The sequence below is a fragment of the Lepisosteus oculatus genome, chromosome 9 (assembly GCF_040954835.1).
Source record: "Lepisosteus oculatus isolate fLepOcu1 chromosome 9, fLepOcu1.hap2, whole genome shotgun sequence".
NCBI classification, from domain to species: domain Eukaryota; kingdom Metazoa; phylum Chordata; class Actinopteri; order Semionotiformes; family Lepisosteidae; genus Lepisosteus; species Lepisosteus oculatus.
The window spans coordinates 32,884,866-33,006,761 of NC_090704.1; the positions used below are offsets into that span (position 1 = coordinate 32,884,866).

General features: G+C 40.9%; 3 protein-coding genes across 7 annotated transcripts; 2 read left to right on the forward strand and 1 right to left on the reverse strand.

Annotated features, from left to right (window-relative positions):
* Nucleotides 1-16,076: 16,076 nt before the first annotated feature.
* On the reverse strand, nt 16,077-28,887 carry dhrs7cb (dehydrogenase/reductase (SDR family) member 7Cb). Its single transcript, XM_006635313.3, has 7 exons — nt 28,745-28,887; nt 23,684-23,840; nt 22,463-22,575; nt 20,791-21,001; nt 20,167-20,259; nt 19,149-19,304; nt 16,077-17,999 (listed from the first exon to the last, which is right to left on the reverse strand). The coding sequence occupies exons 2-7, from the start codon at nt 23,835-23,837 to the stop codon at nt 17,788-17,790; spliced, it is 939 nt and encodes a 312-aa protein (XP_006635376.1). The 5' UTR covers nt 23,838-23,840; nt 28,745-28,887; the 3' UTR covers nt 16,077-17,787.
* Nucleotides 28,888-29,363: 476 nt separating this feature from the next.
* LOC102693098 (splicing factor U2AF 65 kDa subunit) lies at nt 29,364-45,450 on the forward strand. 2 transcript variants are annotated; one of them, XM_015356490.2, is made up of 11 exons: nt 29,364-29,592; nt 31,016-31,190; nt 31,762-31,865; nt 32,368-32,519; nt 33,321-33,437; nt 34,228-34,366; nt 35,176-35,255; nt 39,759-39,893; nt 40,751-40,837; nt 42,131-42,373; nt 44,201-45,450. In XM_015356490.2, the coding sequence occupies exons 1-11, from the start codon at nt 29,544-29,546 to the stop codon at nt 44,330-44,332; spliced, it is 1,413 nt and encodes a 470-aa protein (XP_015211976.1). In that variant the 5' UTR covers nt 29,364-29,543; the 3' UTR covers nt 44,333-45,450. The 2 variants fall into 2 exon arrangements, with proteins under 2 accessions (XP_015211976.1, XP_006635146.1); XM_006635083.3 differs by having other exon boundaries at nt 29,366-29,592; nt 39,759-39,881.
* Nucleotides 45,451-46,380: 930 nt separating this feature from the next.
* Nucleotides 46,381-121,421, forward strand: mprip (myosin phosphatase Rho interacting protein). Of its 4 annotated transcripts, none has more exons than XM_015356335.2 (25): nt 46,381-47,398; nt 64,407-64,484; nt 65,048-65,113; nt 72,585-72,736; nt 74,160-74,244; nt 74,750-74,924; nt 77,444-77,885; nt 80,233-80,362; nt 86,174-86,281; nt 89,285-89,341; nt 92,352-92,420; nt 94,054-94,143; nt 95,133-95,242; nt 96,040-96,580; nt 97,170-97,307; nt 99,077-101,896; nt 105,462-105,609; nt 106,919-107,036; nt 109,776-109,935; nt 110,699-110,812; nt 112,931-113,017; nt 113,571-113,733; nt 114,163-114,248; nt 117,229-117,295; nt 120,430-121,421. In XM_015356335.2, exons 1-24 carry the CDS (start codon nt 47,276-47,278, stop codon nt 117,259-117,261), a joined length of 6,093 nt encoding a protein of 2,030 aa, XP_015211821.2. In that variant the 5' UTR covers nt 46,381-47,275; the 3' UTR covers nt 117,262-117,295; nt 120,430-121,421. The 4 variants fall into 4 exon arrangements, with proteins under 4 accessions (XP_015211821.2, XP_015211822.2, XP_015211820.2 ...); XM_015356336.2 differs by lacking the exon at nt 120,430-121,421 and adding an exon at nt 118,754-120,423; XM_015356334.2 differs by lacking the exon at nt 117,229-117,295.
* The last annotated feature ends 475 nt before the right edge of the window (nt 121,422-121,896 follow it).

The window sequence follows — 121,896 nt, forward strand, 5'->3', positions numbered from 1 at the left end:
CTGGTGAGGGAGACAGCCCAGAGCCCATCCCATTGGGTTGAGACAATTCTTTTTTTTCTGCTTGACAGCTTAGATGAAAGGCTGCTGATGCACAGCTTTAAGTGGTTGCAAATTTAATCAAGATTATAATTCTGAGTATCATTTTTACATTTATTTTGTGGCAAAGATTTACCGTATTTATTGGCATCCAAAACAGTCGAAATATTGTCTGTGTAGAATGTTTTAAAAGTCTGAATGTGAAAAGGAGGAGCTATTTGTATGAGTTTATTTTAAAATCTCTGGTGTGTACCCTTAACTTAAAAATCCAGTTATTTGGGCTTTTTGCTCTTGTTTGTGTCTGAAAATGCCAATTATCTGCTTCATACACAAGAGTATCCTACTGGGTACCCAATGCCATTTCTAATTAAGTAATTAATTGTGTTGTCAGTTCTTTGGGATTTACTTTCAGACTTGTGCACCAATAAATCATTACATTAAGCATCATTGAGCATCAGATATAACCTGTTCAAATCAAATTTGTATTTAAAGGGTCATATTTGGTATTTACTAAAACTAGATAAAAATATGAAACAGAACATTTAAGTGGAGACAATAACGTTTAGATGTATTTGTGAAATACATATAGAAGAGAAACTATTGATGGTAGAATTTGTGACAATATCTCCTAAGATAAGAGAACACAGCTGCCACAGCAGTCCTGTGTGTAACTATGGAAAGGTTTTATACCAAGAGAATTAGATTCTTGGTGCATTCTTCTTTTGTGCGTCCTGAGTCAGCTAATACTTGGAAGCCTGACTCTTAAGCATCGGGCTGTGTTTCCCCCCTGAACTGTGTCCTTGACAGAGCAATAGAAGCCTATTCTCTTGAAACACAGGTGACTGTGTTTTCTGGAGAAATGAAAATCTTTGAAATGGTGATCCACAACAGGCTTCTCCTCTTCTCCTTCTGGACATCTGAATCCTGGAAAGCCTGATGCCAGAGGTCAGGCACAGATGGTGGATCACGCTGTGAATGCCTGCTGTGCTGCTTCAGGCTGAAGGTGCTAGCTTTTTACCAGACGCTGCTCTTTCTACCAGTGATCCATTGATTTTAAAGACAAAGATTTTTCTGTGCAGGACAGTGGGTTGAAAGTTTTGGGATTTAAAGAGTTTGCAAGAAATAGCAAAATGGAGTTTTTAATGATGGTTCAGTAGGAATGACAGCAACCTAGTTGTCCTTCATCTGTGTTGCTCTAATTTACAATTTTCTGTGACATCACTTCCAGAAGCACTATAAATGCCACATTGAGTCCCTGCCTTCATTGCGTTTATGTTCCTGCATCGCTTCTTCATTCCATCCCTACCCCTTGATTATCTCCTCATTCTGCATGTGGGTTCTAACTCTCCACCATGTGGATTAATTTAAGTAATCTCAATTAATATTCTTAAACACCTTTTCTAATTGAACGTGGTTATTCCTTAGATTATAGTACTTATGCTTAGTGGAAAAAATAATCACGTCCTTTTTTAAATCCACAGAAGAGAACTTAAAAAAATTACATTTAGTTAATGTTGTGGTTTATTTTCTGTTGTATTCACAAGGGCATGATGCTAGGACATATAACTTTAGAACTCCTTTCTACATGGCCAAGACACTGCTTTTAAATAGGTGATTTTGCAGTTATAACACCTGAAAGGTCATAAAAACAAGGCCAGGTATAAAAAATACATATACAAGGTATGGGATGTTCTCTGCTGAAATCCATGTTCAGAAAAGTTGTATTGGTGGACCAAAATATGAGAAGAAGACACTCAGAAGTAACATTTTGTGTTTAATTTTTTCCTTTTGCCGAGGTGTTACCAGACCTCAGAAAATAAAACTGAGGGTCTGCAAGGTAGTTTCTCTGGGAAAAGCGATGAACACCTGGGCTTACAAAGAGAAACCACATCAGGGCCGAAGTGGGGGGTGTGTTGGGGCAGCAGTGTCAGGTGGTCAGTTGACCAACACAGCAGTGAACTGGAGCCAGGGTCAGGACTGCTGGCCTGCAGTAATAGCACAGGGCCATCGAAGAGTCCCATCTGTTTCATCAGCACTCCCTCCCACTGCTCATAATCATTAGAATTTAATCTGGGGAAGGTCTCGCTTTGGCTGCAAGTAGTAGAGGCTGCACGCCTGGCATGACATCCTATCTATTCTCCTAAACAGAACCAGGCCTAAATTACCCCTCCGCTGACACCTATATGTTAATATGATTGAATGTTGCTGGTACTGAATCTGTTGTCTTGATATCTGGAGCTGAATGGTTTCAGAGAGCACATTTTCAGAAAGGGTATGGTAAGCATTAGATTAATTTTGTCTAGTTTTTTGGGTTTTCACTCCAGAAGAAATAATTTCTGAGAATTGGTCATTTGGTTGCCAAACTAACATTATTATCAATACACTTAAACCCTGCTACTTTTACAAGAATTTTCAGTGACAAAACATGAAATTATAAGGACAGTAATCAGCAGTATTGCTTAAAAATAAGGATCTTGGATATTTCTTTAATGCAATTACTAGGTATCTGAAATACTCAAATACATTGACTCGGGGTTTGAAAACGTATGGATTTTTTTTTTCTTGGAGGGTTTTGCTGACATTTAACTTCTTTCACTCAAAAAGTGTTCATTCTGAGCTTTCAAGTTATAAAAATATCCACATGTGAAAAATATCCACATTTCATTTGTAATTCAGCAAAAAAACAAGAACATCACTGGAAACAGTGAATATAAAAGTAAAAACATTTGAAAGATGCTGTGGTGTCTGAGGAAACAAAATTATATGGTTCCATCTCTCAACATTCTGAAACTGTAGGAGCTAATTAATATCCACATTCATAAGCTATTGATTCAACCAAGCTATTAAAAAGCAGCATGATGTTATCAGACAAAGTTAATGTCTTTATATGAAACTGTAGGTACCTTTTACCTTTTAGTTTCCGCTAAGTGTCCTTTTTGCAATTGGTTTCTGCAATTTTCCATGTAGTCCCACTCCTGTCTCGACTGTCATTGTTTCTGAATAAAAAATGTAAATTTTGTTCTGCAGGACTCATCTAAAGCTTAGGTTATGAACTGTTGGCCAGATGACATTGGACATTGGGTACAGATCAATGACATTGATTGATAATAACTTATCACTACTAGGGAATAAGCTGGAACTGTATTAACATCTCCAATTAAGAAAATAGAGATAGAGAAGATCAATACACTAAGTTGTTTAATTAAAGAGAGAATGACACACAACAGCAAGAATGACTGGCAGCAGAATTAGAAATGTCTAACTGATTTGGCTTAGTTAACAAATGTTTTAATCAACCCTACCAAATTCCATCATCTGTCTCATTAAAAATGGAAGCATAAGGTATATGCATTTTTTCTTAATACACTCATCACATGCTGGTTTAAAAATATTATGACCTCCATATTTAAAAATTGTGAATAAACATAAAATTTGATACAAGAAACATTAATCTTTTTGGAATATTCAAAATTCACAACAAGTCAAAAGGAGACAGCAGTGTTCAGCAAATACTGTATTGGGTTTGTAGTTTGCAGACATCCAGAGAAATATAGTCTGTCAAGGCTGTCAGCTGGTCTGAGATCTGTGAGTTTGAGATCCAATGTGTTGGTCTTTGCTGCCCCATAAATTTAGCAAAACTGATTAACCTAAAGGCATGGCGCTACGCCCTTGTAGAGCCCTGGCCTCCTCCACCATCCTCCTCCACGCGTCTCGGTCCTGAGCCAGTCTTCGCCACCTTCTCACTCTCAACTTTCTGAGATCTTCTTCAACATCGTCCATCCATCTCTTGCGGGGACCCTCTTTGAAGTTGAAGCCGTCTTCCTTCCGGCTTTTGACAGAATACTCTCCGTACTCCTCTGGTATCGTCTATCCACTCTAGATGTCCAATCCAGCATAGTTGTGCCACTCTTACCTCCGCGGTTACTGGGGGATCCTGATACAGCTCGTAGAGCTCGGTGTTGGTTCTTATTCGCCACTCTCCTCCTTCCTGGACTGTCCCGTAGATCTTTCGGAAGATCTACAGCAGCCATATCACCCTGCAACTCACAACTGGCAACCCACTGAAGCTAAGCAGGTGTGAGCCTGGTCAGTACCTGGATGGGAGACCTCCTGGGAAAAACTAAGGTTGCTGCTGGAAGAGGTGTTAGTGGGGCCAGCAGGGGGCGCTCACCCTGTGGTCCACGTGGGTCCTAATGCCCCAGTATAGTGATGGGGACACTATACTGTAAACAGGTGCCGTCCTTCGGATGAGACGTAAAACCGAGGTCCTGACTCTCTGTGGTCATTAAAAATCCCAGGGCGTTTCTCGAAAAGATTAGGGGTGTAACCCCGGCGTCCTGGCCAAATTTCCCATTGGCCTTAACCAATCATGGCCTCCTAATAATCCCCATCTATGAATTGGCTTCATCACTCTCTGCTCTCCTCCCCACTGATAGCTGATGTGTGGTGAGCGTTCTGGCGCACTATGGCTGCCGTCGCATCATCCAGGTGGATGCTGCACATTGGTGGTGGTGGATGGGAGACCCCATTACCTGTAAAGCGCTTTGAGTGGAGTGTCCAGAAAAGCGCTATATAAGTGTAAGCAATTATTATTATTATTATTATCTTTCTCTCCCACGTGTTAAGGAGTTCCGCATCCCGCTTTGTCGGCACCCATGTCTCGGCTGGGTAGGTAACCACAAGGTGGATAATGGTCCGATATATGACCTTCTTTATTCTCCTCGAAAAAAATAGATCATCGATTTTCTGCATTGATTCTCTCTCTAATTTCCAGGTTGTTTTCATTTTTCTCGGAGATCAGTCCTATCACTGCTTTAGTAGAATTCCATTGTCAGCTACATTAAAATTACCCAATACTGATGGTGCTTCTTCCAAAAAATCGGGCATAATATAGATTTCTATTGTAAATCCTGTAGGAAATATACATTTAACACATTTACTATATCTTTATTATCTTTTGTTAATCCCCTATTATCTCAGAATTTAAGTAGTTATTTACTCCAGCATTACAGTTATTTTACTGCATTAGTACTGGAAAAATCATTTCCATTATTTCTAGACTCTAATGCAATATTGTTTTCTATCTTTCCATTAAATCATTAATTAATTTTTTTCTACATCTGGAGTATATCAATTTAGGGATAAATTCACTTTAAGCCTTTGACATTATATTTGGAAGTTCAAACATTATATTCTATTCTCCCCATCTGTTCCCTGTTCACTTCATTCTTTCATAGTCCGCTTTCCTGTAGTTATAAGCCCCAGTTTGTGACTCACTCTATGAGATTGAAAGCATACAACAAAAGGTACCATATTAAAATCACAATTTCCCAGTGGCACAGCCACATTTATTCTTTTAATTATATCATGGTTGTTTGAAAAAAATAAGACAGACAGGCTTAGCTTTCCTAATAGGTACATTTACATTCTAAATTATGAAGCAAGTATTAACCATACGAATTTCAGCTTCAGCGCTCCCCATAACAATACCCCAATTTAAAATGTTCATGGAAAGTTTAAGTCTGGTAATACATTTGCCACCTTTGCTACAGACCTTCCTAAACTCATCATGTAAGGTACTTTGTCCATATCCAAATTACCTGACTGTAACTATACCTATTATTAAGTCAAATAACATAATAGAAAAGTATAGGGTTACAATTTTATCATCAAATTTAATAATCAAATTAAAGGGCATAGCAAGCCAAATTGCACATTATCCTAAGAGAAAATACTGTACCTGTAAGATGGCAAGCGTAAGCTGTGGTATTTCAGGGCCATTGCTCTTCTGTGTTTATATCAGTGATGTATATTCTGTTAGAAATTATTAAGGGAATTCTAAAAGATTTGATAAAACACATACTGCGCTTACACTTGAAAAATTAAATTTAGCATTAAATCCAACGTGCTATAATAGTGTATTTGGTAACATTTAGTTTTACACAAAAGGTATTCATTTATAAGTTCTTGTATATACTATATAACCACTTTTCCCTCTGTTTCTACAATTTCCAGTTCTCCGTATAAAAGAAAAATAGATAAACACATAAACACTCAAAAATAAAGATATTTTTTGGTTAGTGAGAACTAGACCCAATAAACAAGGCACATGCTTTTTAAAGGACAATTATATGAGTGTTCCCAGCTGTGCAAAGGATCTGTGTAAGTACATTCACAGATTGGACTAGCATTTCCTGTGGAATTACAATATTGAAGGTCCATGATTTAGACAGGATGGAGGAAATTGTTCCAGAGTGAACAGGTGGCTGTGACCCTACTGGATATTTCTGCTGTGATTCCCAATTATTGTGATAGCCCAGTGAGAATCTATTGCAGATACTGATTGGAAAAGGTTAGCTTTACTTAAAGAGGATTAGGAATTAGAGTTTTAATGAGAAAGTAAAATAAATCCCAAATATTAAAACAAAATGTTTGTGGCATTTTTATTTGTTTTATTGTTCCACCCAATTTAATTCATTAGAAAATGTAGGAAAAAGCACTTGAGACAGATTATTTTTTATCATCGTGTGCACCCAAAAGCAAAGAGTACTGAAAATTAAAGAAAATAAAGTTCTAGGATTCTGATGCACCGACGCATAAGAAACAAATGTCAATCCCTAGCCCTGTAAAATCTATGGTCATTCAAATATATCAGTCGAAAATGACTGCTTTATAGAAAATCATTTAATTTGTGACATTTTGTTTTAAATGTCTCAGAATCAATCTTAAATCAAACTCATTTCAAACTATTAAAATCCTTCAATTTTAGCCTCTGGTGTAGTTAGCATTACCTTAAGGATTTTCTTGGGCATTTTTGTGGATGAACGAATCCCAGCCTTCAAATGTCATAATGATACGTCAATATAATTTAAATGTGTGAAAGAAATTTACTTTGTGATTTTTTTTAATGGGGGTCAAAATTTTTCTTGTGTAAACCTTAACCTTTTCCTTTCTTCTTTGAGACAGCTGGACAATTATAGCCATAAGGAACAAATAAAGGTTAATTCCATGCCGAAAACTATAAAGAAAAAGCATTTCAAATGAGTGTGAGTCACAGCTGAAGACGGCTCAACAGCCAAGACATTGTTCCTTGTTCCTGCCTTTTGCTCCCCACTCCAACCTCTATAATAGCTATATATTTACTTGACGTTAAATCGAGTTACAGTATTTTAGGATTTATGAGCTTTGTCCTATCTGAGCCCCCTTCCTCTTGAAGGAAGAGTTATAATATGTAACCCACTCTTTATTCATACACTATTTGAATGCTGATATGATGACAATAAGAATAACCAAGAGGTCTGGGGACTAGAGCAGAGAAATTGAAAAAAGAAAAGTTCTGGCTGTTCTCAAGGTTTGGACAGAACAACTCATCTGCCCACAGTATATGATCTTCTCAATTTGTAAGAATAGGCAACCCCAGCAGGCTGTGCCTGGTCAGAGAAGCATAAGGAAAACCAGGTTGCTGCTTTAAGTGGTATTGGTGGACAAGTAGTTGGCACTCTTCTCTTTGAACCAGATTTTCAATCCAATGCCCCAGTTAGGTGACAGGAGACATTATGCTCTAGGAGATGCTGTTCTTACAGCCATGCACAGTAAATCAGACTACAGGAGGTAGGAAATACAAATATCAAGGCCTCAAACAGCACTGAACTCATTTCTAAGACATGAAAGCATTAAGAGTGCAAGGTACAGTACAACTGAAGACACAAACCTAATGAAAGACCACCTTTGTTTTATTTCTAACTCAAGGGTTCAGTTTATTCCTAACAAGAAAGCCTTTTGAATGTCTTCAATCTGTGGTGATGATACAACATTTTGTCAACAATCATGCAGAAGAAGAATATTTATTATATAATAATGATTCCTCACATATCTGGAGTTTATTAACTCTGACTGGTAAAAGTATTAGGTACCTCCATTGCCAACACTAATGCACATTGGTCATGTTGAAATGGTTGATCTAGTGCAACATCAACATCTATCCAAACTGAGATAGTTTCATAAGTCACATGAAATACAAATAAGAATTACACCACAGTAGATGCTAGTGGCCCCACACGTTACCATTTCATAGACCATGAAAACAAATAGAAAAGCAAGTGATCATTTTCACAGGGCTCCTTCCTGGAGTTTCATGGATAAATATTGCTTATGCACCATCCCTGGCCGATCAAAAATTGCAGCACCCCGTGCTAGACCTCGACCCATGAAGATAATTGTCCCGTGATTACAAATCAAAGCCCTTAATGCCACTGTCATTCTGTGGAGAAATCTTTTTAAGAAAAGATTATTCTCTACTCAGTTAGGTTCTACAGGGGATTAAGCAGGCTCTAGCTGCTGGATTAAAGTGTAATCTGCTAAAAACTTCAACCAGTCTTTAAACATGGAGAGGACAACTGATCAAGCACTGTGCTTCACTTTGGATATGTCTTCACAGAAATGTTTTACACCACTTTACAAGATCTAGAAGCCATCTATTCAATGCTCTATTCACACCTTTCTTTACGTGTGGAATATTTAAACCATCTGCAGGTTTAGCAGGTTTAGCTAAATGTATTGTTTTTCTCAAGCATTAATGCAAGAAAAGAGAATTTAGCACATAGAAAGAGTGTTTCCAAACTTTTGATTTTTGACCAGTTTTGATTGACAGGAGCTCAGCAAACTGCAAAATTGGGCCTGATTAATTTCTCAAAGAAATAACAAAACAACAGCGTTCCTGCATTTCACATGCGTCCTAGGGCACTCACATTTCCCAGTAAAAAAAAATTCTGTCATTGGGGTTGAATGAATACATATTAAAAAAGGTCAGGAAATTAGACCAGTCTGTCTTAATAGGACTCACTGACACAGGGAAAGTTACAGAAGGTGACGTCACCTTTCTGGTACCTGGCTACCACCAGGTTCCTCTGGGATCAGGAACAGCGCAGTTCGTCGCTGTGACTGGGTCACGCACTGCTCTAAAGCTGAAGGTCCCGTGCGCAGCCAAGAGCTCAAGATCTCAAGATCTCATCCCGGCGAGAGGCAGAGCTGCACTTGTCACACGTACAAAAGAGTCATTAACTTGCACTCCACTCAGCTGTCATAAATCATAAAGCCATCAGTCACACAGACCCTATTAACATTAATATCAATATTAATAGGTAGGCGCCGTTTCTTTACACACAATGCAGCACACGTTTCGCGCTAATTAGAAACACGGAAGAGCCTGTCTCACTGCACTCCCAGCACTTCAGGTTGACAAGCCTCTGAAGCAGGCTATCATATCAGGTAACCTTTGTCTTGCAGCAGGGTAAAGCGCCTGGGCTAATATAGTACAGGCGAAAAGCCTGATGGAGTATGATGTACAGTTAGAGCTGCCACCTGGCACCGTCATCCCCACATCTTAAGAACAGGACTTGCCTTAAAACACAACTTAAATGAATATGTAAATTTATATTGTCTTTCTGGGAGGCTGGGATGGTGGCACATGGGTTGGCAGTGCTGTTTTGCAGTGCGGGGTCCCTGGGTTCAATTCCAGACTTGGGACGCTCGTGTGGAGTTTGTATGTTCTCTATGTGTTGCCTTGGGTTTCCTTTGGATGCCCTAATTTTCTCCAACAGTCTGGGAAGTTGGCCCTGGCGTGAATGTGTCTGTGTGCGACCGACCTGCAATGGACTGGCATCCCATCCAGGCTGTATCCTGCCTTGTGTCTGTTGATTTTCAGGATAGACTCCAGCTCCCCCACAACCCTGACTATAACTACTTCGATGAAGTTGTTAGAAAATGGATAGAATTTATTCTCTATTAACGTTTGTTGTACAGCTCTTTGAGATGATGAGGATACTATGTGAAATAAAGATCATTATTATACATCCAGAAAAGCAAATTATTTATACTGTAGTAATGGTAACTATTAACTGTAACTAACCGAGTAAGTAGGGAAATAGTATGAAGACAATGTAAAGGGTGGATTTTAAACAAGGACTGCTGCAAATGATGGTAGATTCAAATGAAAGAAAAAAAATAATTTAAAAGGACCGTAAAAGACTATTATCCATTCCCATGAGGTAATTAAGTTGCAGTACCTATTTAGTAAAGGTGTGGTGCTCACTTTGTACATTGAGTTAATCTTCAGGCGAACTTTAAAAATATTTTATGTGTCCAAGGGATCGGGGATTCCAGGGCATGTGGCTGCCATGTGGCAGCTCTGAGTACAGTAAATATGATTTCCTACCCTCTGGTGAGCATCTCCTTTTCTTGTCATTTTAGTGCCTCTCACATCGAAGACAGAGATATCAAAGATGAGGTTCATGCCTAAAAGTGCAAATTTGAACTGTGGTTTCATTTGTAAATCTCAGAGTTTCATGTCACAGTTTTGCTCAAAGCAGTGGCTTCTCTTTTTCTTTCTTTCGGAAAGAATAACATGTATCTAAGCATGAAAAAAAGCTGAAACAATTTTAAGTCATTTCATTGTGTCAAGAAGTCTATCATGTCTGCCCTACAGTACCTGCATTAAAATACATGCTTCTCTTGAGACAGAAGTGTGAAGCATCCTCATACAGTATGAATCACACAGGCGGGGTAAAAAATGAAAATCTTGATTTACTGGGGATTGTTTTTCTACCCTTATATACAGGGGATTTCTCACGTTTGTCTTACAAGTAATAACACAGCTCCACATTATGAGTATGAGTATTAGCTCAATTTAATCTCTGTGGCCAAATTTCCATTATTTCCATTTATCCTGCAATTCTAGTACTGTAGTGCTTTTTTTCTAAAACAGCTCTGGTTGATTGCGACTTGTAAATAACTAATGTCTCCATTGCAGGTACGCCTAAGACTGAAGCTAGTATTTAGTTCATTGTCACAGGAAATTTGGCTGTTTGTTGCTATCAAATTAATATGTCTCAGATGGTCAATAAGAACATAAGTAAGATTACAAACTAAAGCTACAGTATTTCTTGAAGGATCCCAGAGTTTGGGCCTCCAAATAACTAGGTAGCTTGATACAGACATTCACTCCTCTTTGTATAAAACTGTTTCCTATTCTCCATGCTATAGAAGTTCCCTCTTAGTTTTCAATTGTCTCCCTATGTTCTTCTTTCGTATTCATTTCTTATTTTTTCCAGCATGGAAAAAAGAGAGGAGAAAAAAAGTAGAGGAATTAACCTCTGCTTACTACTTTGGAACTTCAAAGCTGACACAGCTCAAATGATGCTTGATTAAAAACTAAAAAGTCAAGTCATAATTTCACATGAATATATTTAAAAACTCATTATCCAATTGCAATTGCGATTACCATCACAGCATTATGAGTATCAGTTTCAAATAAAACATTTATTAGTTTCTCAATTAAGACATCCCGTTAATATGGCCATGATCACTTGTATACATATTCTACATTCATAATTCCCAATTAATGTCTTTAATGGAGCTTCTTTTCTAAGTTATTAATGAGCCATTTAGCTCCAATTAGCCAGTAATGGTGCTTAGCAAATGTGCTAAAGTGGCCACATCAAATAGTCTGTCTGAAGATGAAAAAAGAAAATACAGCAGGCCAAGACTGTGCATAAATAGTGCCAATATCCTAAGTAGGAAACCTTAAATGATCAAGATTGTAAGCTTATAAACTAAAGCTTTATAACAGAAACTCAGCACCGCTAACTAGGCCTTTCTGTCACATTTAAACATGTTGAATTATGGAGGGATTAATTCCCAGCGGGGCTAATGAACTGCAGTATTAATAGGCAACGGACAGGCCGCTGCATTTCAGTCAGCACACATCCAATCATCCCTCTCTGGATTTACATAACAACAGTATAAAAGAGACTTCATTAAGAGCATCGCAGTCCAGAAAGGCTTTACTGTATTTGGACTCCTTTATACAAGGAATAATGTTGTTAGGCCTTTCACAAAACTTTCACTCCCCCAGAACACCAGTACTCCTATAATCACTCTTTCCTTCCTCTGGTTATGGTTTTCCTAGATGAAACCAGTTTCCGTTTTTCAGTTATCAGCAATGCGTCCTCAGTTAATCTCTGTAAGATATTATGAGGGCAGCTTCTCCTAATCTTCTGTTTTCTTTTCCAAGAAAAATAAAATGTTATTTTTAGAAAAATACATTTTAGGTTTATATCGGTTTTTGCAACTACCAAACAATCTGACCAAAGAAAAGCCTGATCACATCTCCCTGTACAAATCTCTCCCCCCTCTCACCAATGGCTTGGTCTTCCTCCTTGCAGCTGAATATTTCTTTATTTTTATATTGAGAAAAAATCACAGTCTTTCACTAGAGTTTTATTCAAAGCATCCTGCTTGCGTTTTATTCTTAAGTGCATCTAAGCTTTAAAAAGTAAAGAAAAAAATGAAGCCATTTTTACTCATTTCAATATTTTCACTTGGTCAAATGGTTAATATTGTAAGAGAAACATGCAAAATAATGTTTATCTCTGTACATAAAATCTCTACTGTTTTCATTAAAACAGCAGCTCTCTTGTGAAATATTTGTAAAGAATCCTTGTTCAATATATATATATACAGGCCATGGGCAAGACTGGATGCTATTTAAGGAATACATTCAAATGAAGCTTTTTTAATAGGGGACCTTGGTAGAACAAAGAGCCCTGCAACCTGAGAATACAATTCTCCACTGTGATCACAGACCTGAACTTCACTGCATCTTTGTCAGACAGCTCTTAAAGGCAAACATCCTAGTGCAGTTTGGCCAGATGTCAGAAAGCAGGGCTGCGACACGTGATTTATTGAGACAAGTGGTCTTCAATGCAATACAACCGTCTGATACAGATGTTTGTAGTGTCAAACACTGCACTGCTTTCAAAATGATTTAATCTGCATATTTTAAAAGATTCAAACAGTTCACTGACAACTGAGTGCTGAAATGGTGAACTGGGGCAATATAATCAAAATTAAGTGCATGCATTATCTTTGAGTTGCTTATTCCCAGTCAGAGTCACAAAGAAACACGGAACCTATCCAACAAGTATTGGGTTCAAGGAGAGACTACGCCCCTCATGTGATGTCAATGCAGTTCATCACGACTACATGCGCCACACAGAGACAGTTTAGAAAGATCAATTCACCCAGCCAGAAAAAAACTTCCGCACAGAAGGAGCTCCTGTCTGGAATTTGAATCCAGGACTCAAGCGTTGAAAGTGCGGAGGAATGTGACACCCCAGACATCAATCATATTTAATAAAGTAAAGTGGGACCACAAGTCCTGACAGAGCACTAAAGGGCCTGAGATTAAGGCTTCAGAAAAGCAAGTGACGACTCTTCAGAGTTTTATAGCACACACACTGTGTACAGTGGTGAGCATTGCTGCCTTGCAGTGCTGGAGCCCTGGGTTCAGCTCTTGGGGTTCTGTCTGTGTGGTGTTTGTTTTTTCTCCCCATATTCACGTAGGTTTTTCTCTGGGTGCTACAGTTTCCTGCCACAGTCCAAAGACATAATGACAGGTTAATTGGCTTCTGGGAAAATGGGTCTGGTGTGAACGTGTCTGTGTTTTTATATGCATGGTGATGGACTGGCATCCCATCCAGAATGTATCCCACCTTGTACCCATTGCTTGCTGGGATAGTCTCCAGTTTACACCCAAGAGTCTGAATTGGACAAAGTGGTTAGAAAATGGATGGATGGACTGCCATCTCTCATTCATCATCCCAAACAGGTGCCACTCAGCAAGACAATACTCATTTTAATGACCACATTATAAAGCCATTACATTTCCTGCCATCGGTTCTTATCATTAAGAAGCACAAGTCACTCTCTGGGCCGTTGTAATTAAATCTTTCTTCTTCTCTGGCATCCCTGCCTGAAATTACGTTAGAAAAAAAAGATGATATGTAAAATAAAGTGAGTGCACATGCAGTACACAAAAGCCACCTTTGACAGGAATATTAATAATAATAAAAGATATTTATGAAAGTTAGGAAACTTCAAATGCATTTGAGATAATGACGAATATTGTACAACAGTGCCATCTTCTGGCAAATAAGTGCATGGCTTCGGGGGTCTCTTCTCATTCATGGACTTCGTGGATACAAGAAAGTAAGACATTTTAGAGGGCTAAAGTGCACGCTCCAGAGTTGTCAGACCCTGACTGTGTTAATTGATGAGTGTCTAGGAAAACCAATGTGGACATTGCTGCTGTTGTCCTCATCAAATGTTCAAGTCTAGGCCCTCGCCTGACATCTCCAAACTGGGCGCCTGCTAATAGACGAGCACCTGTGACAACTGCTACCGTTGGACTAATTAAATAAGAAGGCGGAATCGTCTAAACATCAGAAGCACTCATAGAGAAAACAGTAAGGGTTAATTGCAATGGACCTTTATATCTAGCACGTACAGTAGCTTCTAAACTGTGGACTAGTTAATACGATGCTACTGTATCTGGAGATCTTCTCCAGCTTTGTGGGTCTGAATGCTGTGTCCTTTCTGTCATTGGCACTGTGGTTGCTCACCTAGTCAAAAGAAACGAGCCGGGATCTGATTTGATGTCCTCAGGATCGCTGTGCTGTGTCTATCAGCTCACTCCTGTGTTCACTAGCATTTTAAACAGGTCTCTTGAGCAGTGTAAAGTTCTTGAATGTTTTTAACCTGCAGTGGTTATTCCAGTGGCAATATTATAAGCCCATGGATCTGACCAAAGTTATCATGAAAGTTTCTGAGTGACTGCTTTGCAACCACCTGCCCAGTTTCGAGCTACGTCTTTACTGGTTCAAATTCCGATCCCATAGGTCTGTAGAGGATGCTGTTTCTTTTTGCCCTCATTCCATTTTGCAGCACCTTGAAGCCCCTGCTATGTATGCACGGTCCTGTTTGTCGACTATAACTCAGCATTGAATACGATTGTGCCTCTAAAGCTGTTTGATAAACAGGGGCTGGGCATCAGCCAGTCCCTGTGCCATTGCATCTCCGAATTGCTGTGCGATAGAAAGCGGGTGGTGAAATGGGTAACATGTTTAACAAGGCTGGGTACTGTCACCACTCCTTTACCCATTAGACACAAAGTATTGTGTCTCCTCTCCAGAGTCTGCGAATATAATAAAAATCACAGACGATGCAGCATTAGTAGGTTTAATCACTAAGAATGACAAAACAGCACATGTAAGTGAGATCAGTACACTGGCCAAGTGGTGTAATAAGAATAAATGGAGCTTAACACTGGTAAGACCAAAGAGCTGGTGGTGAACTTTTGTAGGGGTGGAGGTGATCTGCTACCGCTTGTCATTAATGGGTAGTCTGTGGAGAGAGTGGACACCTTCAAGTTTCTCGGCAAAACCATCTGCCACTCACTGAAGTGGGAAGCTAACTCCAGCCTTACCACGAAGAAAGCCGTTCAAAGGCTGTACTCCCTACAACACTTGAGAAAGTTAAAAGTTAATCGAGAAGCAATGACTCACTTCTATTGTTACTGAGATTGAGAGCATGGTCACTTTCTTGATAACAGTGTGGTATGGAAATACAACTGCCCAAGTGCCAGAATAGCTGGAAAGAGTCATTCGCACAGCATCCAAGATCATCAGACTCTGGTAACTCTGTGACAGACGCATCTAATGGAAAGCTAAGAAGGTGTCATAGACCCCTGCCATTCAGCCATTTTTTAAACGTCTCCCTTTGGAGAGGAAGTTTCAAAGCTTTAACTGTAGTGCCGCTCAGTTCTGAAATAGCATCCATCTGAAGGTCATCAGGCACCTCAATACGTAGATCTTAGATGTTGCACTTATTGAAAAAAATGTACTGTGTATGTGCAATTTGTGTTTTGCTGTTTTGTATCAGGGCTGCTCATTCTAGTCAAGTGTGTTGATGTGCCCGGTAGTAAAAGATTAATGATATGTAAAAGTTACATGCATCTTTGACAATTGTGGCTTTGGACGCCCTCTGGTGGTACAATTGCATCCAATTCTTGCCGCATGTAATGTTACGATAATTCAAGCTTTACTGTCCCTTGCGGGAGATTTGTTTAACGGCTCTAGACTGACAGACCAGAACAACAATACACCAAAAACTGACAAACATCACAGACAAAGAATACAGTACAATTGTGTTTCAGGAGATACGTTTATTTTGCATTTTTTGAGAGCAAGATTGAAGAGGGTATGAAAGATTTCCCAGATCTGTTATCTTTACAACCGGGGACACAGAGGCACCTCCTTGATGGTAGAGTAGAGAGAATTAGAGAATTCACAATGGAGGGGGAGACACACACTCCATAATGCTCTTAACCCCTTTATGTTTATTAAATTTGTCCCAGTTATTTTGCTGATTATCCTCACTAAGATTACCCACTAAGAAAGATTTTCCCATCCTATTTCAAGTAACAGTACTGATGTTGTCAAAGCAACAAGCGAGACAATATTTTAAAACACTTTCAATAAATGCTTTGGAGAAAAGTGTTAAAATGGTTCTGTAAACCTTAAAGTAGTTGAGTTGGCCTTTTTTTTTATAAAAAAGACCACCTAACACACCAGGACCTATGTCTTAGAGCAGAAGATCAATCCCCTTCTCCCCATGACCCAAAATTCAGGGGTCCCTTAAAGAGTTAGGTGCACAAAGGGCACAGGGGCTGTTGTGGTGTACAGCTTTCAGGCGAAGAAAAACATGAGGGGCAAGTCTGCTGCACCCACTGACAGGATTGCTCCTAATGACCCAGACAAGGGCTTGCTTCCTTGCCCTGTTGGTGGAGGTAGACCAGCTTGGTACAGGCTTTGGGAGCAAACAAGCCTCACTGCCAAAATAACTGCTCCTTCAGAACCCCAGTTACTACTACACTGGCCTCTACCTCACTGGTGGTCCTGAAGGAGGAGGATCTCCATTGCCTTACTGAGCAGTATATCTTAATGTTAACTTGAGGCTTAACACTTTAATAATAAAAGGTACTGTACGTTTCTGAGTAACTTTTTGCATGTTAGGCAGGATTTTACACCCCACCTAATATGCAGACCAATGCAGATCTGGTAGGAGACAACAATGATATGGAAACAGGAAACCTTTTTTTACTGAATATGGTTAAAAATTAAAGGAGTTTATTTGGAGTCTGAGTCATGGCACATTTTGCACTGGAACACATGCTTTTAAATGTGATTCTTTACAGAAGATGTTTTCGTACAGTGTATGACGTCAAGAAAGATGTTTATATAAGGTTAAAATAAGCCACTGTTTTGGGACCACTGACAAGTTTTTATTCCACACTGCATCACATTTCTGTGCTTGTAGTCCCTTGTGTCCTAAAATAGAAGGTGCAGTAGATGGGGCCGGAATGCACATACAGCATGGTAAAAAATAAACCTCTTTTTTTCTTCAGCTACTTCACAGCTTCATCCATTTATAACAGGTTCAAATAAAGGACCAAAACTGTACTGAATGTTTGCTCTGTACCATTCTTTATAAGCGTGCTTTCTCCTATTGTTCCTAGATATTGTTCCTTCTTTACTTATCCATTGGATTTTAATAAAAATTCCTTAAATCCAGATAGAGAGTGCTGGGGAAAGCTAGATTTTTAGCCTTTTACAGACCTTTTGCAGCCTGTTCCCCAGACAGACGCCTAAAATTGCTTCAGTTTGGTTCCTTACATTCCTTCCGTTCATTCTTAAGAAGACTTCTCCAAAGTAATCTGTGGTTGAATAGTGTTATTCGCAAATGACCATGAAAGAAGAGATTCACATCTAATCATATCACAGACAGGGAAGACACAAAGCAACAGGACACAGGAGAGCGGCACAAACAGCCCCTTCCAGCCTTCTGCTCCTTCCTCTACTGCTTCTCCTCCTCTACCAGGGTGACATCCTTCACTCCGGCCGCCACCACAGCAAAGAAAAGCCCGGGGAAGAAAGAGCGGATGTACAGGGCGGCTCTGGGAACAGGGTTGGCCATGAGGACCTCTTTCTTCTTCCGACTCACGGTTCTTAGTATCTCATCCGCAACTTCCACTGGGTGAACTCCATGGGACAGCTTCCTGAAAAAGACTAGAATCCAAGTGTGTGTTAGTGAGATGGAATGCCTGGCATAGTTCAGGTGTAAAGTTACTTTTTCATTTAAAAACAACTTACTACAGTTTCCACGTTTACAATTTCAATTGCATGGACTTTTTTTTTCTTGGAAAATGTGGTTTTCCATGTAACTGTAATTGAAATGGTGGTTTAAAAATGTAATGTGATCTTGGTAAAAATGTAGTTGTGATCTCTGAAAGGGCATTTAAACTTAATTTACACACAGTGACACAGTCGTTCAGTTCTGGACCTGGGGTGCTTTCCAGGGTTTGTATGTTCTCCCTGTTCTCATGTGGGGTTCCTCTGGGTGCTCTGAGTTTCTTCTCACAGTCCAAAGATAAGTTGGTAGGTTAACTGGCTTCTGGGAAAAGTGTCCCTGGTGTGTTGTGAGAGAGTGTGTGTCTGTGTCTGTGTTTGATCCTGTCTGCCCTGCAATGGACTGGCCAGGGCGTACCCTGCCTTTCAGCCATTGCTTGCAAGGACAGGCTCCAGCTTCCCCCGCAACTCTCAATTGATAGAAGCAGTCGGAAAACGGATGGATGAAATTTACTATATGTAGAAAAAACACACTGGTCAGAAAGAAACAGGCTGCCACTAGAGGTCACTACAGTGCCAAACCCAAGGATATTGCGAATGGTTCACCTCACTTTGCCTATTGTTTTAGTTAACGGAACTAAAACTCTAATATTGCTAATGTGTCTTTGAAAATGAAGGTGTTAGTTCACTTGGAATGCGTAGAGTTCTCTAAGATGAAGTAGTGTTGGAAGCCACTCCCTGACTAGGCTTGAGTTAAGAGAAGAGTTTATTTTGAAATCTTTTGTTTTGCTCTCATCTTGTATAAACACTTTAAAATAAAGTCAGGATCAGTTCCAGAACCTTCGACCAGCATCTGTGTTTGCAGTTTCCCATGTGAAGGTGCCCCAGGCATGAAGAAGTTATTATTTGGACACTGTGAAGTCACTGTGTTCCATACAGATGACCTCCTCACACCACACACAGTTAACCTGCCATCCGCATCACGCGCTGTCTCCAGGCACCCGTCATTTCATCAAGGAACTGCACATAGGGGCAGCAAAGACAGTGTGACACCTGTCCCCAACGTGAGTCTTGCCAAGTTCAGCTTACATTTCCAGATGTTCTTCTCCCAGTTGGCTTGCTCGGGCTGCAGGTGGTAGGATCGGATGAAAGTGGGACTGATGGTGCTCACCGAGATCCCGTACTCCTCGACCTCGGCTCGGAGGCAGTCGAAGAAGGCCTGCGCAGCGTGTTTGGAGGCGGCGTCTGAAAAAGAGCACAGCTCCTCATGGGGCTCTGTAGCAGTGTTCATTTCTGAATCTTCCTTTAATGAGAACATGAGCACTCATTTAATGAGTGGACATGCAAAGCATTACTACAATGGTAGCAAAGCACTAGCACGCAAAATGCTAGCACACTGTTAACACAGAGTTAGCATGTACAGGGTTAGTATAATGTTAGCAGAGAGCTGACATGCACAGAGGTAGCAAGCTTCAGCACTATTATGAAGCTAGCATGCACAGAGTTAGCATGCCCTACCAGCATTATCATGTGCAACGTTAGCATGGAGTGAGTATGCACCGTGTTAGCATAGTATTAACACAGAGCTAGCATGTACAGTGCTGTGTGAGAGATTGCAGTCTCTCGCAAAAGAAGAGACTTCTTCTTAAAGAAGGCATATTCCTTCTGAAAAGCCAAGATAAATACTTTGTGTCAAAGTTAAATGGAAATCTGTGTACAGATGGTCTATTTAATAAAAACTCTCTAAAAAGACGTGCAATAGCACTGAAAATTTCACAAACATAAACATCTACTGTGCTGCAGTAGTACCTTATACAGACATTTGGAAGAAACTGGTACAGTATGTATATATGATTTGTTTTGAAAAAAGGGATCCTTCTAATTAGGTAGATTTTTTTCACATTATCTCGAAAAGATATAGACTAATCAAGATGAAATGAGCAGTAAACCACTCATAGAAATGAGCAGCTTTGGCAGGAGGACAAAAGGGCAACATAGAACCTTTCCCACATGAATGCCAGCAGTTTATCTTTCATTGAGATTTTAGGCTTTTTAGCCAAATAAATCCAGCTTTGCTGTTAGTAGCTAGCTTTCCAGAGGTACTTACAGGCTGTGCGAAAGGGCATGGCAAGTTTTCCTTGAATGCTGTTTACCAACACCAAGTGTCCTGTCCGCCTGGAGGTCATCGAAGGAAGGAGACCTGCAAACAAGGACATATCTGGGCTCGAGAGAGTCCAAGACAGCTGGAAGATCTTGTTGAAGAAATCTGTGGATCCCAAATTGAATTGCTGTCTAGAATTCTAACAAGTAGGGCTTCTGTAATAATTCTGTAATAAATCAGGGTATTTATAGAGCAGTCAAAACAGATTCCTTTTGCAAACTTGTTGACACCCTGGTTAGTATTTGAGGACTCCTACAGTAGGTGTCACCAGACTACAGTAAATATACATATGGGGGCTTTTTGAGACCATAATGCTCTAATGTACAACACAGTATGTCCACATAGTCTCAGGGAACGAGTTCTCCAGGCCTGCAACTTTGATTGAGGACTGAAAGTCCTAAACATCTATGGGTTTGGAAACAATAGTGACGAGGATATCATATGAAATTAACCAATTAAGACCTGACATGGAAAAAAATGACATGCTGAAACCCATGTTCACAGAATTAATTATAATCTGTCTGAAAAAAAACATGCTTCCTACATTCAACATACAGTATTTCACAGTACCTTTGGTTAAGGTAATCGGTCCAAAGTAATTTGTGTCCATGATCTTTTTATCCATTTCAAGTGACAATGTTTGCACTGGTGCTTTGACTTTCATACTGGCATTGCTGATCAGCACGTCCACACACCCATAGCACTCCAGGATCTCTCTGGTCACCTCCGGAATACCGTTGATGTCGCTGAGGTCCAGGAGTACCAGCTTCGGTGTGAAAGTCTCCAGCAATGAACAACGAGAAACGTGTTACTCATGTTCTTGGTGGATACGTATTTCATTGTTCAATGCCACATGTTTGGTTGGAATCAATAATCTTAAACACCGACCCAGTCTAATTTTAACAATCCATGTTGAAGTGTTTACTGAAAAAGGATTTGGTAAGAACATAAGAGAGATGAGGCTGTTCTACCAAGCAAGCACTTTTGGTTGTAAGTTGCTAACACATCTGAAATCATAGTATCCTCTGAGGACCCCAGAGATGCTTCTTTAAGAATACAGGGTTTCTGGGTAGCTTGTGCAATCCTTCCTGAAAATAACTGTTCCCTATTCCCATTTCTAATGTGCAGTACGTCTGCTCTTTCATCCAGCTCTACACACACTGGCTACAATGTGTTTTAGGTGTTGCAACAGTTCTTTTCACATTGCATTTTCCTTTGTAATGTTTGTAAACTCCATATGTTAACGTTAAACTGCAGTCTGGTCAGGAAGGGAAACAACTTATCTTTATCATGTAACCATGAAGCATGTACAACCACTGTAAATAAGGGTTAATTTCCCTCCATTACAAATGCCTAATTCTAGACTGTCACAGCTTCCAAACACAGCATGCTTGTGTTGTTCTGGCCTTTCTTTGACAGAGATTGCCACAGAAATACCAGCAATTAATTATTATTTTTTTAAATCTGCTGGCAATATGACATTTTTTTTTCGTGGGAGATTTTTCAAGACAAGGGATTTTCTGGCCCAGAGCCTGGTACATGTGCTAAAAGATCACTGTCTGTGTTCCTGCACTCACAGTTTACAGTATATGTGGACGTTTAAGGCTTGTATATGCAATGAATGCCTGGGATGCGTCATTTAACCTTTCGTCCAAACAAAACCTTCCCCACGGATGTTTTGAAATTTCTCACCCACTTCCCAAATGATCTCTTTACTCTGCCTTACTAAAGAAATGTACTATTACAGCTTAATGGTGAAAAAAGAAACTGCTCTTCCTGCTCTGCAGTGAATCTATTGCACAAGGGGTTTGTCTCTCTGTCTATCTATGTTTATCAGTTAAGAAAGAGGTAACAGTCGACAGTCAATCAACAAAGAGGAAATCCTGCCTTTGTCTATTGGATGAAAAGGAAACGTTTAGGGTAACTTGGGACACGCTAAAGCTTTTAAATTTGAATTGAAATAAACTTTGATGATCATGTACAGAGTGACTGAATGCTTTTCATTAGTATAACTAATTTCACACAAGAAATGGAAGATGTGATAGTGGCAGATTAGGGGGTTGAGGCAAAATTAAGGTTTCTTAATGTTCTTATAGACTAGCAGTCAACTTCATGAAACAGGGCCATACAATAGTATATTACTGTCACTGCCTCAACTTCCAGAACAGGGTGGTTCTTGGACAGGTCTTGAGTTTTGGACATGAAGTCATTCATCGTGTTGCCTGTCCCCCAGTGAACTCACCACACTCGGGTCTGCTACGCTGTTCAGGGCGTCATAGAGGGCTTCTAACTTCTCCCAGCTTTTCCCACACAGGATCAGCCTGGCTCCTCCCATATGAAACACCCTGGAACACTCTGTGTAGACAGAGAGCTATTTACTGTATTGAGTCAGATGAAACAATTGGCTAAAAAAATATCAACTGCAGTCTTGTTCCACACAGTTGACAGCTGCATACAGATGACCTGCTGCGGTCTGCTGCATCTCCCCAACACTCTCTCTCTTTCCATTGTGCTTACATTTTAAAAGACTGTGCGTTCAAAGAGGCCATTACAGTGTCATTTTACCGACTGCTGATAAGACAAGGTCACGGCCCTTGATAAGGATCTTGGATTCAGACACTGCTTGGCAACACGCCACGAGAGGGGGAGGCCAGGCTGGGCACTGCCAACGTTCTGCCTGTGTGCCTGCAGCTGTAATGTGCCTGGGGGGGGCGTGGCTGGAATTAACAGAATGGCTCCAGCCATGTGCCAGCATGCCACTGCCTCCCCACCCACCGCCAGCCTGTTCTGCCTCATCCTATTTAATCTGTATAACCAAACATAAATACCAGAAGCAAATCCACTACAGATCCCGTTTTTGGACCAATTACTCCACCTCACATTGCCTTGGATTTTAAAACTCGTGCTGAGTCACAACAAGACAGCCAACTCTGCAAGTCTGTTGTGGGATAACACAGCAAAAATGAATACGTTTTAGCAAATATAAGAAGTATAAAATGAGCTGTTCTGCTTTGATATTCCAAAACCAGAGCTATATATTTTTAGATTTTGTTGTAATATAAATTGCAAGGCTCAGTGAAGGGGGAATTCTACTGCACAAACAGGCTGCACAGCCTGCCTGATGTACATGCAATCAGTTCTTTTCATTTTCTTACTCAGGCTGTCAGCATGACATACTCAGCCTCCTGCTCTGTTCATTTTGTGCACAAGGTGTATCCCGAATAAGTGGCAAGTCGTCTGTATATGTCTATGTGGGAGAGGAATTTATTTTCTATTTCTATGCAGGTGTGGCATGTTGCAACATTTAATTATATCAAGGTCAAAGGTACCCCTTTCAATTACAGCTATGAAAATGTAATGGCCCCACAATTTAGGATTAGTCAAAAAGTGAACGTGAATAACATCTGACGCTGATGTCCGAAATAACTTGCGTCAGTCAACAGGATGTTAAAAAGAGAATTACCCTTCCCCAGTCCAGACACTGCATCCGTTATCACCACCACTTTGTTCCGCACCACTGACTTGGACATGAACTTGACTATTTCATTGTAGAGGTAATACATCCCAGCCACCAGCACCACCAACACCGGCAAAATGAAAACAGATGTGAACCCCATGTCCTGGAAGAAAAGAACAGAGGAACGAAAAAGGACAGTACACGCTGTTGATCAAACTGTCTTGTGCTCAACATGAAAGAATGTAGTCATCTGAAGGAATTTTGTAGCAGAGCTCCAAGGAACATTCTCGAGGGAAATTTTCTCCGTTGGGCCTTAAGTGGTTTACATTACAAGTAAATGGGCTAATAATTTGAATATTTCTGTCCTTAATTTAAACAAAAGTTACATCTCTCTGGTTCCTCAGCTACCAGGAATAATGTAAACTGTATTTTTAGACAAATTGCACCCCAGTTCGCAGAAAAAAACAAAGGTTTCCTTTTCTAACACAGCATAAGGGCTCAGGCTGTCAGCTGTACACTAACTACTTTCTGCTCTGTACGTCTTTATGGAACACAGACCTTGCTGACATCAGCATCACCACCTTATAACCTGATTTAATCACATCTCAGAAGCTAAGACAGGCCGGGGCTTCTCAGCACGGAGATGGGAAGGCTTCAAGAAAAAGCAGGATGCTCCAGCAGGAGGCTCTCTTTTAGAATTAGACTAGATTTTTTAATCCCATGCCCCAATTTGGTGCCCAGGGACAGTGTACTGTAGGAGGTTCTAAATTAGATAAGATGTTAACGTGGAGTGGAGCTGCAGGCACAGAATGGCTATTTGAATATATTGGCATAACTCAGGTGAGAACTGTAGTTTAGTAGTGGATGAAGTGGGTCTACCATGTGGGAAGAGTTATACAATCGCAAGCAATAATTAAACAAATTACTGTAAGTAACATAGTAACAAGTAACTGTTGCTATGGATTTCTTGTTAAGGGTCATTTTTCACAGGAAGTCATCATGTGGCATAATTACAGAATGTAAATTTCCTGTTTAAATTTCAAGTAGAACTCTCTGGGTATGGAACACATCATGCATCTATAGCCTTGGTGGTGGCTTGTCAGTTATACAGCACATCCTGTCAAAAGCTGCCCTGAAACTGCTATTATTGATTTCTTGTCATTTGAAAGTTTGTTTTTCAAGGTATTCTCTACTCGGGCTGTAATGATCACATACCTCCCACATAAGCAGAGTAATTCCAACATGGGCAACTGCTGTATTCATTTATCCTCATTGTTTCCTGGTTTTAGTATGATGTTATTCTTGGAATCGTTTAGGATCCATACTTATTCTCAAAACCATCTCTTCACAGAAGAGATGCCCTTGTTAAAGTGTTTTGGTCTTATTCAAAACGTTCATGTTCCCTCCCACACATGTAGGGGCCATCAGTTGCATGGAGTTATATCTTATAGCTTCATATTTCACTATCTGCAGGTTCACAAATGAGCTCAAATCTCAGAACACCGGGCCATGGGCTTTGACTTGGCATTCCCAATAGTTATTCACATTCGACTGCAAGTGAACTCAAGACAGATAAATGTTGAAGCACATCAAAAATCTGTTTTATTGGTTGTTTTGAGCAGCGTCAAGTTATGCAGGCTGAGGCCATTAGGATTTAGATGTTTTTTGCAATTCAAGTCGTCTTGAACACCTTGACCTTTCTAGCTCCTGCATTTCTCCCTGTGCTTCATGAATGCTTCAGCGCATAAAATGGAGGATAGATGAAGACTTAAATCTGCCTTCCGGGTTATTGTTTTGGCTCTTCTTCACAGTTCAAGACCAAATTAAAAATAAGCAAATAATCTTGAATTAAAAAAAATCATTTGTTGATGCATTGAAGTGTGTTATTCTGCATGAAAACTAAAATATCAGTTTTTTTTAATTATGTCTGGTTGCAGAATTGGTGGGTCCTTTATTGAATTCTGAAGTGTATTGAAACTTGTCATTCAGATGTCAGAAGTTTCTCCAGTCTGGATTTTCAAACTTGATTGAAAAAAGTAAACCTAGTTCTTGTTCTCTGAAACCTATTTTTACATCTACAGTATGCTTTATCTAGGCCCTGCTGCAACACACAATGTCAATGTGTCATTTATGTATGGTGTTTTTTCTATAGAGTTTAAATGTGCTGTCATTTCGTTAAGAAAGCATAACTTGGATGCTATGTTGCCCTGCAGTTTTTGACCTGTTTTTAATTAACTATTTTTGGCAAAGATCCTGGAACATATTGTTGCACTTCAGTTACAAAATCCTCTATGCGCTAACAATCTCCTTTGCAGTGCGGTTTCAGGTCAGCAGTTTCAGTACAGATGCTGGTCTTTTCATAGTTCTCAATAATTTACTCATGAATGCTGATTCTGTCTTCATACTAATCAGATGTTTACACTGACTTTGACACTGTCGGTCATGCTATCCAGCCAAGCGGACTGGAAAGGTCTTGTAGGTGTTACCAGACATGAGCTTTTTTGGTATAAATCCTGTTTAATTGAGATGGAAGAGTTTGCATAAACTGGAAATTGTTCATCTCTAAGAAAATGATCTTATCAGGTGATCCTCAGGGATTAGTTCTGCTGCCTTATCACACTGTCTGGGTTATATCAAGAATTGGACGCAGCACATGTTTTTACAACTGATTAGAATGGAGTATTGCTGAGTGGTTCTTGATATCAGCTCCATAAATGTACGTTAATGGAAATGAGATTCAGCTTAGAAGTAAAATAAAGAATCTGAGTGTTTTTTGAAGCAAACATTTGACATGCTGATAGTACTAACATTTTTTGGCCTGCATAACATTGCTTGCTTTTGTTTTCATCTGTCCTAGGTGGATGCAATGAAGCAGTTTCATTCTTTTGTATTTTCTCAAAAAGCCTACTGCAATGTTTGGAAAACTGGTGTTTTAAAAAATGTCCTGAATAAGATGCCTAAATGCAGCAAATGTGTACAAAGTGCTGCAGCTCAAATTTTAACTAAAACTAAAACCCCAGAGGATCCTAAACTGCTTTACATATAGGAAGAGTCCCACTTCATCCCCAACTGAAGTGTGGTCTTCACCCAGTGGGTGGGACTGAAGTTATTCCAACACCAGCAGTCCCACTACGGGGACAGATCAGGTGGAGAAGTGAGAACCCACTTCTAATTGAATTAATGGGAAACTTTAGGGAAGCCAGATTATCCAAACACTCCATTAATGATCGCATTGTCATCCCGATGACCTCACCTGAAGATCCTGTAGCTGAGTGTCCTCAGTTACTTACTGGCCTAGTAAAGCCTAAGAAAGCCTACCTACTGGGGCTTTATTTTGTAAATATTGGTCCATTGAGAGGAGCGCCACCTACTGGTCTACCAATACAATGTAGAGCTGCATCCAAGCTTTGCTAGTTCACCCATCCCAGTACTTCCCAGGTCTAGCCTTGATCAGGCTACAAGAAGGCACAACTGCTGTTATCAGTCTATTAATCATCAATTTTCTAACAGCTGAGATTGTACAACATGTTAATATACCATCAGGAGCTACTCAGAAGTGATGAAGGTTCAGGATAGGCTTGATTTTAGAGTCAAGTATGTTCATCTGTACATGCTTTCTTAACAGGCTCAGTTAATAGTAAATTGGCTATTAACAGAATATCTTATAAATGCTTATTTATACAATTTATACCGCATTATAATACAAATTTAACTGCAATGCTATGCCTAAAATTGAATCAAAACCTACTGTTGCATTCAAATTCAAAATTCTTCTTCTAACAATTAGGTGCTGAATAGTTTTACACCAGATTACATTTGTGGTTTCCTTTAATCAAATACTCATCTGTTCAATCCTCAGTCTCTTGACCTCTGGCTGGTTCTGTGGCATAAACAGTCATTAATAATTTTTTGGCTAGTGCAGTTTGTTGCTTAGTAAATTGACAGTGGAACAACATTCCAAATGAATCAGCAACACTAATTGCACTTTTTTAACAAAATTGAAAACAGTTTTTTTTTACAGTCTGATATATTTTTGTTGTTTATTTTACCATATTGCTAGACATGGTTTTGTACTGAATTATTTTGGACAGCCTGGGTAAGATATACTTGTGATATTGGAAGAGCAATTTCATAAAACATTTCATAGTTTTCTAGTTCAGAATTAATGTAATACATTACACACAATCGTACTGTAGATCGTATCCAATCTGTATTTGCTAAAACCAGGGCACCATACCTAACTTGATTAAAATAAATTGTATTTCTATTGTTAGGGCTTTTGTTTATTCAGATTTTGCTGGTTTAGTGGATTCTTCTGTGTGAAGAAGAAGAAAAGTCTCAAATTACACATTTCTTACTGAAATTTACTTCCAAATGTAAATCGACTCAGTTTAAAATATTAAAAAAAAACATTCCCAAAAACATTTTAAAAATCTTTGCCATCTTGTGAATAAGAACTAGCTTTCAGCTCTAAACTAAGTCATTGCAATGAACCCCAACATTAAATTATGACGTCCTGGACATATTCATTTTTATCCTTACATCCAAAGGAAATTATAATACGTGGTGACAGGCTGTATTCCATTCTTTTGTGAGTGTTCTTTTCGGAGAACTCCTTATTTGGAGAGCTATGTAACCTCAGAATGCCAAAACAAAGTGTATATTTCTCCGAGGAAAAGTATTATGGCTGTCCGTGTGGTCTGTCTGAGAACAATTTCTAAATATACACAAGCACCAGTGTGTTTGTTACAGACAGTCTAGTATTTGGGATTCAAAGTTTTCAACCCCTTGTTGCTCTTAAAAAAGAGACAAAAATTAAATTGCCTTCTAGGTTCATGCTGTTAACAGAATAATCATCATGCCGCAACAGAATAACAAAGCGGTGTACACTTGAAAATGAGCATGCATTGTTACAATAGGCGCCTTTTTTTTTCAAGGGTAAATTGTTACCCTGTCATAGCGCTATTATAAGGCTTGACGTCGTGACACGCCCAAATCCGTTTAGATTAATTTCGGATTAACATCTGTGTACACCTGCAATGAAGTTTGTTTTTTAGGATCACTTACAGTGTGCGTAAGGAACTAAAGCTGGTGCCGATAAAGGCCGTTGTTTTCCAGGGATAACTTGTTAATCAGAAGCTTTTCTCTCTGCCCATTAGCAGACCCGAACGGTAGCTTGACCGGCTCACAGAGGATTGGTAAGCTTTTTTTAACTTGGAGCTGAGTCAGTCCTTTTCCAAGCACTTGGGTGTCGTGTTCCATGGATCATTACTAATAATAGGGCTACGTTTGTTACAGCAGTACAGTATACGATTAGACATTACAAGTTACGTACAGATACAGTTTTTACAATGGACCACTGCACTAACAAGCTGGCATACTTGTAAATGCACAGGAGGAAAGGCAGCTTTTCTGCAAGTAAATCAACGATTGACCTAACCCATGCAAATACTGCATATTTTGGGGATACATTAGGAATACTGTATATGAACAATGAATGATTTAGCGAATATCTATTTACATTCGTAAAAAATGACATTTTGAAATTTCAGGGATGAAGACACTCTTTTATAAATAATGCCTTTTTTTCCGTGACTGTGAGCTAAAACAGAAGGCACATATCATCCGCAGTACCTGGGCGATAATTATACGGTATTATTCCAGGGGTTTACAGGACACCCATCAAGGGAAGTGACGTTTAAGAGCTGCGGTATCCAGGCTTGTGATTGGCCTCGGGTAATCGTCGCTCTTCACACTGAAACCTGACTCGGAGCGCCAGACTCGGAAGAAATCGGAGATAGTGGGGTGACCCCAAAATCTAAGCCAACTATCTCCCCATGTAGCATTGAGAGAATCGTGGAAAAAAATGTCTGATTTCGAGGAGTTCGAGAAACAGCTGAGCGAAAACCGGCAGGGTGAGTTTGAAAGGATAGGTTTAATGGCTAGAGCCTGGTTTTGATCGCAAGCAAAAATAATTTGCTTTCTATTAGACCCATGTATACCCAGGTTTCAAGACATACACTAGTTCAGATTTAATATTGCTTCGAATCTGTTAAAGGCTAGCAATGCCCCCCCAAACAACGTGCTTTCGTTACTGCACCATTTCCATGCCTTAGGGAGTATGATGTTTATTTAGACTGGCTGTCCAGATGTGCTGAATGCCTTTTTGGATTGACGCTGGATCTGAAATAATTTCGATTCCACGGTAAAGTGCCTTTTGTAGGTAAACTATGCATTATGAATTATTGGTGTATCATATTATTTATATATATATATTACGTTTTAATAGTAGACTGTGGTAATATATGAAAATAATTTATTTTAACGTTATATTTTATCCTTTTGTTTATGAAAATGTATTTAAATTACGTTGGAAGGTAGCTGTAGAATAAAATATAGATTATTCTTGTCTGCCAAGAGGAGTTCAAGCTAATTTCTCTTCTGCAGAGTGAAGGCTCTGGTTTTGATAGGTGTCACAATGTTTTTCAAACAGGAGTGTATTCACTACTGTTCCTATTCCTCCCATCGTTTGTCATTGCTTGAGTACGTCCAATTTTTTTGACCTGTCTCGGATTCTAATACCATATCCAGTTCACTTCATTGTGAGGTAATCCGGCAAACTATTACGTGTTGCATTGCAAAGCACAGATCAGAATACTGAAAACTTTTATTGAAATGATCAATTTATGTACACATCATTCATTAGTTGTAACTTTAAAGTTCTCGGTTACATCATCTTCACAATACCTTCGGATAACCACTTATCCAATTCACAGTGACTCAGAGCCTATCCTGGCAAGCAATGGGCACAAGTTGAGATACTCCCTGGACAGGATGCCAGGCCATCACAGGGCACACACAGACACAAACACACTCACACCAGGGCCAGATTTACAGAAACCAGTTAACCTACCTGAACGTCTTTGAAATGCGGGAGGGAACCTTCATGAACATGGAAAGAACATGCAAACTCCACAGAGATAGCACCCCAGGAATTGAACTCGGAGCCCAAGCGCTGTGAGACAGCAATGCTAACCACTGTGCCATCCTAAAGCTCTGTTAAGGATATTCCAAATTTCATCTCGGCCACTGGGCCAGACCTGCAGTGCAGTTTGCAGTTCTGTGTTTAGTGCAGAATAAGAACACGACTGTCTGGCTTTGTTTGCTAGCAACCCCAAGACAAGAGGGCCATGTGGCTTCTTTCCCATGCTGCCTGATGAGTGTTCGGCTCAGGCAGCCTCAGCGCCGGCCTGGGAGCATTTCAGGGAAAGTGCGGACTGCCTCCTGCTGTATTTCTTTTTCTTTCCCCCCTGTTTTCTCTCTGCCCGGCTTCTTTAGAAAGGGAAAAAGAGAGGCACAAAAAGCGGAGCCGGAGCAGGTCGCGCAGCCGGAGCGAGAAGCACCGGAGCTGGAGCAAAGACAGAGGCAGCCGAGACAAGAGGAGCCGGAGCCGCGATCGCCAGAGCAAGAGCCGGGACCGGAGGAGCGGGTCTCACGAGCACAAGAAGCACAGGTACCCTGGGGTGCAGCTGTCAGCAGCCCTCCACTGAGGTGCTTTTGATGCAGTAAACCCACAGGCAGGAGGAAAGGTGTTTAGTGCAAGGATTTGGTGTCCGTATATCAGTAGTGACAAAAGACTAAAGGTAATCATTGAAAAGAACGTCCACCACGATTGTTTGTAGCTGTTAGGTGGCATGTGGTTCCTTATTCCTGTTAAACACCTCACCCATCCATTTGAGATCAACCTCAAAATGTCTAGAGCCCACATGTATTCAAACTAGTACCCCCTGTCCCCTTCATCTCTTTTGCCTGATTCTGTAGTGTAACAACTCAGAGTATTTCTACTATAGGGGAATCCTTCAAAACCACAGTCAAGTGCCCATTTGGACAAATTCTTGTGGTGATAGTGCACAGATAACATCTGAGTTAGTTAGCTTGATATGAGAATTCTTTATTTCCCATAATCTTGTAGGAGTCTTGTAGAAATCTAGAAAGACACTGCCTGGTCACCCAGAGGCACACATGACTACATCTCTGCTTGCTCTGACCTGTTGAGTGACCTGTGATATTTGAACTCACTGCAGTTACTCTCCCCGGAGGACACGCAAGAAAAGGACCTGCAGGTACTGGGATGTGCCTCCTCCAGGCTTCGAGCACATCACCCCATTGCAGTACAAAGCCATGCAAGGTACTGTCTGAGGTCCACTGCAGGTGTGAGGACAGAAGAGAAGGAAAATGAATTTGATGTACAGGAAAGGGGTGATTCAGCAGTGTCTATTTTTGTTCTGCAGCACTAGTTTACGATACTGAAATCTTTGCAGGTCTGTGGATCATGATCAAGCCTGCATGTTCTGGTTCTTAGCTGAAGGAGCATAATTAGAACCAGATCTGAAAGGTTTGCCCTTTCATTCCAATTCATTGTTTTAACAGATATGAAGACTGTGACTTCTAAAGTAAGGCAATTTTGTGTTTTGTAATGTTTTGCAACATTAGGATCTGAACTCTCTGATCTTAAATTGGTTTATTCTACCTGTTGGATCCAGTAAGACGTATAACCCCAAAAATGTTTGGCTGGCCAGAAGCTTAAGCTGTTCGGAAGGCTAGTTGTGTTTTGCTAGTGGGGTTTTTGGTCTTTTGTGCTACATGTTATCTTCTGAAGTTTCTCGGAAGACCTAAATCTTTTCTTGCAGCCGCGGGGCAGATCCCCACCATAGCCCTCCTGGCAACTTCAACAACCAGTGGAGTGGCCATAACGCCTACCCAGGTGCCCATAGTTGGCAGCCAGATGACCAGACAGGCCAGACGGCTCTACGTCGGCAATATTCCCTTTGGTGTGACTGAGGTGCGTGCCACAGGAAGTCTAAACTGTTGTGATCAAGGTTCACAGTGAATCAGTTGACAACATTTTTAGTCAGTGGGCCTCGTTGATACTGGGATGGGAAGCCTCAAAGGAAAACCAGATTGCTAATGTATGTGCTGTTGGTGTATTAGTAGGTGGTGCTCTTTGCTCTGCACCAGAATTTCTACATCCATGCCACAGCATGATGACCACTTTTGCTGTATTTTGCTGTAGCTGACAGCATTTGAATAAGATGTTAAGCTGAGGTCTGGAATACTAGTAAGTCCCATTTCACAGTGTGTAAAATAAGGGTGTTAACCTTGATGTCAAGAATGAAATCCATTCTGGGCGTGCATATTCTAGCCTCCCTAAAGTTCCCCCTTAATCTAACTGGTGCATCAGTGTCTGACATTTCCACCTGATCTTCTATAGTGAGTCTGCTGGCGTCACTCAGACAGGTGGTGCCCATTGGTGGTGGATTAAGTGGGTCTTTTCCTATGTGGGCTTTGGAATACTTTGCGATGGAAAGCGTTATGTTAATCCAAGGAATTTTTTAAATGGCATTGATTTCCTGGGAAATCCAGTGTTAAGTCTGATTTACAAGGGAGAGATATAGATATGCAAAAATGATCCTTAGGAGTTAAGATTGAGACAGCTGTTCCTCAACTACATTATTCAAAGTGCAACCTATTATATCAAAGCTTTTTTGTGCTTAGATAGAAATCGATGTTGGGCCTGGAATGGAGTGCTGAGTTTTTCTGCCTCAGTTAAATGAATGTCTGAAGAACGTTTGATTCTGTGTAGGAAGCCATGGCGGATTTCTTCAATGCTCAGATGCGTCTCGCAGGGCTGTCACAGGCTCCAAGCAACCCAGTGCTCGCCGTACAGATAAACCAGGATAAAAATTTTGCTTTCCTCGAGGTAAACCAACTTCTATCGCTCTCGTGATCCACTGGGGGTCAGCAGCTGCCAAAGACCAAATCCTCAGATTCTTTTTTAGAAAGGTGGGGTGGGGGAGGGATGTTTATTTTGTTCTTATTCTAACTTTGAAACTACTGTGAATTGGAATTGCAGATTCCTTAGCAACTGCTGCATCTGTCAGTGTCTCCCATTCTCTTTTCTCCACTTCTTTCCCTTCTGTTCCCCTCATCTTCCGCTGGCAGTTTATTTGTTCCGACTCTACGCTCCTACTTCTCACTCTCAGTCTCCTCTCCTGCACTCCTGCACTCCTGTGGAGGAACCAGATATCTAGACACTCCAGGACTGCACCTTTCCTGATCACCTGTTAGCGCCTTCAGACCTGCCTGCCCCTGCTGTAACTTCAAATTCAGGGATTCCCATGGTCTTTTATAACTTTGTTAGTTTATGTCGGATTTTATCTTTTAAAGCTTGTGATTCGTCTGTCTATTGCCGTGTATATACCCTGTATTACAATATGTATGCCCAGTTATTGTATTATTATTTTAATGTTTTTATTTGATTTATACACACTCCAGTCACATTGTAGAGATCATTGATTTTTTGGAAACATTCTGCACAACAGAATTTCACAGTGTCCCAGACTTGAACCACTAACTTATTGGTGCACATTGCAACCGCTGTCAGTTTGTGGCATCCTTCAGAATAAGTGTCATATCGAGTGGTGCTTTCATTTTGTCGGTGCAGTTCTAGTGCTTGCCATTCATTTGTTGACTTTCGAATTCTGTCCCAGTTTCGCTCAGTTGATGAAACCACACAGGCCATGGCTTTCGATGGGATAATATTCCAGGGTCAGTCCTTAAAAATAAGGAGACCTCACGATTACAGACCTCTTCCTGGCATTTCAGAGCAGCCTTCTTTTCATGTCCCAGGTATGTGAGATGCATCAATCTAAAGATTGCGTATGTGTCGACCTGGGCTACAACAAAACCTTCTGTCAGCCCCAAGAAGGTGCCCTTCAGTCCATCATGCTCTTTGTATTGCATGTAGCTGAATGCTCTAAGAATTGTGTCCATATGGATCATTAGGATAATTTCAACCTTGAAATTGAATCAGCTTCAACCACATTACTTGGAAGCAGGTTGCAGACCTGCAATTTCGGGCCTGATGCAAAAATCTAATGTATTTTTTTACTTAAGTTCAACTTGGAATTGCCATTTATTTTGTATACCAACCAAATCTGGACAGGATATTTTTAAGATATCTTATAAGAATTTTTGTTCTAATATATGCAATACCTGTACTGCACGTGGCTGCCAGTGAATTGGAGACATGCCTCTCTGACATGCTCAGCTCATTTTTAGACGTGGTGCCCGTTCCACAGAGCCCTGCAGGAGTGTCGGTCTCTCACTGACATTACTGCAGGAAGCCTGCAGCTGCCTGACAACTTGCAGGAAAGCCACACAGGTCCTGGCTGAGCAACAGCCGCTCGAACCCAGTGGTGCTCAGCCAGCTGGCTAGTGCTGCTTGAGAAACCCTAGTTGAAATCCACTACTGGTCTGACTGGAGAGCGAACCAGCAGTGTCTGGGATATACAGCAGAGTGTAGAGAGCCAGAGAAGCCTGACCAATTATCTTGCTAAAAAAAATGTGGTTTTCCATTAGGAATGTTTTTAATAAGTTAGATGCTCATGACATACCCAGACAGTAGAAACTCCTAATGCCCACTCCTTCCCTTTCAGGTGTAGTTTCCACAGTTGTGCCAGATTCCCCACACAAGCTGTTTATTGGAGGGTTACCCAACTATCTCAATGACGATCAGGTACTTATTAGTGTTGTGAAAAGTTGACTTGATTATGTGTATCTTCACTCACTTTCTCACCTGAGACCAGTCAAGTATACAGCAGGGTGTCCCAGTCCGGGTCTTCGTGACCCCAGCAGCTGCTGGATTTCTTACTGTATGTGCGTAGTTCAGCCCTTTGCTGAAGAAACTGTGAGATTAAGAGATCTTTTGAATTGTTTTGTCCTCAAAAAAGTTGCAGTTTTCAAGTTACTCACAAATAATAATATCTAAATTTAAAATCTCTTTAACATTTTAGAGCCTGGAAACAATAAGTACATGTTTAAATAAATGAGGAGTTCAGGTCAATAAATGAGCTCAGCTCGAACTGAAAATGGTAAATACAGGCGTAGCGAGGAGCTGGACTGTGAGGCTGCTGTATTCTAAAGTCCAGAATATGTCTAAAAAGTATAGTGTATGTGCTTGTGCTTTTATGATTTTTTTATTTCTTCTTGTGTGTTTTGCATGACCATTCATTATGTAGATCATGCTCAGCTTGGAGAAGTAGACATGACAGTTCCAAATACATTTCAGAATACAGTTTGACTGCTTGAAGAACATCATATAGTCCCATAACAGGTGCTTGAACTATTGTTTGTTGTTGCCCTGGTCCAGTTATGTGAAAACAAAACTGTTGATCTGTAACATGTAAGCAGGGGTGCCTACTGATCCAGCTGGTTCCTGACATCTGTAGCACAATCCCACCGAGTGGGTGTGAGGATGTGTGACAGGTTAATCCATTAGCCTGTAAACTCCGGAGCCCTGAATTCAAATACAGAGCCAAACGATGAACTAATCATCTCACGGATCCCCAGTGTACATTTAGAAATGAACCAGTTTCAGAAATGTTTCCAAGAGGAACTGGGTGAAAAGAAATTAATTGACAGACCTTATTTTTGTAACATTCCATTAGCGTATTACTAAAAACGGCCTGCTCAAATGAACAGTAGCTGTAGGTTTGAATTCATTTAAGTGATACTTTTTCAAATGCTTTTGTGAGAAAAAATGCATTCTAGCTCAATCTAGTTGGTGGGGTTTTAAATTAATTGTCCATTGTTTTAAAGTGTCACAAGTTCCAAGTGATAGCAAACATATTCTGTACACTAGAGTCAGAAAAAGCATAGATAACTTCAGCAGTTTTTGAAGTTAAAAGCCTTCAAAGACAAGAACTTTGAGGTTCTAGCACACTTCTGTGTTGTGCACTGAACATTCAGGACCTATTTAAAGAGACACTTAAGAGCACTTATATGACTAAAGTAATAAAACCGTATTCACTGTTGGCTGTGTTATCATACAATAATTTAATTCCATGAGAACTGGGCGTCCAATATAAAAATACAGATAGTTTTTGTTATGTTATTTCCTGCCTTATAACTAGGCTTGATCCTTTTTATGTATATATTATATCACCACAAAACTCTAGCCTTTTAATCTGAACTGTGTATTGTATTTCTTATTTAAAATTAGCTGTCTAACACATCTGACGTTACTGAACAAATTACAATTAGTTTTTCACCTTTTATAACCAAACCAACATAGCAGCCAAGCATTAAGAAACCTGTAAAGTCCATGTGAGTGTTCAGTTGGTAAGCATCTCCCTATCCTTGGAACCAAGTAGCTCATCACAAAACTTAAATAATTTGGCTGTTGTCCCAGTTTGACAAGGCAAAGTGATTCATGGCTGTGGCAGTGAGGATCAAAGCAATTCTGTTTAGAAACAGAGGATTGTTTCTTAATTATTTGTAGGTTAAGTATTTGGCTGGACCAAGATAAGAGTTACCATTAACAGACAGGCATCAAAGGCATTTAAGCAAAACTGTAAATTTTAAAAGGTGAGCAAAGGTGAACCAAAAAAACAGTTTAAAACTTGTATCCAAAACAGGCACTGAGTCTATGAGGTAAGAGAAGAATGTTTTTCATTTTTATTAACGGAATATGCTGGAAATGTCTGATTCTTTGGGCAATACCAATATGTTTAAATTGTACTGTATATTGCAAGGTTGAGAAATAAACAAAAGAAAAGCACTTAGGTACAACAGAACCCAAGCATGGCTCCATCCCAAAAGAGAAGGCATTTCTGTTCAAAGGGGAAAAGGGTGCGACTGTGTTTGTGGTGTGTGATAAACCTGGGTTCTGATCCAAGTCAATGTTAAATCTACAGTGAGATGAAATGGAAACCGTATGATTGTACCCTGGTGTTTTTTTGTTTTTTTTGCAGTCCTTGTTACTGCCTGATACTCACAGCTCTTTCATTTTTTGTTCCCCCACTTTGTCCCCAGCTAGGGGCCTGTAAGATCGTTAAGTCTTCGCTCATAATTTGTTCAGTAGTACTGATCTACTGCTGCCATGCCAACATGTAACACAAGGCAAGTAAGAGACCCTGACCCTCACATGGATACCCCTCTCTTGGTCAGCTGTTCTCCCTCACAGGTTCTGTCTCTCCAACCTCTTCTCTGGAGCTTTGCCTGGCTCTGAGATTAGCCCGGAAGGGACTGATTTCTCATTTGAAAAAAAGAGTTTAAAATAGGGAGAAAAACTCCTGAAATTCTTTTTCTGGTTTTGGGGTTTAGCTCTGGCAAAGATATTTACAGAAAATGTTCTAAAGGTAAGATATGAATGTCCATCTGGTATTGCCTGTTTATAAAGGTATGGGAAATGAGCATTCACTGGTTCTGGTCAGGATCATTTTTGTGAAATTCTGGGGTGAAAGCTTTTCTTTTCCTGCTTCACTGCATCTTCAATGCCAGTCCTTTGTTGGAAATTCCATCTATTTTAGTGCAAACATTATTTTTTAAAAAAAGGAAAAAATATTTTTTGCAACCAATGAGTTGTGCTTTTAAGGAGTGTTTTTTTTTTCAAGTCATTCAGAATATAGAAGCGAGTTGCAGTTGTAATTTAAGGGAAAACATGCAAAAAGGCACATGATTGTCATTACTATCATGATGAATTACTGTCATCCTGTCAGGTGAAGTCTTTTCTAGTTACCTGCTACTGCAGCATTGCATTTTTCTACAAGGAGTAGAAACAGTATGTTCAGAGTATTTTGTCTTTGCTCCCAGTTTTAGAAACTGAATATTGAATTAATATACAGTACACTGAATTTATTTATTGGCTGTTGTTTTATTTAACTACTACTTATACTTTCATGACAATTGTTATGTACACACCTATCACACAAAACAGGCCAGGCTGAATACCTTCCTCATACTCTGTACTCTCCTTCAATTGCTTGATTCCCTGAAATGTAGCAAGAATGGGTTGTCTTGTTTTTATTTTGGGGGGATATTTGTTCAGTTTAGTTTTCATATCTGTTTTTAAGAAATAATTTTGGGAAACAAAAATAAGGTCCTGGGTTGAACATCACATTGGTCAAAATGTGCTGATAAATTAGCCTTTTTGTTGTAGTTTTATAATTTTGTAATTTATAATTTCATATATTTGTATAAATTGTGTTGTAATTTTGTAATTTGATGTAGTTGAATTGTCTGGTGCAATTGGTATTTAGCACATTGTGTGTTTCTTTGGACTGTACTGTGTAGATTTTTGTTGAATAGAACTGGAATCATGTTTATCTGATGTAAGGTATATTATTTATTGAATTCTGAGTTATGATTTGAGTGAATTTCTTGTGCTACTGGAGGTTAGACAGCAAGCACATTTATTAGCATAATAATCCTGCTTTTTGTGCGAATAAGGATTGAAGAGTTACAGATAAATACAAAAATGTTTCAACTTTTTACACTTTTTTTCACTAGAGCTAGTTTCTAGTTTCCAAAATGACAAACCTGCGCAGCTGTTTGTCTGTACTGTGGTGTTGCAAAGGTCGTGCTAGACACAGCCTTGATTCTGTCACACGGCAGGTGCAAGACTCCTACTTCTTGACCTTTGAGAGAGAGATTGTATCGTAATTGTCAGATTGAGCTGGGCATCTATGTCAGGGAGACTTCCTCATGTTTTCTTTCTATTAGGGGGTTTAGAAAATCAGGATACTGAGGTAACTATACCGTCAGAATTTTGGTAACAAATCCCCAAACAATTTTTTTTTGTTCTCTGATAAAAATGCAATCTGTGGTACAGGAAGGGGAGATGGTCTGTAGAAGCAAGTCTCATTGTGTCTAGGAAGGAACAAGCAGTTTACTTATTGAAAAGTAAATCTGACCATAATGGGCCCTGAATGTTTCTGGCTTCATTGATCTGGTTAAACATTACCCTTCTGAAAGTCACCAGAGTATGAGTAGACATTGGATATAATTGTAGCATTGCTTTAAGGAGAACAATTAATGTATTTTTTGTTTTTTTTAACACTTAAAGGTATTTCACCTAATCTCGTCAATGCCATTGTGTTGTATCAAAGTATTTTAACATGACTTTCATCAGTATGTGGAAAAAAGCCTTATAAAATACTGGTCACAGCTAGAATCTGAGGAATCTGTTGCAGTTCTCCATTGGGAATGTCATTGCTTTGTTTTGCTGTTTGTTGTACAGGTAAAGGAGCTCCTGACATCATTTGGCCCTCTAAAGGCTTTCAACCTAGTGAAGGACAGCGCCACCTCACTGTCTAAAGGTTATGCCTTTTGTGAATATGTCGATGTCAGTGTTACTGACCAGGTAGGACTGGAGGTATTGAATTGCATTTCATTCGTTATACAGGGGGTCCCTTTGAATAGTGCATTGTGTATGTTCAGTACACATGAAGATGAAAGCAACACAGAATAATACTTTCAAATCCACCTTTTATGTACCGTATAAGTTATTATATTATTTTAGTATTGTTCTGGGAATAATAATTATAATTAAATATTATAATAATTCATAAAGTTACATTAAATAGTGAGCATATGATAAATGTAAAGTTGGAGAATGTATATGTCTGAGGTCAGAACAAGTCAATGGCGTAAAAGCGGGGATGCCTGTCCATTGATTATCCTGATACTGCGAACCTGTTCTTCATATCTGAAAAGAATATCAGGAATCTACTGTAGCAATGACTGTTGTTTTGTTCATGTGTAGGGTGTTATACCAAAGTGTCATTCATTTTTATAGTCGCAGATGGGTGGGGTTTTGTCTTGTGTGCTGCTGTCCCAGTTAAAACACAGGGTGGTTTCTAGCTGTAGACTTAAAAAACTGAAATCTCAATCCTATCTAAGACTTTGTAGGCTGTGATTCTGGCTTCTCACAGATAAAGTAAAAAAATATTTTTGTTCTAAAGCCAGAACATGAACATTAAGGGCTTAAAAGAGTTCTTTATAGCCTCTTAAGACAGGAAGGTTTTCTGAAAGACAGGTAGGTGTTTGGTTTTGAAACGACAGAGCAGACTAGATTCAAAATATACTAAGTTTTTGTTGTGATATTTTCTTCTGTAAGGCACGAACACCTTCACATTTGCACCTTCAACACCTTCACCTGTGACCAACTCATTTTACAAAAGCATCACTGAGCACCAGCCCGATTTCTTCCGCACTGCCTTGTGTTCCCAGGCTGTGGCAGGACTGAATGGCATGCAGCTGGGAGACAAAAAACTCATCGTTCAGAGGGCCAGCGTAGGGGCGAAAAATGCGAATCCAGTAAGTGTTGCATATCTGCACCATCTGAAAAAACGAAGTGCGAAAAAAGAACCACACTTGCTTTATTTGCATATGAGACAGTTTAGATTTGCAAATAAAAACAGAATATTTTAGGTTGGGAACTTGGGGGCTTTCATTTACACATAAGTGAGAAATAAACTGAAAAGAAAGCCTCTTCTGGGTGCATCAGCTTTTGAATTTGCACACCATGTCAGTTATATTTTGTTTGTTTTTTTCATTATTTTTTTTCTAATGCAAACAAACAGCACTTTGACTGCCCCTATTATTTACAATACTTATCGTTCCTGTAAACTGATGGAAGCAGCTGGAGGTGGAGGTGAGCATGAGAAGGAACAAGCTCTATGGCAGTAATAGCACCTAGGGCCATTATGGGTAATACAAAATTAGTAAAAAAAAAACTAAAATACATTCTGAAATTTCCCAGCGTGTTTTGGGCAGCACAGATAATACCAAATCAGCTTCCCTGTACCACGTCATGGTAAATATCTATTAAAGTTAAACTGCCTTCTGAAAACAGTCGCTCAGTGCAGGGAAGTGGTCAGGTAAAGCAAATTAGTGGGGCAAGCATTTTGAAAATCTTTATGGTGACTGGTATAGAAGCCATACTCTCTCCTTTGGTTTCTTGAAGTCTTTTGCTTGTTTTCCAGTAAACATTGCATTAATTGTTGATGCAATTACAGTTTCTTTTCCACAGTACATCTCCTTTTATGAAGTGCCACAGTGCCCGTTTTTCCGATATCTTTCACTAGGGGTAACATGCTCTTAACAACGTACATCGGAAATCTTTCTAACAATAGCAGAACAATTTGAATTGAATCCCAAATGCAACGGCTACCTCTCTAAAATTTGTCTGAAGCTCCGTCTTGATGGCTTACGTACTTATGAAAATACGAGCGTCTCTGCAGGACAATCTGCAGCCGCCATCTGTATGACATCTGCCATCTCGGACTCTGACTGCTGCAGTCGGCTGGCATTTCTGACACGAAGAAATCATCCACAAGAGTCAGAGGGGGCTGAAAGCCGAACTCTTGAAGTAATCTGGTTCATGCTGCTTGCATAGTCATGGCATCGAAAGATCTTTAGATTTTTATTGATGCCATGACTAAATGGGCCTGTAGGATTTGTGATGCAGGGGTTACTACCCATGGCACACACTAATGCAGACAGTGAGACAGCATGGAATGGTGTAGGGTGGGCAAAACAGATTGAGCCCAGCTGTTGACCTGTAAAAGCGTGGCTCTAACACTGCTTGGCGGGGCTACTCCATTGCAGTCTGCCATCATCGAGGCCCCAGTGACCCTGCAAGTGCCCGGCCTGCAGGCCCTGCAGAACACAGGGATCCCCACGGAGGTGCTCTGCCTGCTCAACATGGTGATGCCGGAGGAGCTGGTGGACGACGAAGACTACGAGGAGATCCTGGAGGACATCCGCGAAGAGTGCTGCAAGTACGGGAGTGTGCGCTCGATCGAGATCCCTCGCCCAGTGGATGGCCTGGAAGTGCCAGGGTGTGGAAAGGTGAGGTGTTGGCGTTGCTGTCCAGCATTTGCATGTATGGTTCAGAGCTGCACGGCTCCACGGAGGTTAGGGCAGCTGTCTCATAGCTCTTGGGTCCCTGGGATTGCCTAGGGCACCTTCTGTGAGAAGTTTGCATGTTTCCCCCATGCCCATGTGCGTCTTCTCTGGGTGCTCCAGTGTCTTCTCAAGTTTCAAAGACATGATTTTCATGTTCATTACCATGATGTACAGTAGTCTGCTGAAACTTAAAAAAGTCAGGAGTGTTTTTTTTCCCTTTGTGTCTTAAGTGCGTAGTTACAAAACATGCTCTGCACTTGGATTTCCTTCATCTTAAAATCCCACGTGGGAGGATTGGCAAACACTGTAGAAGGAGCAACTCAAATTTTAAAAAAAAGTTTTAGGTGAAATTTGAGACATTTTGGGAAGATGACTGGGCAGAAGACAGAGGATCAGGATCACACACCTGAGTGCTTGCCTTCAGATAGTAGCTGCAACAGCTACCCCAGCTTGAGAGACACGGGGGCTAATGGCGGCCATACAGGATACAGATAATGAAAATGATGTTGTAATGTAATGAAATGAGGGTTGAAGCGTCCACACTTGAACACTTGGATGATTGAGGTATAAAAAATATTTACCATGCTAACCAACTATGCAGACAAAAAAGCTTCTTGAAAGACTTCTTAGAAATTAGTACCGGGAAGTGCAGAGCGGGGTGAATAAAAAGGCTTGGTCTCACTCCTTTGGCCAGTTATTAAAATAGAATGCCTGAACACTCACTGCTGCCTCAAGGCATTTCCTCTCATTAGTCTTTGAACAGAGTGCTATGGAACGGGTTCGTTAACATGACAGTGGTTTAGGCTAAAATAAGAACAGATGTATCAGGTAGAGCTGCTGCCTCACAGCTCTTAGCTCCCCTAAATTCATGTTTGCTCTGGAATACCTTCAGTGTGTAGTTTGCATGTTCTCCTCAGTTTCATGTGCGTTTTCTCCAGGTACTGTACTCCCATTCCTTCACATAGTGCAGTGGACTGGTGCTCTGTCCAGGGTGTGTTTGTGCCCTGCAGTGGGCTGGTGCTCTGGGGTGTGTGTGTGCCCTGCAGTGGGCTGGCGCTCTGGGGTGTGTGTGATCTGCAGTGGACTGGTGCTCTGTCCAGGGTGTGTTTGTCCCCTGCAGTGGGATGGTGCTCTGGGGTGTGTGTGATCTGCAGTGGGCTGGTGCTCTGGGGTTGTGTGCCCTGCAGTGGGCTGGTGGTCTGGGGTGTGTGTGTGATCTGCAGTGGACTGGTGCTCTGTCCATGGTGTGTTTGTCCCTTGCAGTGGGCTGGTGCTCTGGGGTGTGTGTGATCTGCAGTGGGCTGGCGCTCTGGGGTGTTTGTGCCCTGCAGTTGGCTGGCACTCTGGGGTGTTTGTGCCCTGCAGTGGGCTGGCGCTCTGGAGTGTGTGCGTGATCTGCAGTGGGCTGATTCTCTGGAGTGTGTGCGTGATCTGCAGTGGGCTGTGCTCTGGGGTGTGTGTGCCCTGCAGTGGGCTGGCACTCTGTCGGGTGTGTGTACACTTAGGATGTGTCGTCCCATCTTGCAGCCTGTGCCTGCTGTCTAGCTCACTGTGAGCCTGTGACAGAAACGCTGGTACTGAAAATGAATGAACAGATGGAAAAGTACAGAGAGTCTCTCCAACAAATCTGATATGAATCATGAACAAATTAAAACCTTAATGATTCATATAATATTTTTTACCTTTAAAAAAGTATTACACCATGTTGTGAGGATGAAACGACCTCAGCAGAGCTACATAATTCCTGCTTTTTTTCTTTTTTCTCTGCAGATCTTTGTGGAGTACGTGTCAGTGTCAGAGTGCCAGAAGGCCATGCAGGCGCTAACCGGACGGAAGTTTGCTAACAGAGTGGTTGTTACAAAGTACTACGATCCAGATATGTATCACAGACATGAGTTCTGATTGCAGTGGGAAGGAACTGAAAGGCTGCTATTGAGATCTCAGCTCCTCCCAAAGAGTAAACTGGGGATTGCAAGTAGTACAAACTTAACCATTTCCTTGTGCAGTCTTCCTCTTTACAGTACAGCACAGTACATTATACAGATAGATATACAGATTTTAAAAAGGGAATTATTATGTACTTTTCCCTTTCTCCTGATATCCAACATTTGATCTACAGGCAATATCGTTTCTGTGCAGTTAATGACTTGTAATAAACAAGATTATTAATCTTTCTAAGGACATTATGTTGAAATGTTGTTTCATGTTGCAATAATTAGGATCGTATTTGCTTAGAATAAAGTTGACCCTTGGTGTTTTCTTCCATAAAAAAGTGTTAATGTTTTGCATAACGAGAGTGACTAATCTTTACAAAGAGAAGTATTTAAAGAAACTGAAGTACTGCAGATTCCATCTCTCTCCAACACAAGCTGAACATCCTGTATTAACTTTATTCTTTTTAGCTTTTTGAGTAGAACACTTATTTATAAATAGAAATGCAAGAAATCATGAAATTTGTTTTTTTGCACTAGTTTAAGTAAACTAACCTTTTAGTTGACTGTACAGCTATTACAATAAAGCATGGTACAGCCGCAATTTCTAAACAAAGTTCATGCAAATTTTATCAAAATAACTGTGTAGCTCTTAGACACTTGTCCACTGAACCAGTCTGCTTTGTTTTCACAGTACAGAGAAACATGTCTTTGATTGCAAATGAAGGGGGGCTGTGTTTTAGCACAGCCTTGACTCATCCGGCCCAATAACATACAGTACTGTACCTGTGGAAATGAACGAAATGGTTCTGTCGTGTTGAGCCTTGAAGATAAACTGTAGTACTTGGCGGTTGGTTCTGTTTTGCTATTTGCCATACCACTCGTCGCCACTAGGGGATGTGGAAGTGACGTTCAGGCAAAAGGCACCTTTTTTCAGATGTTGAAGAAGTAATAGTCATTGATACTTCTTTAAATAAAATTGTAAGTGTATGTTTTTTTTTAATATGAGTGGATATTAGATGATCTTCGCTTTTTCTAACTCTTAACCTGTCACTGCCATGCCTTCAATAAATTCTTGCATATTTATAATGTTTTGGTGATTTTTTTCTTCGTTTTCGATGCCAAACTGTATCTTATTTTTTCTAAGTAAAAAACTGGACTGATGCTCATTCGTTGGTTATTGTGTCCCCTTGTTTATTTTTGTAGGACACGTAATGTTATATTGCGTTGATGTATATTTTGTGCAATGGCCTTTGAGCAATTAAGACTTTCGTCTTTATGTGAGCTGTATGACACCATTACAGTTGAGTTATATTAAAGGTTGTATTAACCTTTTCAGGCGTACGACTTCACTCTTAGAATACTGTTCTATTTATTGTGCGTAACTAGGTCAGGTCTTCATATGGGTTCAGCGTAACCAAAAAGGACCATTTTCATGCACCAAGAAAAATACATTACCATGCAGTAAATACTTTTAAATAATTCAACGGAGAACAGGAACAGGTGGATTTTTTAAAAAAAGTTTGCAATGTTTAAATTTATTTCAAACATAACACCTCAAATTCCCTTCGGGATCAATAAAGTTATCTACAGTATTTAACCGTGCCGCACGGTGTACATTTTTTACATTACGCAATATTCAGGCCCCTTCTCTGAGATGCTTTTACAGTCTGTGATATCTTGCAACCAGATGGGAAATTAGTACAGAGGTGTTAATTTACGATGTTCTTTTTTTGCTATCTCAGACACATTATTCTTTGTATCAAAATACTACACCTTGTTTATCATTTATGTGGCATACTAGTTTCCCAATGGTTTGTTTAGCATTTATTCTACCGTCTATGCACTACATGGATTGCATCCCCTACGTATCCTTAAAACTGCTGGGTGTGCTTTTTTACGTCCGCTTCGCCGATGGCATTATAGATTACCGAGGGGTGTAAACTGATTTCAGCGGGGCTGTTGCAGAGGCCAGTAGTGTTTGTCGGCCAGCCCTGGGTGAGAGCCGGGACGTAGGAGTCACATGGCCTCCCTAATTCGCTCCAGCTCCTCTCTCCAATCGCCCTGACCTCTGTCATTAGCAAGATGGCGTTCTGGAACACTCTCGCGAGATGCCATGAAATTCCAGCAGCAAATCTGTGAGCCTGCGACCCTCCTCCATTGGGAAAGGGGGAAAAAAAAGGGAAGACAGGGCTTGGGACGTAGTAACGGAAACAAAAACAACGAAAAAAGCCTCTACATATCAATATAATCAAATCATCGGGCGAGAGCCCACGCCTCCGCTTTGCAGTTCTCAGCAATGGTTCAGCGGGAGAAGACGAATACCCCAAGAAGGATCCGAATTGCTGAAGAACAAGCCCTTAAATAGCAGATTTCGGGGAGTGTGGATTTGAATAAGAAGAGGCAGGGAAAACTTCATTAACGAGTGCCACTGACTGGATCCCCCCCCTCCCAGCCGCTCTTTCTCTGGGTCGACAGTACCAATGGGATCGGTGTATCCGGTGGGGGGAACCGCAACGACTCGGGATTGCAAGAAACGATAAGCAACTGTATGTGTTCACTGGTAGCCGAGTAACATAATTCAGTGGACCACACGATCGTACGTAACGCTGTCGGCTGGTGGAGGCAGGCCATGGATTGAGCTGAGAGCAGCCGCAGGTAACTGGCAAGCGAGAGCAGAGGACCCTGTCAAAGCCGCCCAGAGCCCGTGGAAATCCGGCTGGCTGGAACAAGTGAAGTCCGGTCGGCATTTGGATCATGCATCGGATTGCAAGGCCCTTGTTCCAAGTTGGATAAAGCGTATTTCGGAAAGGGTGCGAGAAAGAAGAATATATCGATTTTGTTTTCAGTTCTTGTGATTCCATTTTAAGTATTGCGTGAATTTTTCGTTGGGGGGCATCGGGAACAAAACAACATGTCTGGAGTCAAGGAAACCCCTTGCAGGAAGTTTCAGGCGAACATTTTTAACAAAAGCAAATGTCAGAACTGCTTCAAGCCGCGGGAGCTTCACCTCTTGACCGATCAAGATTTGAATCAGGTAATTCATTTGGTTTACAATGGAAATAAATGAGTTTGCCGTCAGGTGCTGGAACAAATGGGTTTTGTACAGACTTGAGCCTCTCCGTACAACAAAGCTGTCAGCGCAGCGGAATAAAGTCGCTGTCATCTGCAGCTGCTGGTAATAGTAAAGGTTTGTAGGTTAATGGTGTCAGATTGATGGGGCTCGACTGGACTGTCTTGTCTCCGATAAACCCTTCGTTGGAAGTTTCTGTTAGTTGTTTTAAAAGTGTTGAATCTTGCACCAGATCAGGCGCGGGGACTGTTACTGTCAACGTAATGTCTAGTAATAAAATCTTGTATTTTATTTTAATCCAGCGGTGCAAATTTCGATTCCTTTTGGCGCCGTGAAACCAATATGAGCGAGATCCCGGTATCGGGCAGGGGACGTGCTGGCTGAGCAATTCGGACACGTGTAGCGAAGAGACAGGCTTGAGAAATACAGATGTTACCGGTTGTAGCTACTTCACGCAGCTGTCTTCCCTGAGAGCAAAGAAGCGTTCGAGACGGTAGCAAAGACATTACATTTTTGAAGTGTGCGTGACAACATTATAAGGTTGTTTTATGTTTAAAGACTCCACTGTGATGTTTACTCGTACAGAAAGAGGCCACATATATAGCGTTGTATTGAATGTTAAGCTTTTTTACGAGTCTCTTTTATATTGTTAAGTGGTATCTTAAACAGCTGTATTTATAGTTCCATGTTAATAACGGTTTAACTGGAGATCGATAATGCCTAATCGGTCATTATTTTTATTTTATCCGAGGGAGCGGATAATCGTGCGACAGCCTAGGGAGCGTTTTTTTGACTTACCGTAGCCCTTGTTCCTCTAATATAAAATGAGTGACCCACATTGACTGGACATCCTCTGTAAATACCGAAGGATTTTTACTTGTCACAACATGGTTCATTTCTAGTTCATTACACCCCTAGTTCTGCACTGTGCCGAGTCTTTGAATTTAGGGATGACAAGGGCCAGATGGAATAGGCAATGCTCTTGCGCACAGCTACCTAAAACACTAAGTCAAAATGGAAAGATAACATACAGTTTCCCATTTCAGTTGTTTGAATAAGTAGTTTATTTGGAAGTAAAAACGCCCAAGCATGTTTATTAAAATTTTCATTTCATTTCATTTTTTTCTGACATTTTGTACAAGTCCCAGAACAGTCAGATGACTTTAGCTGGGACACATTCAAAATGATAGCCAGGTTACTAATATGCTGTGAAAGTTTACTAGAAATCTTAAAATTGCTCATACAGTATATACCGTTACCTTTGGTCAATTACAAGACACATGTACAGTAAGTCTTAGCTTAATTACAAAGTTATGATATATGGAAAATTGATGTCTTTTTTTTAAAAACAACCAACATGGCTTTCTTAAACCATCCCATAAAATAAAGTGTTAAGCAGTTATACTTCACAGTATGTCTGTTAAATATGTTCAGAGGTGTGACAGTTGTTTTGAGCAGAGGCGTTTTTGAAAAAGAGGATTAATTGGAAGACTCTGTAAACATCCTCAAAGATAATTTGTTCTTCAAATGCCCAACATGACTAGTGCTTCATGTAGGAATAAAAAAACAACACAGACTGCACAGTATGTGGTAGAGCTCTTACTTTCAGTGATCTCATCCTTTTGATTAAGTGAAACAGAGAGAAGGAGCCAGTATACTACTGTGTACAGTATACTACTGTAGAAAAATAGTCATCTTTATCATCACTTTCAATGACTGCTGATTCGATTCGGGCAACTAGCATCTTTGGGAAGCATTAGATACAAGGCAGCATATCCCCTGGATGGGCTGCTAGTTCATTACAGGGTACACACTGACACAAAACATGCATACCTTCGCACCAAATTTCCCATAAGTCAGTTAACCTACTAATATGTCTTTACACTGTGGGAGGAAACTGGGGCCGCTGGACGAAACCCAAACAAGCAACATACTGTACAAACTCCTTGCAGATAGCTCCGCAGGAACAGAACCCAGAGCCCCAGCACTGGTAGTCAGAAATGCTAACCACAGCGCTACCGTGCTGCCCCCGTAGTAGTAATAATAAATGTTATTTTATGTAGCACCTTTTAAAAGCAGAACAGTGCCAGACATAACTAGCAAAATCTGAAGAAACTTGCTCTTTTATTTAGCCTTGTGTCCTGTGCTTTTGGAATTACTGGCCTGTACCAGTCGTTTCCAAGTCAGTCCAGCAGCAGATCCTCTCTACAGTGCTCTGCTGCTAGATGTGGAGTCACATCTTGCCTACTTCTGTTGGAATGGCAGGCGTGCAGTGCACTACTGTGTGCTGTATACAGCAGATACAAGCGCTGTATCTGTGTGTGCAACCTGTCTCTTCTCTTGTCTTGTTAGTTAGTAGTGCAAGAACACAGCTTAGTTTATTGGTGCTAAATGACAAGATAAGAGGCAAAGTGTAATAATAGGGGTATGAATTCTTTTTAAGGGGAAAACAAAGGTGGAAACAAGATATCCATTAACACAATTTCAAGGTTTTAAGGGATTTTATGTTTTTACCATGTTGCTTTTTAGTATTATTTGGAAACACCTCACTTTCCATATTCTCCCACCATTTTTTAGATTGTGATTGCAGAGTGGTGTCTTCAAAGCTTGTGTGATTTAGTTTCATTTTTTCCCCATTTTCTTTTTTTTTATTTTTCTCCCTGCCTCTCTTCCATTTTTTTTCTTTCATCTAATCTCTTTCCTGCAGGAACGCCTCTATTGCCTAAAGCCAGCAAACAAACAGAATTGGTATAGCTGGCAAACTAATGCATTTTAGTCAGAAGTGCCTTCTTAAAATCTGTTTTTAAAAAAAAAGCCTAACGAACTAACACAGAGAAACTATTTACATCTTGAGGTAATGAAAGTTTTGAATGCCAGGAAGCTGTTCAGCCCATTAGTGCCTGTTGTAGTTCCCTCTAATTGATCCCACAGCTTAATCCAGACAGTCCTGTGAAGGATCCCCCAGTAGGCAAGGAGTGCATGCCCTTAGCCCCCTGTGGCAACGTCAGCATCCTGCATCTGTGGAGCACTCTGGGTGTGAGTATCAAGAATAACCCTTTCCTAGCCAGTTCAGGAGCAGTGCTTCAGTGTTCACAGTGCAGTCTCTGTGTGGGATGCACGGGAAGAAAAAAAACAGCTCTGAATGAGGATAAGAAACCAGATGAGGATAAAAGGGTTGCCAGGTTTCTTCTGGCCGTCTTGAGTACTGCATTTGATGGGCAACTCTTCCGTCCATCGATTAGTAATAGAGCTGCCGTTCCTCACCCGGGTCACGGCAAGCCAGTATCTTTCTCAGACGTACGCAGCAAAATGGTGAGCTGAGACCACAGGGCTTTGACAGGACAGCAGTCGAGTGCAGGACTGACACAGCCTTGCTTAGGTCAGTCTGCTCTGTGAGGAAAAGAATGAAACTGGTTATGATTTTGCCTTTTTAGGAAAAAGACAATTTATGGAGGTGAATACTTAGCCCATTAAAAACAATTCTGGTACAATTGTGTTTGAGTTCACTGTTCTGAGCAGTCCTTTCCCTATCTATGCTATTATTTATAAAATTTATAAAAGAAGCCCTCTTACCTAATAAGGCTTATTTTACCTTCTAGGTCACCATGTTTTACAGTGTTCTAGCACATTTGCTCTTGGGTTTGTGACTGCAGTTTTAAGAATGAGTGCCTTTAGCCATGTTTTGGCTATACTTGCTCTCCTTGCTGAACAAGGCTTTTGGGAATCTTGAGCAAGCTACCCAGCCATGTGGTTGAAACTCTGGCTTCTTTCAGGACACGGCTGGACAGGATCCTTTGGATCAATCGCCTGCTTCCTACCAAACCAGCTAGATGGGCGAGTCTCCTCATCTCGTTTGTAATCTTCCTTATGTTCTCATAACAGGGAGTGAAAGGATGAATCATTACGTTGAGGCTGAGGTCATGTCTGCAGAAATCACAAAACACACATCACATAAAAAATCTGAAGTCTGGTGAAAAAACTCGTCTTCGTATTTGCTGTGGACTTAGGGCTCCTGTGTTTTACAGTGGTTTCCAGGCATTGTAGGACTGTATTTCCAATGTAGTAATCGTACAGAATAATACTTATTATTCCCAATGTGTACAGGCTTTGGGAAGTCTGCCCACTTCCTAGTAAGAAAATTAGATGGGCAATTTAGCCACAGTTTCTCTACCGGGAAAATTACCTAATTGTCCCTGAAGAGATAAGAGCACTGCTGTTTTTCAAGATATAGCATTCATGTTTTTTGCTGTTTTCACACTGGATTTTGGAAATGCCAACATTTTGTAAGCCTGCTCATTTTTTAAGTCAGGGTATTACCAGAAGTTTGAGCTTCCATGAATGTGGTAGTTAGCTACAAAAGAAAATGTAAAATTACAGAAAAGCAGAAGATCTGTAACATTCTTTATGTGTTAGTACAACGCAATTAGCACTGCAGAAAACAATGAGCAGAATTCACATGCATAAGCAACAGTCGTCAGGCTCAGAGTGTTAAGTATAGGTAGCAAAACAAACTGTAATTATCAGGTGGGAAGTGTAGATGTTGAAGAAGTTGTAAAAAAAAGACTTTGGTGTTCATGTAAATACATTTTCCTGAAGTCTAGACAATGTGGAAAAGCAATAAAAAAGGGAAAACGAAATGTTAGGAAATGGTTAAAAGTGTAGAATATAAGTGAAAGGAATGTTGTATACAATTTTGTTCACCGTTACAAAAAGGTTTGCTGCTGTGTTCAAAGTCAGTAGTGAAACACACACCAGACACAGGTGGAACCTATGTGGCAGTGCACTTAAAACCGAGAACAGGAGGCACTTTTTTCAGAAAGCATTGTGAGGGATGTGGAATATACTAACCAGCCATGGTTTTGAAGGTAATGCCCTGGCTTCTTTCAAGAGACAGCAGGCTCAGATCCCGGGATCAATAAGCTTCTAGCAACCAAATGACCTAGATGGGCAGAATGGCCTTCTCTCATTTGTAACCTTTCTTGTGTTCAGTAAATAATGGTCATAGATACTGTTTGTGTTCACTAATTGTCCCTTATGAAGAAGGTGAAAAACCTGTCTGATAAGCTCTTACTTAATGGGGGAGTCTACACACCTGTTCTACATTTGCTGTATGTACTCAGGACCAGTAGCCCAAATTTGCATCATTAGCATAACCTTTGAAATGTCAAGGGAGGTGCTGAATGAGAAGAGATATGTTGAGATGGCCAGTCATACTGGCAGAAGATCTCACAATGAACATACACACTCAGTCCTACATTGTGAACAAACAGGAAAAGAAATCCTTCAGCACTAAAAAGTCAGATGTGCACGACATTGTACATGCCTACTGGTTACGCTGGTATGTAATAGATTGACAGCTTCAACTGTGCATCAGGTTTAATTATTGTGCTGTGTAGTTAAGTCACAAAAAGCCATTTGTTTTTGCTTCCGATTCCTTGTTTGTATGACTTGAGGGCAATTTGTAATTTTATGTTACAGGTTTTAAATCTACTGTTACGTTTTTCAGGGAATGATACTGTTTTCATCGCTTTGGTGACAGATGTATTACCTTGTTTTTAAATCCAAGAAGTCCCACAGTACAATAATAACCCTAAAGGTGTCTTAGCTGTTTCTGCCTGGTGATTACAATGCAGGTGTTGACAGACATATTCGGAATCTGTATTGGAGAGTAACAAGCAAGTCCACAAAGAAGGGTAAAACAGGACTACCAAGCAACAGTGAGCCTTCTGATTTGCACTTTTCAAAAACTACATTGTGTCGATGACCAAAGAATTATAAAACTGGCTTTAAGTTATGTTGACATAACTTTGAGCTATATTTGTTTTGAGTTTTTAATAACTTGATCTTAGAGTCCAGAAAGAAAACCTTTCTCCTTTGAATTTTTTGGTTGTCCATACGTGAATTCATGAGGGTGCAAGATGTACAATTAAAAAAAAACCCATGTGAGCCCAAATGTTTTTTTTTTTTTTACATTTTTAATCTAATGGCTGGATAAGTTGCCATCCAGGTCTCATTTTCAGATTGTTAGTGAAACCGTGTTTCTCAAAGAAGAGTTCAGGGTCCCATGTAGGTCCTTAGAGCATATGAATCTGTATAATGAACACTTTCAGACTTTGAATGTGCTTTATCAGCACGTCCAGTGTTTCCTGACAAGCAGTTCCTCTGTAATACTTAATTAATACACCTTATTAGTTATGATTACCTTTGGTTTTAATTTGAATTATATACCGTTTAAAATGCAGCACTTTGCTAGACATGATTTCTTGAAAAGTGGTCCTTTTGCCATGTGAAATTTACTAAACCCTGGTTTAGTATGGCTGCATTATTTTATTTTTGAGTGAAAACACAAAGTTAAATAAGAAATCCAGTATTTTTTTTTTTAATTCAGGAACTGACTTGTGGACCAATTAACAGTTTGTTTTACATTTTGTAAAAAGGGTTTTGAACCATTTCCTTAGAAGGTTCAATTGTTGCCAGCTTTCCTGAAACATGAAACACTGCTATGATTGCAGTAGTGTGTGTAAAATGTTCAGAATGCCCCTTCAGTGGGTTTTCCTTTTCTATTCAAGGCTCAGTCAGTTAGCATTAGAATTTGTTTTGGACATAAACCATTACTTATGTAGATACGTGTGTCAACTAAACAGCTTGTCACACTGTCTGACTGTGCCCTGTCACACACTGTGTTTTTGTGACACCAATATGTGCCATTGCAATGGTTTTTTCTCCTGTCATGTTACAGCTAAAGCCTTTGAAGAGCCATGCAGTGCTAAACCAGTCCTTTGGAATGTATACATCAGTGATGTTTCATTGACCAAAACTATGATAGGAACTCATGAAAAATCACTGTGAAAGAAAATTCCTGCTTTGGGAAGGTGTCTTTCTAATTCATGAGCAGTGTTTCTGTGAAAGGGTACATTATGAGGAACACTTTTGCTGTCACACTTGGAGAAAAGCACATGAGGGTTTGAAAACTTTTCTTTCTAGTTTTTGTCAGAATTTTTAGAATTCCAATTGTTACGCAAGAAAAACTGGTCTGGATTGTAGAAAGGTGGGAGTTTTGTAGGTTGGTGATCTTGAATTTTCACCATGACAACGTCTAATCTGCGAATTTATGATTTATTGCGTGCATTTATTTGCTCAGTTTAGACCAAAACAAATCACTGAAAAGTGTAGCCACTGCTAAATGTCATTTCACTAGGCTAAGCACTTTATCAACATGGAATGTGTGATGATTCAGAGTTTGCATTTTTTTATTTAAACCTTGTGCCTTTTCAAAAATTTTGTAAAGTTTTTCTTCATCATCCAATAAAAGCATCAAATGACTTTTAGTTTAATCACTGCATTTTCTAAACATTCCTTCAGAATCCACAATGCATATGTACTGTATCTGGAGTGGATCAAGGTTACCTCTGTCTTCGAATCACTTTTGTCTCTTTCTTATCTGGGATTTGCGCCTGTAAAGCAGAAAGAGAAAGAATACTTCCATTGTACAGGCGAGATTCAAGGCTTTGGTTCTGACATAATCGTTAGGCACTGGAGGCACCATTTATTAAAGGCCCCTTCAATTAAACAGAGGTAGGCCTGCACATAATGACTGGAACACATTGAAAGGGACTATCCAAGTTGCAGTGAATATCCTGAAAGCCCAGTAATGGTAGTTTTACGTATTCTTGCTTGAATAAAGCATTTGACGTCTTAAATTGAACCCAGTTCCCACTTTAAGAGAGGCGTTTTATATAAATGTCATTTTTCTTGAATACATATATCTTTGCCTCTTTTCTATCATTTTGTTTTATCCTCTTTTGAAACCTCTCCATTTACAGCAAAGAAAAAGCTTCCTGAATTCTTCTCAAAGGAGAGAGTGATGAAGAAATGCACGTGTTGCTGCACACAATGCTTCTTCGCTAATCCCCTCTGCAGATCCTGGCACCAGTCTTCCTGAAATCTTTTCAGAAGACAATTTTGCAAAAATTACCCCCAGAATGAGCCTTTCGAACCCAGCCACGACTCAGACAGAAACAACATGGGAGACTCTTGTAATACAGATGTCTTAACAATAACTGTGACATCTCAGATAGGAAATGCAGTAGCTGAAATATAAACATACCCCATTCATTCCAAGCCTTAGACAGATACTGGTTCACTCTGATTTTTGGTGTAGTACAGTCCACTTCTCCACAAATCTTCATTTGATGTTGAAACTGTTGCACTGCAGGGTGGGTTTTGTATTGTGAATGCTGGGCATTATAGAGAACTTGGCACCCTCACCAGGTTTGACTTGGCCTGCTGGGAAGTGTTTGTACCCATCCTGTCCTCCACATCCGCTCCACATTAAACGGATTTGTTTTTCCTCTTTCGTTCTCTTTTCTATCTGAGTTTCTGTCATCTTCACACAGGGATTAGTATGATTTTGGCTTGGACAGCTAATAATTCTTCTAACTAACCAACCAAATGGACTCATTTCTCATGAAAACCTGCATCATAAAGCTTTGCTGTGTTGTGCTTTTAAAGAATGTGTTCTCTAATGTTCTTTATACTTTGTGGATTAATAGAAATGCACAGTAAAAGTGAGGTGGAATTTTAAATATAATTTCCAAACATTTGAATGATCTAGCCTTTTCATTAATTATTTCCTTTTTTAGTTCTTTAAACTTGTAATTATTGTATTCAGTCACATTTTCTGTTTAATACTGTATTCATAAATCTTATGTTTAGGTTTTTATTTTATGTAAAGAGATTTGAATTGCTTTGTCATGAAAGGCGCTATATAAGTTGATAATGTATTAACTGTTCTTGGTCTAGTATTTCAATAGTTTACAAATTGTCCTTACATGTAAAAACTTTTTTTTTCAAAAATGCATTGCTGTCATGGCCTACATGGGCAGTCCTGCAGTAATTTCCTAATGAAAAGCTTTTATCGGGTTTGTGTCTAAGCACAAGTCTCGAGGCGGTTCAGAACTGGAGTGAAAACAACAAGCTGAAGAACGTGCTTCGGTGAAGAGGGCGATAGTCCTGGAAGTGGCAGTGGAGGCTTGGAAACCAGCCATGTGGGCTGATACACGGCGTTTAAATGCACCAGATGCTTACAGTGCATTTAATCAGAAGAGCACTAGAAGGGTCTGCAAGTGAGAGGGAGCCATTTGGCCCATCTTGCTCATTTGGTAGTTTAGTAGCTGAGTGAATCTCAAACTGCTTCCTGCCATTTCTAAAAGGTGCCTGCAGTTTGGACCTCAAGCACCTGTCTAGGAAGCCTGTTCCAGACCCCCACCACTCTTTGAGTAAAGACGTGTTTCCAGTTATACCCCGTGTCCTTTTATCACTACTGAATGTGAAACAATCTCCTAAATTGAACCGATCTAGCCCTAAAGATTTTGTATGATTGGATCAGATATCTTAGTCTCCTCTTTTCTAGACTGAAGACCCTTTACCTCATTCAACCTCTTTGTATACAACAGTCCCTTGAGACCAGCAGTGACTCCTGTTGCTCTTCTTTCACCTCTTTCTAAGGTCATAATATTTTGTCTTTAGACAAAACAGATCTATCCTGGTGTGGTAAACATCGCAGATGAGGTCTTCCAAGTGCATTGTAGAGCTTAAGCATAACTTCCCTGATTTGAAATCCACACATTTTGCTACATGCTTTACCCAAGCATTCTGTTTGCTTTTTTTAATAAATGTACATAAACACCCAGATTGCTGCAGCTCACAATCATCCATGTGATGTGTACAGCATGTGTTCCTACTACCACTGTGCATCCCTTTGCACTTCTCAGTGTCAAAGTTTTTGTGTTTGCCTCTCCTGCTACTTCAATATCAAAAGATTTGACTAGTTTCCTAAATATACCAGAATCTAGTTGGTATTTGTTAATATACATCAGGAAGAGCAGCAGCCCTGAAACAGATACCTGTGATCCACCCCTTAAGATACCATGCCATTTCCTGTTCATTAACTGCTTCTCATTCCACGTACGTGCATTAACTTGGATTCGTATGGCTTTTCATTTGAGAATCAACCTTTTATGTTGGATCTCATCAGTGCTTTCTGGAAATCAAAATGTATCATGTCATAGAGTAGATAGAGTTAGTGCTATCTCATTAATTTGGTTTCTTATATCTTTGTTGGTTGTTCAAAGAATTTTATCAGGTTAGTCAGACAAGACCTTTCCTTTGTAAACCTGTGTTGGCTGTCTGTTATAGTGTCCTCGTTTCCTAACTATTCTAATTGGCCCTATCATTTCCAGTCCTTTACCAGTAACAGATGTAAGGCTAGTTGGTCTATAGTGAACTGGTTCAGTTCTGTCTTCTTTTTACATTTGTGATTTTCCTAATGTACTGTATGGGAGAATGTAGTACTGTAGGTACTGCTCCCATTCTAAGTGAAAGTTGAAATAGTCTGTTCAGTCTAAGGGTCAGTGAATAACATCCCTCATTTCCTTAAGTTTGGCTGAGAAAATACCAACAGGCCCCATTGATTTATTTTGTTTTCACCATCCTAGCCCCTCTAGAATCTCAGTATCCGTTCTGCTAAAATTACTCAGTAATGCTGGAGTTTGATATACAACATGGGGCACGTTATTGGTGTCTTCTATTGTCAACACCTGTGTAAAATATTCAGCTGCCTTTCTTTCACAGGACTCAAATGCAGAATGTTTGAAAGACAGGTCGGTCTTTCTTGTGGCCCTTACGTCAATACATTAAAGTTAGTCATTTTGTTTTAAATTTGGGGTGCATTATTATTTGCACATGCATTGTACAACCTCAAAAACAGTGCAAAATTGAATGCTGAAAAGCCATATAAACCATGTAAAAAAGCAGTTATACTCAGAATCTCAAACGTTGTCTTTTTATATTTTGTTTCAATGTCTGAGTCATCTCATTCATTTATTACAGTGCATTCTGCTGTACATGTACATTACTAATACTTAATGATGTATACAGTTTTTAATTGCATTACAGAATTTGCACTTAGGCTTCAAGGTGCAAAAGTAAGGGAGTTGAGCGTTTTGTGCTGGTGTGGTTTCAGTTTTTTGGGTGGTATACAGTATAAGTTTAGTTTGAGATGTCACTCATGCTTGTGCTTTCCTTGCTCTTCTTCCCAGTTTCAGAAAAAAACATATCCATAATAGATATAAAGCCTAATATTTCTCCTGCTCTGCTGCCCCTGTGTAATAACTGCCTCGTGCTTTTAAGATGTGTAATGACTGCTGTAGCACTGAGGTACTGCAAAGGTAGGATAAGCTTTAAATTATTGATCTAAGATGCATTCCAGTGCTTGTCAAGAGCGTGCATTTCTCCTCTGCTTGTGACAGAGAGGCTGTGGAATGTGCTATTACACATGACTGATCGTTGGCAGGTGAGGCTCAGTGATCTGGTCGAATGGCTTGCTGGTTCTTGAAGTTTGGTTAACTGTAGGGAGAGGCTGTCTCCCCTACTCCAGCCTTGCATCACAGCTTTCTGATGCTGTGTCACACTCAGCAGGACTCAGAGTTGAGCGCTTACTTTCTGTGCTCACGATCAGACTTCTCACTGTATTGCTACCACTGTGCCACTCAGCCCAAGCAGGGATCATTTTCCGGGGCCAGGGAGTTAGGGATCATCCACTGGGGGTAAGGGGGTGGGGGGTGGGATGGCGGCCAGCTCTGGGTCTGCTTTTCAGTCTGTGGAGCTGGCAGAGGATCAGAGCCGCACTGCTCCTCAAAGGATGCGCTGCATCTAGAAACAAGAAAAGGGCCTTATTGTTTTTTTTCCCAGCTTTGAGACGAGACTCCTATCTGCAGGACATCGCGTTGGTCACTGCAGGATTAGATCTGAAGTGTCCTAGTCTTGCTTCATATCTGTCTAAGCAGAAGCTTAGAAAAAGGGCGTCTTTTATTTCAGGAAAAGGGTCAGTGACTTCCCAGTGTAAAATGTATGGCTTGGGAATAAAGTAACTTAAGGTACATGTTTGAAAATTGGTAATTATAAAATACAGTATACACTATGCAGCTATGTTTCACTATTAAAGTGTGTGATCGAGACTTATATTGAAGGCTGTCTAGCTTTCAAATGATGTTGAAAGGAAGAAAGAACTGCACAGTACAGATTTATGGCCTCTGGTCACTAAACTAGTGACAATTCAGTTTCTTCCTTCAAGTCAATTCTTTCACTAGATCACAGCCTTTTCCCAATTCCGGTTCATTACCAGTCATACTGAATTGCGTTTAAGTTGGAAATGATTCTGACTCCGACTCTGACTCTTGTACAAACTTTACATTTCTTTAAATTAGCTTTTTTTTGTTTGTCAGGTGGCCTTTATTTATTTCCCATTGCTTCATGCATTGGAAAGGTTGAGCTACTATAATTGAATACTGAAGAGTTCAAAATCAAAACCTTCCTGACCAGTAAAATAACCTCAGAACATCTGGTAAAGTATTAACTTGTGAGGAGGGGATAATAAGTCCTTCTTGTTTCATGTGTAAGGTAGCGCAAGACCCACAGTGAAAGGCTGGATCTTCATCAACTTTTTATTAGATGGCGTGAAAATGTCTGCAGTGATTATTTGGGATTTTCATCAGAAGGAAAATACTTTCTCTGCGACCTCTGCCTTCAGCACGTTTGTGGAGGAGTTTGTCTTACTCAAGCTTCTCCTGTGAAGACTTGTTTCTCTTTGTCCTGCATGCATTGGAAGCTGTTCTTTTGTACCAATACAGTTATTTTTGTAACTCATGCTGCTTTAAATTTTGTTTGCAGAATTGACCTAATTAAACCCTTGTGACGCTGGTGTTGGTACAGTACAGTCAGGAATGCTCAGTTAAAGGTGAAGTGATAGAGGGTTCCAGGGTTGCAGGTTTGTGCAGCTGTGGTATAACATAGCCAGGGGACGCAACATATTTGATAGCAGACGGGTAAAGGCCTGAAGAAGACAGATGTGCCCTGCATTAACACTCATTATTGACAAAAGATATAGAAGAGAGCTCTATCACATTACAGAAATCAATACAGTTTGGAATGTCTGTCCATTATCCCAGTCTTTAGTATGGTGCTGATATTTCGGATGCATGTGTTGTTTTTACATTAACTACATTCTGGGGAAAGCAGGTCAGGTATTGGGTATCTTGATTCTTAATGTGGCAAGCCACAATCTGTGGCACAATCTGCCAAGAGCCACTTTCACAGGAAATATTAACCTTCTCAAAGCAGATTGTCTTCTGTCTTAAATTTGACCTAATTTTCCCTAAATTGTTATTTTATCCATACTGTATAGCATTCAAAATGCGCATGTATAAAATATTGGGGCTGTGATGAGGGTTACTTCCACTTTATCTTGCTTGAGCATTACTTCTGATGGTGCTATTGAGTAATACAGTAAATGTGTGGCTAGTGCTGTCAGTAAAAGAAAGTCATGCACAAAAACTAGAGTTTGGAGCATGCGTTTAGCATATAACCACATATAACGGAGATTTGAGTCACTGTTTCACTGCAGAAATCCATCGTGCTCTCAGCCTGACCTTTGCTTTAGGCACAGTATCATGAGCCCCAGTAGAAAGTGCAGGACCACAGCTCTTTTTCCATGTGTTGTATAGAACATATAACAGCTTGGTTCTGTTCAAATTGACAGACGCAAGAGGACTGTGGGAAAATTGGCTAGTTCCTCTGTGTTGGGGTAGCTCTCTTTTTGTTTAGGCATGTCTGTAGCTATATTGGGGTACGACTGTGAACAAAAAGCATTTCAAATCCTTAGCCTTGGGCTACGCGGCATCTAAGGGCCTCGATGTATTCTCTGTGGGAGGGTGTGTGGTGCTGGGGGAGGGCTTGTGAAAGGAAGTGTGAGATGGGAAGCTGGGAAAGAGCTTCCAGAGGTCATTCTTCCCTGTTTAATTCCACTGCCGGAGGCCCAGCGTTGGCGAGGCCTGGAGAGAGCATCCAGGGGTGAGCCGGCACCATCGGAATTAGGCTGTGGGGAGCGAGAAGAGCCCCGGGTTCAACCAGGGAGGAAATTGAAAGTTGAGCCTGCTGAGGGGGCAGCGCTGGGGGAGAGGAAGGCGGCTCGCAGGGGGGATAGGAAAAGTGAAGGGTGTGCCTGCCGTGCAAGGGCACCTCCTCTTCTGAGCATCGCACATGCAGTTGTCGCAGCTGGGCCTCTGCTGTCCTCGTCCTAGAGGCTAATAGCTGAAGCCTGTGCTGTCCTCGTCCCAGAGGCCGAGGCCTGTGCTTTCCCCTCTCGGAGGCTGAGAGTTGAGGCCTGTGCTGTCCTCGTCCCGGAAGTTGAGAGTAGAGCTGAGTGCTCGCAAGCAGTAGAATCTGTCTTTAATATGAAAGCTTTTTTCATTTTAAACAGCAGTCATTCAATGTTTAGAATTCGATGTTTTAGCAACAACAGCCTTGAGAGTAGATGAATTATTTACTAAGTGTATATACTGTATAACCTTCTTTGTCCCATTAATTAACCAAAAAACATTTACCCTCTGTACTCATTGAGCAGATTTGGCAATAAAGTCAGAATATTTTGTAAACATTCAATTTTCAGAACATACCAGTACTGCTGGATTGTGTGATTGATCGAGCCCTAAATTCATGCTTTTGACATGGGTGAAATGACACGTGCCACAGGAACTGATATCTCTTGTGAAATTTAGTGTTTAGGTTGAAAAAGAACTCAGCTCGGTAGATCTAAAACCATTCTTTTTACACTATGCATTTTGTGTTTAACATGGAAAACTTCTCTGTCCTGGAAGCGTGATAAATAGAGGCTGTGTATATGATAGGATCATGTCCTGTCAATGATAACTGTTGCAGTGAAACTGAATATTTTTAACACAGTATAACTGATGTGTGCGTATATGTATGTTGCAAGTATAATATGGTGAACTAACTAGATTATTCATATTTCACTTTTGAAGGCCTGTGAGGTATCCAGTGAAAAATGGGCTCCACCACTTGAGTCTGACCCATGTACTGTATTGTAGGATTTGACCCACAGGGCACCGCTGTGTTGTAAAGGCTCAGATACTTTGTTTAAATTTACACATGTACGCAAATAAGAATGAGTCTCTGTACCTTAAGCAAAATGGAATGGAATGAATGTTTTGAAAACAAAACCACGAGACCTCAGACAATCAGGTTGTGTGGGGAACATGTTTCCTAGTGGTGGACAGTTGTTTGTAGCATACAAATCCCTTTTAAATAAAGGCTGTTGTGGGAAGAATATGTAGAGAGCAGGGATTAATGGTTGTGGGAGGACACTCTTCCAGTACTGGGAGAAGTCAGGATGGGCTGAGGAGTTGTGTGGGTTCAGCAAATGGATTAGAACTCAGGACCGGAGACACAGCTGACTGGAGGTGGGACGACGTAGGGGAAAAACATCTGTCTCTGATAAGAGCAAAGGCTGTTAATTAAAATATAACGATCTCTGAAGTGAAATAGTTTTTTTAAGGTCCCAGTTCCTACACAGTACGTGGTAAAGGATTTTTGCTTTACCTGTCAAAATACTGACTTATCGGCCTTGCTGAACATAAGAAGAGTCTACAGGCTTAGACAAGCAACGGTTTAATTTATGATGAACCTGTACTGGCTTGGGTGAAGTATTGATATGAGCACAGACATAAAATATGATGTGACAGGTCTGAAATGCAGGGCAGAAGATCTAACAGATATTTTTCCTCCCTTTGTCTTACATTGATCAAATTTCAGCAGCTGCATTACAACTTGAATGTTTTGTTAGCCGTTCTATAAAGGTATTGAATCATTTAAAGTCTTTGCTACGCTGCTACTGTATGGGTAAAGGTTTTGGACATGTCTGACTGTCTGTTGCTTCCTGACATTATATTGTGGTTTTTAAATGGCTTGGTCCCAAAATATGAGAGTGCCTCTTTTTTTAGAGCTTCTTTATAAACCAGGTCACTGTTAATGGCTGAAACGAGAACTTTTAGACTTGGCTGGGTGAAAAGTTGTAATGGCACAAGGGGTGGCTTTAGGTAAGAAACAATAGCATTTTGAAGTTGCTTTTCAAGTGCTGAAGTTGAAACCTGTTTGTTAATTTTCCTGTTGTTTCTTTTTAACTGACAAATCCCTGTCTTTTAAACGGAAAAAGTAGCTGTGGTGGCAGGATTCCGCTGTACCCTGAAGTCATCCTCTTTGTTTAATGTACTCCTGGTGCTGTCCAGGAAAGATAGACCTCAAGGCTGTCCAGTGGGGCTCTGATTTAGAATTGCTGTCAGTTGCTTCTCTGAGTACATTAAAGGTCTTATAGACATTTCCATGAAACCTAAAATGGAATACCTGCCATTTTTGCTAATTTGCTAGAGCTTGTGGACCTTTTCACCTCTGGAGTCTGAATTATGCTTGGTTTACAAATATGAAAATGCATGTGACTGAGGAAGCACTGCAAAATGGCTTTCAGCAGGAGTCAGTCTGGATTGCAGACCAGGACTGAAGATGTCTGGAAGTCTATCGGACCTTTAAGATATCGACAGCTGCTTGTCGTACGCTGTTTGATGGCTATTTCGGCATTCAGCCTCCCTCCTGGTGCTCTCTTCTTGTTTCATGTTGAACAAGCACTTCTTAAAATGGGTCTCGTCCCTGGTGACACATTTCTAGAATGCTTGAAAGAAAGTTTTCAATATAAGCATTGTGCTCTTACACACGGTAATTAAAATCATTCCTTCTATGCAGCTCACAAGATATATTTACATCACTCAGTACAGTCTGTTATAGGTTATTTCTTCAGCTGTGTAGTGAATGCTGTTCTCTCACTATGCTCTCAGAGGCTAACCTGAATTATACCTGAAGTGGCCGTCTGCATTTTAGAGGAGAGAAAAGGAAATTAAGAGTGAATATGGGGCCTGAATTATCTTTCCTGGGATGGTGCTCGGAGCTCTTGAATTAAGGTTTTTACTGTTCTGAATACCCCCTGTCCATATGGACCTCAAAGGGGTTTCTTTCTTCCTTGATTTTTTTTAATGATTACCTAATTTGTCCTGGTTTCTCCTTGCAGGCCAAACCTATTTATGGCGGCTGGCTGTGTCTGGCACCCGAGGGAACAGACTTCGACAATCCGATGCAGAGATCAAGGGTGAGAGCACGTTGAGGAATCCGGGAGAGGGAACGTTCCGCCTGCTGCACCGCGGGCAGTCCGGGAGCGACGGAGCGCGCCCGTAAAAGCCCTGCATACCGGGATTCTGAACCTCATTAAAGATTAACTGCAGAAACCGAGCATTGTTTTAACTTCCAGGCTCTTTGTAATTGGGTTGAGGGGTAGAGCTTTAATTTAAAGCATAAGGACACAAGGGGGGGGGGGCGGGAAAGTACACATTGGGAAGTTCTATCCTTTGGCCATTTTAGCTGCTGAAGGTCAAACGCTTAAAGCACACGAACAACAAAAAGCTAATGACTTGACCTTAATAAATGACTGCTTTTAAGTCATATTATTATGGCCTCCAATAGCAAGATTTGTTTACAGTTCTACATGTTAATGTTGGTCCTTTTCTGGTATTTTACTTTCTTCCATTTAGTGTATGACATACCATATGCACTAATTTCTGTATGTATTAGAGTTATCATATCTTATTGTCTCTTTTTTTGTCTTTACCTCTTCAACGCCCGGTGTGACAACACAGTCTTTGTGTTCTCTTGTAGAAGTGGCAGAGAAGATTCTTCGTTCTCTATGAACATGGCTGCTTGCGATTTGCTTTGGATGAATCGGTAAGCTTTTAAGGCTTTGTTCTTCAGACCGTTTTTTTAATGACAATGACAAAGTCATTTTGGAGTCATTTGTCCGGTATGTTTTTTTAAATATCCACAAAATTCAGCACTGTGCCTCTGCGGTGATCAAAGGCCCGATGATGTGGTCTGTCCCTGTCGATGCAAGCAGACCTGTCGGACAGTCAGGGTGCTGAGAATGGCTACGTCAGCTGTCAGCTGTGAAACGTGCAAACAGCAGGCCGAGCCGTCCAGAAAGGCGAAGCTGATATTTTGATTGGCCGCGAGGCACATTCTGTTTTCCAAAGGTGGAAGTTTTGGCTTTGTGAAGCAAGAGGGAAGTTTTGTCTCAAGACTTGCTATCCTCATTGTGGAACTTTTTTTTTCCCTTTTCTGCTTTGAAAGGGGGTTCCTGTTGTTGGGACTCCTTAACAGTCCTCCACGACCATGGTCAATGCTCTGTGCTTTTTTTTTTCTTAATGTTCATCTCAGAAAACATAAAGCAAATATTTTCATCATTAGTTATTTTAAAAACTTGCCAGAGTGAAGTCAAAATACGTGCAAGCACGCAAATACAAGACATTATTTTTTCCAAATGTACCAAAGCCACCAGACTGTGTTTTTTCCATGCAAAACCCAAAAGCTCACATGGGACAGAATGAGGAAGTGCAGGCAGACTTCACCTCCCACCCACCTTCAAGCTGGTCATCTTTTAACACATGGCAGTCAACACAGCCTTGTACCACGGGTTAAACTCAGATTGGAGGAGAGGTGCGTCTCTCACTAACAGCACCGCAAGCCTCCAGGCCCCCAGTAGGGGCCACTGTGTTTCTGGCCAGCTAATACCACTCTGCCCATTGCCTTGGTTGGCTGAATGCACCCTTGTGGGAAATCCTGGTTAGTGATGTGGCCCATGCTAACAGACCTCAACCTGTACTTGAGTGAGCTGCTCAGGAGAAACCTGAAAAGTATGTATGCTTGAGAACTTGTGGATGAAAGTTCTAGAACTAGCTCTGCTGGAGAGCCACAATGTCATCATCTGATCTGCATAGTGTCTCAGCGGTTATTGAATCTGTTGTTGATTGAGCTGAATGAGTCTTGATTCCTAGTCCTTATTCACTGCCCATTCTCAACAAGGCTGTGTCTTTAAAGCCCATGGATGTCAGTGCCTTGTCTACTGCTGTCCTTATGTATTGGGGTGCAACAGTAGTTTAGAACCAACTGAACCAACCAACTGTGAAAACAGGAGGCACTATACTCAAAGCATTACAGGGTTGTGGTACGTACTGCCCAGTTGTGTAGTCTAATTGGATCTCTCCAAGAAATAGCAGGACAAGATCCTTGGATTTGCAAGTAACTCTTAACAAAATGCATAAGATGATGTTTACAGTATGTCCTGCTCTCATTTGTATTCGTTGTTTTTATCAAGAGCAGAATTCCTTTTTTTTAGCCATTGGCAAATGGAACAAACGGTTCTCGCATTGTAACACCAGCCCTCAAAACCTCCTCGCCCATTAGTAGTTCTTCACCGCAGATGTGTTGCGTGTCAGTGGTCCCTTACAGTCGAGTCCAATCCAGACAGTTCCACATGAACGAGCCAGAGGAGTTCTCTGACCCTTCAGCAGATGAAGCCTTGTATGAATGTAAACACTCCAGCCTCATGGTGGCAGGCTGTCGGAAAGGCTTGTGCTTCACATCTGGAAAGGGGCTGCTCATTCTCAAGCAGGAGTAATAAAGCCTGTGTCGCTGCAATACAACTCTTCCTTCGATTGTAAAGGCTATTAAAGCCCGTCAGCTGCATTGTTTCTGTGGCCTTTTCATCTGTTCTGGGAACCTGTAGAGAAAAACAGGGAAATTGGGTCAGGGAGATCACTCTTTTGTGTCCCCAGAAATAGTAATGTGTGCCGACTGAGAAAACATGCTGCATTTAGTTTTTTAAAAAAGAAAAATTAAAGTATATAAAATTAAATTTGACTTGATTATTTATGTAAAGTGTGTCTTCCACAAGTAAATGTGTCTGGGCTTTTCTCTTTGCTCGTGGGAAGTGTTTTCCACTTGTGACTATTTAGGGTTTTCACCTCACTGAAACTTAAATGTGTGCCTGGCTCCCCCTCATTGGTGTTTTGGTCTCCTTGCTTGATTGTCATGTTGCGTTGATGTTTACAACTGGATCTTCCAGTTCAGTACTTATCTGTTGATGCAGGGTACACCGTTTCTTTGGTTAGTAAGGTCAGAATCAAGTCATTGCTGGCAAATCCACTTTAAAATCTTACAAGGTTTTCACTCTGCACACTTCTTCAAAGGAATGCTCTTTTTGCAGAATGAGTTAATTGAGTGATTATGGGACAGTTTAAGGCCTACTTCAGAAGAGAGTGACCCTCCAGTTGTAAAAACGAGGGTATGACTCTTGTTCCTCTAATGTGCCCATATTTGGTGAAGCTTAGGGGTCTGCTGGTGACTGCACTATACTTTCTGAAAATTAGCCTAGATTCATAAAACCACAGGAAAATGTAAAATATGCTTGTGATTTACATTCCAGAGCCTGTCTGCTCTGCTGTAGTATCTATTTCTGAAAACTGGATAAGATGAAATAAAAAGGGCTGAGGTACAATTTTTGCGTATTATTAATGGAATGGATAACTTAATCTTAGAGTTTATAGAGACACGGTTGAGACCGTGCTAGCAGAGCTGTAGCTCATTTTAGCTGCCATATTTGTCTGCCAGATGCTGAGTAAGATCTGATTTTTTTCATTCTGGATATAATTTTTAGTCTGGGAAGTAAGGTTGTTGTGGGGGGGTGTCAAGAATGTAGTAGGGCTTTCTTGCTTTAAAACAATTTTTTATGTGTGCGAGCACTCTTTATTATAAATGTTGACACGCTCAGGCATGTAAGAAATGGAGATACCTGAGCAAATCATTTTCATGCTCTAAAATTATTTCATCTGATGTGAAAAATCCCCCATCTTTGAATTGAGAAACATTTAGTGTCAGTGTTTTATAAGACCCTTTTTTTTTCTTGATTCATGACAAATAATACAGATACAGGAATATGAAAAGCCTGGGAATGCATTTTGATTTAATGTGATAGAAGAAGTTAACACCAGATATTTTTAAACTAATCCCTTAAAAACCATTGCAAATTTCCTGATTTAAAATCAGTAGTATTTTTCCATTTTGCGTGTCTTTATATTTTGCCGTGCAGTAGTGGGAGGCTAGAGGTTTCTGTGTTTATTTTAATATACTGTGTGGAATGTGTTGTTCCCTCAAAAAATGATTAAGCTTTAAAGATTAAAGATAAAGAAAAGAGCTTAACGATTACCTGAGCTGTGAAACAACATTCTGCTGTGCTATCTGTTTCCAAAAAACACTTTGCCAACACTAAACTTGCACATACAGTTTCTTTCTACTGTCTGCAGTTCAGCAATGGCTTTCTCTCCCTGAGAAGTAGGTTATTTTTAATCTTAACCTCTTTCTGACTTATTAATAGCAGCCCATAAAATCTAAAACAATTTGAGGATACGGGGCTTGATTTTCAGTGCAGAATTAATCCACAGTAATACAGAATGTATGAATGGCAAACATTTGGCAGCACAATCGCTTTTATTCAAATGCCAGGTTTAGCATGGGCACACGAGCTGTAGTATAGAGCTGGTTTCTATGGGCACACGAACTGTAGTATAGAGCTGGTTTCTATGGGTACACGAGCTGTAGTATAGAGCTGGTTTCTATGGGCACACGAGCTGTAATATAGAGCTGGGATTCTGTGGGCACAGGAGCTGTAGTATAGAGCTGGGATTCTGTGGGCACAGGAGCTGTAGTATAGGGCTGGTTTCTATGGGTACACGAGCTGTAGTATAGAGCTGGTTTCTATGGGTACACGAGCTGTAGTATAGAGCTGGTTTCTATGGGTACACGAGCTGTAGTATAGAGCTGGTTTCTATGGGCACACGAGCTGTAGTATAGAGCTGGGATTCTGTGGGCACAGGAGCTGTGGTATAGAGCTGGTTTCTATGGGCACACGAGCTGTAGTATAGAGCTGGTTTCTATGGGCACACGAGCTGTAGTATAGAGCTGGGATTCTGTGGGCACACGAGCTGTAGTATTGAGCTGGGATTCTGTGGGCGCACGAGCTGTCATATATGCTACAGCTGAATTTCACCTGAGTCTAAATATCTTACAAGCTCAAATTGATATAGGACGTAGAAAGCTTTAACAGGATAGGAAAAGGCATGCTTCCTTTAACATCCGAATGTTGTTCTTTCTGGTAAAACAACGTTCTTAAGCAACCTTTCATTTTATTTTGTTTCATTACACACCCCTTTATGTTCTGCCAAGAAACATGTGCATTACATAAACAAGTAGGCCTCTACAGTATTTACAACTCACAATTGTGTAACCTTTGAGTAAGAGCATAAAGAACTTTAGACTCTTTTTAAAAAAAAGGTTTTGACGTCCAACTTAGTCAATGAAGACAAATGGCTGATAAACAAAGACTAAGCTAAATAGCCTGACACTGTGTTGAGACTTCATTTGGGATTGTTATTTCTCAAACCCAAACAAAGCCCCAGTCCTGATTGCCTATCTCCTCTTGGCGGCGAGTGGCGTTTCTTCAGTACAGCGCAGAAAGAGTTCTTCATGGCCCTTCTCGAAAGAAGTGTCGACCGTGCTTCTTTCAGATCGTCACCACTTCCTCCGAGTCCCCAGACAGCCCAGCTCGAACCAGAAAGATTGCCAGCATAAATTCAATCGTGTTCTTTTTTTTCACAGAAATAGTTGTACAAATATGCCAGTTTTTTTTAAGTGATGTTACAAAATGTCTGGGCTGAGGTATGAAGAGCTAAAGGTCTTGCATCTCTTTTTTTTTTTTACGAGGTTCAAAAGCCTTTGCAGTTTATTACTATGACACACTATAATTGCTATATTTGGCAGCCCCTAGGGTCTACTGGCAGCTTTTAATAAAGCAGGATCACAGAAATGGCCATAAAAGGCATGAGGAAAAAGAAAGCACCTGTTTTATATCTCAGAAACAGCAGCATGTCTGATAAAGGCCCAAACCTAGATTGCTGCTGCATTGGAAAGTCTCCGAACCATTAGCTGTGAATAAAGCAAACAAGAACTTGTGTAATATCCATCTTTATGGTATATGGGGTAGATCCTGTACCATGAGTTGCAGAAGTGAGTAGCGAATCAGAGGGTGTGAGCTACTTGATACTCCTCCTCAGGCTTCTAACACTCATCCATTGTAAATACTGGAAACTATTCAGCGTTTGCTTAGCTAAATGGGATAGGTTGCTCTCCATGTTTGTTTTCAGAATTTAAACAGGAACTGGTAAACACACCATGCCGAGAGGCCCAGGAGCCTTCTGGTGGTGGTGGTGGGGGTATTTTTTTTCCTTCCTTTCTTGGGCCGTCAGTGATTGTTCAGTTGGTTCTCCTGCGTCAAAACAAAAAGACCCTGAGCAGAGGGATTTTAGTCTGTCGGCCTCTTACATTCAGCAGAAAAGCTGTGGAGCGAAAGATTTTTTTTTTGCTGTTGCCATGGAAATGAATTATTTCATTACCATGCCGTCACCCTACAGGAAGGGCAAGCCAGAAAAGTTTCATGTTGGAACTGTGACCCTTTTTAGTGGAATAGCTGGAAAAGACCAGTTAGAATTGCACTGGTAGTTTGCCTTCCTCAGTAAACAGGCCTGTAATACATCCATTTTACATAACAATTGAAAGCTCTCCATTTTGTGCCTGCTATGTAGGGGTTTTGCATGAAACCCAAAATGTTGACCCCTTTCACTTCTGTGAAATGCTGCCATAAATCTGTTTGTCAAGATTCACAGTATAAATTTGTCTCATTATGATCCTGTCCTGTAAGGTTTTTCTCTGTCTGTGTTTAAGAAACTGAAGCGAAAGCAGACAACACTGCTTTAACAGCTGTTGCAATCTGTATAGTTTCTAGAGGTCGTGCACCTCGTTGAAGCGAAAGGTCCTGCATGAACCGAGTTTCTCTCAGTTACGCAACACTGTGCGGAACAGGCCTCTTGGTTTCTATAAGGCTGGTGACCCTGCAACTAATCCTGATGCTCAGATAAATATAAATAGGTTGAATTTAAGAAAGTTAGAGATGAAAAACCCTGATGTCTTGAATGGAAACACAATTAAAGGGGGAATGTCCTGTCTCTTTGACCTGCGCTCTATTTAAGCTGTCATGGCAGGGTTGCTGACCCCTTGTGTATACAGAGCATGCAAAGTGGAAGAAATGAAGGAAAAGTTCTATGCTGGTGTATGTGTGTTATGTGCATATGATACAGCACAGCATTGTCAATATTTTTCCATACAATAAGGAGCCTGTGCTTAGAATATTCAAAATTCTGTTGAAGGTTTTAAATTTTGCTTAGGCAACTTTTAGATTCCCCAAGTATTCAATTTTATACCTGTGAGAACAGAAAACCAACTTCCTTTGAAAGCTGGAGGAAGTGCCCGACAACCAGCAGGCCAGAAGGTTAGGCTCCAGGCTGTATGATTGGCCAGCTGCGCAGTGTTTGATGGGATTGGTCCTTGGCCTCCTGCGTAGTTCCAGCTGCATTGTTTCCATTCTGATGTCACAGCGCAAAGTGAGGCGAGGAGTGGAAAACAAAGGCTGATTTCAGGCTCCTTCCATCGGTCGTCCTGCTGGATTGTGATTTTTTTTTTGTTTACGTCAGTAGTCGTTCTTTGCTCAGCTATTGTTATGGCAATTCTCCAGTTTTTGGGAAAGTGTTATTGAGAGTTTTTGTAAAGCAATTTTCGTTGTTTTTTTTTTCCATTCCCGAGAGAAATAAAACATACAGTCTCTCACCAACCCCACCTCCCCCCACCACCACCACGCTTTGTGGTACTTCCTCCAAATTTCCCAAAGGACCCTCGCAATAAAAAAAAGTAGGGGCAGCTGTGATAGCAGTACCTGGCAAGGTTGAAGGTGACCGCATCACTCCAGCCCCCACTGTAGGCCCCCTAGCACCACGGGACAGGTGTATAGACAGGTCCAGATCCAGCGGTGCCAGAGGAGAAAATGCAGAGGCTCCCAACATTTTTGTGCCTGGGGAGCTGAGACCAGCCAACCAGATAGGTTTCTGCATCTGCAGAATGCCAGGATGGAATTAATCATTTAGCTAGAATTACTAGTTGAGATCAGGCCATTTTTAAAATAATGAACAAATGAGAGGGTACATCTTAATATCTCCATGCTGCATGGATGTCATGAACCATTGACAAAATCCATTGGCCCAAACTGAAAACAGGTAAATTGTACCAGAATGGGTATTTTATATTGATAGTTGCTTGTTCCTGCGATGACATTTACCAGCAGTCAGCAGCCTGCTGATAATAAATGGAACAATGAAATTGCTTTCTTATGTGCTGGCAAGTGAATTTATGCTGTGTCAAAATGGAAACGATTAAGTTTGTCTTATTTGTCTTGTTGTCATTCTTCCTTGTGTTCCAGCCAAGTACTCTGCCACAGGGAACAGTGAACATGAATCAGTGCACCGATGTCATTGATGCTGAGCCTAAGACTGGGCAAAAGAACGCACTGTGCATCATAACACCAGAACAGGAGTACTTCATCCGCGGTGAAAACAAAGAGATTATCAACGGGTAAGTAGAAACAGGCCCTCTGATGCTACAGTCCTACTAACATTACGATGTTGTTCATGGGAAAAGACTCTGTTTTATTTTAAGATCCCATGACATAACTTTCTTCTTTCATAAAGTTGCTCTGTTAAGAGACCTGGAGAGAAAGGTACAGTATCCGACTTGCTGTTGCAGCCTGCATGAATGTGTTGCTGATTATTTCTTGGGCGCACTTATTATTTCTTTCACTTTTCAAGAACGTATTTTGAATAGCATTGCAATGTGTTGAATGTCTGTCTAGAATCAAAGAAACATCTTGCAGAATCCTGCAGCTGTTACCCAGCCTGAGTCTCGTCATTGTGGCCAGTGTGCCCCATCGGGGGTAATTCTGCGAGTAGACAGGCAGCAGAGAAAATGATTTTCCTTGGAGGAAGGCTTCGAAATCATATGCGGCGTGGCACTTAACTGTTCAGCACTGTCCCAGCTAAACGAACTCATGATTCATATGTTGACTCGTAGATTAGTTTCAAGGCATATAATCTGGCCCCTCCTGTTCTGCTGTTCAGAAACTCAGTGTTGTGTAATCAAAGAACGATCCTTTTCACAGCTGCTTAAAGCCTTTTCACCGCGCCAGTTCCCTCTGTTGTACTCTTCCTAAGGTGTCTCGATCCTGTGTCCTGGGACTCTGGTCACAGTCTTGTCTCGGATTTTTAAGGAATTAGATGTGGGCCTGGGCCTTTCAAAATTCCCAGTGAAGCGGATGGACGTGACCTTTGTTTTTACTCTTCCTCTCGAGAAAAAAACTATTTTCTTTCTGAAATTGAAATATATTGAGATAATTTTATAAAATATATTCTCACTTATGTGGTTCTGAATGTCACATACGACAAAAAAGAGAAAATTTAAAGTCTGGGTGTTCTGAATAAATGACAGTTTATGGTAATTAAAATGCTGGAATACTGTATTTATTTTTACTATTTATTTACATTCTGTGCTTATAGTGGAAAATTAAAGTGCATTACCACATTGCTTGTCTCTTTTTAACAAGACTGCATTTGAACAGCATCCTAGCAATTGACAGTAAAAAAAAATCCCTGAGTCTTTTACCCACCTTTTGTACTTCGATACCTGGAAATGAGCTTGTTTATTGTTGTTTGAGTTGTCTGAAGCCTTCAGATTCCAGTATAATTATTGTTCACCCTTACAGGATGAAACAGTGGCGCAGTGCGTGAAAATGCTTTGTGATGCATCACTGTTCAGAAATGTAATCATACATTCCACCTGGTTGTCAGCAGCCTCTGTTGCAACAGCCTGTCCATTTACATCTCTTCTGACCCAATGTTCAAATGTGTTTATTCGATGTTAATAAATATCCAAGCCTCTCCGATCGCTGTTGTCATCCTGCCAAATTAGTGTGTCTGATCGTGACTGTTTTCGTAATTACCAGGTGGCACGAACAACTCATTGTTTACCCAAAGACCAATAAGCACAACCAGAAGAAGAAACGCAAAGTGGAGCACACAACTTCACAGGTGACGTCCTCCGAGTATCCTTATTGACAGGAAGAAACAGCTGTCCTTCCCTCTGACGCAGGAAAGCTGTTTCTATTTGTGTTAAATTGGGGAGGTGGCAGAACTCTTGAAAATGGCAATGTGTAGTCCCAGATTGAGATGTCATGATTAAAACTATCAATTAGAAGATTTTTGGGGGATCTGGTAGAGCGTGAGCTTGGTATCTTTCACAAAATTATCTGAAAGTAGAGCAGTGAAAAGTGCCAGTCTCTTATTTGTTTTGCAGCTAGGATTTCCGTTCAGCAAAGACTGGGACTGTGCTTTGTAACGTCAAATAAAGACAAACGAGAGCTGCCCTTTATAGGAGCTTTGAAATCCCCCATTATTTTGTTTCCTTATTATTCCCCTTTTCATCATTTTCTTCAACTTTGTTATGTCAGTCTTCAGATGTTTGTTTTCTGTCCAAAAGCAACAGGAAGCATCGTCCTTGATTGTGCAGTAAAAATAAATGTCTGCCTTTGTTCAGGAGCCCGGCCCGGCAAAGGTGCCTGTGACAGGTTCTGGGATTCCAGATGCCGAGAAGGTCCCTGATTCTCGGTCAGGCATATGGCAGGAAGAGCTCCACACCGGGGAGGCCGAAGCAGTGCAGGGCTGGCCGCCATCCGACAGCGGCTCGCTCGGCCCTGCGCTGCCCCTGGGGGGTACGTAGGAAGAGCCTTCGCAGCCACAGGCTTTCATGTCTGACTTTCTCGCTCAGTTTCCCGTTTCAGTGTCACACTGTCTCGACAAATGTTTTCAAAAGATAATGAGCTACAATAATAAAACAGAAATACCGCTCTCACGCAGGAATTAGTTCTGCGGTATTCTGTGGGAAACATCATATTTATTTCTTTATTTTTCTGCTCAGTTTGGTTTTTGCAAAGACATTGAGGTTTCTCCCCCTGAGCCCTCACCATTCTGAAAATTTAGTCTTGGTTATTTGTTGTTTTTTTTGAGGGCTTGCAGTGAGCACAGTTTATTTATTTTTCTTTACCTAAACTCTTTGAAAGGAGTCTAAAGCTGATAGGATTTCTTCAAGGTCTTTCTTTAACATTCTTGCTCTCAACGACAAAGAAACACATGTCGATGAGCAGCACGCAGCGTGCTTATTAAATGAAAACCGCTCAAGGCTACTTACGAATATGGTCGGAGAATAAAAGCATCCAGGTACAGCATCGGATTCTGGATGTGTGTTGAATACATTTACCCTGTGGTGGCCAGTGTATAAAGGAAACCTATTCAGTATTGTATTTTCAAAACATTCAGTGATGATTAGCAGTGTATTTTTTTGCCACAAACTAGTACAACTATAAGCTCCATATGACATTTTTATACAGTGAACATATGTGCTTACAGTGAACTTTTTTATGATAAAAATAATTTTAATCTTTAAAACTCGAATCAGTCCTAGCTAGGACTATCCAGATTATTCACCAAACCGTTTGTGAACGTCTGCTGGCATTGTTGTGGAAAAAAAAACTGCAATAAAGATCTGTGACAGTTCCTGTTTTCAAAGACTGTATGAACTGAGGAAATATGCAATTGTGTTCAAGCGTATTTTGTCTCCCATTTCCAGGGAGTGTTAGATTGTCATCTACAGCTGTGCAAATCCTCTCTTACATGTTTTTGAAAGGCATTATACTGTATGTGTTGGTGTTCAGCAAATGGCACCTTCGTCCTTATCTGTGTACATTTTAGTTGCTGTCTTAATGGTGCTCTGTGATGAAGAGTATAGATAAACCTGTGTAGTATAGGGTCTGGTGTTGGCAGTGACATTGAATCGGCCAGGTTCTTTTGTAAACACAGTTGCTTTGCAGCATCTGAGGTATGTTGTTAAGGTGGGACTTGATTATATTACAGGATTCCTATGGCTACCCTGCCATTTTGAAGGCTTACTTTGAACACTTCCTTCAGAAAGGTTTACTGTGGCATGAGGTGGTAAAGTCAGAGTACAGCATAGTAAAGCACAACCTGTCACAATATCAGAAGCAAAGCAAAGCAGAGTATATAATTGTACACGGTGAAGGTTTGGCAAGGTTGTGCATATTTAATCTGTTATCACATAAAGGATCACCATCGTTGGTCTTCTAAATACTCATTTAGTTTTTTCATTTATGCTGGTTTAATCTTCAATTTTTGGTGTGCACAGTGCACGACTTGCTTACTGTATTATATGAATCAATTAAGTATGTTTTAGTGTGGCCGACAAGGAATGGCAGAAAGCGGTCTAGTGGTTTTGTGCTGTATTGCAAGTAAAGCCTGAGTGCTTGGCTTGGTCCTCTCTGCTTTACTGCAGAGTAGGTTGTGCCTTTATTACACGGAAATGAATGGTGAGTTGATTCCTGTATAAACCTACCACATGACCTGTTTCCTAAAGAACAGGATTCTAGTATGAGGTATCCTGCCTAGTCTCTACAGACCAATGATCAGCTGAACTTGAAGCAAAGCACGACATGCAGCCTGTTTCCCATGAGCAAGCAATTCCTTTGAAGAAACAGCTGTGAAATGTACCTCAACAAATGTGTGTATGAAGTGACTGAATAAAACTCCCAGATCCTGCCAGGCCCTTAAGAGCTTTTTCAGCAGGGTAGATTTGAGGGACAGAACACTGCGGTTTGGCTTCCATGTGTCTCACTCAACCCAAGCAGCTTAGCCCATTTTCCAAAATGTTCATGTTTTGCAGCTTGTCCTGCGAATACTGGAACTGGGAGGAAAAATTGATCTTGAGAAGCTAAGCGAAAATTCTAACATGGCTGTTTTGAACTCCCCCTATGTTCTTCATAGTTTCCTTTGTGATAATACTGGTTTTCCTTTTTCTGAGTGACTTCTCTATATTGATGTATATTGCACATCTGTGCATTTTTCCCATCAAGGAAGAGTTTGTCCAGGCATAGCAAGTATGCTATGCCTGAAGTGGCACATTAAAGATGATTTCTCCAAGGTAAAGAGATTTTTGAGCACAAGACTCTACATAATCCCTTGTAAGTGGTACCAGTTTGTGCTTAAAATTTAGGTGAAATCAGGGCAAAGCAATGTGATGAAACATACAAGAGTGTCTACACACATACCTTTGACCCCGCAGTAATGGTCCAGAGCCGTATCCGCTGCTCCTTGCTGCCAGAAGGACAGACACTCTCACGCCCAGTTGCGATTCTAAGTTCTCCTGTTGGTATCTTGACAGGAGAGGTGACTGCAGCAGAGCTCCACTCTGACCATGGCTCTGTGAATGGCGATGAGGTGGACCGGGGTGGAATCTCCTTCCACGCACCCCCAAGACACGACACGCAGGTTCTGTCCCCCACGGGCAGCACGTCCAGCAGGCACAGCGCCGAGCTCGGGGGCATCCCCCGGTGCCCCTCCCCCGCGCAGAGCGACCCGTTCCCCTCCGGCAGCAGCCTGCTCTCCAACGGCTCCCACATCAGCGGCTCCATGAGCTCGCTGGACTCGGATGCCAGCGGGAGCACGGTCACCAGCACGGACAGTCACCATGGCGACCTGAGGGCACAGAGGACCTCAGCCCTGCTGGAGGCCTCTCGGTCCCGGAGGCATGAGGCGGAGTCCCGAAAGACAGAGAAGCGCAGAGTGCGCAGCCCAGAACAGCCAGAAGGAGAGCCAGAGAAGAGGTAATGCCAAAAACTCAGTTTCTTGAACACTGCTTGGCATGGATTCGCTTGGCAACTGTGTTCACTGTGTTTGCTTTACTCACTAATTCAGTGTGCAACGTGTTCAGTGTGCTCACTAATTCAGTGTGCAACGTGTTCAGTGTGTTCACTAATTCAGTGTGCAGCGTGTTCGGTGTGCTCACTAATTCAGTGTGCAGCGTGTTCGGTGTGCTCACTAATTCAGTGTGCAGCGTGTTCGGTGTGCTCACTAATTCAGTGGAGTTCTGCATGACAACTTTCCAGAATGACAGTGTGATTGTTTGCACAGCATATTCATGGGAAAAGAATAAACATAAAGACACTGAATCATAAAGACACTGAAGAAAGACTGATGACTTGATACATGCTAAAAGCAGTTGATTCCACAATTGCAAAAGTCTGGTATAGTAAGTCACACACAGGAAAATTGGGACATAAATCTGCTGTTTCAAATCTTCGTGGCAAACTGAACAATGAATTGTTTCAAGGAACTCTTTCACAGAGGTACTCAACAAAGGGAAAGTGTTATTCCAGTTGGAGGGTAGTCCATGTAAAAAGACATTTTTGCTTTCACCTCAGTAAAACCCAGTATGAGGTTGTGTTTCTCAATCAGAAAAAAATAGTTTAAGGAAGTATCCACTTTGTCTGAGGCACGTAACTGTTGCAGACTCCACAGGAAAGATGGAAAACTGTGGTAAACTGTAAATCTCAAATTTCACAGTGTATTAAATGTGCACTTCCTCTGGGAAATGTAGGATGGGTTTTTATTTTCTGGAGGGGGCATGGACAATTTTAACTGTGCGACAATTATATTCAGTTATGGTTTTCACCATTTAGCATGTTAAGGTCTGACAGCATTGCTCCTATCCTGAAATTTGATGGGTACAGTGCTGACTACATACAGTCTGACTGAATACAGTCAGGAATTCACAGGAACAATTTGCAGTGACCATGTCAGTATACAGATGTCATCCAGTGAAATTCACCACTGTTGTTAAAATTGATTGTAGGGTGATGAATCCACTTATAATATTTATTATCATCAGCATTAGTACTATTAAATACTATTGTATTGTTTAAAAAATGACAAGTTTAAAAGTTAGTTGCTGTTGTTACCAGATTTGATATTTGACCTTCTTTTGGAGAAACAGATACATAATCAGGTGCAGCTTCATCGATAATTAGGTCAGGCTGCATCACAGATTCCACTTTACATCATTAATTGGCCATTTACATGCAACAGCTGTATCTGCTTAACAGACCAGAGTTGTGGTGAATAAACAATTGAACAATTATTCGGCTTTTTGTAATATGTTTTCTTCTGTCCTCATGGTTGTTTTTTAAAGACCTCTGACCCATTAATTGTAAACATATCATATCTCTTTGCATAAAGGTCAGGCAGAATAATCTATATTTTATGGGATGCTTCAAAGAGAGCTTGAGGAGAATCTGGGGTTTATCTTTCTTAAACTAAATCCAGAATCGTAGTTAGACTTTCTGGGTTCTCCCTAAGTTCTTCTTCTCTCTGTTCCTCTACTTCAGCTGAGTGGAATGCATATAAGTATCGAATTAAGAGTGGTCGTCTAAACCTGGCTAATAAGAGAGAGAATCAGTTCATTTGTGTTAATTTTAGTTTGTGGAAGCCGTGCCATTTCAGTACCCGGCAGGCAGTAAGGAGCTGGCAGTCATGTGAGATAAATACCTCTCTGACTGTCTCGCTCGCTGCCTTTTAAGGAAGCACTGACACTGCATTGGATTCCCCAAATAAGGTCAAAAATTCAAAAAGTAATTTAATATTTCCAACTGACTCTCAGTAAACTGAATTCTTCACTTGCTTAAGAACAGCCTTAATTAAAGCAACAGTCTCTGTGTAGCGTTGCAGACTTCTGTCATGAATGATTACAAATGCTAAACACGCAAACACAAATATCAAGGCTACTGACTTGGTTTAGTTAGCTGTTACCGGACCGGCAGTATCTTACTCCATTGCTATAATCCACAATTCATAATCTCAGTACTGTTAACTCTGACGGTGGCTCATCTGAAAAATAAGACTGTGGTCTCTCAGATCTAAACTGATGTGTGGGTTGTTCATGTTTTGAAAGACATTCGTCTGGCTAACAGCAGGGTTTTCAGAATAATAAATAAAACTCGTCTTCTGAGAAATCCTGCAACTGACAATCATGACGTGACAAAAAAGCTGGGAGAACTGAGCCATAAAGTCTTCTGTCCGTTTTTGAGGATGTCGCTGTTTTTTCAGTAAACATGGCTGCTCATTCAAACCTCCCTCCTTCTCCAGACAATGGCCTGACCAGTGTTTGCCTTGCAGCCGGTCCACCGTGATCGAGAAGCTGGAAGCGCTGGAGCTGGAGAACGCGGAGAGGATGGAGGTGGAGGAGGAATCGGGCCGCAGCGCAGCCAGGCAGGGCAGGAGTGAGACCAGGCGGTGCCCAAGAGAGGTGAGAGCTCTGAATTGAGGCAGAACCCCAGAGTCAGTACTGCTTTATCCTATATCATCTAACCGCAGAAAATACAGTAACGCTTAAGCAGTTATAGACCGTGAGGTACTTGATTTAAGATACTGAAAGTTTACTTTCCTTTAAGATTTAGTTCCTGACGATGTTCCTTTTGGTCATATTGTCAAGAAAAGACATTGTAAATCCGTTCGTGCTGCACACAGCTAGGGCGCATGGCTTCTGTTTGTTTTCTTCCTCATTTTCAAACTGGGAGTCGTAATGTGGACTTGAGCACCAAACAGAGGTTTGATGTTTAGAATAGCAGAATGCGTTAAAAATGAAAAACAAAAGTTACGCTTTTCTTCCTTTATACGATAACGTTATTGCAAAGATCTCCCACCCTGTACCAGATCAGTAACGGAAATGTGTTCCTGGTATTTCTGAAGTGGTAGCTTAGAATGACCTGCAAGAGTTTCTGGACTGGCATTCACCAGAACTGGAGTGGGAAGAAGAGAAGAGAAAGACAAGGGAAGCACTAAGACATTCTGTGAATTTTTACTCTTTGGAAAAAGTCTGCCAGTATGAGCATACATAAGGTGGAACCAATTTCAACAACAAACTTCTGGAGGACTGGGCTCCAGTTCTGGGTGCCTGATTCCTATAGGAAGGCGGCTCAGCAGTGTAGGTGTGTGATATGTGGAAGACAGGCCTGATAACTGGTGCTGCCAGTGAAACGGGCAATCTTATCGACCACACAAGGGTGAGAGGAATCTGCTTATTAGGCAAACAGCCTCAGTGGCAGTACTGACCAACAGTCTTAAGTCTGGAAGTGGTCCTTGAGGTAGTTTATGGCCTTGAAGCCAGCAATTCAGGTCATTTTATTTAATTTCATCTGAACTCAGTTGATCAAGTTTTTGCCAGCCGCTGCCCCATCAATTTCTCCTCGTTCCATCCTCACCCTCAGGGGCGGGTCTGCTGAAGGGGGTCCTAACATTCTCCCCAGTCATGTATCCGAACCTCTAGACTTTAAACCTAGACTGTGACACAGAATGAACTCCTCTTGCTGCCCTTCATTTCCTCTTGACCTTGATTTATGAAGGACACAATCTTCTTTTGCTCAGGGAAGAAATACTTGTTCTTGAGTGTTCACCCATAGACCATTTTCACCAGAATGTGGTGGATTTACTATTGGCAGTTACAGATTTTAAGCATCTGAAACAAGGTGATGAAATAGTTTACTAAGTCAAATAACCATGTACAGTAGTATTTGTTGAACTGTGCTTATTTGTCAAGGAAACAACAGTCAAACATGTTTTAGCCCTCCTTGTGAAACAGGTGGTTCCTTTGTTTTTGCATAATGCCTTCAAAGGAACTCCACTGTCTTTTTGTTCCATCCTCCTGTTTCCAATCTATGGTTGGCATCAAATATAACAGTGCAATAAACAAGACCCTCTGAAAAAAAAATTGATGTGCGTTGAAGCACATTAAACTGTTTTGTTATAAAATGGTCTGGGATTCTCAATTCTGAGATTGCAGACAAAGGTAATTACACACAGCTTACCAGCGTACATATAATGCCTGTGTTCATGGGCACTTTTTCTTTTCTTGTAATTCCAAGGTTGTTTTTGAATTAGACATTTAAATGGAATGGTTTACATAATCGCTACTTGAATTAATAAAACACTTGAGCCATCAGGCAGTTGTAGGTCCAAGGCTGTATTGCAGTGTGAAAAACTCCCAGCCTTGGATATTATCGTGTAGTAGACAACTACAGTCATGGTGACTGATGGTAATACATATTCTATAGACATAAATACAAGTTACAGATTTTTTACAATTAAAAATGCAATGCATATGCAGAAGACTCCATCTTACAGATTTACAACTTAAAACATTCTATTTTTTTTTCTGTGTGCCTCCTAGGTACAGAAATACAACATGCAAAGAAACAAAATATATTATTGCACTCGAGCAGAATAATAAAAAGTCACCCCACATTTAAAAATAAGATCCAGTTTACATCAATAATGATTGTAATGGTTGCTGCTAATGAGTTTAAAGTGTTAAAGCAGATGTGCAGACCGACAGATGCTCCATTAGCACTGTCATAGCAGAGTGAGAGCTGATTTTCCATGCTCTTGTGCTGGACCCCACACTCCCAGGTTGAAGGCCAGTAAATTAAATAAATGAAGCTACAAGTATTTGAAAGTCTCTTCAGCCCTTCCTGGCTCTCAGGGGCCCTGCAGAGCCTGATGGCTGGTAATAGCAGGCGCTCTGCTTCCGTTTGTGTTTGTGGTTTTCAGTGGAGGTCAAAGTTGTGCATTGAATTAATTTCCATTCTCCTTTCTGTGGTCGAATTCCCCTGATAGTTCCACTTCCTTTTCCCACCCTATCCTGGGGAAAGCGCTTCTTCAGAAAACAAAAAAGCCTGTTTGAAGTACTTTAAATTTGGCTTGTTTAAAGGACAGAGACAAGGGTTCATGGGGGTGTCAGAACATTCCCTCCCTCACTCTCCTGGTTGAAGAGGGCAGAGAGCAATAACTGCGAGTCCGCACTGCCTGTAGCCTCCTGTCCACTGTCGGACAGGGCCTGAGGTCATTCATGCCACAAAACACCAAACCTGAAATTACAGTCAACTTGTCCAAGCTTAGCCAATCTTAAGCCCTGAATGATACAGTAGTGGAAAGGGAGGCCTGTCTCTGTGGGCTATTTTCCGAACCATTAGCAATCACAGTTGCCATTTAGTGTTTAAAAATCCTTTCTGATGCTCCATGAACCTGGTTTATTTCTTGCCTTGTATAGAGTTGAGTCTCGTTCATCTAGAGATCTTGTATAGTCTCAGTTGTTGAACCGTGCCAACAGTTAACCAAAATCTAGTGCTACCAGCTCTGCCAACAGTTGTTTTCTGCTGAATTAAGACATTGACTTAGCACCAACCTGGAATGGAAGGATGTAGACAAATTTGCCCATGTTTTTATAGGTTCTCAACCTGTCTGTTGTAATTCTTTATAAAAGTCTTGTGCTCTTGTCTCTGATTGTATCACCCCAGTGATTAAGGCTTTTAAATTGGTTACCATGGGGTTTCCGAATTTTAAAGAACCAACAATTACTTGTGAAGTCCTTCATGGATCGGGGCCTTTAGGAGCTACTCGTTCCAGATGATCCTCCTCATTCACAAAGATCGGAAATCGTAGATTTACCAGTTGTACCCAGACACCATCTTTAATCAGTTGAGTTCAGGACTTTGAACTGCTGCACTTCATTTCTGGAAGCAGATTTCAATTTGTAAGTTTCTTCTAGGTTTACCGTTTAAGTAATCGTTGGTGACTGGAATTGGATATGCCGATAGTTTGTTTTGATTTTGTGCAGCGCTCTGAGATGCCCCAGTAAGAAGGGGTCTACACAAGCACACATCTGCACTGTGCTTGGTTATCAGTAGAGCACTGAGGCCTGAGAGTGCAAAGGAGGATTGGAGCTTGTTTATGGGGTTCCCATGCGCAGCTCAGCTCAGGCCTGACAGACAGCTGACCGCTGATTAACAGCCTCTATATGTACAGTAAATTGTACGTCTCGCCTGTTGCCAACAGCAAAGGAGTCGTTCATTCTGCCTTTCATGTTTCGTTTCTTTCTTGAAATACCTGCCAATACCAAGGCCCTGGTGATTGTAGGATTTTGTTTTGTAAAGGTGCTATGTTTATTAATCGTGTAGCATTTTTGTGTTATTATTTTCAGTGAATGGATAAAAAAACCCTTCAACTTCACTGTTAACATTTTGAGTTGAAATTAAACTACGCATCTTTCAGCCTTCCCCGGTCAAAATGTTTTTGCTGCATGTGAGGACGGAGCTGGTGAAAGGTGGTGAAAAGACCAAGGCAAATTCTGCCTACTCTTAAATTTTATTCCTTATTTTCATCACTATTTTCTCTCTGTTCCAACTGGCAGCACTACTGAATTTATGGCCCCATTAAAAGCACCTCAGTACCCACCCCTCAACGTCTAATCCTGGGCTTCTGCAAAGAACCAGACGAACAGGATCCAGTTTCTTGAGCTGTGAGCTTAGGGAGCCTGCAGCCCAGAGCAGGAGCTGGCTTTGTACCCTGGTTTCAGGAGTTTACCAATCCAGCACCTCTCCATATCCTGCTGTCGTCAGTCGCTGTGTTTGTGTATCCCGGGGAATTCCAATTTGTTTTAAAATGCTGAAACTTACACCAGGGGGATACAAGTGGCAATGAAGAGGAGCGTTAGATACTGACAACAAGAGTCACAGGGTTCCAGGAAGGATTGTGTGCGTCAGGGACAAGTTACCCCACCATGCTGGGTTAAAGAAGATGCGCTGGGATCCTTCAAAAAATGGATCCAAGAGATCCTCAGGTCTCCTGACAGCCAGAAAGAAACTAGTCTGGCCAAAATCCCTCTTCTCATTTGTCACCATTCTAAAGGTCTTAGTAATAGCAGTGGGACAAAAGCAGGAAGCAGGATTACACTAACTTTTGGGCCAAACATTAAAACCACTTCTCACTTTTTTGATTCCTCTTTGCTGCTGTCACTTTTCCTAAGGAAGGTGAAGGAGGCACTGTCTTTGCACAGTCTTAACACATACAAGAAAAAAGTGGTTGACGTTTTGTTACGGATTTGTTGGGACTGATGTTCATTCATGTTAAAAGATTTAGTCGTTTTTGGTCATTCACAAGGCAAGTTTAACATATTATAAATTGCATTGCTGAAGATGTACTGTAATTGGAAAACAATTTCTAGGAGATGTCTGAAGGCTTGCGATTTGAGAAATCTTCCTTAAAATGTAGTCATTGCAGACTTCTGCTTATGGAATTAATGAGAAAAGTATTTTCCTGTAGGCAGAACAGTAGTGTAGGGGTAAACATTAAGACCCTGGATTCAGTTCTGGGCCTGGGGTGCTAACTGGGTGGAGTTCGTATTTTCTCCCCATTTCGTGTCGGTTTTCTCCCACAGTCCAAATACAGATTTGTGGATTAATTTGTTTCTGAGTAAACTGGTCCTGATGGGAGTTTATGATCGTGTCTGTGTCTGTTTGTCTGCCCTACGATGTACTGGCGTCATGCCCAGGGTGTACCCTGCCTTGCGTCCATTGGTTGCCAGTATAAACTCCGGCTTGGCTGCGACACTTGATTTGGATGAAACAGCTAGAAATTGGTTGGAGGTTTCCCTGTCCTTCATTTGGTTGAACTGTTATTTCAAATATAGATCTTCATGTCATTCTCTGCAATTTATTCTGTGATTGAGTAGCTGCAGTGATTGGCTTTTTGCAAATGTGTCAAATTGTAAATAACCTTGAAGAATAATGGTACATGTTAAATTAATTTTCTCTTCCTTTGTGTGTAAGACAGATTGCATTGTTTTTCCTTTTCTGTATTTACAGATATGTGCTGTATATGTGTGTATACAAAATTCACTCTCTATTCCTATTTGATTAAAATGCAGGTGCATAGGCCAAGGCATAGCAGGAATCTCTAAATCTCTACATCTCTTGATCTCTTTTCCTTGACTATTTTTAAAAGACTGCATAGCAACATTGTCAAGTAATCAAAATTCTTGCGTTAGTGCAAACGTTCTTATGGAACACAAACCTCAGAAGAGCTGATAGCGTTATTGTATTGCAGCAACAAGGTGCTTATTCTTATTGTTATACTGCATGGAGGGTTACTTTACAGAAAAAAAACTGCCAGTTCACAGCTCTCTGGTACCTCGCTGTGAGTTTGTGAGATAGGCTCTGAATTGCTGAATTGTCCCTTTCAATTTGAAATTTCAAGTGTCCTTTTCAATATGCTTCTCATTTAGGAGCAAAAGAGAGACTCTACAAGAGGGCTTAATTTCCATCATTCCACAATTCCTCCACTGAGAAGAGCAAAATCACTCGACAGAAGGACAACGGAATCTGTAATGACGGTAGGTCTGCTCTTTACAGTTACTGCTTGAGGCTTCCTGGTCTTGGATCTGTCCTGAGTACAGAAGGCACCGTGAGGCTATCCGAAGAAGACAGCAGCAGCTGTAGGGACTGTGTTAAATTTCCAGCCCCTCCAGAGAGCTAATATGAGCTTGTTAACAGATAACCTGGTGTTGCAGAGGCGGGGCTGAGGGTGATATTCCTGTATTATATAGGAATGGCACAGAGCAGAGCTGCTCTGGCTCCAGATTTGTTTTAGATTTTTTTAGGTGACTCACAGATTGTCAACCTTTTGTTTTTCTAGTAACATTTTCATGGATAAAAGAAACAGATTTTTGTTTTTATTTTGCTTTTGAAAGAGTCCCTCACAAAGCTACAGGGGGTCCATTGAAGCCTTTTCCTCTGCTTGAGCTCACTGATGCTTTCATCCAATTCAAGATGTCTAGAGTATGACATTTCTTTCAAGGAGATATTTAGTCATTTTTATTTACCCCTTCACTGTATTTAATGTTGCCAAGTGTTTTGTCTTCACCTCTTAGCCTTTGATGAGCTATTGCTTACATTGGCCTCATCATTTTGAAAATTGCAAGCTCAAGTCTCCCAGATGATACTTGTTTTCCAGCTTGTCTTACACTCATTGTGGCATCATTTTGTATCCACAGTTTTGCCATAGAGACATAGGCAGAGCTCAGCTCAGTTTTAACCTCTTCAGGTTAAATAATAATCTGCAGGCCAATCAAGGACAGCAGGACTTAATAAATATCTCTGTGTGCCGGAGTGACGCTGTGGGCTGTGGGGTCTCTGTGTGCCGGAGTGGCGCTGTGGCTGTGGGGTCTCTGTGTGCCTGAGTGGTCTTCTGGCTGTGGGGGTCTCTGTGTGCCTGAGTGGTCTTCTGGCTTTGGGGGTCTCTGTGTGCCGGAGTGGCACTGTGGCAGGCAAAGCTTATTGGAGCTATGAAATATCAAAAGCAGTTATGTAGGTATTGTCAACACCATAGAATATGTTATTTTTTGTAATCTGTGATGTTAATTATACTAAGCACTATATGAGATATTCTTAAGTTAGCTTGAGGTTATATACCACTTGCATTTGCATTTTTGATGTTATTAAAATATTTAATAACTAATTAGTTAAAAGTGATACATTTTTTCAATTTATTTGTACTGGTTTGTTGCTGCCCACAACCATGATGAATTTAAAGCCAACAGACCAAATATTTCACTTGTGCAAATAGTCCGAAACCAGCATCTGCTAAATAAAGATGCATCATCTGTCCCATAGGGATAGTTGTACAAGAATAGGCCAGTGTTTTATGGCTTAGTCAAGCAGGGCAGTGGGGACTCATTTGATCTGCCCTTTTTATATTTTAACTCCAAGATTGTATTTTTGAATGAAAGAGCCACACTGTGTTACATGACACCCGTATTTGACTGGTCAACAGTTTCTGCTTGTTTCTGCAATGGAATAACCAACATCTATTCTTAAGAACATGGGACCCCTAAAATCCTTCTACATGCCGGAGGGTGCTGTACAAATCTCTCTCCCAGGTCATTTCCGCATCCTTCATCTTTTTGTTCATAATTCCGTGCCTTGTTGAGTCTGACAGTGTGTCAGTGGGTATGCTTGTGTGGCAGTTTCTTTGCTTTAACGAATTTACACTTCACTTTACAAGTTCACTTTAACTCACAATCAACCCAGCAAATTCCTTCAGGGACCTGTCCATGTTATGTCCACTGGAAGCTGCATTATGTTGTGATGACACTACTGAATGACACCAGCAAATTGGATTGTGGATTGGAGTGGAAACCGAATGGTTTGGCATGCTGAGTGGTTTTCGTATTACTTTTATACTTTTTTCTCAAGGCATCAGCCAGCTCACTACAGTTTATTTCACCTGTTTGTTCCTGCTGTTTCTCAGGTGCTCCTTTTCTGTTTTGATTTGTGTGCCTTATTGTATAGCTGTTCCAGGAAATGTATGGGAGGGAGCTCAGTAGCATTGCACTTAGTTCTGATTCTGACGTTCTCATGTGCAGAACAGTTCTCCCCCCAACATTTCTTCTGAAGCCTTGAAGAGTGTTTGGAGTTAAACAGTGATGTCAATCTACATGCACACAGAGATTCACCCAAAACATACATGTTATGCAACAGGTTGTAATTCAAAGAGCAGGCAGGTACAGGTATAAATCCCCCGCAGGCCCTTTTGTTTCCTTTTAAATCTAATTTTTATGTTATGGTTTTGGTTGAACATGCAATGTAGAATTATTATTTTTAAACCAAATTTCATGTGAACTAAGGTGAGTGTTGTTGGGGGGAAGCAAATAAGAGCAAACAGTCTGCTTTTAGGTTTAACATGTCTCTCTTATGTGCCTACCAGTTAACAAAATGTTTCAGGTTTCTAGATTCAATGTTTCTCTTATATACTTACAGAAAAGCATCTGTTTACTGATTGGCCATTATTATTAAAAGTCCTTTGTTTTAATTCCATTTTCTTATTGCTGTTATTTAATTTAGGAGGTGGTGTTCGTAGTAGAGTTTAATATGGAACATTTAAAAATCTGGCCGTATGTTTTTGTTAATTGACTTATTTCAGACTCCATGCATTTCTGCTTTATTTAAAGTCTTTGCACAATGCCAGAGCTTCTTTTCGTACAGAACTGTTAGAGCTGCACTGCTGCAGTATCAGTCCTATGTATTGGCACCCTGTATTTGAAACAAAGTTACAAATTTTTTACTTCATGTTTGTGGAACTCGCCTTCTTTGAGCATCTGATTTATTGAAACATAATTCATACTATTAAGTGGGAGTCTTGTTCTAGTGAATTAATTTATGATACAGGGGACCAGTACTATGGTTGCATCTGCATGGCATTAATGAGTTAAATGTTTCAAATTCAGGGAAGCTGCAGTGTGCTCCTGTTGCATGGTATGTCTGAATGGGATGAGAACATTTTCATAAGGGAATGTCGGTAGCAGAAGGTATTGATCTGATCTGTTCTTTTTGTGTAGCCTGACCTGCTCAACTTCAAGAAAGGCTGGATGGTGAAGCTGGATGACCAGGGCCAGGTGAGTTACAATGGTGGGAGCAGAAAGGGTTGAAAGTCTTCTTCTGTGCTTTAGCTACTGATGCACTTTATCAAGTTTTACCCAAGTTTCTGTCACTGTGGGGCCCAGTGTGTGGGCTCTCTCATTGTTGGGGAATGTCACGGTGGGGCCCAGTGTGTGGGCTCTCTTACTGTGGGGTTCTGTCACTGTGGGACCCAGTGTGTGAGCTCTGTCACTGTTGGTATCCATCACTGTGGGGCCCAGTGTTGTAGCCTGTTCAGATATCTCTCGTTTTCTGTGCATTGGATTTCCTAAGTTCTGGTTACATTCTTCAGGGAACCATTTTAAATTGGATATTTTATATCTAAAGGAAACTTTTACTTAATTGTTTCACAGAAGGAATCTCTAGAAACAAGAAGTCGTGCAAAGGTGCACGTGCACTACATGAGCGTTTTTATGTTAAACAAGTTATTTTTATATTTCAGTCTCACTTTTGGGATTGATGTAACAACATTGAGTTTGGAGTTGGCCCTATTTCTCTGGGTTTGATCAAATCAATTCCTGCTTTGTTTTAAAAAACTGATACAGTGGCTTACTGTTTTAATCCCAGATAGCTGGTATGATCACTGTTTTCACACTCCGTGTGTTTGTTTCACATTTTGCTGCAAATCAAACAGTGCTAGGTTTGATTTTAAGTGCAGTTCTACTGCTCTTATTTTAATAAGCTAGCTTGAAGCACACCTTAGTATGTTCCTTTGAAACTATAATAATGTGGGTAAAAGTGCTAATGCAATATGCAGTTATACAGTGTAATTCAGTGTTTAGGCTTTGTAACAGAATTATGAAGAATTGCAAGACATGGCTTTGCAACTTAAGCTCCGATACGGTATTGTCTGACCTGCTGTTCTTGAATGTTGTCAGGTTGATGTTGTATTTGACTGATGTGCAATTGCCTTAAGGCTGTCAAACAGGTCATCAAAGTAAAGATAGGAGTTTTGGTCTCTGCTGAAAGAGCACCCACATCAACAGGCTTTGAGCTGTGTGTCTTTAAAGTGGAAGGATCATCTTTGATTCTGGGGGTCAGCAGGTAGGAGTTAAAAGGATAAAGCTTGATTTTTTTCCACGGTGACCTTTGTTCAAAAACACTCTGCCAAGTGGCAGCTATCGTGAGCGGGAATCTGGTTTCAACCCTGAGAGGACTTCATCTGGTTCGCACTGTAACGGCGGGAGAGGAGTTCTGTTACAGCTGCTGAACATTTCCAGCTCTGGAGTGTGTTGGAATTTTGCTTTTTATGACAGATGGTTAACAACAGCTAAGCAAATGAGATGCATTAAATCTTAGAACCATTTTATATCGCAAAGCAAAAAGCCCTTTAGCCTTTTATTTTTACATGTGCAAAGTAACAGTAACTCATACTATTGTTATTGTGTTTTATGCAGTAATTAGTAACATTTGTGTCTGATATGTATTAGCAGTCTTTAAATGCTGTGGGAAAAACTCCTATCAGATCCCCTAGGGAAGGCATGTTGTGTGTTCTAGTAAATCTGCCATCCTGTGTTGCAGATCTAATACTTCAAATGTAGTACAGTGTGTAGGCCCCTACAGGAACACTGAAGTCACATTCATGTGTAAAGTCATTTTTTAATTGTATGATTAATGTTATATTAATCCCTTTATTTTCAGTTTTTGTTATATAATCATTTAAGTTCCAGTTAGCCTTGTAACAATGATTCCCAAATTTATAAGGGTAAATAAAGGCATAAGGAAATAGGGGCAACACACCTTCCCATCACCTCCATAGCAACCTATGGGAGTGTGTCAGATCAGGCCGGCAGATATCTGGCGAGTTGCAGAAGTTCCTGTTCTGTTGAAGTTCAGAAGCCTGGCCTACAAACACCCTCAAGAAATATGAATAAAGAAATTTCATATATCTTCTTAAAGCTCCCCAGAGATTAACCTCCTCTACTGGCTGTGAAAGTCTGTTTCAGACATGCGCAATACTGAAGTGTAAAAACGTTTCCTATTTTCCATCCTGAATTCATTTCCTTTTGGTTCCCACTTTTGACTCCATTTCCTTGTTTCTCTAGTGAGTCTGAAGTAGTCCCCTGAATTGACATTATCCATATCCATTATCCATATTTTGTAGACTTAGATCGATGTTCTGTCTCCTTTGTTAAATACTGGAGATTGAACTCTTTTAACAATCCTCTGAGGCCAGGAGTGATCTTCTTGCTTTTCTTCTAGCTCTTTCTAATATTCTTTCCTCATGTGGTGACCAAAACTGAACACAGTATTCCAATTCGTGTCTTCCCTTGATTTAAAATGTTGCTGTATGTACCCAAGCCTTCTGTTTGTTTTTTTATTGCTGCCCCTCACTGTCATCTTTCGAGGTTTGGACATACAGTATTTTAGGAATGAATTTGTTTTCAGCTTAGAACATCCTTGTGCAACTATGAATCCTTCTGTTCCCAGATCACAGTTTGTAAGCTCTGCCTTATTCCTGCACTGTCTGCTTTTCCAAAATTATAACCACTTATGTTAGACTTTAGAAATTTAAAGTGCTTGTCAGAAGCTACCATTTCCAAGAGCTTCTATCAAATTAATTCATTAATTATGAAATGAGTAGGTCAATATACACATCTTTCCCAGTTGGTGCCTTTACGTAGTGCCTTAATAAGTAATCATTATCCATTTGAACTTTACCAGTTTCAGCTTTGTATTCCCCAACACAGTATCCCAAGTTATGTGAAAAACTGAATCTCCTAATAATATGACCTTTCCTATATACCTACTGTAAGTTACTTGTACCCTTACCGAGTTGGTCCTTGTTAAGATTCTTGTGAAACCCTTAGAACCTCTCCCGCCAAGTGACCCATCCGTTAAAGGCGCTTGAGTGTAGCTCTGTGATTTCAAATTAAACCAGGTTTGTATCACTAACTGAGCCCGATATTCCCACAAAGACGTGTATACACTGTATGTGTACATGTGATTCTGATGTGTGTAACCTTATTTTCTACCCTGTTTTTCAAGTGGAAGAAGTACTGGTTTGTCCTGACTGACCACAGTCTACGATACTATAAGGATTCCATTGCTGAAGAGGTCAGTAGCAACATGAAGTTTAAAAAAAAAAGAGGTAAACCAGGTGATCTTTGAAACTGTTTATTGTCTGTTAAGGTATTGATAGGGATAAGATGTAGATTGCCTTATCTATAGCTTTCCCAATAATTGTGAAATGGAATGAAATCTATCACACATGCTTGACACAAAGATCAATATGTTTGGGGCCACACCCCCAGGAAGAGCTTGGAAAAAGCTGAAGTCTTGAGATCTACAGAATAGTGAAGGAGGTGATAGGGGATAGGTGACTTATTTGTCCTTCTGTTCCTTATGTTGTAATTGAAGTTGACTGACTGTTCTTATGTGCATTGGGTACACCAAAGTATTTCATTGGTATAAAATACTCCCTTCTGATTTGTTACTTTCCTAGGCAGCAGTTACATTTTTCAGCTGCTTTAGATTTTCATTGATATTTTCGGTGAATAAGATTAGGCAGTGACATGATTGGGCAGTGGTTGCCAATGTTGCCTTGTAGCACTGAGTTTCACTCAGTTGTGCTATGTGCATGGAGTTTCAGTCCAAAGACATACTTGTAAGTTAATTGGCTTCAGAGAAAATTGGCCCTAGAGTGAGTGTGTGCCCTGCGATGATCTGGTTTACCATCCAGGGTGTATCTCGTCTTGCTAAGATAGGCTCTGACTCCCCTCTCACCCTGTACTGAATTGAGAGGTTAGAATTGATGGATGGAACATTAACACTTTCCAACAGCTGTTTAATGACTATTTGTTATACGTTCTACTTTTCATCCACACTGATGCACAAATCTGGTGGTTCCATAACCTTTATCCAAAATTATTTTTGTCATCAGCTGTCCACGTTTAACAAGTTAGAATATTATTAAAAGTATGACGTATTGTACCTATCACCTGAAAGCTGTGTTAGCTTGTTGATGGTATACTAGCCCTTAGAAAGTAATAGATAACCACTGTATTAATGGTGGCTAGATGCCTATTACCCGCTGTCACTAATGAATAACTACATCATCTACAGTATATGTTTCACTACTGAGGCCTGTATTATGAATGTATTAGTCAAATGGTAGCACAAAGTAAGCTGTATTTCAGAAATATTGTCTCATTTACACACATCAGAACAGAGCAGATGAGAGTTAATACAGGACCTGTGAAGGTGTGCATGGCTTTTTTCGATTCCCTGTCTTTTCCTTGATTTTCAAAGTTTACTTTGCATCAATACCATTGATCATTGAGGAGCAAAGCATCTCCTGACAATCCGGAATCTTCCTTGTTACAAAGAAGGCTGTCTGGTTTGTTTCTATTAAATGTACCATGACTGGGATAATTTGTGCTGGTATGCAGCAGCTGTACTGAATGGAACCACATCTTTGCATTTTAATATAGGAGAACATAATTTGCTGACTCCACAATAGTGTGTGTTGAGTCAAATACCACAGAGGCATGATGAGCAGAGAGCCTGTAAAACAGTGGGTTGTGCGATGTGGTCTGTCAGAGGATACATTCCTCCACACCCATCAGTGGTACTGAAAAAACATGTGGATTGAAAACTGAGGATTGCAAGGACTTGATAAATCTGCGCCTGCCTCCTATGGCGAGCTGCCACTCTCTTTAGGCCTCATATTTTTCCTGGTGTTTTTCAGGCCTCTGACCTTGATGGAGAAATAGATTTGACCACCTGCTACAGTGTCACGGAGTACCAGGTTCAGAGGAACTACGGCTTTCAGATCCATGTAAGAAAACCATCACTGAAACCCCCGATCAGCAGGAAACAGTAGGCTGTTCTACTGGTCGGCATTCTCTGTAAATTATAAAATCAAATTTAACATGTTCTTTTATGGAGCCAATAGGCTGTAGGTGTTTGGGAGACCCATTCCAACCACCCTGAAGTGTAGTCCCCACCTGGAGGACATGTAGCAACCCTTTTAAGCCAGGAACCCCAATGAACAGTAGATCTTGTGCAGGAGTAAGAGATAGCCTCATAAGCTGAATAAAGGGGGAACTTTTAGGAAGGCCAGACTGCAGCCAGTGTGCAATTTAGCCGGTGGTCAACACCATTACACAAGCACTAAAACCTTTAATGACCAAGTAGCCAGGAACTCAGTGTATAATCTTATCTAATGCTCAGAATCTCTTCCAGAACAGTATCTCTGCTCACCATACTGGGGCACTAGTTTGGAAATTGTGCTCCAGAGGAAAAGTGCCTGGTCCACCAACACCACTTGCATAGAAACCTGGTTTTTCTTCGAGTTCTCTCTGCCCAGTTCTGACCTGTACTGACCTAGGCCTATTTAAGCTTTTGAGATCTGTTGAGAACAGCCTACAGGGTGACAATGCTGCCCTCGTGTAGGCCAGAGTTTCACCTCCTTTAATATGACAATAATATGTAGGAACTGAGAAGTAAAGACGCATGGAAGAACAGCCATAGTTTTCGTGGGCTGTCCTACCATTATTTTTTCTCAGTGTTGGTGGGTTGTAGGAGCTCAGAGAAGAAGAACTTCAGCAGTGCTAGTGGGGTGAAGGAGTTGTAATGACAAGGCCTTTTGTAGTTTCTTTCTGTGCTTCACTGACATATGAATATTTTGGGGCACTCATCTGGCTACTTAATAATTTTGCTGCCTTACTTAATCTTACATTTTTTCATGCAAGGAGGTAGTCAAGGTGTTGTGGTGAACAAGTTTAACACTTGCTCTGTAAATATTCTTTTGCCATTTTTTTTCAGACTCAAGAAGCTGTGTACACACTGTCCGCTATGACTGCAGGAATAAGGCGAAACTGGATCCAGGCAGTTATGAAGAATGTGCGCCCCTCCACTGCTCCAGATGTGGCTAGGTCAGGTTTATTCCTCTACAACATTTTTTGTTTTTTCACTTACAAGGATCTTTCTGAAAGGTTCCAAACAGCTTGTTTGGGAGTTAGTAGTTAATTGTTCCAAGGATCTCATCTGACTGTTCTTAGTTGAAGCCTGGGTATCAGCTTCAACAACATGGCTGGGTAGGTTGTTCCATGATCCCACAACCTTTTGTGCTTGTCTTGGTTTTTCCATATAGTTTCCACTTGTGTGCTCCGGTTCCATTTTTAATGATGTCCACTGAGTTGACTTTTGTCTTTCCCTTAGAAGATTTTTTAAATAGAATTTCAATAAAAACTATATTGGAAGTATTCCTAGACTGTGTAAATACAATCATTATTGGTAGTGTTGGTTGTTTTTGACTGGTACAGTTGTGTCAAAGGCAGTAGCATCCCTTTTATACAGATGGACGTTTTTCAGGAGCTGTGAGTCAGTCAGAGCTCTTCTGATATGGAGTAGAGCAGGCTTCACTCAGACATGGATTGCTTGCCACCAATCACCCTAGGACCTGACATCTGCAGGGAACCTGCAAGCCTGCAGTGACATCAGAAAGGTTACAGACAAGAGGAGGCCATTCAGCCCATCTTGTAAACGTCTTGCCGTCATTGAGATACATGCCACTCCACCAGCTCCACTGTGGTGCCTGGAGCAAGTCCGAATGATGAAGGGCAACAGGTTCTGGGAGAGTGTGTCCAAAAGTTATTTCACACAAATATAAAATAAACAGTAATTAGTGGTTCTAATCTTAAAAAAAGAAGTCAATCTGTTGTTTATGCAGCCTTCCTGATGACTGTGGCTCCATCACGCCCCTGGACTCACTGCTGAAGCCCGACGTCACGCATGACTCCCCCTCCTCCGAGGCCTCATCCGCGGAGAGGGACCCCGGGCAGAAAAGGAGCCGGGCCCGGGAGAGGAGACGAGAGGGGCGGTCCAAAACGTTCGACTGGGCCGAATTCAGGCCCATTGCTCAGGCCATGGCGAAGCAGCGGACCTGCGGAGTGGACGCGTTGCAGTTGGACCCGACCGACTTGGAGCGGACGAAGAGGCGGGAGGAGCGCAGGAAGAGGTACGAGGTGGTGACCGGCACCCTGGAGCCCACGGCCGGCCCTGCCGCCGACCCCAGCCACATGGACGTGGAGGGCTGTGGCGCCTCGTCCGCGCTGGAGAGGCAGCGGAAAGTGCAGGACGAGATCGAGCAGCACTGGCAGCAGGTGGAGAAGACCCCCATAAGGGAGGAGCGGCGCGTGCCACTGGCCTCTGCCTTGCAAGCTAAAGAGACAGCGGAGCTTGAGAGACTGCTGGACAGTTACAAGAAAGGGGTAAGTCTTCCAGCCACACCCTGGACTGCTTTATATTCCAGCTCAGAAGAATAATGGGGAATCATCTCTGATGCTTGGTTCTTATTATTCCTATCTCCAGTTTTTCCAAACCTGATTTAATCATTAATCTCAGATACTTATTGAGGGTTAACATTCTTTCCGATTTGCATACTATGAGCAAGAGAATTAGTAGTCGCTGTTATTCATTAAAACTTATGAGCCTTCTCGAGCAGAGCTAGAGGGAGGTGAAAGTGAGGTCTTTAACTGAAGAAATTCAAGGTCTTTGATCACTGCTGCCTGACCTTACACTAATCAGTCACAGAATTGGTGATGCAGGTACATGTAAGAGACTTCAAGAAGTCCAAGAAAGCGTACTTCCAAAGTAGTAAACTAAAAGGGCCCCAGCACAAAATGACATGATAATGCTACTTTAACACTTTGAAAGGGAGTTGCCTTGGTGAGAGTTCCAGAGATAGGGCGAACAGGTACAGGAATAGATGGACCACTTTATCTGAGCTCAAGAGAACAAAGCCCATCCTCAAGCTGGATGTGGAATCGAATGCACTTTGACCTGGCTGTTGCTTCGTAGGTAGAAGAGCTGAGAGCTCAGCTGGAGAGCTGTCACCAGCAGCTGGCTGATTCCCATTACCGCAAGCTGGAACTGGAAGCCCAGCTGAGCTCAGCGCTGGAGCGCGAGCAGCACGTTCGCTCTGGTTACATTTCGCCGGTAAGCTCATTTCTCCCAACCGCTTCCTGTTACACAAAAGGAGGAAAGAGGTGGGGGGTGGGGGTGGCATTCTTTTCCATTAAACAGTCTTTGCATGTTTTATTAAAAAGAATAACTGACAACTGACCAAAAAAATAAATAAACAGCTTGCATGGGACAGCTGCATGTTTCAGGAACAGAGGTGGAATAATACATTTTGAGCATCTGGCTCCTCTTTGTTAATTTCCTCTTTTCATGTTCAGCAATGAAATACAGAGGACAAGCGTTTGTATGGCAGCAGTTAAATCTACATGCTACATACAATTATTAACATGAGGATTTACATGGATCATGGGACTGGTTCTTCTAACGCTTGGTAGCTGAACAAGCATGATTTTGTTCTGATTACTCCCTGTGGGAGTTGCTGTCATGCTAGAGACTGTTTCTGAAGTGTTTTGTAAAAAAGTGACGTGTATTTTGTTCTTATGTCGTGTGCATGCTGTTCAAAGGATTCATGATGTATTAACAACTAAAGTAGACAAGATAATTTATATTTTCACATTTAAGGTGAAGAATAGTTACTCTTCATGACTAAGAATAAGTAGTTAACATTTCATACATATTGTGAATTACTGTTTATTGTTTTTATTTAAAGTAAAGCCTATTCTCCATTTCTGTCAGCTCTTCCTAGCTTGTTATAGTTTATTGGTGGAAATTGACTGAGATTGCCTGAACGGAGAGGCTAAAATTCATTCTAAGCTTGTTAGCGCAAAGTTTGATATTTGTGGTGTCTAGGTCTTTAGTTGGGATTATGCCGTTTGCCTGGGTTTTATTTGGAATGCTCATATACTCGTTTTCTAGTATGCCTTTGTTGTTCAAATATTTTTAATTCAGATATTGCGTTTATATAGTTATTTTTCCATAGTGAAATGTGCTACTGTTAATGAACCATAATGACTATAGAGGTTTTTAACACCTTAAATGACAAAGAGAGTGACACTCAAATAGAAGTGCTCTTTTCTTTGTTGCCATTCTGAAATGACCGTGTTTTTATTGAGTGATTTCACATTTTCACATACTTAGCGTGCTGTAGATTCTTCCTTTCCCAGAGTTTGGAGTTCATGTCAAGAGCATTAAGAATGAATCCACTGAAATCCACGGTTAAGTTCACAAGTTACTTTTTAATAAAAGAATTTGTGTGCAGTGTTTATTTAGAGCCACATTTTTTAATTAAAACTTTCAGTTTAAACTTATATTTAAATGTTTTACAAACTAATGTTTCTAGTGAAGATTTTTTTGTTATTCAAATTACAATTACATTAGAAAAATAGTTTGGAGGATTATGTTCTTTGTTGATTCAATATTTCTAATATTCTGTACAAATATTCTAAAAAGCAGAAGCTAGAAAATACTGTAACAATTGCTACAATATGCTTTCTATTCCAAAGTCAACTACTTAGTACTAATTTTGCATTACTTACTTCATAAAATAACTCTTAACCATTTTTATGTGCATGTTCAGTTGTGATTTACTAACTACATCATTAAATCTCCTTTTTTCCAATTCTGTCTCTTGTGTTTTGCTTCATTTACACAAAGAATTTGGAAGTGTCTTCCTTTTAACCGGCAGAGTTTAATTTCTCAGACATGTTGTTTTTTGCATTGACGTTCATAGCACAGTATCTTGTTAATGTTATTTTTTCCAAAATTAGAATCTCAAAAAGAATCTACAGTTAATGAGCTTGTGACATCTGCTGAATGTTAACCACTATCTGGTCCCCTTTTCCAAGCTGGAGTCCCCACTGGGTCTCGAGGCTGAGCTTGAGTCCCAGAAGAAGAGGCAAGAGCTGATCAGTTCTCAAGCTCAGAACCTAAAAAAGAAGTACCAAGAAACCAAAGAGCTCCTGCAGCAGCAAGAGGTCAAAAAACGCAGCATGCAAGCACAACTGGGTCTTTCTCTCTCAGAGCTGTCAGCACGAGAATTGTCCCCTGCCAAATCTCTGAATACCTTCATCTCTGAAACCCAGGGTATCACAGATGCGCCTGGGGAGCTGACACAGACAGCCAAGAGGTTGAGTATAGTACTGCAAGACACCGAGGAGAAACTGGAGGAACTGCAGAGCCTGATCTCAAGTTCCCCCCTGACTGTAAACGACCTTGTGCGGTTGTTAGCCACTTACATGGGAGATGAACACAGGACTCCTGGAAGTAAGACATGCTGTCAAAAGCTGTACGACAGCCTGAAACAACAGCAGGACCTGGAACATGAGGCCCTGAAACAGAATCTGGCCAAGGCAGGGGAGAGCGTCAGAGAGTATGAAGCGCGTCTGCAAAGCATGGAGGGCATGCTGGGAAGGGTGCAGAGGCAAAAGCTAGATAATCTGAAGAGCTGTGTGGCGCTCAGGCAGATGGAAGAGCACGTGGAGCTAAGCGAGGCCACGGTCAAACGACTGGCCCAGGAGGTCGAGTTGTTAACTAACGAAAACGAGGTGCTGAATCAGCGTTATCAGGAAATCGTGAATCAGCTGACAGAAGCAGATAGGGAGATAGAGAGGCTAAAGATAGAGCTTTTTAATCAGCAGGGAGGACAGCAGTACCTGCAGGTGGTTGAAGAACTAAACAAGCTGAAGACAAAGCTGGCAGAGAAGGAAGCAGACTTTATAGATAAGGATTTCTATGAGCAGGAGCTGAGCAAGAAATCCCAGAAGCTGCAGGATGCCTTGATGAAGTTAGAAGTGTTGGGGAGCAGCCTGAAGGAAACGGAGAGGAAGCTGCATCTGAAGGAGGCTACTCTGAAGGGCCTGGGCTTCCAGATGACTGAAGACAATGATGCACAGCTACTTCTAGAGGAAAAGGAATGTCTTCTCAAACAGCTGGCAGGTGCCGAGGCCAGGATCGCAGATCAGGAGAAGCAGCTCGAGGTCTTAGAACAGTCCCGAGAGGAATTTGAGTCCCAGTATAGGGAGCTCAAATTCAAAAGGGCAGAGTCGGAAAGCATGTACAGCCAAAAGCTTTTAGAGGCAGAAGGTAAGATTAGAGAGCTAGAGGAGGAGATTGAGGGCTTGAGGAGGTCAGTGAGTGGGCATGGTTGCACAGAAAAGAAAGAAGGTCTTGCAAGTAGTGTAACGGATGAAGAGCGGATTGAGCAAGTAGTGGAAAAGATTAAGCTAAAGTCGGCAGCCCTTAGTAAAGTGTCCGAAGTGTTAGAGAAGGTGGATATTCGGGTGGGAAAGGTGGTGAGTGAATTGAAGAGATACGTACAGAGTAGCAGCTCCAGTTTAGAGCTATCAGAGAAAGAGAGTCCAGAAGAACATCAGTTAGTTCTGAGAAAATTACTGTTAGAAGGGGAATTTTGGGGAAATATGTTGAACAACCTGGAGGAACTGAAAGCAAACGAGCTTACTGGTAGTTTCTTATGTGAAATGGCAGAGAACGCATTCGTGGAAAAGAAAATGTTGCTTTTAGCACACGGTCTCATCCATCTGTCTGGGGCACAGCAGCCTGAGATGGGCTTGGAACTTGTTAACGATCTTAACAGAGCTTCTGCAGTAGACGAGGTAGGGAAGAAACAGAAAGGAAATCATGGGAAGGAGGAAACCATGCACAATTATCAGGGAGACACGGAAGTGAAAAATAAGGAAGACCTTTTAAATTTGTATAATTGGCTTGATAATGACACGGATAACGTAGTAAGGAAGGGTCTTATCCAGATTCTGCAGAGAAAAGTTTCTCTGTTGACCCACATTGCCTCCGCCATTCAGTCCTCTTCAGATGACGAGCTCGTGGCTCTGGGTTTGAGACTGTTTGATGGCTTAGACTTCAGAAGCCAAAAGGAGCCTTGGCTGGCCAGTCTGCAGGATGCTGTCTTGCAGGCCCAATTGTCCTATCTAATCTGTAGGTTAGATGTTCAGCATGACAAGGAACTTTCCAAGTTAAAAGAAACTGAGCCAGGAGCTGGGAGAACGAATGAAACGGACTGCAAAAACTGTGCTGAAATAAAAAGGCAAAATGAGGACTTCAAGATTAAAGTAGACACCCTGCACAAGGAGATTGCAGACCTGAGAAGCCCAATGGGTGTGGAGAACATGCCAGTGACACGCATCCAGATTGAGGGCGAGCCTATCGATTCTCTTGACAAGGCCATACAGCTGCAGGACATGGCAGCCAAACACAAGCGAGAACTCCGCGAAGTCAAGGACGCCTACGAGCTGGAAGCAGAGAAGCTCCGGCAGGAGATCGGGAAAGCAGGAGAAATCCTAAGGCTGAAATCGGAGGAGAACGTCAAGGAGATCGACTCCTTGACCGTCTGCATGGAGAACCTGAAAACGAAGCATGAGACAGAGCTGAAGAGGCAGCAGGAGAAGAGCTTGGCCGACAGGCATAGCCTGGAACAGCGGTTTGAGAACGAGATGGAGAAGCTGAAGGCGGAGCTGCACGGCAGTGGCGGTGCTGAAGAGAACAAGCCCCGCTCCATGCTGCTTCTGAAGGAACGGATCCAGGAGCTTGAGTCTCAGGTTACCGCCATGAAGGCCGAAATGGAGGACCGCAAACGTGAAGGAGACGTGTCATCTCTTCAGCAGAAATACGAGAAAGATCTGGAAAACCTGAAGGTGGAAATCTTATTGTTTCTGCTTTCTCCGTGTTGCCTTGTAACTCCGTGTGGCCCCACCTGATGTAGCTCTGCTTTCGTAACCAACAGTCCTGTAGTGTTGCATGGTGTTAACCCTGTATCTGCATGTAGTCCTTGACGTGTTTTAATGTGTACTGAGGAACCCATTTGCTCTCTCGCGTCACCACAATAAGTGTTATTCTTCCAGGTTTCCTCATCTGCAGTGGCTCGTCAAACAGAGTCCAGCTGTAGGTGCTCTCTATGAGTGTGCTTTCACTTCAGTAAGCAGGAGAGCAGGAGAAAGAAACACATATGTATGATCTTCCACACCACGCACACTGACTGCTCTTTTTAAAGCGTCCTTCTGTCCAAGGAGAGCTGCAGCTGAATTCATAGCTGCATTCAAGCACAAAATCCTCTGTTGTTCACGAAATGGGTTCCACAGAAACGATCTAGTATGCTTCCTAGCCTTACTTGTTGTACACCTGATGACCTTATGAGATCTTAAAAAGTATACAGCTGAACCCAGATTCAGCAACACCAGCGAAAGGAATTTAATCCTGAGATGTGAGAGGTCCAGAACTTTTTGTCTCCATTTTGTCTGCACTATTAGTGATCTCATTGAATCCATTACTGATTTAATTTTCCCAGTTTAACAGTATTGCTTGATATGTAGCCCTAAAGGACACCATATGTTACTAAAAGTGATTCTGCCAGGTCCAGGAATTAATGAAACTACTCTAAATCCACCATTCCATCTTTTTAAAATGCAATTGCAGACATTATATTGTGGTGTTTGGCTGTAACAAATGTTTTGGGTTCAGTTGTGTACCTTTTGAGTTGCTGTCTTTTACTAAAAAACATATGCTACCTTTAAACTCATCTTGTCTTCTAGCAGTTGTCTCCCTGTCATTAACTTGAAGACTATTAACAGAAATGCAATGGACTCACTGCAAGGTCTAACATGAAGCTGAGTACTAACTGCAGTGGCTGAACTAGCACTGAATCAAAGCTGGTTAAGTGTTGAAATTTTAAGAAATGCAAAACCATATCCAAAGATGGCACTTACTGTACAACACTGAATTATTTAACACCTTCAATCATGAGTTTGTCTAGTAGTCCATAGCTATTCTAGGCTCTTTTTCACAAATGAGAAAAGGAGATGAAGTTTCTGAAAGGTTTTTGCTGCTTCTTTTTGCAGTAGGTCAGTCGTGGGGAACACAAAACTACTTTTGAGCATAATAATGAGAGTCTTTTTATTTGTTAAATTTTATTGATGCTTTAATATTCTTCATAGACAAGTAGAATATTTTCCACTGTCAAGAACAGAACAAGTTTTAATTTAATTCTGAATGGAGTGTTGAAGGGTTTTTTTGGCCTAGTTTGGCCTACACACTGACGCTTTGGTTAAAAAGGATGTCTTATTGATGCAAAGAGGTTTGCCAACTGCCCAGATGTGCAGATGCATCACTTTCAGGTGTGACTGAAATACTGTCACATCACCTCTTTACCTCTATGAAGTTCACATCTGTGACCTCTGTAGTTTTGGGCAACAGCAGATGACGTCAGATTTGCAGTAGTCCACTATCCAGTTTTTGATCATATGCCCTGTGGTAATGCCATTTAGCTCGGATGGTCAAAACCTTAAAATGCTCAGAATGTAGCCCGTTTTTTCTGTAGCCTGTGCCGATTCCCCTTTTTCAGGTGTCATGAAAACAAAAGGGCACACTTTTCCAAAATATCCCTTAAGGAGTACAGCAGCTGAGCTTTACTGCGGCTTTTAACTGCATTTTTTAAGACTAAAAAATACTGCTTCCCTTTAGTCGTGCATTTTTGATTTTCAGGTACTAGTTTCAGGTATATGCATGAGTTTCTGCCTATTTACATATACCTTACTTATGCAACAGTGAGCTGTTTATTTCAGCTTACAAGATGGAAGTGAATTCTTTAGGTTCAGGTGTTAAGGGTGGTGGGAGTGTGGAGTATGCTCCCAGGCCATGATGTAGAACCCGATATCCTGGCTTCTTTCAAGAAATATCTGAACACGGTGCTCATGTCAATTAGCTGCTCATAACTAAAAGAGATCAACTGATCTTTCTTCTCTTATTTGTATCCTATCTTATGGTTAATTTGTTATTGTTGAAAGTCCGAAGTTGAGATAAATTGCAGTGAAATCGCTGTTCTACAGGTATGTTGTGGTTTGTACTGTCTATGCTGTAGTTCATTGGTTTCAGTGGTTTCTCAGGCAGTTTGCTAGCATAGTGTTTTCTATAAGGGTGGAGTATTGTTATTGATTGAGCTGTATTGGTTGTGAAATAATACTTATGTGTTTTGCTGTGAAAATCAATTCAGAGTGAGGTGCTCATAATTGTCTGATTGGGAGGGGTTAGTGGATGAAATTATTATTTTTTTCTATTGTGCCCGAAACATATTCTGTGTAATCAGAAGTCTTCTGTCGGTTCTCTGTGAGCTTTTAAGAGCTTTGCAGTGCATATGTGGTTCTGTGAGAAGCCACAGGTGTCACAATGCTGTTCAGATGGGAGAGAGGGTAGCTCGTAAAAAGAATCATACATGCATGCATTCCCAAACCTGGCCAAACTGTCAGAGCATATATCAGATGCTTGTTTTGTCACATTCATGAAGAGTTCGGTTATGTTGTTTGGGATCAGATGACAAGAGACGTCGTGTGGACCTGCTTCCGTTTCATTGTACCCATTTCAAGGACCTTGGAAATAATTCTAAAACCGAAACATGTAATTGGAATTTAATGTTTCCCAGTGCAAGCTTGTTCGTAATTAAAAGGCTGATCTTTTTAATGACGTAGTTTCTTTCCTGACTCCAATTTGTTGTGCTGTACAAAATGGGTATTATAGTTTGGTAGAACATTTCAGTGAAGTCTTTCTGGTTGCCTCAAGCCAACTACAGTCCAGGAAGCAAAGGGCAGTGCAATGAAAAAAGAAAAGTAGTGCATAAAAGGGAAACTTTTCTCTCACTAAAGCTGCAAGTGAACTCTATATTTTGTGTTGCATATCCGCAACATTTAGTTTGTAGATTTCTTGGTTAGACTCCTCATTAGGAAACGTTTCTGAGTTCAGGCAGGCTAACAGGGTGGTTATGAAGCCCTCTGAGGTAAATGTCCTTCTCGGCTCATCCAGTTTACTTGAATTCCACTGGATGGGCCGATAGTTTTGTGAGCCTGAGAATGGTAGCTTGGCACAGTTAGACTCTGCATTGTTGTCAATTTTTTTTCTCAGAGCTGATGGCAACCATCTTGTGCTCCTTGGAAAGACTACAAAGTACACACCTGTGACACACACATATGTCAATATGCATCTTTGTAACTGAATTCCTTAGCTTTTTGTAGTAGGTGAATAAAAAAACATCTGAGTGTCCTCCCACAGCTTAACCCTCTCAGTGTCTGCGTTGTGGATTTTGTGGAGTTGTTTTTTTCGTCAAGGCCATGTTTTCACGTCGGCACAGTGCGCATTAGTCGTGGTGTTTTTCTGTGGGCGCACAGCAGCAGATGTTGCCTTGAACCGGAGTCTGGTTGCTATCATCCCATGCAGGCCACGTGTGAGCGGGGCTTCGCCGCCATGGAGGAGTCCCACCAGAAGGTGATTGAAGAGCTGCAGAGGAAGCACCAGCGCGAGCTGGAGAATCTGAAGGAGGAGAAGGAGAGGCTGCTGGCAGAGGAGACGGCCGCCACAATTGCCGGTGAGGGCTCCCAGCACTTACAGTGGTGCTAGAAAGCTGGTGAACCCTTTAGAATTTTCTGACTTTCTGCATAAATCTGACCTAAAATGTGATCAGATCTTCAACTAAGTCATAAAAAGTGGATGATTTGAACCCAATAAAACAAACAGAACACAAAAGGATATGCTTTTTCATTCATTCATTACATCAGAATGATCCAACATTAAATGTCTCACAAACTTTCTAGCACCACTGTAGTTCCCTCAGTGCCGTGCTTCCTGATTCCTTCGTAGTTCTTTCTCTGGAGTTTGAGACTTCAGTCCTGTGTTTTATTGCTCTTTCTTTCTAAAAATGACTACTCTTGTGTGAAGAAGCAAAGTACAGGGCTAAACCACTGCACAGACAGGCAAAGACAGGCATCATAGCCAACATAAAACAGCTGCTTGCTATCTGAAGCTCAAGCACAGGTCCTCTGTTTCACAGCTGTTCAGCTTTGGTTTACAATATTGTAATGTTTATTTTTGAAAAAAGGGAAAGATAACAGAGCTGCAAACATGACCCTGTGGCCAAGTAATAGTTACAGATGATTGATTAGAGCGATTGTCCTGTGATTTTCATGTGAACTGGCTGTCAAAGTGAGAGCTGTGCAAGGAAATGAAAATGGCTTTTAATTACAGACAAATCTGTGGCTGATTATGGCCCATGGGTAACATCTGGCATCTAGATGGTATTTAGAATCCCTTTCTTCCCTCTGCGCAGGTGTATCCCTCTTTTTCCTCACCACAAAGGACTAGTGAATCAGTAATTGATGTAATTTTACCTGTTCTTTGGTTTTCAGTGTTGACCATCTCTGGCAGTGTCATTCTAAAATTAGCATTTTAAACTGCTCTGGTAATATTGTTTTTCTAGCCCCACAGTAATACCCACTGTGTATTGAGATCTTAAAAAGAGCTGGTTAAGTGTGTACGTTCTCTTAAATCTGATTAACTTGGCACCTTTGGTGCTTTTTATCATATACTAATGCGCCGTGTGAAGTTCAGGGTATTTGTATCTCATCTTGATTTGAACACTGTTTCAAGGAATAAAATAAAACTAGTCATCTTCAAACAGTGCAATAATAAATAGTTCCAGGGGTTTGAAGAATGTCTATAAAGTCAAACCTCTAGTCTATTTCATGGGAAGCACCTTTATCGGGGACATTCTTGCCCTGCGGGGTAATGTACCTCTTTAAAGTGGCCTTGGCAATACATGAATGCATGAACCCCGAGAGTATCCTAAACCAACAGGTGGTTGCCATTCTCAGCAAGCTGTTTTCTCTTTTATATTACAGCAATCGAAGCAATGAAAAACGCACACCGCACTGAGCTTGAGAGAGAGTTAGATAAAGCACGTAAAGCCAACAGCAACACAGAAAATGCCGACATCGAAGAGATCCGCCTACAGCACGAGTAAGTATCTTCAGTAATTTCATCGTGCAGACTTGTATAGTCATTTCAAGCTCAATTCCCTAAGTCTCATGATTGCAGCACTGAATTCCTATTTCATATAAAAGTGGAGATTATTCTCTTAATTGCTCGTGATGAGCGTATCTCGACAAGCAACGTTCACAAGGCAGGATACACCCTGTCCATCACAGGGCAGACACACACGCACACACTAACATCATGGCCAGTTTTCCAGAAGGGATCTAACCGACCAGTATGTCTTTGGACTATGGGAGGGAACTGGAACACCTGTAGTAAACCCGTGCAAAGAGTGAACATACGAACTGCATGCAAATAGCACCCCAGAAATTGAACCAGGGCCCCAGCAATGCTAAACACTGTGGCACTGTGCTGCCTATGGTCAAGATCATTCAAGTAAATGTGTGTGGCTTTTTATGTCTGATCAGGTCACTTATGCTGTAGTTTCCAAGGTCTCATTTTGAGTAGTTTGAAGTTTGAATACTTTGAAATTGAAACCTTGAATTGTTTGACAAGTCAAACTATTATTTCATAAATGTATCTACTATCGTTCTTTTACTAGTGTATTCCTGGAGACAAATGTAGTTATTTCAGCAGCTTGACAGAAGCAGTGAATATTATATCCAACTGCTCTGAACATGTTCTGTCATGTGCTGAAGGATATTTTCGACGTATCTCAAACTCAAGAGAGGATGCATAGAAACACTGGAATTTTCTACTATTGTTTCCCGTTTCAACAAAAATAAGATGTAAGTTACCAAGACATCTGGTAATCATAAGTAAATCAACACAATTTTTTGCCCAGGAACAAAATTCTTATTTCCTTTTGTTCCAAGAAACTTTTAGTTTATTTTTCGGCTTCTCTTTTTCCCAGAGCTTCTATGGTATCCTAGCAACATATCAAATTACAGTACAGCCATACAGTACTGTGTCCAACTAAGCAGACTTCCGAGCAAGATACATATAAAAGCTAAGCAGTGATTTTGAAAAGTTTATGAATGCTAAATTAAGGTAATCACTTAACTCGATGGAGTGGTAAGCATTTAAGAGTGCTTCAAGTAAGAACATTTATAAATACAGGCCTGGGAGCCTAAATTTTTATTTCCATATGGAAGTATTTTATAACACTTACTGCATGATTTTTCCATCTGGAGCTGCAGGGTTGAAGTAGATTAGCACCCAGGATCTGAATGTGAGGAGGTATCTGTTACTGAAGTGCATCTTGATCTTTCAGCAGTGATGGGCACAGATGCCTGTCTTGCAACTTAATCCCATATTTTGCATGTGCATAAACTGACCTGGTGGTCAAATTATGGAAGTAAAGCTGAGTGGCCTCAGGGAGTGGGCCAGACGTGGGCCTGAATTCTGGCTCCACCTGGTGAGAACGGGGGTATTGTAGACAAACCTCATTAGCATTGTTATCGTAAAATGTCAGAGGAAATTTCTGCTTGATACTTTGTGGAGTTGAAGTCAGATTGAATGAGAGGATTCAGGCAAAAGGACGAACCTGGTGATTGAGTGTTAACTGTTTTTGTAGTGCCAGTTTTAATAAACTAGAGCTCATGGGTGCACTTGACTGCCCTGATAGTGCAAAGCCAGAGTTTCATGCTGAAACAACACTCTTGACTCTAGCACTGTCTAGCCAAGGTGTCTGAACTCTGCTCCTCATTAGTAGTTGAATAATGCACTGAAAAGGAGAAAATGAAACTGCATGAAAGTAAGGAGTTTTCACCCAGGGGCTGTAAGACCATTTTAACAACGTGACTGTGAAGTTGAATGGATGAGGCGGTTTTTCTGTAGATCAGTGGTAAGATTCCTCTCAGATGGATGTCAAAGATATGAAAAATGTCAAAGGTGCTAACAATAGCAAAGTTATCAAATCATTGCACCCATCGAGTATTGAAAGTGGAACAGCTGTTTTTTTCCTAAATTTCCTTTTAAGTATTGTGTTTAAGGGTGTCTAGTGAGCCTAGGGGCATGTTGGGACACAGGTTTGGCCCCTGACATTGCTTGTGTTCATGAGGGAGTTGTTAATTCTGTACAGAAGATGATTAAATCTTAATTTTTCTCACCTTTTGTTCTGTGTCCGCTGGAATCTGTAACCACTGTATGTTGTGATTGTAGCATCTTCCTCAATGTGCCCCATAAAATATGAGGGATTCTGGTGAAACCAGGCCTCTGACTCTCCAGTTACATCACCATTAAATGTGCAAGTGTTCTGCACTCTCAGTGTGAAGCAGATGAGTGTTAAGAGCTGAAAGAAATACACTACCCTCTCTCAAATTCTTTTTCCTACTCTTTGCTAGCTGTTCCTCAACAGCTTTCTTCCTTCTCAAAACCATTAATCGGCTATTAAACCATTAATGTTGATTGCAGCATGACGACTGTTAACAGAAATAATACCACATTTTAACAACTTTAAGTGTAACTGGTAGAATCTATAGTGTATGGCTGAACCATGTTTGGACAGGTGAATTTCATTTTAAGCCTAAAGAACAGTGTTTTGTGTTTTTGAAGTAAAACCACAGCATTCATTTTTAATAATCCTACAACATTATGATTATTGCAATATTCAGAACCTTCTATATGTTCATTTTTTTCACTTAAAGTAACATACTGCTGGCGATTATGAAAAGCTCCTATGTGACGGACTGGCTATTAGCAGCTTCACGGTGTTTGTTTAACACAAGGGCTATATAAGTGCTCTCTGTTCTTGGCTTCCAGGGAGGAGTTGGCATCTTTCCAGCGAGAGATTGAGGTCCTGTCAGAGCAGTATTCCCAGAAGTGCCTGGAGAATGCCCATCTTGCCCAGGCCTTAGAGGCCGAGCGCCAGGCCCTGAGACAGTGCCAGCGGGAGAACCAGGAGCTAAACGCACACAATCAGGTATGCATGGCTCTGGAGACTCTGCTGTGGACACAGTCATGATATTCTCTGTGTAAAGCCTCCCGGAGCACTTGAAAAATCGGCAAGAACACATATTGGGCCAAACAGACCTTTCTCATGATAATTCTAGTTAATAGTTTTCCTTCAGCTATCTGGCAGGCCTCATTCCCTTTTGTCCCTTACTGTGAAGGTTTTGTGTCTAACTTTTTCATTTCTGATAGCTGTGCCTGCCTTTACATCTGCAGTTCACCCTCATTTTCTCATCTGTGGTTTCCTATCCTAGGTAATGTCTCAGTTTGAAGAGCTGGTTTTGCTTTTATTTGCACAGTGCCCATTTGATGAAAACATTCAGTTGTGTCGCCATGTTTTTATTCCAAATATAATAGTCATATAAGAGAAGTCAAGACAAAACAGATTGCATTAATGGCTTTTTCTAAAACAGAGAGATTGGCATTTTTACTCAGACTAGAGCCTTCTTCTGTGCAAGAGAGGCTCCTTCTTGCAAAGGAATAAAATTAAGACCCATTGATCACCAATTCTTAGGTTTAATCAAATAATAGAATTGGGTTAGAATCTGTTAGGACATTAATGAGTAGATCAGTGTGTGCTACTGGCCGACAGGCACAACTGCAGGCGGTCTCTCTGCTCAGCCCCTGCCCACGAGTGGGGAAAAAACACAGAATAACATGGAAAAACTCTACCGAAGTGCACAGTTCTTTCCGGAGGTTTCCTGGGGTTTAAAATAAAACGTCGGATGTTGCAGGAGCTGAATAATCGCCTGGCAGCGGAGATAACCAAGCTGAGGTCAATGGTGACCAGTGAGGACGGCGGCGACAGCTGTACGCTTATACACGGCAAGGAGGTGTACGAGCTGGAGGTGAGAGGCATTCTGCTTTCCTGCACATCTGAACACACTGCTGTCTGTTTGTGCCAGAATTGAATTCAGTCAATTTCAGTCTTTTTTTTAATATACAATTAAACAATCTATTTTTATTTCAGGGTAGCTTGATCACACTTTTACAATTATTGCAGTTTAAATCCCAAAAAGCCAGCACACTGCTTGCTGTTATTTCCTGGAGAGCAGGAAGTGCACTCAGAACAGTGTGGGTTGGCTCAAGCGCGAGCACAGGCAGAGCTCTGTGATTGTGGGTTCGAGCCTGGGTTGTGTCGCAAGCTGACTGTGACTACGCTTTCCTCTGCGGTGGCGCAAACTTGGGTGAGCCCAGCCAAGGGGTAGGGCAGGATTCATCAGCCACGGATTTGGGATCTGTCACACAGCCACCCCCGAGACCTCCTGGGCACTTGCAGGCATGCAGTGCTGTGAGTGAGGAATGTGCTGCTAATCCTGTCGACACTGAACCTATGTGACTTGTTAAGAGGCAAGTGTCTCAAAGACCGGCGGGTGGGAGGAGTCGGCCCAGACCTGAAAAACACAATTGGCTGTTCTGACTGAAAAGGAAAAGAAAACTGTGGCTGACAAATCTCCCTCTGCTCAGCCCAGCTGAGTGTGTCAGACTGAACATGTTATTGAGCACTGTCTTAGTGGAGTTCCTGAATCACAGCCACAACTGAGCAGCCCTCCCCAGAACTGGCTAATGTTTTCAGAAACACACAGGCAGGAAACACAGGAATGATTGTGTATAAAACCAGGCTTTACACAAACAAATCCAGGGTGTTTTTGAAAGTGTTTAGTATTTTTCTTCCTAAATCTATCTTTTTATGTTCAAAAAACCCATTGGGGGATAAATGTAGGACTGTCTAATGTGTTTCCCGCTGATGGGTATATGAGAATGTTAGGATTTGATATGTACTCTACTGCAGTAGCTATGTTTTAGTCATTTTTACATATAGAATACACAAAATACATATAGAAACAAAGTTCTTTATTTAAGCACAGCAGTTGCAGAAGTATTTGAAAGGACAGGAGGTTTTAAGAGGTTCTTGTCTGGTTCCTAGAAACCAGCCACTAGATGTCAGCCTTTATCAGTGTTGTGAGACCTGCATGTGGCTCTCGGAGACTGCCTCAGTGAACACAGATCCACTTCCCTGTGTTTGTGTCAGCCTTTGTTCTATTCAACCGTCCATCCATTTTCTAACTGCTTCTTCCCATTCAGGGTTTCTGTCGGGGGAGCCAGAGAAGCAGGCACAAGGCGGGGTACACCCAGGACAGGACACCAGTCATATAGGCGGCACGCACAGACACACATACACTCACAGCAGGGCCAGGGTTCCCAAAAGACGGTTACCCTATCAGTATGCCTCTGGAATGTGTAAGGAAACTGGAAAACCAGAGGAAACCCATGCAAATCTGGGAAGAACACACAAACTCCACACACATAACACCCCAGTAATTGAACTCATCTCAACCCATTTGTCAGAATGTCATGTATCCTGGTGAGAGGTTTGGCACACCAGAGCGTATTCCAGATGCCACGAGAGCCATCAAGACAGTGAAGACTGAGGACACATTACAGTTCTTGTCCTGCATGTTACATCCAGTGCATTGCTGGTCCAGTAGCAAAGTAAAATGACCAATCAAATGTTGCGAACATTTTGGGGGGGATGGGAGGAAGCTTGAGCACCCAGTCAAAACCTGTGTGAACTTGGGGAGAACATGCAAACTCCACATAGAGGTCTGGTCAGGAAGCAAACCCAGGACACTGGCACTGTGAGGCAACAGCTCTAATATCCATGGAAATTGTTACGTCCCAGTGTGTGCTTCGTCTTTGTTGGTTGGTGCAGTGTGGAACATAAAAAAAACACACACAGACCACACACTGGGACGTAACAGAAATGTAACCTCAGGTATGTTTATTATTAAAAGATGTGAACAGTTGTCTCTTATTCCCCTTTCACCGCTAAAGACCCGTCACATTTGTTGAAATCCATTCGGTACAAATACCCAACAAATACATTTCACCCCACCGTTGCATGAAAAAATAATTATGACTTTGTTTTTCTTTTATTTTCTTCTTTCCTTGGTTTTCTTTTTCAGGTCATGCTGCGGGTAAAGGAATCTGAAGTCCAATACCTGAAGCAGGAGATCAACTCCCTCAAGGATGAGCTACAGACAGCACAGAGAGTGAGTACCCGCAAAAAGGAATAGATTGTGCATGCGGTGGACATGATTATTCTGAGTCTGCTGTGGCAGCTCTTGTCTCTGCTGCTCCCTGATGCCTTCTCTTGTGGGTGTGCAGGATCAGCAAGCTAGCATCCTTCAAGCAGTTATCTCCTTAAATAAAGCTGGAGGGATCAATGGAAATACAATTCTCTCCAGTCCATCAGTAAAGAGAAATCACAAATCTGCTTATCCAATTACATGAAGGCTTTTAGTTTGTCGACACCACAATGGAAAAATTTCATTTTACAGTAGAGATATATATATATACAGTACTTAGTCTTTTCATGGTACTGTGTTGTTAGGTATCAAGGTACCGAAATTAATCTTGACAAAAAAACAATTACCCGGGGAAAGACCAGTGATTGCTAGAATGGGTTAGAAGCTCTTCACAGTGCTGTTCATTGTTCATTGTGTCTGTTGACATGCTAGTTAATAAAAGCTCAAAATTAAAATGGAAAGGTAATTCTCCTGCCTTCCTTCAAGCATTGTTGATTTTTCTCCCTCCTCCTCCAAGGATAAGAAGTACGCCACCGATAAGTACAAAGACATCTACACGGAGCTCAGTATTGTGAAGGCCAAGGCGGAGAGGGACATCGGGCGGCTCCGGGACCAGCTGCAACAGGCCCACGAGGCCCTGGGCGAGCCCTCCTTGGAGGACACGGAGCGCAGTGGCTATGGTAGGGTTAGGAGCGCCACCTGGTGGTAGTAACAAGTAGTGGTAGCTCTTCCCTAAAGAAAGGAGCCTGTGGTTGGATAGATACTTTATTGTCCACTGCTGTGGAAATTTGTCAAACTTTAAGCCAAACCTTACCACTCCAGCTTACTAGTTTGCAGGGGTAAAGTTTCGATTTAAACTGTTCCCTGCATCCCGATTAGTCCCAATTACTTAATTTGAAAATTCCTTTTACTTGTATACATTTGAGATACATTTGACATTTTTGCTGGATTCACAGCCTTCATATCTCATAATACTAGATATGTGATAAAGCTTCTGTAATCTTTGTATTGGTAATTAGTGTTCACCTTTTTAAACTTGATGATCTCATCATTATCTCAGATTGTATTTTTCTCAGCAGTGTCTGATTTAGTTGGGCTTTTCTCCTTAGATATCATGAAGTCAAAAAGTAACCCGGACATTCTCAAGATGGCTGCCGCAGCTGCTAAGCGGTCAGAACGGACACTGAGGTCAAAGGTAAGCATTTGCCATAAAAGGATTGTATTTTTCAGCTTTTTTAATGAATGAGTTTAATAAAAAGTGGTCAGAGTTTTTTTTCCACTGAATTAGGCATTCATAACAGTAACAGTATCATTATCTTTTGTAAGAGGTGTCTAACTGCACAGAAGGCAGGCAAAGAGAACCTTTGATAGCCTACTGAAAGCTACAGTATACCAATCCATAGTGTATCACCAGGGCTGCACTTCAGATCACCCAGTGAGGGCTACACACTCCAGATCACCCAGTGAGGGCTGTACACTCCAGATCCGCTCTGTAGCGTTGAACTGTGCCAGGCTGCTGAATGTTAAAACATGAGATCTTAGTCATTCAGTAATGCTCAAACTGAGAACAGCATAGAATCTTGCAAATTTGTAGCCTTTGTGTGTATAGGTGAGACCACTGTGCATCTAGAGAAATTCCTGGCTTTGCGTCTTCTTTTTATTATATTGAAATGCCAATAGAATTTTAATTGCACCTTTCATGTGCCCCGGAATCCCTAGAGATCTTTAAAGAATTAGGAATAAGCATGCAGAGCTCATACATGCTATATACTCCAGTTACTAGGTTGTCAAAGGCCAACCAGGTGGATCAATTTTCATTTTAGCCTTCACACACAGGGAGCACCCTATCCTGGAGGCTTTTCGTCCCAACAGATTGCAGATGATGATTTCTAATTCCTTGCCGTTTATAGTCTTAAAGAACAATTTAATACTCTTTAGCTCTTGAAGGCTTGGCAGCCCTCTTGCCATTTTTCTGACATACTGCTTTGATTTTCTCGAGGTTTACTTCAGTTAAACATACTTACAGGACCTCCTTGAGTTTAGGATTTGTGTTTTATCTTTTTCATGAACCAGCTCTCTTAAACGTCTTGCAAGATTATGCACTACGATAACTGTAAAATATGTTCAATATCTACATTTTTTGGGATATGATGAATATAATATTGAAAATGATTTAAAAGCAGACTAAACTTTTAAATCTGTTCTAGTAGTTCAATTAAGCTGAACAGAAATCTAGCAGATAAATTATAACTCCAAGCCCACACAATTAGCACAAGTTATAGGAAGATGGAGGCAGCACAGGTGAGTGACAGCCTACATCACCACTCTTGAGTACCTTCACTTTCTGCTGTTCTTCATTGCTGTGGAAGTGTGCTTTTCAAAAGACAACATACTGTAGGTACAGATATTGGTGAGGCCTATGCAAAATCCTTACCTTAGTCACCCGTTGGAAACTCTAAAAACTGGTACACTTTCATTCTTGCTATAGTCATTCTGTTCCATGAGGAAAAACAAATATGCATCTACTGTATGTATTTTTATTTATGTGAGAGCTTACTTCCATTTGGGCCAAATGGTGACTCTTTTCTGACTAAACAAAAACTTTTTATGAGCTGTATTTGGGACGTTACCAAAACGTATATCAACAAGAAAAAAAGGAGCATTTTTGGTGTTGGCCTTAAGACTAATTTCTAAACATTGCCTGTTAGAAGTAGTACATATTATAACAGATGCTAAAATCACTACAGTATATCAAGTTTGTAGCAAATTTTTGCGTACTGATATATTGTAATGCATCAGTCCTTTACATTTTTTAACTGCGCTGACTACGTTTTTCAAAATATAACTTAATATTATCAAGTCCAGTTTCAAGGGGAGAGGTGCCATTTGGCCCCTGTAGCATATTTGCTTGCTAATAGATAACACTGAGCTGAGGATCTCATCCAGCTGTTTCTGGCGAGAAACTCCCCCAACCATTTGTGTAAAGAAATGTCTCCCTTTTCTATATAAAATTCCACATAGCTGTTAACAGACCTTTCTTAAAAACGGTAATTGAGCTAGCTTTTCTACCTGGGAATCTCTCATCTGAGTAATGACTATGTTCCTGAACATAATCAGTACTCTACCTTAAATACAGTATCTTGTTTGCCTTGATGGGCTGAACATCCAAGAATCCTGCAAGGTAACTCATGAAATGTCTTGTTTCCTCACAGACTTCCTCTGACATTATAGGCTACACTGCCATACCAAGCATAGCAGAGGAGAATGTGCACTGAGTTTGAGAAAACAACAGCAAAGCATTGTCATACTTGTAGTAGTAAATGGCCCTACAACATTCCAAGCCTTCACCTGTAATTTCTGATGGCATGCTGAAGTCTTGGGCTGTAGATAAATGTTCTCCCGCCGAGACTAGATGTGACATCTGCACAAATTATCCAGCTTTCTCATTTTCTAAAGGAGAAAACTTATGGAATACACTATTTTAATCACTTAAGCAGGATCATTTGTTCCTATAAGCTTTCCCTGCAAGCGAAAATCGTAGCCCGGGCTTGACGTTTGCTGTATCTTAAACTTGGAGGGCTGCAAAACACCAGCATCAGATTCGTGGTTGTCAATGTTACATTTAAAGCTACATTCTTTGCACTGCAGTTCAGAACCCATTAATTATTCAGTTACTATCCTTTGTTTTCCACATAGTAATACTACTTAGTATCCATAAAGCAGCTTACCTCAGCTCATGCCATGAACATTTTTGCATTTTATGTTGATCAAAATGACTTACGGTAACACAAAGGTAAAGACCCATGAGTATTAACTAAGAGGCATACATTTGAGGATATTGGGACTTACATTTCTAAAGAAATTGCCAAATAATGATCAATAGGCTAGTACAGTCTGTAAGATAAAGCATAATTATTTGGTGTTGATCAGAATGTATTGATTTGGTTTCATATAACCATAAGATGGGAAGAACGTTTGGTTGGTGTTAGTGAAGACATGTGACTATGCTTCAAAACTGCGTCGTTTTCAGTTCATAGTCAGTACATTTGTGTGTAGATTTTACAGAAACTACTTAGCTCAAGCTTGTTAAATGCAATGAAGCCTGTTTGTTCCCAGTGCGGCTGTTTGTCTTGATTCTTAACACGCATTGGTACGTTTCCTCCCTCTGTCTTCAGTCTGTGAGTCGTGACATGCCCTGGGATAGCTAAAGCCGCCTGAAGACCCTAATGACACCTTCTTTAGGTAAAGCCCCTGTGCAGACACATTGCTGTTGGACGACTCACGCTTTCCCTTGCTTCTAAAGTGTGTACTTTGCTTCCCCCAAAAGCTGCTGGCTTTCTTCTCTTTCTTTTTGTCATCCACAAACGTCATGGAGATAAGAGTTCAGTTCCGAAATGGGCTGGAATACGTTTTTTTTAACAACCGCCAAAATGAACACCTAAATCATCACCCTGGCTGATTTAGATCAGGAGTATCCAATTCCCAGTCCTAGAGGGCTAGAACCACAAGTCTGCGCGTTTTCAGTCGAACTCTGCACTTAACTAAACTAAACCGGCTGGTAACTGTAACTCCACTGGACAATTTTGGCAGTTCCCCTTGCTCTTGCAGTACTGCTGTTTTAAAGAAATCTGGTAAACCTGCAGATACACCAGCCCTCCAGGACTAGGACTGAACACCCCCTGGTTTAGATCATTTGGGAATCAGCTGAATATTTTTAAAGTTAATCAGAGGAGCTAGATGATAGTAAACATAGAATTTTTTTACATGTAGATAACATGTAAGAATTATGTCTTCCCACAACAAATGCACACTCATGCATTTTTAGGAATGGTAATTTATATTAACATAATCTCAATTTACTCTTCATGGGCAGAAGGATTAGCAGATCTGATCATGCAGTTAATAGAGATATTATGTAAGTAAGGTACAATCCACTGAAAATCCCTCCTATGTCTTTAAAAGAGACTGCATGCCATTGAAGGCATCTTATTCCAGTACTGCGTTTTTATCTTCAGCAAGGGGTTTTCCTTGTAGTTTCCTGAGGGTTCAGGCAGTTGTGGCACCATTTAACCTTTTTCAGGTGTTTCTCTGTGCTTCCTTCCTTTGCATTCCCTGAGTAGACATCTTCGAGTCTTCAACAATGTACTGTGCTAGAACACAAGAGAGTTAATCTTGGTGACCTGGCTAAAATTCACTCTGCACAATTTGGCCTCCCAAAAGTCCCACCTTAAATTCAACTTAATTCAAGTTACTTCTCTCTTTGTAGTGTAGATCTGCTGTATAGCGCGCTTACACTTCAGTGGTGGATTAAGTGGGTCCTCTCCTATATGTGAAGCTCTATGAAAAGTACTATTTAAATGCAAGTAATTTATTCCAAGCTTGGCGCTATCCCAAATGCAACACCAGGTCAGCTGGGTCAAAACCACCGAGTCCCATTTCTAATTCTAAACCTTTGTTATAATTAGAAACAAACATTTTGTTCCTGGTCAAATTTCAACGCAAGTATAAGAAAAGGTAAACAAGCCAATATTCCTTGTTGAAGATGAAACGATGATCTGTGTGGGGAATCGTGTGTATTTATGGGGCACAAGGATTTGGTGTGGTAACGGGTCCTCCTGACACCCCCAAGTTTTAACTAACTGCACTACCTGCAAGAGAACAACACTCATGCTTTAGAAGTGTCATTGTTTACTTCTTTAGGAAACATGAGAAAAGAGGGAGAGAAAAGGTAAGGTCCTGCTGTTCTACCACAAATAAGCCAGGCCGACATGTTATTTGTTGTTAAAAGTCAAAGAAGCCAAAAATATTTTGAAAGGAGGGGCTAAAAAAGTAACCTAGTTAATCAGACATGATAAAAATTGAATAATCTTTGTTGACTGTTGAGAAATTGCTCCTGATGTGCATTCATAAATCATCCCACCTCAGCCAAAGTTTTTTTTTTTTGCTGAAACACTGCTGCTCATTTGATTACGACGCAGGAAATTAGCAGAGAACATGTTCTCCAGCTCCAGCTGGCTGTAGGAAAAGCATGTGCTTGCTGTTCTTGCTAGGCGTCCTCTACGTTTCAGGGTAGAGCACGCCTCTGCTCTGATTTTTTTTTTGTTTGCAGTGCTGTCCCTCTTTTCACCAAGACCTGATGTGGTGAAATGCTGGCAGCCACTCAGTCTTGTGAATAGTCTCTTCTATAGCTGAGCAAGTATTTATATGTGTGGTGTGCGCAGCTCCTTTTATTCCACAGGTATGGAAGCAATTAGACAAAGCGCTTACGGAAGCATTCTTCCATGTGCCAGCTAGCCTCCAGATTTCCCTGGGTAACTGTGGTGTGCATGATTCCATCCACTTCAAAGATGCTAGGATCATGTGCAAATCAGTTGTTTCCATCAATAAAGAAGAGAACATCAAATCAGAAGCAATATTACAACTGAGCCATTTCCTTATTCCATTGTATAGTGTAAAGTTCCAAAGGCAGTAATACTCGCAGATAGAAGGCAGCTCCTGTATGCATGATAGTAGACCCACATGAATCGTGCAGTGATTTTAATGGGATTGCCTACTGCAGAACACCAGTATGTACTGCAGAATTGGTAGAGTTGGAACTGATTTTAGAGGTTATAGTGAAAAGCAAATTAATGTCTAAATTGTAGCTTCCAAGCATGTGAAAAACAAAATATTTCAAACTGGCTGCTATTTATGTCTTAATGCTAATACATTGTTAGAATGACATGGCTTCCAAAACCTGTTTTAAAAAAATAATTTTGTTTTTTGCAATATACTACCCATTAGTTAATAAATAACATTTATTAAATATAGCTCAGTTAGAATTTCCAACTCTTATTGTACTAAAAAAGACTTGAGTATAATTATTGAGCATGCTTCACATTATTCTTAGTTTTTATTTTGCTGTTCAAAAGTAGGCAGGTGATTATTTTAAGAATGATATTCACTCCAACCACAACTTGTCTCCAGAGTGTCTACTTTTACACAGGCCTCCTCAGAAGATTGTTGCACAATTCTAACCCTGTCTACTCAGAACAAAGGGTTGTTCTCTGATTCACATACAGCTATGAATTCTGCAGTTTGCATTACACTTATACCGGCTGCCTACAACAGAGGCTGTGTATTCTGTGCCCCTTTGTCCTTCTCTCCAAAATCACTACTGAACAAAAGTAGTGCCCTTGCATAGAACAGAAAACAATGTTAGATTTGGAATCTGTGACCATCACAGGTGATATGTACAGGTCCTGGCTGTTAGCCCCCGGCAGACCAGGGTTAAGAAACACTGCTTTGGCACAACCAACAGAGAACTGGTCCTTCATTTAAAACACAATGGCAGATCACTGACAAGCTGCTTTTTTTTCCTTTTTTTTTCCCCCTAGAGCCTCAAGGAAGGTCTGACTGCTGAGCAGAGACTCCACCTGTTCGACAACAAAGAAACCAAGGAGTTTTAATGTTGTGAAGTCCACAAGCCTTGCTGCATGTTTAGAAAGACAATATATTTTAGCCCAGTAATTAATCATCTAGAGATGCAATGCTACACTGGTTACACACTTCTTATATTTAACATGTTATTATATTTTAATTTTGTGTCTAGAAAACTGCATTCCATGCACTACAGTTACTGTGACTACATTGCTACATCTTTCTGTAAATATTTGTTGTTTTTTATGGAGCATCTATCGTGCTTATTCTAAACACTACTGTACAAGCTACTATTTTAAACCTGCTCATAGTATCTGTAAATAGCCAAAGGAATATGTCCAAGTGATAAGGTGTAACATCACAGCTCAATGATTGAATATTGTTTCACAGCGACAGTAGCAATGTTGTAGCCTCCAAGGCCTGTGTGCGATGTTGCGTTTGGTTAATTATGCACACATTTTAAAAGTGTCGATCCTTTTCCCCAGACCATTTCAATGCAAATGTTTGCTTGCTTATAAACAAGTGAAAGTTAACATTTGCCTCCATCATTTTACAAATTAAAACCTAGCTTGGCTTAACCTGCCTGTTAGCCTGTATAGTTCTGGTTTTTGTAAAATGGCATGTTGGCATCTCACAAAGTTTTAAAAAAAAAGAATTTTAAGGACCAATGAAGGCAGTGGCTGAATTCACAAGGATGGAAGTGGCTGGTATTATATATGTATTTTCTTTATGTAATCATAATGGTTCGCTCAGCTGTATGGGAGTACAAATATTTTTCAGTTTGTTTCTTTTTGTAGTGTTGTTGCGTGGCAGTTTCCTCTGTATTTATTTAAATGTTCAGACTATTATGTCTCACGTTTCATTTCCCCATGCTCTGTCTTTGTAAATATAAAGCAAATGTACACCAACTGACTCCAGGTTTATTAGCAATAAATATTTTTGCACCATGTCTGATTTGTGTTGTCTTTGTAGTTTTTTTTCCTTTTCTGCTGTTGATAGAAAAGGCCTTGAACTTCATTTCCCTTGAGCACCCTTGGTCTGACAATGTTCCACTCCTTCATGAGCCCAGGGTGGCTTACCGACCCATTTCTGTTGTGTGGTACCGAGTACACGACTCCCTGAAATGGAGTATAAGAATACATTACATTCTTATACTTATTACATTACGTACATGAAAGAAAGCTTCAAGGCCCATCTCGATTATTTGGATTCTAGCAGTTATTGAATCCAAGGATCTCAACCAGATGTTTCTTGAACAGCATGGCTTGGCTGACATTACTCTTGTTTTGAGTCTTAATGCATTTCCTCTTAGTTTCCACTAGGTTTCCACCTCTGGTCTGTGTATAATTTGTCCTGAAGAAGTTCTTTGGATGCAGTTTATCATTATGCATGAGGATTTTGAAAAAAAACAAATCAAGTCCCTT

Coding starts and splice junctions, on each gene's coding strand:
- LOC102693098 (XM_015356490.2), top strand. CDS start 29,544: ATGTCTGATTTCGAGGAGTTCGAGAAACAGCTGAGCGAAAACCGGCAG. Junction 32,520..33,320: donor TTCCCTTTGGTGTGACTGAG/GTGCGTGCCACA, acceptor GATTCTGTGTAG/GAAGCCATGGCGGATTTCTT. Junction 40,838..42,130: donor GGGCGAAAAATGCGAATCCA/GTAAGTGTTGCA, acceptor ACTCCATTGCAG/TCTGCCATCATCGAGGCCCC.
- dhrs7cb (XM_006635313.3), bottom strand. CDS start 23,837: ATGGGGTTCACATCTGTTTTCATTTTGCCGGTGTTGGTGGTGCTGGTG. Junction 21,002..22,462: donor GCGTAGCAGACCCGAGTGTG/GTGAGTTCACTG, acceptor TCATTGCTGGAG/ACTTTCACACCGAAGCTGGT. Junction 19,305..20,166: donor CATGCCCTTTCGCACAGCCT/GTAAGTACCTCT, acceptor GCTCTTTTTCAG/ACGCCGCCTCCAAACACGCT.
- mprip (XM_015356334.2), top strand. CDS start 47,276: ATGTCTGGAGTCAAGGAAACCCCTTGCAGGAAGTTTCAGGCGAACATT. Junction 86,282..89,284: donor CAACGGAATCTGTAATGACG/GTAGGTCTGCTC, acceptor CTTTTTGTGTAG/CCTGACCTGCTCAACTTCAA. Junction 107,037..109,775: donor GAGATCCGCCTACAGCACGA/GTAAGTATCTTC, acceptor CTTGGCTTCCAG/GGAGGAGTTGGCATCTTTCC.